Source organism: Peromyscus leucopus, chromosome 2 (assembly GCF_004664715.2).
Source record: "Peromyscus leucopus breed LL Stock chromosome 2, UCI_PerLeu_2.1, whole genome shotgun sequence".
In the NCBI taxonomy this organism is placed as follows: Eukaryota; Metazoa; Chordata; class Mammalia; order Rodentia; family Cricetidae; genus Peromyscus; species Peromyscus leucopus.
This window is the reverse complement of record NC_051064.1, coordinates 53,477,936-53,615,561: the sequence shown is the minus strand read 5'-3', so window position 1 is coordinate 53,615,561 and position 137,626 is coordinate 53,477,936. Positions and strand designations below refer to the sequence as shown.

The following is a 137,626-nucleotide window of genomic DNA, read 5'->3' as shown; positions in this document are numbered from 1 at the left end:
AGTTTTTGTTGTTACTAAATTCAGAAAAGAAACTCACAAAAGAGATGTAAAGTTTATAAAGGTTGAGAGACATAAAAATTTAAGTTGTTTATCTAATAAAATATTTTAAGGTCTAAAGGGATATTTAGGCTGGCAATACAGGTTATAATAGAAAATGGTTTATGTGTAAAACTTTGGATGCACCAAGATAATAGAATACTTTCTCCAAATTTGCCATATACAAAGGGACTGGACATTGTAAATCTTACTTAATAATTGTTCTTGTTGTATATATATTATACTGTGTTAGAGTGAAAACATTTCCTTTTCATTTAAACAAAAGGGGGAAATGTTGTGGGATAATATTTTTGTACACTGTGAAGGTGTGTCTCTATTTAACCTCCCCCACATAAAGCCCTTCTGATTGGTTTAATAAAAAGCTGAATGGCCAGTAGCTAGGCAGGAGAGGATAGGCAGGACTTCCGGAGAGATAGAAATTCTGGAATCTGAAGCATGGGGAATTCGCCAGCGAGATACGGAGGAAGAAGTCAGACATATGCTATATTGAGAAAAGATAACAAGTCATGTGGCAGAATGTAGATTAATATAAATGGGTTAATTTAAGTTATAAGAACTAGATGGGAACAAACCTAATCTAAGGCCAAGATTTTATACTTAAAAAACTTTACAGTTTTAGAGGGTTAGACTATGATCATTAAGAAAGGAAGCAAACAGGTATGGTGCTGTAACCATAGCTGAGGGCATTACATCCTGATTTGGAGATAGCAGGTGGGGGGGGGCTGCAGGGGCTGGTGTGAATTTCTGAAACCTCAAAGCCCACCCCCACTAACAAACTTCCTCTAGCAAGGGCACACCTACTTCAACTAAGCCACACATCCTAGTCCTTCTAGTCCTTCTCAAACAATAGATCTGAACCAAATACAAGAGCCTATGGGGGCCATTCTCATTCAAACTACCACAGCTGGGTTTACCTCCTCTTCTGACCAAACTGCAAACTGTCTCATTTTTCTGCTTTCTCTCATCATGGTTCTGGCTAAGAGTAAGCAATGTCATGACACAATCTGGGTGCTGTGCTGTCTTCATATTTCCTCTGTCAAACAAATTAGTCCATTATTTTTAAATTCAGCCTCACTTAAACTTTCAGGACATAGGTTTAATATAGCCTTATGCTTTGCCAGAATATAAATGAATGACATCTGGTCCGGTTCCCAATAAAGTCTTTGTTCTCTGAAGCATGGTCTTTGCTGTCCATGTTCCTATCAGCATTCTGGTCTTTTGTTCTCCCTCTGGAATGGCCCATTAAGCTGTATGTACAGCATTATTAAAGCTTCTCTAACCTGTGGCTCCAAGCTCTTCCACATTCTTCCCACAAACTAACTTCAAAGGCTTAAAAACCACATAACCAGGTGTATTATTTATGCTTCCTATGTGTCTTGCTCACTGTTCTATTGCTGTGATGAAACACCATGATCAAGGCAACTTGTAGAAGGAAGCATTTAACTGGGGCCTTGCTTACAGTTTCAGAGGGTTAGTCTATGATTACCAGGGCAGGAAGCATGGCAGCAGACAGTCAGACATGGTGCTGGAGAAGTAGTTGAGAGCTCACATCTAACATGCGAGTTGTAGGGAGAGGAGGGTGGGAGACTGAGCCTGGCATAGACTTTTAAAACCTAATAGCCCACCCCCAGTGACACACCTACTCCAACAAGGCCACACCTCCTAATCCTTCCCAAACAGTCCCAATAACTGAGGAGGATCAAACATTCAAACACATGAGGCTGTGGGGCCATTCTCATTCAAACCACCATACTAACATTATGCTAACATAATTTGAAAGATACATGAATAAGAAAATTAAGTGTAAGGAGATAAAGATGGGAAAGAAATGTGCCTTCTGCCTTTCCTATTTTGTACTATATATATATATATATATTATATATATATATATATATGTTGTGTATATATATATGTGGTGTGAATATATGTGTGTGTGTGTGTTCCTATTTTATACCATATGTGTGTGTGTTCCTATTTTGTACTGTATATGCCTACTTTAAGAAAAAAATCAGTGCTAGTGACTCAAATGAAAGAAATGTCCGTCTTCCCTCGGTAGGTCTCAACCCTGCTCAAATCTTTCCACTCTTGCCTTTCCACCTACTCACTCAGCTGCAGCTCTTCAAGAGCAGACCTGCGTTTCCCACTGCCAGATGAACTTGTGGCCCATTCCTTGGTTCGTATAGTTGTTAGAAAGTTCTCATTCTATTAGGAACAGTCCTGGAGCAGAGCCAGCGGTTTTAAGCAAATTCTAAGTACCCAGGAGTCCAGGAGCCCACTCTGACAACCAGGACCCTTATTATGGTTCCTCTTCTCAGAAATAGGATGGTTGCAAGTCTAAGATGAACATAAAATTCTATTTATCCTGTTGTTAACTCTTACTTTATTTGAATTAATCTTTGCAACTAGATTTGTTTGCTTGTTTCTTGAGATCGAGACTACACACAGACACCCTAAATGTGTCTATACTCTTGACGTTGCAGTTTAGGGGTGAGCACGCTGTGTGTCCACCACCAGCAGGGTGGAAGACTGGGTGCTGGCAGGACAAACAGTCTCTTCATAGAGTCCTTTGGTGACACAGACACTGTCACCGGAATAAGCTTCTCAAGGGTGTTCGGAACTGCTAGGGAATCAGAAACCTCTTACAGTGGCCACAAAGGCCAAGCAGGCAGCAGGAATATTCAGTTAGGACAGAGGAGTGATGACGGATCATGAACTGAAAAATGCTGCCTTGACTGACATTTTCCTAAATCCGGATTTGAGAGAGAGAAAAAATCTCCAGACAAAAGCCGTGTGTCCAACCATAAGCAACAAGGCATTGGTAGCCACAGACAGAAATGGCCACTAAGCCCACTCTTGGGAGCATTCATCACCCTAAGCACGCAGGAGGAGGCCTTCATGTGGACCGGAAGCTCAAGTCTTGGGTAGAGCTTCACGAGTGTGCTACATCCGTGTACCTTGGAGGAGGACAGTGTTTACAGTTGCTCTCCAGCCACACACTGTAAATGTCTCTCTTTCCTGGATGGTGTCATTTAAAGATACTGCCACCTTGGCTTTATAACCTTTATACTGCCACCTTGGCTTTATCCCATCAGCCATAACCAGCCCCTCTTGTAGTTCTGATCTCTGGTGACCCCTTGTTTGAAACATCAAAGCTCTCCACTTCTAAGCCTCTACATAACCATACTGTACCCTCTAAAGTCCTGCGTGTCTCCAGGTCAGGTATGGAGTTAGTGTTCTTTCTCCCAGCCATTCTTTCTCACAAGGTTCCCAGTGTGCCAAAGAATTCAAGATTCTGAGGATAAGCGACTGTATAGTTGTGGATGAGGAAGCTGAACAAAGAGACTGGTATGGGAGACTGAGGAAGCAGAGGAAAGGAGATAGATCTCTATCTATCTATCCCATCGATATATAGGTATAGTGAGCATGGCGCCTATAGACTCAGACTCCATAATCTTTACAGATGAACACACACACACACACACACACACACACACACACACACACACACACAGAATGAAATTCCACTGGAACACCCTCCTTGGAACAGAGGGCTTTGTGATGCGTTCTGGTGTCCTAACTCTCTCCTCTGTGAGGCAGCCATGGCAGTGCCCAGTGCTGAGAGCCACTGGGCGCTTAGGCCCCTGAATGCCTAGATGCAGAGATGACTGGTCCCCTCGTGCTAAGGAGATTTAGGTCATGTTGAGCTCTGCATGCTCTCTGTGGGACATCGGCTATCCTTTATGTACCTATAGCTCCATCTTTATCATTTTTCTGATTGCCTGGCAAATAAGACGGAGTTACCAGGGATTGAGTTTGGAACCTAAAAAGAGCTGCTGCCGGGTAGGAAAACACTGATTAAACTTGAACTACTTTAAGCCTAGATAAGTAACTTTTAAATTCTGAGTGCTTCTCCAGATTGCCCCCATTTTGTGCCAGGGACTAAGAAAAGAAAGGAAGTGATTATGAAGACCTATAAATAACTCCTTACATTCCAGGCCCTCCCTGCATTGTACTCCAATTGAAAAGCCAAGGGGCTCCCTATTTGTCTTGAGTTGAGAATTAGATAATAGAAAAACAACCACACTGGATCTCAGAAGATCTCCCGAGTCGGGAGTTTCTCCATTTGGAGGACTTAGTGAGCAGCCAACCCTCGGGCTTGTGGAAATGTCTTTGAGTCTGTTCAGATTTTCTCCGTGTCACCCTCTCTGCAGAAGTAGAGACGTGGGGAAGAAGGACGGAGAGCCTTAAGTGAATGAGAAATAAGCAGAGAAGGGAAAGGTTCAGGTGGACAGAAGGGCGGGGTCTAGGGAAGGCAATGTAAGGAGCATACACCGTAGAGGGACATGTATATGATCTCTGAGTTTGGACATGAAGAAGGGAATGGAGTCCCAGCTTCACACTGTAATGTTTTTCTCTTGAAGCGTCACCGGAAAGTCAGGCAGAGGGCTAGAGATGTGGCATCAAGAGGTAAAAGCCCAGTGTCCCCCGACGCCCCGCCCCCAGGAGAGCTCCCACCGCCTCTGCCCAACTTCGAGTTCCACTGCCAAGAGCCAGGTGTTGTAACTTCTGAAACTCTAGTTCCACAACTTGTGATTTATACAGGAGATGGCTGTGGGTGGGAGCTGAGAACATGGGAGTGTTCCGAAGAGGTTCTGCCTAATCTCCTTGAGCATAAACGGTTAAGGACGTGACACAGATGACTGTGCAGCAGAGATCACTTAGGGTTTACTGCTCCCCCTTCTCATCATGATGACGACCCACCTAGCAGAACTTAGAAGGAACGGTTTATTCTGCTCACAGCTTCGGAGATGGTCAGTCCATCACAGCAGGGAAGGCGTAGTGCCTGGGTGGCTTGTCTCATGGCAGCATGAGCTTGTAGCCTGACTTGTTCGCATCAGGGTACATCTGAAGCCGAGTTCAGGCAGAGCAGAAGGTGGGCCGTAATTCCCGAAGGTCCACTCCCATGGCCCTGCCGCTTGCTGTACATGTAGGCCCTCTCTCGGCCTGGCTACGCTCGGGCCGACAGCACTCCTTGTCCTACTTTGCATGTCTGCCATGGTTGTCCAACTTTGCATGTCTACCATGGACAGCACTCCTTGTCCTACTTTGCATGTCTACCAGCCTAGGGCCTCCATTATAACTTGGGCTCCCCTCTCACAATTTCGCCCACAGGCCCTCTAGTCACCAAACCTTTCCTGCCCCAGTGGAACCCAGTGCCACAGTAAACTCTTCCTCAAGTTACTAATATCAGGTGTTCCGTCACAGGGAAGAGAACATCTGATCGAGAACTAATTTTATGACCCTGCAAAATTCAACTTACTTAGTCATCCACAAAATAGGCATGATACTGATGATCGTCGCGTGGTTGTAAACATCAAATGAAATTAGGCAAGGACAGCCAATTTTAAGTAGTAATGAATGCTAGATAGAAACACATGCCTTAGAGCACCAAGTCTAGATCTTTAGATCCCTCTTGCTGAGCTAACAGCTTCCTATAGAATGCTCCTAAAATGTTCATTCACCACCTAACGCTGTGTCCTGATTCTGCAGCCAGGAGACTTCCCCAAGAAGAAGCTGAGAAGCCATGGGAGCTGCTGACTATCATGAAAAGGTGACCTCTTGACCTTTGTGGTCTAAACTGTGATGATTTCTTGGCCTGGTTCTGTGCCAGGGGTGAGGAAGGGCTAACGGACGGGAGGGGAAATGCTGTGGAGGCAAGTTCACCAGCTGAGAGGGTTGTCAGGGCAGAGACGGTTCACACCTCAGGAGGGAAGAGCCACCCGATACCCAGTTCTGTCTGTTAGGATCTCTGCAGTTCAGAACTGACGAGTGCATACTTTGTAGAGGACATTGCTGGAGTTGCACTCAGACACCACATTGACAAGAAAGTGGCTTTAGCATGAAGAAATCACCCTGCTCCAGCTCCTCCCTTTCAAGGGCAAAGCAAGCCCTGGGTCTGGCTGGATCCTGCTGACATCACCTCCTGTCTGTCTGGGGGGTGGGGCAGTTGCTGGGACACCTTCAGCCCATCATCTTATCCTTATCTAGAGAGTGTGAATGATCCCATTGATTCCCTGGGTACAGCAGCAGGAACATCCCATACTTTGAATGGTTCCCACAAGGACCTCATTTGTCACAGAGTAGGCTTGGAACTGTGGGACTGGAGGATAGAGCACAGCAATCACCAGACTCGTTCCTCCAAGGGGGCAGATGTCATTCCATCATTAATGGCGGCCATTTTTCTCTTCCTAGCCAAAGCTGGCTCCCCAAGGAGGAACATGTGCGGCAGCTCCTGTGTGTCGATCCCTGCTGCCAAATCTGTGATGCTGCATCTCTAGAGATCCAGCAGCTGCTGCAGAGTGAGAGAAGCCAGACCTCCCCTGGTTTGTCGGGACTGCCACCGGGCTCTTCTTGCCTGGAGATGTTGCCCATATCCAGAGTGTCTTTTGAGCAGAACATGGAGCTTCGTTCCAGGCATTCCAGACGTATTCCACTGGCATCTGGGACTCCAATACTAGCCCAGCTCACAGAACACTTATCACAGTCGACCAGTGCAGTCGGTGTCCGACAATGCTGGGCTGATCACCTCCAGCTAGATCAGAAATTTCCTCTGGCAGACATGCCCAGGATTTCAGAGACTATGGCTTCTTCAAGGCTCAAGGAGCCTGTGGTTTTAATGATTGAGGAAAAACTAATGCAAAACAAAGCAAAGTTTGACCAGGAGAGCCAAGACTGCCATCACGTGAAGTCCTCTGTGTCTTTACTACCCCTGAACCCGAAGACCACTAACTTGACACATACTATGTCCTTGCAGATGAACTCAGTACCGCCTTCCCGGATGCCATTACTCAGCCCTAAAGTCCGAAGGATTCTTGAACTACATGTAAAAAAATGGATACATTTCCAGAAGTGGGGCCTTCCAAGACGTGTGGAGGAGTCCCTGAGGCAGCTTGTGCCAGGCCGGACATTATTTTGTCAATCTAGAAAAAATGTGCTTTCTTCCATTCTGAGCAGTGGTTCTGAGATCACTATGGACAGAACTGGGACCATTTCCCGCCAGACCAATAGACTGTATTTGACAGACCAGCCCACCCAGACCTGCTGGGTTTCTGAATGGTCTTTTATAAACCTGAAACAAAGGAAGCCCTGGCACCAAATCCGCACTTACTTGTCCTCTCGTGAACTTGAACACCTAAGAGGCTTCTATCCGCCCCGCAAGGCACAAGCTAATGACTCGGGGAGCAATCTTCAGAGTGACTATCGTGGCCAGTTATTCTGTGGCCTCCCATCTCTTCACAGTGAGTCCCTGGATGTTACTTCCTTGAGCTCTCAAGGTGTCTCCAAGAACATATCCAGGTCCTCTTCCGCAGATCGTCAGCCCACACGGGAGCTTTCGCTCCCTTTCTTGCCCCAAACTCCGTGTAAGTCACCCCCTTTGTCTTCCCCGGCCTCTCCAAATGCCAAGACTCCCCGTGAGCATGAAAGAGCACAGATCAATGTCCCATTTCTGACCCTGGCTGAGTGTGAGGCACTGGAATGCCACCTCCTAGAGAGGCAGGTCAAGCTTCAGTGGGGCCTGCCAGCTGTCTTCCTGAGAAAACGGTACACCTGGAGCCACATGCTGTGTGAACCACATGGTAAAACTACGACTATAAAAACTTACTGGCCAAGGAAACCCTTCTCATATCCCACCAGGGAATTCTCCTTCCCAGAGCATGTGCGCAGGCCGCTGGAATTCCACCTCCAGAAGCAGCTGATTCACCTTCGCTGGGGCCTGCCCCAGAGGATCCAGCGCTCCATCCACTCCCTGCTCTCCTCTACCGACCAACAGTCCCGGTCCTGCAGCAGCAGGGCGCTACCCGATGTGAGCATCCCACAGCCAGGCCGCCCAGAGGCTGATGGGTCTGGTGACAGGTTTGCACTTGCAGTGGACAAAGGGTCCATTTCCACGCCACGCTTGTTTTCCCAGACAAAGGCAATGTTGGAGAACCATATTGATTCCAAATGTGGACAGATCCACCAGGGCAAGGTCCCGGCCCAAGTCTGGAGGTCTTGGGAACGCAAAATTCCTGGAACCCCGGCAGCAGTGGCTCCCTCCTCTTGGATTCCACAAGGCCAACACCCGGAGCTACAAGCAGAAAGTCAAAGCAACCCTGACCTACATCCCAAAGCTGTTCCTCTGGAACCGGAGGCCTTGGAGCAGGAGCAGCAGGCTTCGTCAGGTACTCTCATTGAACACTGTAAGCGGCCCCACGCTCTGTCTAAGGAAATGATTAAGAAGCTGGAGACAACTTTGCAGCATAAGTATCTGGCCTTCCTGTCAGGCCTGCCTGCCCTTTACTGTGTGGCTCTCTCTAGGCCCATATCCCCAACGGTCACGAGCCAACCTAGAACGACAGAGATGATGTCCAGGCCTGTCAAAAGCTCACCAGAAGCTCGGACTCAACTGACCTCACTTGCAGGTCCATTTGAGCCTTGTCCTCGAGATGACAAAGAGGCTTCTGCGGATGCTACAGGAGAGGTCCAGCCTGACGGGCCGGCGGAAGGGAGGACAGCGAAGGTGTCTCTAGACAGCCAGACTCGTGACAGTGCCCGCTCGATAAACTCACATATCTTGGCGAAACTGAATTTCCACCTGAAAAAAAAGGTTCTAGCGATGCAATTTGGAATTTCTGAAAAGGAAAGGGAGAACAAAGAGCTAGCTCTAGCCAGCCCAGAGAATGAATCCATACAGGAGTTTCTCAGGAGTCTAGGTATCCCAGAAAGCACCGAGCTCCAGAAACTGCCCGGCTCAGGTGACTCTCCTCCAGCCCCAGATGCAAACAGGGTCCCCCTTAAGAAACAGCCAGCCACGGCAGGGCAGCCTGTGTGCCACAAGCCAAGCCAACCTAGTTCCAGAACAGTGCCCCACGGTTCTGCCCAGTGGGGCTCCAAGGCCTCAAAGCTCAGGGATAAGATGGAGGCCCAAGTATACTGTATTCAAATGGAGACCAGTGGGGAAGAGCCCAGCCTAGAGAAACCCTTTAGCACTGAGCCTCAAAGCCCAGGCAAGAGCAAGTCCTCAGCCCATGTCTCCACGATGACAGAAAAGAGTGAAGAGCCAGGGGAACCCAAGGCAGTGGGGGACCTTGGAGAGAGGGATGCAGATCTTGGGCTTTCCCCGACCAGTGAAAAAACACACCAGGATGGAGATCAGGAGCCAGAAAAAGGGCCTCTGCACAGCACACCCCAAGGCTCCTCACAGCAGAGGCAGAGCGTTCATCTTGAGGATCCCTGTCTGCCCAGCCCCCAGGAGCCCTCTGACCTTGAGTTCCCAGAGCCACCTCCAAAAGTCTTCATGGAGAGAGAGCCTGAACATGACATGCAAGACAGTCAAGCCAAGGTGAATGTCATCCCGAAACCTGCAAAGATTGCCAAGGTCCCCCAGTCTGTGGCCTCCCAGGCTTCCCAGAGCCTTCCTTTCCCTCGCTCACCAACTCAGGGAAAGCCTTTTGGGGGCCAAACTTGGCAAGACCACCTTTCACGAGGGCGGGTGATGCCAACTTCTCCTCATGCTAGCCCCAGCCTTCCAGAGGCTGGCTTGAAAACTAAGATGAAATCCTTTTTTCACTCTATTAACCCCAAGATAAAAGGCAAAACACATGTGGAACCCATAGTCTCAACACCTGGAAAAGTGGCCAAAACCAGTAAAGAAAATGTTGACAAGGGTCTGCCTCAAGCCAAAAGCCCCACCAAGAAAACTAAGACAGAGAACTGCAGAGGGCCCAAGGCCCAGTCTGCGTCCTCTGAGAAGTCGGTGATCGCATCCTTCCTAACTGCTCCCCACATTTCAGACAGTAAGCTCCGGCCAGGCCCTCGACAGTTCGGCTCTGTCTCAGCACCAGGCCGGCCCCGACATTGTCCCCGGCACTGTCCTCTACTGGCTTATGCCATTCAATACAGAAACCCACCCTAGGTCCCCAGGTTCCCCTCGGAATGTTGTTCTGCTAATGGAGACCACTGAGGGTGATGGTGGCCTCTAGGCTCCCCAGCCTCTGTACCCTTTAAAGAGCACTAATATTGTCATTTTCTTTATTGAACAGGTGGGGAGGGCACCACCCAAAATATATTCTATATCTGTCTAGATGAGCTGTCTGTCTTCTTTGTCTCTGCTGTACATTATTAAGGGGAGGGATGAAGGAAAGTAGAGTGTCTGCCCTCATCTCAGGAAGGAAATTTTCATTCACATTTCAGACAAGTCAGTTGCCCCTACCCCACCCTAGAACAAATTCAAAAACTTGACCAGAAAGGAAGTGTCTGGTGTAATATACATTAAAGATAGGTCCTGCACCAAACTCTTTGCCTGCCTCATATTTCCAGCCAAAGATAAGGAGGTAAAGGAAAAATTCTGAGATGTTCTTGATTTAATTAAGAAGACCAAGGGCTGGAATGAAAAAGAAACAGGGAAACCAACTGGTCAGCAACTGCAGAGACGCAACACAGAAGACTTTTCATGTTTATGAACCTTTACTTAAATCCCATCACCACCAGCGTTACTGAGCCGTATTTATGCAAGGACAGTCCAAACGCTTGGCTCCAATCAACCCAGAGGAAACTACTTGCCCAGTATAGTGGCGCACGCCTTTAATCCCAGCACTTGGGAGGCAGAGGCAGGTGGATCTCTGTGAGTTCGAGACCTGTCTCAAACAACGCATTCACAGAAACGATCCTCCTTTCCCAAAACGTTGCCTTTGTCCATGGTCTTCCCCTCTCATCTACAGCCATCACAGGACACAATTCTTTCCTCAGAGTTTATAAAAATGTCCTTAGCTCTGACAATGACTATGTCCCAACTGTCACCTACCCTAGCTGCCACTGAAAGCTATGAAAACTTGTCCCAGTAATCAATTCCTTTTAGCTGGTATCTAACGGCTCCATGCAATCTTCTGTTTCAGATATTCAGGTTTCTAGTTTTGGATGAAATGATGCATTCATGAGAGTTGCATCCATAGTCTAAATACGGCACCACGTTAGTGTCATTGATGCTCTAGAGTTCGGGGTTCTGACACAGGAGGAAGTATTCAGATGAAGAGGAGGTCTCCCGAGGTGTGACTTTGAGAAAGAGCTTGTACTCAACAAATGTGTTACCTACGGGCCAGGTGCTTGCCTGTGTGTCAGGGGCCACACTAAACACAACAGTATCACACAGGCTGTGCCACAACAGAGTCCCATGCAGTGGTCCTTTTCACATATCTGGATTGCCTACTCAGCATCTCCACCTGGAATCCCATTATTCACACACACACACACACCCAACTCTACGGGAATGAACTCACAAATCCAGCCCCCGTCACTCCTTTAACAACTGCTCCTGTAGTATTTCTCATAGAAGTTTGAATGCAGCCCCATCTTTCCAGTAGTTCAGCCATAAACAACGGTGCCATCCTTGACTGTTTTCATCTAAGAGTCTGTGGGAGCCCGTTCTCGGGTTCCTCGTGGCTTTACCCAGCAGGTCCGAATAGAGGATGATTAGGACCACGGGCCTAAGTGCAGGTGTCTGAGATGGTCTGCACTTGGCTGTGCTGGGGGAGGAGGTCTTTTGCTCCACCCCTTGGCGTCTCTATAAAAACCCTGGGCCAGAGACAGTCGGGACCCATTGGAATAGGTTCCAGGCCCTCTCGAGGCTATCCTTTATTTTCTGTTTATCTCTGCGATATTCTCCGCAATAAATCCTTCTATCTAATATGTCCTGCTGATTGCACTCAAGAAAACTCTGGGGAACTGTGGGGGTGGTGGGTAAACGCCCTACAGAATGGCACCCGAACAGGGACTAAAGAAAAAAGAAAAAAGGGACTAAAGAAAAAAAAGGAACAAAAAAAGGGACTAAAGACAAATGAACAGGGACTAAAGACAAAGTAATAGGGACTAAAGATAAAGGAAAATAATAGTTTTATTACAGAGTTTTTGGTGAAAGTGCTGAGTCAGCCCTGCCAGTGGAAAGGCATGCCGGTGTTATGGAAAAAATATTTTTTATATATATTTTTGGGAGGCAAGGGTTTTATCCTCGAGAGAAAAGGAAAGCGGACTGGAAGGATGTCCGATGCTGCAGCGAAATTCTCTTCTGTCAAAATTTTCTATCTTCTATCCCTTTCTCAATTTCTATCTGTGAAAAATAAGTATAAGGTATAGGGTAGTAATATAGTGTAGGAAAAACTTATAAGTGTAAGATTGTGTAGGAAAAAAATAAGTAAGGCAACTAGACAGAAAAACTCTTCAATTTTCTAACTTTGGGGGCTATGAATGCAAACTGGGGGAAATAAATCTTTCTTTGGGCTTTACGGGAAGTAAAAAAGCTCTTCTTTGAGCTAATGAGGAAGAAAAAGTTTCCTATGGAAGCTTTTGTCCTGGGGACAGCTGAAATGCTAAGTCCAAGCGGCAGGAGAAAGTGATTTCTCCCTGAGGCAAAAATGGGGGTGTAAGAAGTCAAAGTTTAAAGTTGAAGTTTTGGGAAAAGTTGGTCTTTCTTTCTCCTGGGGAAAAAAATAATAAATCTTAAACTATAAAGCTTTTCTTGGAAAATTTGGGGGGAAAATCTCTCTAAAAAGCCTTAATCTTTCTCAAAAGCTCTCTTAAACTTAAAAACTAAAGCCTCTTTCTCTCTCAGAAGGACAAAAATTAGAATCACCTGAAGATATTAGTATGGGGACCACCTGTGATTAGCTCTAAGGGAAAACAACAAACTTAAGACAGCAAACCCTCTCTAAGTTCTTTCAAGCTTTAACAATCCTCCCTGCAATGCAGGAGGCAGGAACAAGTTCCTGAAAACCTTTTCTAAGCTCTGTCTCTTCAAGCTAGTAAAAGACAGTGGGTCAGAGTACCCTGAGGGAAATGCTTGGGAGAGTGTGGGTAAAGAGCTACAGAGAGCCCAAAAGGGCAGGAAACTTTACCTGAGAAAAGCAAAAAAGCCAAGCTTTTCAGTTACAGCCGAGCTGAGGCATCAAGGGTTTTGTTTGAGCCTTTCAGAATGAAAAGGTGCTCCTAATCATCCTAATGCAAATATCCCCTGAAGCAATGCAAACTCTGTTAGCATTGTATCCTCGCTTCTGACCAAAAACCCAGAGGCGACTGGCCAGTGTCTCTGAGTTGGAGTGCATTTCAGGGATACTAGGGTTCCTGCAGTTGTAAACTTCCTGGAACACAGAGCTGAGGCAGGAAGGTGCAGGACCCGGGGAAGATTGCTAATGAATAAACAAAGCTAAAGCCGGTGGGAACGGCACAGTTGTCTACTTTCCTACAAGTCCCGGGTTGATAGGTCCACAGCTGCAAAAAGAAATCTGAGAAAAGCTTTCCTATCAGAGAAAGGACCTTTCTGGGAAAACAGTAAAGCTGAACTGTGTCTGAAGCAGTCGTGCTGCCGAGTCAGAACGCTGTCTGGGGAAAGAGCCCAGCCAGGGCAGAACAGAACTATCCAAGAGTAAAGCTTGCTTTTCTGTCAGAGAAAGCACCTCTTTGAGAAAAGCTTTGTTTCAACTGACTCCCTGAGATGAGGGAGTGTAGCCCTAAGGGGTGACTGCCTCTGGCATAAGCTCTGTCCTTGAGCACCCAGACAAGCAAATGCAACCCACTGGGGGACTGGGCCAGGTGAAGGCCTGATGAGGCAAAGCACCCGTCCTAATGGGAGTTTAGAAATGGCAAAAAACCTCCCTTGTTAGGTTTTCAGTCTGTACGCAAACCACACAGACCCCGAAAACAGAAACGGACAAAAAACCCCTACCTTCAGTAGCAGGGAAAGCCGCCACTGTAGTGTCTGGGGTAGAAGGGATAAATTGAGACCAAACTGGGAACTGTCTGGGAGAAAGACTCTGAAGAAACAGAGAAGGGACATAATCCTCCCCAGAAAATATATGACCTGACAAAGCTGCTAGAGTTTGAGGCAGATTCGGGGGGAGAAAAAAAAGCCCCTACCTCCAAAGGCAGCTAGCAGAGGTACAGACGCAGACAGATACCTGAAGCTCTGCATCTGGGGGGTAGGGGGGGACACAAACAAGAAAAATGAGATAGATCAGTGGGAGAAAATCTCTCTGAAAGAGCTATGGAAAAGCTGTTGTAAATGATCTTGTTTTTCACTGACTGGCTAAAACAAACACAAGCCCCGAGGAAAGTTGCTATCAGAAATGCCAGCCTCAATGCGTGCTAACCAGGCAGGTGCAGTTCTGATTCAGGGCCAGTGTCAAATGGAGGAGAGACACCTGTTGAAGCCAGCTGAAAGACTAGAACTCTCCCAATGTGCCATAGCTGAAAAATGTAAAGTGCTTGTTCAAATCTCCCATTGCAAAAGCAAAAAACTTTGTTCAAACCTCCCGGGCAAGATTTTGTAAGCAAGTCTGGTAAAAAAAAAAAAAAAAAAAATAAATAAAAAATAAATAAATAAAATAAAAAAAAAAAAAAAAAAATAAATAAATAAAAGAACTTAGAGGTTGACTCTCAGACCCAAAAAGAACTATGGGAAATGATATAAGGGACTGATATTATTATGGACTGATATAAAGGAAATTCATTCTGGGAAAGGTAGTTTTTCTGCTAGAGATAGTGACATTGACCTGAAACACTTTTGTCAGCTCGAAAATACGTTCATGGTAAACTTAAAATACAGCTTTTAAAAGAATGAGTAGGAAAATCATCTAAGGGTTTAAGTGTCAGTTCCAATGAAAAATTGAAAGGATATGGAACTAGGTGCTTCGCGGTTTGGGAGTTGGTAAAATGCCTTATTTACCCTAATAGCTGTGCAAAGTTTTTACGGTAGTTGGATGACAAAAAGCTACCTATAAGAGCAAACAAGCCACTTTAAAATCCTTAAGAAAACAAGGGAAAGCAGTTTATACACTGAATGTTGTCTTAGATATGAAGAAACTTATGTTGAAATTAAAAAAGTTCTTTGCCTTGAATGAACAGCCTGCAATGAGTAATTCCTTTGCAAATCTAATAAGGAGACAAGGAAACAGGCATTCAAAAAAAGGAATGTGCTGTGGGACGGTCTGTATGTCAAATTGCTCTGATTGGCCAATAAATAAAACACTGATTGGCCAGTGGCCAGGCAGGAAGTAGGTGGGACAAGGAGAGAGGAGAATTCTGGGAAGCGGAAGGCTGAGGAGAGAGACACTGCAGCTGCCGCCATGAGCAGCAGCATGTGAAGATGCCGGTAAGCCACCAGCCACGTGGCAAGGTATAGATTTATGGAAATGGATTAATTTAAGCTATAAGAACAGTTAGCAAGAAGCCTGCCACGGCCATACAGTTTGTATGCAATATAAGTCTCTGTGTTTACTTGTTGGGTCTAACGCTGTGGACTGCAGGTGACAAAGATTTGTCCTGACTGTGGGCAAGGCAGAAAAACTCAAGCTACAGAAATGACTGCTTTATAGATGGGAAACAAACTTAAAATCTAGCTGTCTTATAAAAGAGTTGCTTTACTTGAAAGTTCCTTACAAGAAATCAATGCTAAATATCACCGATGCTAATAACATCCGGAGTTAAAGCTAATGAAGTGAAAATACTAAATCCTGAAACTCAAGTGAAATGGACAGATCCCTGCTCGGGATTATGGAAGGGTCCTGATCCTGTGTTAATATGGGGTCGAGGACATGTTTGTGGTTTTTCACAAGAGGAGAATGAAGCTCAGTGGTTACCGGAGCGTTTGGTGTAAGGAGCGTGGAACTAAGGAGGGTCAGTTCCAATGACATTTCCTATAAAGGAACCAGAATGAAAGTGGCTCAATTAGTATTTCTGAGGTTTTGTCACTGGTTAATGCAAACAGCGAGGAAACAGAGTTCCGAGCTGTGCTGCTTTTGGCTTTTACTAGCTTCTTTAGAAAAATACTTTATGTCACCTAATAGCTGTGCAGTATTTGGCGAAGAGCTTTACAGAAGCTAAATACGGTAATTTCACCCTCAGCGTGAAGTGAAATTTTTCGGTAGAACGAACCAAAAGTACTGCTGTAATAGAAACGTTTGTATGAATTGAAGTACTTAGGGGACTATTATGAATTTGAGTGAAGGGACAGCCTCTAGTTAAAAACCCTTTACCGCTGACAGTGCATCTCTGCTGGTTCGGAAAGGCCGAGAGAACTCGGCAACTTTTGGGTGTGGCTTTGTCCGGAGAATGTTACAATCCCCTAGCAACAAGCATCACAACTCTATAATGACAACACTCACTAAATCCCAGTGCTTCGTAACAAAGCTGACTATGAACTCTAAACTTTAGAAATGATGTACGTACTTCCTGTCTAGTTAAGAGAATCTTTCTAATAGAGATGGTGATAATAATTGAATAAGAAGTAGAAAGACAAAAATAAGATATGAGTTTGTAAAAATTCTGTCTTGTTAGATCTATGTTAAGAAATTTTTAGGTGTTTGCTAAGTTAGATATATGCTAATGGTAGCCTATATAAGTTTGTAAAATAGATCTATAGAGTTCCTTTCAGAATATAAGCTTGCAAGAAGTATCTAAGGTAGTCTTAAGACATGTAGTAATAAGCTTGTAAGATGCTAGTTGTAAATGTAAGTTTAAATAAGAAATAAGATGGAATGAATATAAGTATATAAGAATAAGAAATATATTTGCTAAAGTAGTTCTATAGTTTCCTTCAAGTATAAATAAGTAGATGTTAATATGTTATATGTGAGTTTGTAAAAATATGTAAATGTTGAGTGAGTTTATGCTTAAGCACATGTTATGTGGGTTTGTAAAGTGTAAATGTTAAGTGTGAGTCTATTCTTAATGTATATGGTGAAAGAACCCAAGACACAGAAGGTTAGTGTCCCAGTAGACTGCAAAGTAGGCAGTCTGAATGGTTTCAAAAGCTCTAGAAGCCGCTAAGAAGCTAAGAATGGCGGACGCCAGAACCAGCACAAGGCATCGGCAGCTGAGATCCGTGGAAAATCAACGCAGCACAGAAAAACCTGAACTAACAGCAAAAATGGTGCGGTTTAAAATATTACTATAACTAAAAAGGTCTGTCTGTGAGAACAAAAGTTGCAGAGACGCTTGTTTGAACAAAAATTATTATTGAGTGTCCTGCAGCCTTCCTACCTTTATCAGGTCAGAGCCAGGAGGAAATCCTACAGAATATGACAGCCTAGAAGGTCAGGTGTGGCAAATCCAAGAGACTTTCTCCAAAAAAGAATTTCTCCAGCCCAAGTATCAGCTGTGGGCCTGTTCCTCACAGAGGCCCACGTACCAACACTCTTCCGTCCCCTTATTTCAGAATGGGGTTGATGCACCCTGGAATCCAAGAACTGGCCATCCTCAGTGCAAGAGGAAAAACAGGAAAGAAAACTCTCAGATGAAAGAAAACACTAAGGTTAAGACAAGCTGTGTAGATAAACATGCTAACAGGATGTATAGGTTACCAAATCCTGATTCTGGTGCCAGAAACAATCCAGGAAGGTCCTCATCTGATGCCAGAAAGATTCCAGAAAGGTCCTAGAGGAACACCAGTTCTCTACCAGAAGCCTCAGGTTTACAACTTAGATTTCCTGCGACCTGCCTGGGGTGACCTCACAACAAAGGTATCTCTCAGCCTCCTGAAAGCAAGTCCCTACCATCGGCACACCCAAGAGTCCACATCTTCTCAGACGAGCAGCCCCACCTTACAGTGAATTCCAGAAACAACAAAAGGCAACCCGAACGTTCTTTCAGTTGGTAGCTTTCTAGTCACAAGAAGTCACCCTCCAACGGGAAAGGCAGTTATGTCCCACCGTGTTCCTCAAAGACAAGATTTGGTAAGGCAGCGTGCGGTACTCTCAGTAATTGAAACTGTGCTGCTAGGTAAGGCCACCCAGGGAGTGAGTGAAAATGGAGACATATTACAAGGACTGGGCCTCAGAACGCTCTTCCTTTAAGAAATTGAAGGGTTGGGGATGCAGTGCAGCAGCGGAGTACTTGCCTAAGCTGCGAGAGGCCTTGTGTGTGGTCCCCGGAAGTGGGGTGGAGCTACAAATCTGAACATAGCGGGGAAACTCATAAGCAGAAGAGACTGAATGAACCCTAGTACCCATGACATAACAAAGCCGGACCGCGGCACACTGGACGTGAAAAAACCAAAGGTTTTCAAGCACAGAGTGATGAAGTGGGTGAGAAGTGCCAATCTGCCACTTAAGGTGCAGACATCCTCTTCAGCTGCCAAGAGATTATTTATGACCTTGAGAACGGCCTTGGGTGAGTGCAGCATGCAGACCAGATGGAATGGTTTCAAGGGGTGGGAGAGTGGAAGCCAGGTATGAAGGTTTATGCCTAAAGAGTCCAGTAAAGGTCCTGGGAAAGAAAGAGGGTAAGTTCAGGAGAACATCTGCTACACAGTGCATTCCAGGACAGCCTGGTATAGTAGCAAGAGCCTTCCTGCAAAGAGGAGAGGGCAGAAAGTGAAGGGGTGGGAAGAGAGAGAGAAAAGAGAGAGAACAGACCTCCCTCCCATGAACTCCCTAGAACTCCCTTTGCCCCCATAAATAGAAAATGGAATTAATGGGAGTCCTTCGTGGATCCAAAGAAGAAAAGTTCCTCCATCAACCAATCAGTGAAGGGGAATCTAGGAAGGGGCCATAGCTTCGCAGGAAGGCCCATGGAAGTGTCTATCGGGTGCAAAATTCGGTCAGCATAAGAGCCCGGATGCACACAAGAAGGAGTCGAAGCTGCTGCTCATGCATCTGGTGGAATAGAGCTGCAGGAGAGTCACAGAGAGAGAGCGGAATGGCCAACGCCTGAGGAGAGCACCCAAGTGCTCAGCAGAGGGTCAGGGAGAAGAGACCCAGGAAGCAGGGAGAGGAGGCTGTCCCTCTCCAGATTCTCACTCTCCCCTCAGGGTCATCGACCGTACTCTAATTAATTAAGGGAGAGACTTTTTGTTTTTGGATCCACAAAATATTCTCATTAATGCTTACTGGCCAGCAAAGGGCCCTCAGAATGTACTTCTGCTGCATCCTTCCAATGTGACACAGCAAAGCCTAGAATTGTAATGAGGGTGGGAAATTCAGGAAATGATGTGTTATTAGGGGTAAGAGGAGGCCCTTGGTCTTAAGGAAAGCTAGCATCAGTAACCAACCCATCTAACCAGTAAGAAGTAGAGGCAAGGCTTGCTTAATCGAGCAGAACATGATTGTTTGGTATCATGTGTCCACAGCAGAAAGTCCAGATGGCAAAAACATGGACATGTCCCTACTCTGAATGATGGATGATCTGTACCTAAAGGAAGGAAGCCCAGACCCTCATTGGTCCAGAGGGCAGAGAGACACAAGACCAGGCCTGCTGAGCCAACATTCTCCCAGGTGTTTTCCTGAAGCATCCCAAAGATGGAAAGGAGGTCTTGTGACAGACGCATCCTCTCTGCCTGGTGAGAGCCAGGCAGAGAGCCACGGAGCTGGGAGACTGGGGAAGGGCGGTTATAGCAATGAAGGGAACTGACCGGAAGCGTCGTGGTGGCCTAAGGTAGGAAGGCAGGTTACTGTGCACACATCCTGGTTTAGGGTGGAGCAGGTCCTTCCGGTGGCACCCCACAGGTCCTGTCTGTCATAATCCACCGTGGGCTCATGCTGCTGACCAGCCTCCCACAACAAAGGGCTGGAGAGATGAACCACAACAGAGACTTTGGGGATCCTGAGTTCTCGGCAGAGCAGAGAACTAGGAGCCAGAGCGAGGGCCTGTGATTCAAGCAGAATGCTGATGGAGGATGAAGCTGCCCACCCCTTCCCACCAGCTGAGCACGTCCCTCCTGTCACCTTCCCTTAGACTTAAAAGAAGGAAAAGCTGAAGAAGCAGAAGCCTCATGAAGGCACACGTTCAAGAATTTACAGCCTTAGATTTAGGGGTCGATGCGAGGAGCGTATCGGTGCCTGGTTAGAAACGTGAAGGCCACTCTAGCACACCCTGTCATGACGAATGGCACTGACCTTCTAGAGCATTCCCTTTCGGCTCTCAAGAAGAGCATTTCAAAATAGCCTGGAAGACATGAGCCCCCTTCCTAGCTGAAGAGTTATGGACAGTTGATGGCTTCTAGGAGGGTGAGAATCGGTTTTATTTAAGGGTGTGGCCTAAACTCCAGCGGACAGCTCCGTAACCCTTAGTTTATGGGCAGCACAGATTGGACACAATGGGCTATAAAAAATAAATTTAAGAGAGGACATGAGGTTGGAAGCGGGGGATGGGTACAGACCTTGGCTGAGTTTTGGGGGAGTTAGGGAACGGCGAGAAATGACCACAATCAAAATACATTGTATGTGTGAATTTCTCCAAGAATTAATTCCAAAAAGAATTTTTTTCCAAGAGAGAGTTTCTCTGTGTAGTTCTGGCTATCCTGGAACTCACTCTGTAAGCCAGGCTGGCCTTCAGCTCAGAGATCCACCTGCTTCTGCCTTCCAAGCTTCTGCCTTAAAGGCGTGTGCCACCACTGCCCAGCTAAATTTAAAATATAAAAATGTAATACAAGGTGTGCTGGCTAGTTTTATGTCAACACTGAAGTCACCCAAGAGGAAGAAACCTCAGTTGAGAAAAATGCCTCCATAAGATAGGGCTGTAGGTGAGCCTCCATGGTATTTTCTTAATTAGTGATTGATGTGGGAGGGCCCAGACCATTGTGGGTGGTGCCATCCCTGGGCTAATGGCCCTGGGTTCTGTAAGAAAGCAGGCTGAGTAAGCCATGAGGAGCAAGCCAGTAAGCAGCATCCCTCCATGGCCTCTGCATCAGCTCCTGCCTCCAGGTTCCTGCCCTGCTTAAGTTCCTGTCCTGACTTCCTCCAGTGATGGGCTATGATGTGGAAGTGTAAATCAAATAAACCCTTTCCTCCTCAGCTTGCTGTTGGTCATGCTGTTTAATCACAACAGTAACCCTATCCAAGACATAAGATCTCACGATGGAGTTCTAGATGGCCTTGAACTCACAGAGGTTTGACTGTTTCTGCCTCCTGAGTGCTGGGACCAAGGGCATGTGCTACTGTAGTTAGCAAAAATGCATTCTAAAAAATTGTCTTGGGAGAGCTGTACCTTATTGGGAGAGAACATATCTCATGGTAAAGTGCTGGCCCAGCAAGCAAGGCCCTGGTTTCAATTCCCAATGTGGTTTTGAACAACAAGAAACAAAATTAAAGCAGAATTCTCTGGAAAAAAAATTTGGGCAACTAAAAATAAGTAGACATATGAGAAGCTCCCTCTGCAGCATCAGCCCTTCTGTTGAGCAGTGAGTCACAGTGTGTGTGTGTGTGTGTGTGTGTGTGTGTGAGAGAGAGAGAGAGAGAGAGAGAGAGAGAGAGAGAGAGAGAGAGAGAGCGTGTATGTGTGTGTCTGTGTGTGTGAGAGTGTGTCTGTGGGTGTTTGTGTGTCTGTGTGTAAAAGTGTGTGTGCTTGTGTATCTGTGTGTGAGGAGAGTGTGTGTCTGTGTGTGTGCTTGTGTGTCTATATGTGTCTGTGTGTGTGTGAGAGAGAAAGAGTGTGTGTGTTTGTGTGTCTGTGTGTGTAAGTGTATGCATCTGTGTGTGTGAGAGAGAGTGTGTTTGTGTGTACATGTCTGTGTGTGTGACAGTGTATGTGTGAGACTATGTATATGTCTGATACTATGTATGGAAGGTGTGTGTGTGTGTGTGTGTGTGTGTGTGCTTGTGTGTCTATATGCATCTGTGTGTGAGAGTGTATGTGTATGAGAGTGTGTGTGTGTGACAGTGTATGTGTGAGACTATGTATATGTCTGATACTGTGTATGGGAGGTGCGTGTGTCTGTGTCTGTGTGTGTGTATGTTCGTCTGGCCGTGTGAGACTGTGTGTCTATGTGTATGTGTGTGTGTTCACACGCTTCCTTCCTTGCCTCTTTCCTGCAAGCTACCCAGGATGACAAAGAGCACAGATGAACACAGATAAACAAGATGGAGACCCTGCTGCTGCACCGTGGGTGCTGTGGTCGGGTCCCTGATACTATGTCAACCCACCTGGGTCAGGTCTCCAGCTGGACTCTGGAGCCAGGCCTGCCATACAAAGAATAAACATTCTTCCTTTGTCCACTGCAAAGAGAGGAAAGAAGGGAAGACAACTTTGAGCTGGGTGTGGACATGAGGCAGACTCCGGCGACACAGAACAGATCTACACCTGATAGGACTGGGCTTGCAGAGGACTGTCTCTTCTCGTACCCGGAGACTGAGGTCAGGACACTGAACACATGGTTGCAAAGAGAGCATGCGGGGAAGAAAGAGGCCTGGGAAAGAATCAGGCAAAGATCTTGTTTCCAGGAGGGTGGGTGCTGCCAATTGCTGCCTTCCTTGTCTTTCCCCTCTCCCCCTATCTTCTCTCAGCCCCTACCCAGGCAAGGAGCGTAGGGGATTTCCAGCCTTTAGCACTCCCAAGGTCAGGCCTGCTTCAGAGGCCACAGGGCCAGGGACCTGGGCAGGCAGCCTGACCCCTGGGAATCCAGACAGCGGGAAGGGAAGCCATTATTTGCGGTAAATAGTGCTGGCAGCTGCGGTATGTCGGGGGTGGGGGGGTAGAAAGGGGGTGGGGGGGTGGGGAGCGGTCCAAAAGATTGGCTGAAGCAGATACCCAGTCACACAGGTTCATATGACAAAGTCAACCACTCAAAAACTCAATCAGATCGTGCAAAATCTTGTCTACGAAATGTACCTACACAGACTCCTAAACACCCCAAGTCAGACATGCTGGAGCAGACACAGGCAAGACAGTCATGCAGACACGAAGGCAGGCTTACATGCGTAACCATATACCCCGTCTCACACAGATCCACAGACGCAAAGGCTGTCCAAATCCGTCCTTTAAGCCCCTCCCCCCAGTAAGCTTCTAGGTCTCCTCTAACCTGCCTCCTTCCTCTCTCTCCTGGGACCAGGTCTCACTTCTGGCTGACCTGGAACTCACTCTGCAGACCAGATCAACTTCCAACTCACAGAGATCCACCTGCTTCTGCCTCCAGAGTGCTGGGATTTAAGGTGTACCACTATGCTGGCCCTTTTCCCCCCTTTAAATCTGGTTTGTAACTTCCACCCTACTGCCTGTCCTTAAAAGGATAGCCTTGGATTCATGTGTATATCCTGCTCTCAACAACTTGACTGTTAGATCTTCAAGAATCACCAAAGGGTGTTCTAGCCCAGTGGCAGAGTGCTCAGCCTCACATATGCAAGGTCCTGAGTTCAATCTCACTGGGGGGGGGGGGGGGGGATATTCGGAACGACAACATCCACACACACACACTTGAAAGTGGTAAACAGTTAATGACGACAAAGCCAGGTAAAGCACTAGAAACTGTTCACATTGAACAGATCCTCTTTTAAGAATTACCGAAGTCCGGACATGAGTTCACAACCCTCTTTAGAAGCCCGTCTACCGCTCATACACTTATCACAGCGGCAATGATTCCATTTGCTCTGGGCTTCATGCCTTCAGACTACTGACTGCCCAGACCCTGACATGGCAGCCACAGGACAGACATGCCCAATCCAGGCTGCCCTCTGGGAACCATCCAAGTCCCAGGTGCCCAGGAAGGAGCCCCCGACACAAAGCGTGATCCCTTTTCTATCTCTCTGTCAAACTTTGATGTTAGATACAATCCCAGCCTTACAAGCCTACTCCTAAACCCAGCTCCAACCTCATTCCCAGGAAGAGACAAGTGTTCCAGAGAAAGATGATGTTGGTGAATGTCAACAAGAAGTCTGTGTGGCTTGGTGAGCCTGACGTAGAAGGCTGGCTGTCCCTTCTCCCTGGGACTGGATGTCTACCTGCCCTACTTGGATGGCTATGAGAGACTTATAACCTCACACAGAGAGCCCAGAAAACAGCCAAGCCCCCCACCCCATATCAGAGCAGAACTTCACATGGCACATAACTGTATATTTCTCCCTAGACTGTCTCAGAGGTTGAGAACCAACCTCGAACATACATTGTAACTCCTTAGCCAACCTTAACATCAAACCTAAATTCAGCGACCTGCTCCATTCCCTCTCCAAAAGACAAATCCGAGATATACCAGCCTGTATCAGCAAGAATCACAACCCAATTCCAAACCCCACGTTAACATCACCAGGATCCTTCCCTGTGTCGACCCTTGCCCTAAACTGTAACCACAAGGTCAATACCTTTCTAAGCATCCATTTAATTCTAGCCCTGCCCCGAACAGTTACACACTGAATAATGTACAACTCTAGTCCGGGCATACAACTTTCACGTCTTTGGGGACTCAATGGCTCCTGCTGGCACAGCTACCATCTTTTTTTGTTCACAAGGCATCTTATTCCTGGATGGCTCAGCGCTCTGCTGGGAACCCAGGAGCACCAAAGTGCCCATGCCTTTTGACCCAGGTTGATTACACAGGCTCATGGGTCCTGGCCCACCCCGAAGCCTCTTCCAGGATTAGTCCAACCCTTGAGCTGAAATTCCCGCCATACCCTCCCCTTGGCTCTTGTCTGCCAAGCTTGGAGGGAGCATCTGCTGCCCTGGAGCCCCCAAGTAGGCAAGAACATGCAGGCCCAGAGCTGAAGGGAATGTGGCTATTCCAATATGGGGATTTCCAGACTCTTGCAACATGTAAGATGCCTACCCCAGAATAGCGCTAGGTACCTGTCCCAGACAGGTAGTGGACCTGCTGAAATGGAGGCTGAGGGAGGCAGAAGTACACACAGATCTCCTACTCCCCAGGGGCTCAGTCTGGTGATCGGGTTAGTTCTGCTCTCATCGTGAATTTTGGCATCAACCGCTGCACCTGCCCCACTCTTTACCCCTAGATGCCAGTGTAGGCATCCTCTGTTCCTGGGCCTCCATGGGCTGTCACAGTAGCCAGGCTTCCTGAGGGGTCAAAACCTTCACATGAAGGACTGGAACACTCAGGTGGACAGCATCAATCTTGGCGACCTTTCCCCAACTGTTTACGTGTGGTCTGGCTTAAGGACCCAAAGAGGTTCTAGGATGTAAACTCCAGACCTCTGTGCCTATGTTGGGGTTCAGGTGGGACTGTGGGCTGGGCTGGGCTAGGCCATCAGCTAAGGGCAGAGGACTGTCTGAGCATGGGTCCTTAGAGTCCTGGGGAAAGGTAACTCTGCCCTCCTCATCTTGGCCTCGCTGATGGCCTTACTCCTCTCCAGGCCGCCTCAGTGGCACCCTCTCAGGCTCCTGGGTCCTGTCACCAGTCCAGACCAGGTAGGGCAGGAACTTGTCATCCCCTTTGTTTTCCAGGCAGAAGTGTCCTCCTCTGGCTTTTGTCCAGCAAGGTTCCCATCCCCACAACCTCTATTTCCCCTCGAGGCCCCTCATTTAGACTCTAAGGCCAGGATCAAGCAGGACGACCTCCACCCCAGTGTGGAACAACTCTTTCAGGCTGTTCGGCCTCTGCAGACTCAAGTTCGATGGGAGATGTCCTTGGTCTACTATAGGAAAAGCTTAGGAACGTGGGCAGTGAGGGGACCTGAGTGGGAAACATGTACCACAAATAAGAGCATAAATAAAGGCAAGGGCGTAACAGGGTCTCCGGTGAGAGAGAAGGGCTGAGAGGTTTCAGGAGTGGGAGCCACACAGTGCCATTTCTAGTCTTCATCATCCCCTTTGTTCTGTGCTAGGCTGGAAGGTAACCTCCCTCGGGAGAGGTGGGGAGCATCGTTTCTCCCTGACCACCTTTGTTTCCTCCCCAAGCTCTTGGCCCATCTGCAGTGTGGGATGGGAGCAGAACTGTCCCAGCTGGTTCCTTCAGTCTCACCCATCATATGCTTGGAATTACCTGGACAACCTGGTAAAAATACAGCTTATTTGGCTCTGTTCTGAGATTCTATTTAAGGTGGTCTGGCATAGTGACTGATTCTTTATTTTTAACAAGCCCTCCAGGTGATTCTGAAGTGCATCCAGTTTGGGAAAGAGTCTAATACAAGGTGACTGTCACATCTTGCTCTAGGTCCATGGTATCTTCCCTTTTAGAAAGCTCAGGAACAGACAATATATCAGGGTTCTCTAGGGGAACCAAACGGATAGAATGAATCCACATTTAAAAGGCTATTTATTGGATTGTCTTATACAGTCCTGTCTGGGTGGTCCAACAATGGCTGTCTTCAGACTGAAGAGGCTAGAAGGCAGAAGAATCTGGATTCTGATATCAGCAAAGACATCCGTGGCAGCAGCAGCAGCAGCAGCAGAAGAGGAGATGAACTCACAAACGGGCTAGATGAACTTGCCGCAAGACTCACAGCAAGCAGGCAAAATGTCAAACTTTTCTGTCCCTCTGACCTTATTATAGCTGGATGGTCACTGGAAGGAGCCAATCACCTCTGTGGTGTGTGTGTCTACCCTGAGCTACCCGCCTCTGTGGTGTGTGTGTCTACCCACTCAGTTAATGCAGTTAGGGAAATCCTGGGGCCAGAGAAATGGCTGGAAGAGTAAAAACACTTGTCTCAAAGGCCTGGTGGCAGTGGCGGTGGTGGTGCACGCCTTTAATCCCAGCACTCAGGAGGCAGAGACAAATGGATCTCTGTGAGTTCAAGGACAGCCAGGGCTACACAGTGAAACCCTGTCTCAAAAAAACAAGCAGAAAAAGAAAGAAAGGAAGGAAGGAAGGAAGAAAGAAAGAAAGGAAGAAAGGAAGAAAAGCAAGCCTGATGGCCTGAATTCAGTTCTAGAACCCGTGAGGAAAAGGTAGGTGCAGCTGCATACATTTATAGATCTATAGTCACACACACATACTGAGTTAATAAAAAAAGAAAGAAAAATCTTCACAGATATGCTCACAGGCCAACCTTAATCTAGATATCCCCTGTGACCTGGAGACTTATCTCTTAATTCCAGATTCAGTCAAATTGAAAACTAAGATTAACCATCAGAGAGGTGCTCCCTGCTGCCCTAGAGGACCAGAATTCTGTTCCTGGCACCCACTCTAGGTGACTACAACTGCCTATGATTCCAGCTCTGGAACATAGGACACCCACTTCCGGCCACCTTAATGCCTACATGCACACACACATGCATATACATAAAAAAACAAATAAAATAAATCTAAAAACAAAATACCACCCTAGTGTGCTGATGCACACCTTTAATCCTAGAACTCAGGAGGCAGAGGCAGGTGGATCTCTATGGGTTTGAGGCCAGCCTGGTCTACAGAGTGAGTCCCAGACTAGGCTGAACTACACAGTGAGATACTATCTCAAAAAGAAGAGAGGGGGGGCAAGAAAGATAGTGGAGGGAGGAGGGAGGAAGAGAGAGAGAGAGAGAGAGAGAGAGAGAGAGAGAGAGAGAGAGAGAGAGAGAGAGAGAACACAGCTACTCACTATTTTGTCACCTCCAGAGAGGAGATAGGTGAAAATTAAAATTTTTCTGGTGCCAAGATCTAGGTAAAAGATCCAAGACAGCTTACCTCCTAGCCCCCACCCCCATCTTCCAGAAATGCCACCTTCTCACTAGCAAGGACACTCCATGTCCTGCATAAGGTCTCTGCCTACTGAAAAACCTGATTCCAGGGCTGTTCTTCTCCCAGCTCTCCTAGCCAGTCCCTCTACTCTGTTAACTATTCTACTCCAACAGTATCCCCGTCTCAAACCTGCTCATCTTCTCCTTTCCCAAAAGCAGCTCTCAAATATTACCCTATACAACAAAGGCAACATGCCTTGCAAAGTTACTTTAGAAAAGTCACAAATGGATGACACAGTCCTTAGCAAGGGTCGTCAGCCAGGCGTGGCGGCACACTCCTTTAGATCAGAGGCAGGTAGATTCCTGAGCTTGCGGGCAGCAGATGTCATCAACCTCTGAGAATCGTAAGAATTGATGTCCAAAGATCCCACAACAATGATCTGAGTCTCCAGTAGTCACCCAAAATTACAAAAGATTCAAAGAAATGGGAAAGTATAGCTCACTCACAGGGAAAAAACCAAAAAACACTGAAAAAGAAACCATCACTGAGAAAGCCCAGACATCGGGCACACTAAGAGAGAAGTTTACATTATTGTTACTTAACTGCCTTCAGATGGCTGAAGGAAACTGGGCAGAAAAGTAAAGGAAATCTGGAAACCCGTACAAACTTGGGAATAGGAAGTTCAGAAAAAACATTGAAAACAGCGGAAATAGCACTTCACATCCTTAATCCACCTTAATTTAGGAGGCAGAAGAGGAAGATCCGAGTTCAAGGCCAGTCTGGACTACAGAATAAGATCAAGGCCGACCTGAGCTCTGTAGTATGAGATACCAACTTAAAGACAGCACTGGAGGCATAAGGATGGAACTCAGCGGTCTGTCTTAGCTGCCAACTTTTTTAAAAGACAAAAGAAGTGAGGCAAACTCAGTCTAAATCTGTACAAAACAATGAAATGATACATATAAATGCAGAGATCAGTGAAATAAAGAATAGAAAGAAAAATAAAAGGCAGGTGTGGTGGCCTACACCTTTAATCCCAGCACTCAGGAGGCAGAGGTAGGCACATCTCTGTGAGTTCAAAACCAGCCTGGTCTACAAATTTAGTTCCAGGACAGCAAGGGGTATATAGAGTGCCCTGTCTCAAAGATAGATAGATAGATAGATAGATAGATAGATAGATAGATAGATAGATTAAAAAAGATAAGAGTACTGGCTGCTCTTCCAGAGGACCAGCCTCAATGATCAAAACACAATGGTGGCACACAACCATCTGTAACTGCAGTTCCAGGGGATCTGACATGCTCTTCTGGCTTCCATGAGCACTGTGCACAGATACTTATAGGCAAAAACACCCATACACATGAAATAAAATAATTTTAAAAAGTCTAAAAGATCAAGTCAGAAAAGAAAGTAGGGACATCACCATAATTTGACATAAATAAAAATCCCAGAAGGAAATTAAAAAGACAATTACATCTGTAACAGCACCAAATAGAATACTTATAAATAAGCTTAATCAAGTAGGTATAAGACTTGCACTTTGAAAATTATGAAATATTGTTAATTAAAGCAGGCCTGAATAAATAAAAAGATGTCCTTCGTTCATGGATTGAAAGATTTAATATTACTAAGACCACAGTACCAACAAAGACAGTCCACAGAGTCTGCAGTCTGTATCAGAATCCCAAGGGAGGAATGGGAAGGAGAAACAGCGTAATCATAATCACAAAAAGCGAAAGAAATAATCGAAACAAGAACAGAACAAAACAAAACATAAGGGAGGTGCTGGAGAGATGGCTCAGGACTTAAGAACGGGTCCTGATCTTGCCGAGGACTTGGGTTCAATTCCCTGCACCCTCACCCACCACTTCCACTCACAGACACACATACATACACAATTTAAACTTACAAATAAAACCAAAACAGACAGAAAACAGAGGAAACTTTCTCGGGATTAGATCTGGCAATCTTTTTTAAATGTGATATTATGACACCAGCATAGGGAAGAGGGGGGAGCTGGATTCCACAGAACCTTTCAATTTTGAGCACTACCAACAGGATACCGGTACAACGAGAAGACACATTCGCACGTCGTGTATCTACATCACGGCCTATTATCAGAAGTGTATAACGAGCTCTTAATTATTAACCGGACGGTTAGTTGCTGGAAGGAGAAGAAATGTGTGGAACCTGCAGGGCAGTGAGGAAGGACCAGGAAGAGATGAGGAGACAGGCAGTTAGGGGCCGCCCGACTGTATGCTAGAGCTCACACTGATGCCTGCAGCCAGATCCGACTCGCAGGAAAGGGAGGGGGAGCGAGGAAGCCCAAGTGTCTGTCAGACTGCATAAATAGGCAGCCAGCCAGTCGCAGCCCACACACAGACCCCAACTTGCGGCTGTCCATCTCACTCACAGCTCTGGTCTCATCCTCAACTCAACCACAACCATGGCTCAGACGCTGGCTCTGAGCCTCCTGAGCCTGGTCCTGGCTCTCTGCGTCCCCTGGACCCAAGGTACCAAGGAGGGAGAGGCTTTGTGTGGGAGAAGGGAGCTAAAGAGACACCTTCTGAGCCTCCCCCGGTTCTGTGCCCCTACCTTGCAGGCAGTGATGGTGGAGGTCAGGATTGCTGCCTCAAGTACAGCCAGAGGAAGATTCCCTACAGTATTGTCCGAGGCTACAGAAAGCAAGAAGCAAGCTTAGGCTGCCCCATCCCTGCAATCCTGTGAGTGGACCAAAGGGCTGGGGACAGGCTGGTGATTGAGTAGGGAGGTATGGTGGGCCAGACTAAGAAAGCGTACTTACCTACCCTCCAACTCTCAGGTTCTCCCCCCGGAAGCGCAATCAGCCGGAGCTATGTGCAAACCCCGAACAAAAATGGGTGCAGAAGCTGATGCAACGTCTGGACCAGCCTCCGGCCCCGGGGCAGCAAAGTTCGGGCTGCAGGAAGAACAGAGGAACCCATAAGTCTGGGAAGAAAGGAAAGAACTCCAAAGGCTGCAAGGGGTGAGGATGCTGAATGGATGGGGAGGGGAGCAGAGAGAAGCCTCCCCACCTGTCTCTCACACCCCTTTCTGCCCTCCCAGGACTCAACAGACACAGACCCCGAGAGGGCCATAGCCGGGTACCATCCTGAACTCCAGGAGATTCTCCATGGACTTCATCATGGCTTCATGCCCCAACCAATGGGCAAAGAGGGGACTAGAAAACAGAAAGGACTCAGGAGCCCTGGAGCAACCACCTCATGCTGACCTTCTCACACCCCCATCCTGCTTCAACCATCCCATCTGCATGGCCATCCCTTTCTTTTATGGCTGAGCTGCCTTCCCTGGGCCAGGCATGGAGAGTCAGAAGAAAGAGAGTCTCCCAGGGAATGAGGAAGGAGACAGCCGGCCTGTCCCCTCAAGGAGGTCACTCGGGTCCCAAGACCTGACCTTGCTCTCCCTGGCACCCTACCCTTTTCCTGGCAAATATGATTTATGCATATCTGAATAAAAAGCTGTTCCAGCCTCAACCCAAATACCTGTTCCTGGGTGCTTGTGTTCGCAGGGAGTCAGTGAAGTCATATGTTCTGGGTCCCAGCAGAGAGCTCAGAACCATGAACCCTGGATTCCTACCTACCCCAATAGTTTCTTTGTCTCCAAGGTGCCCAGACCCTTGATAGGTAAAGGGAGGCTAATAGCCAGAGTGGGCCAAGGTCTCTGAGGAAACTGCCAGTGGGAAGATCCAGAGCATGAGTGGGAACACACACACACACACACACACACACACACACACACACACACACACACATTCCATGGCTCTGCAGGCCTTTGAAGCCTCCCTTCCCTGATTCTGTTCAGCACACTTTTACTCCAGGAGTGAAAAGCCAGTTTCTTGGAATCCCACAACCCTGATCCCCTTCAAAGACCCAGAGGGCTCCCTTTAGACTGCTGAAGGCAGCTCCCATTTCTGCCTCTTCTTTTGTTTCCTGGAGCTGGTGAGATTGCTTCCCACCCCAACCTGGGTCCCTTGCATCCCTTAGCTTGCTTCCAATGACAAAAGCCTCCTCCCTTCTTTTCCTCTCTCCTGTGGCTAGGACCTAGGGTCCTCAGGCTCCTCCAGTCTCTGTTACTGTTGTTCTTTGTGTGTGTGTGTGTGTGTGTTGTGTGTGTGTGTGTGTGTACATGTGTTATGCATTTGCATTTTCGAAAGAACATGAAGAAGCCAGAGCAGAACATCAAGCATCTTCCTCTCTAGTGCTCAATCTAATTTTTTAAAGACATTCTCTCATTTGAACCTGGAGTTCACATTTTGACAAGCTTCTAGGACCCACCTGTCTTCACCTTGTAATCCCAGGCTTTTAAGTGAGTGCTTGGAGTTTTGAACTCAGGTCCTTTAGATTTCACAGCAAGCGCTCTGATCCAGTGAGTCATTTCCTCAACTGTCTCCTCTAGTTTCTTGAAGTCAAGGAACAAGCCTCCTGGGACAGGTCTGAGGAAGCCCGGGATTCAAACATAAATCCATCTTCCCTTCAAGCAGACTACAGCTAGGTTTCCCTCTACCTCAGAGCACAGACCCTCCAACCCCCGGGCAAGGGCAAAGAAAACCACTGATGAGATGTGAGAAAGCAGGGGGCAGCTCCTGGAGGAAGGAGGAGAAAGGCAGAGACCTAGGCAGCGCATGACGGCTGCAGCAACACCCTTTCCACGGAGCCTGAGTTGGCCACAACACGTACAAAATCGTCAAGGTGTCTGCATCTGCCCCTCGCTCCTCTTGGGGTTGGTGTAGACAAGGCGTTCTACTAATCTTTGTGCAGTCGGGATGATCTTAGCCTACAAACTCAGATGTGCACAGCATGGACATCTCATTAGAGAATGTCTATTTAATTAATGTCATTCCTACTCTAAGCCCCTACACCAATGCTAACAAAAAACTTGACATCGGATTCTCGCTCACAGGGAATCCCATCTCTCAAAGGCTGTGTAGAGTTCCTAGAACACTGAGCCCCGGTGAGGCCTCTTGCCTGCACCCACCTAATCCCCACAACCACGCCATCTTGGGACAATGCCAAGGAAAACTCACTCTTGTGGTCCCCTCAGGTTTTAACTCTTCAGATCTATGCCAAAATTGAGACATGGAAATTCTGACACTAGAGTCTCTGAACTTTGACCTGAATGCCTCACCACACCCCTGAAGCCATCTGCCTGTCACTTCCCTAGCTTCCAGGAATTGAAGCCCAGTGTCCACAGTGGCTGGACCTACAGAACAGTCTCCTCCACCATCTAAAGAAGCCTGTCCAAACCCTCCCAAGCTCTCCAGAGTTTACATTAGAGTCAGATTTTACAAAAGACAAAAGGGACTTTAACATCTAGAAGCTTCTAATCTCAGGCTGCCCAAACTCATATCTGCTATAAAGTGAGAGGAAAATCAGGCAGAAGCCAAGCCTAGGCAGGCCTGTTGGTACAGGACTGTAATCCCAGCTACTTGAGAGGCTGAGACAGGGGCATCACACACACTAACAGCCTACCTGGCTATAAAACAATTTCAAGGTTAGCCTAGGAAACACTGTCTCAACTTTTTTAAAGAAATTCTTCTAAGTAATAAACTGTGGCTGGGAATATAGCTGAGTGGTAGGATGCTTGTTTAGAATGTGAGAGACCCTGTGTTCGATATCCACTACCAAAGAAAGAAGGAAAGAGAAATGCAAAGATAAGATTTCACAGTTCACTAAATGACTTGGCATACCTATGTGAGAGGTGTTTGCCTCGAGCCCTGCTCTCAATAAACATGCAATCAATCTTTTTTCAACAGAGAATGAGGGGCCACTTTCCTTGTCTCTTCTGTTCTTTAAAGTGTTGTCCTGTTCTTCCTTATTCCCATACAATATTTTTTAAATCATGTAAACATTTTTATTCCTACAAGAAAGTACCAGAATCTTGCTCCGAACAATACCATTCCCCACAACTTTTAACTCTTAAGATATTTCTTCTGGGAGTCTGCTCCACATGTCCAAATCCTTGAAACTATTTCTTGATTCACACTGAGTGTTGTCAATCGACTTCTTACTATAAAAAGTGGAGATTTAGCTCTCTTACCAATCCTGCTGTCCCTCCACCTTCTGCATGTAATTACCATGATCCCTGTATTTACTTCACGGTCTATTTATACTGTTGTGGTTATGCAAATATTCATCCACTGAAGAACAAGGAGTGGCGTGTACACACTTCTTACTTCTCCTTTATTGCTCAATTTTCCCTTTGCCTTTATTTCTTTTTAAGCCATACTGGAGATTAAACCCAGGACCTCGTACATGCTCTGTAAGTGCTCCATTGCAAATCCTATACCAACCCCAGCTCCAGCCTTTGGTTTTTCTGTTATTTAAATTTATTTTTTCAATTATGTATATGCGTTTGTGCACATGCATACAGAACTCAAGAAGTCCAAAAGAGGGCATCTGATCCCCTGAAGTTACAGGCCATTGTAAGCTTCTTCTAGCCCTCTTTGGCCTCTATGGGCCACATACACATGCAGGACATAATTCACACAGATGCACACAGGGACACACAGACACAGGGACACACAGACACAGGGACACACAGACACAGATGCATACTTTAAAAAGTCAATCTTCTTTTAAAAGTACCATTTAAAAAAACAAAACAAAACAACCTCCTGGTTGGAAAAGTAAACACTTCAGCAAAGACAAGCACAAACCATAAAAGGAAACTATAAGTCTGAAGGTTTCTCATGTCGTCTCCCTGCACACACCAGCAGTATTTATTTCACTGAATACTGTGCCAATGGGCAACAGAAAACAATCCATAGATTCTACAGTAAACATAAAAGGAAAAACAACTATTAAATTTTCTCTAACATTTACAGAATTGTGCTCTAAACATGAGAACACTGTAATCTCTGGGATCTTGTGCTTTCTTTTAGTTCTGAAGTACTAAAATACCTTACTTGATGGCTTGTTTATTTGGTGTGTGTGTGTGTGTGTGTGTGTGTGTGTGTGTGTGTGTGTGTGCAGGTGCATGAGCCTTGGCATACACACTGAGACCAGAACAGGATGTCAAGTGTCCTTTTTTTTTTTTTTTTTTTAAATCAGTCTCCACCTATTCCTTTGAGGTAAGGTTTCCCCTGAACCTGGGGCTCCTGTTTTCTTGGCCATTCTAGAAGCCAGCCCCAGCAATTTCCTGTCTCCCTCTCTATTAGAGCTGGAGTTACAGACATGCATGAGCTACCCAGCTTATCACATGGACACTAAGATCAGAACTCCAGTCCTGAAGACTGAGTAGAAAGCACTCTCAACTGCTGAGTCATGGCTTTTTTAGCTGAGTCATCACTACCTTCTAACAATACATTATGCTCAGAGCCATTCAAGAAGTTACTAATATCAGATATTTAAATTATTTGATCACTCTCTCTTTCATGAAAAGAACGTGCGTGCGCGTGCGTGCGCGCGCGCGCACGCACACAAATATCACACACTTATGGAATTGCCACAGAATCCGACGCTTCTTGCGTTCCTTGGTCCGCTCCTTCCTTGTGAGCCCTTTAACCTCTTTAGAGCGAGCTCTGAGTCCTGAGGTCTTCACAAGGTAGATTATATACCTGAAAGTAAATTTCAAGGTGAGAGGCCAGGCTTCTTGTCTATATATCTGTGTGAGGGTCAGATCTCCTGGAACTGGAGTTACAGACAGTTGTGAGCTGCCATGTGGGTTCTGGAATTGAACTTGAACCCTGGTCCTCTGGTAAAGCAGCCAGTGCTCTTAACTGCTGAGCCATCTCTCCAGCCCCAGAAGCCAGGTTTCTTAACCACCCTCAGTCGTGATACCTAGCTAGCCACAATTCCATACTTCTATAGTATATATGTTTTATTTGTGTATTTTGTGAGCGTGGCATGTGCCTTCAGAAACCAGAAGAAGGGGCAGGATCTCATGAAGCTGGAGTTACAGGTGGTTGTGATCCCGCCCTTCATCATGGGGACTCGGGAAACCCAGCTCCGGTCTTTTGCTGGAGCAGCAAGAGCTTTTGATCGCTAAGCCGTCCCTCCAGGGTACAGAGATTGTTTGTTAAACATTTCACTGTCTTCAAGATTACTGTTTCTCCCTTGGTGGCAAACTAGAACACCCTAGAACAACTCTGTTGATACTGTCAATTTTTGCTTTAGATACATTGATTGTGATAATAGCGTAATAACAGAATTCAACCCAGTATTAAAAGACTAAGTGGACACATCTTTGTGTACAGCAGTCTGTTTCTGTTCTGGACATTGCCTGCTGCGGGCTAGGGGAGGGACACATCGCTGGCTCAGCCACCAGGGGGCAGCATCATCGCCGCGGTCTGCTAACGTCAAAACAGCCCTGGATTGCACGCTTCACCCCTGCTTCGTCCAAATTTAAAACTATTTTTTAAATTTGTTTTTATTATTTGATGCTTATCGTGTTAAGCCAGAGGTTTACCATTTGTCTGTGTCCATTTAAGAATAGGACAAATTTCTTTCCCGTTCGTCGGGCTCAAGCCTTTCATTAGGCACAGAAGCGACATTGGGTCTCTCAGGAAACCTCTGGGGAATAATGAAACCTTTTGCTTAGAGCGGGCTCTGCTGCTAAGTAATTTAGGAACTTAAGACGAGAAGGAAAGCGCTGGGGGTGATGTGAACTTCCTTCAGCCTTTAAGTCAAACTTCATTTATTTCGTGTCTTCAGCATTTGGTGCCACAGATTCGGGTACACTGGGGTGTCCGGGTGGGGATCCTGGAGGTGAACGCCCTCTATTCAGAACTTGGGGGACAGGAGTCCACGCTGCCCTGGATCACAGGAATGCGGTTCCCCTGTCCCACCCTCACGCTGTCCCCGGAGTTCAGTGCCCCCTGGTGAGGAGCTGGGAGGGGACGAGAGATAGTCTGCTAACGCCTTCATATCCTCAGAGCTAAATGCCAGGACCGAGTCTTGCTTTCCAGGCTCGGGGCGCCCCCTGCAGGCCTGGGAGTAGAGACACTCCGGGCACATCAGCAGACACATCTGGCCTGCACCACACGCTCACGCTAATTGTACACGGACAGCGACACAACTCCAGGACACACACTCATTCAAACATCCAGCCTGGGTCCTCTCCCATTCACCCCCTTGCCTCCTTACTTCCACAACAAACTTGGTTGACTTCCCAGGCTCGAGGTTGAGGTGGAGAGTCCCTTATCCCACCGTCAAAGTCCCCATATCCAGTCCTCCTCGCTCTGGTACAAGGATTTGGTCGGAATAAGGAGCGTGAAGACGACGCAGGTTCCTTGGTGGAGCATGAAGCCCAGACGAGCTAAGCCCAGCTGAGGTGTCCTAATCTGGAACAACTTTCCCAGGCCTCACACTGAACTAGGAGCCTCACAACGGCAACTTGGCTCAATAGAGACTGAAGTGAGCAAGGCAGAAGCCGTGCGGGCTCCGTGCAGACAGTCAGAAACAATTTCACACCTTCCTCCGTGATCTGCAGGCCTCCATACCCACCCCCACCCCCACTCTCAACGAAATCTAAACCAATGGCTGGGTGTGGATGACTGAACGCCACTATTATTTATTAGAAGGGGATCAGCAGACCGGCTTGCGTAGGATCACCTGGTTAGTTCAACGATGCTGTCTTCACACTGGAAAGACTGAGAACCAGGCAACTGCTCAGGACCTCGACAAGGTCGGATGCATCTGCAGGGGCCATCCAGGACTGAAGAAGCTGAGTTCTCTGGGGGCAAAGAAATACGCAGGAGCAGCGACGAGATGGACGAGCTTAGCAGCAAAACGCATGCTTAGGCAAGGCGGAAACAGCAAAGCTTTTTCCAGGGACTTCCTCTGATCAGCCCACCAACAGAAGCAGCTGTCCAGCGGACATTTGACCTTCTCAGTTCAAGAAATCTAACCAAGACAATCCCTCACGGGTATGTAGAGAGGCTTGTCTCAAAGTTGATTCCACATCCGGTCAAGACTAACCATCACAATGCCTATGTCCTTTCCCTCTCTGCCATAATAGTAGGCACTTTCCTCACACCCCCATTCCCGCCTCCTTCCCTGATTCCTCTTCACCACTCCAATTGTGTGCATGCATTTGCACATGTCATTTGAGTGTGTGTGCACTTGTACATGTGTGCGTGGAAGCCAGGAGCCAATATTGACTATTTTCTTCAGTCACTCTCTACCATATATTATTTTATAACTGTGTGCATGCATGAGTGTAAGTACCCAAGGAAGCTAGACGATGTCAGCTACCCTAGAACTGGAGTTGCAGGAGGCTGTGAGCCACCCAATATGAGTGCAGGGAACTGAATCCCAGGTCTCTAAAACAGCAGCAAACGTTCATACACACTAAGCCACCTCTCCAGCCCTTCGCCTTATTTTTTGAAACATGGTCTCCCACTAACCCTGAAATTCACTGACTGGGCTAGACTGGCTGGCCAGAAAGTTCAAAGGCAGACCTGCCTCTGCCTTTCCAATGTGGGAATACAGACATGCACCACTGCACCTGGCTTTCGTGTGGGTGCTGGGATCCAAACACAGGTCTTCAGGCTCACACAGCAAGCGCTTTACCAACTGAACCATCTCTCAGCTTTTCCCACCCCTGTTTTTTAATGTTGGCAAGCCTCAGGACTTGGAACTTGGGACCTCTTCTACCTACACTCCCTCTCTTGGTGATCACATTGTCTTGAGGCCTTAAATACCGCCCATGTGCTTCCAAATGTGTGTCTTCCGCTAGCATCTTCCCCCTGAACTCCAGGCTCATGCCAACTACCTACTTAACATTTCCATTTATGTATCCAATGTGCATCTTCAACTTAACGAGTCAGAACCAAGCTCCTGGTCTCCCACGAACCCTCTTCTCTGCAGTCATCCGCAGCTTCATAACTATGCCACCCATCTTCTCCAAGTCTGTGGTATCCTTGCCTCCGCTTTCTCCCATATCCTCTGCTGAGCGCCAGCCACCTGGTTCTACATTCCTTCCAGAATCGGAGCACTTTGCACCAACTCCAAACACCATCTTCCGTCCCTTGGATTATTGCAATAGCCTCTGGCCCCAAGTCCCTGCTTCCATCCCCACTCCTGTGGTTTCGTCTGCATTTAACAGCTATAGGGAATCTTTGAAACAATAAGTCAGGTCATGTTGGGCTCTGCTCACCCCTCTGATGTCCCCTTGAGTCGCCCAGCGAAGTAGAAACCTACCATGCTGACAGGCGTGCACTGTCATCCTTTATTGCCTGCCTCCTACTGCGCCGCACTTTGGGCCTCTAGGTTGTTCCTCACACTCTTGCTTCATGGCTGTTGAATCTGTTGCCTTCTCTACCAAGAATGTTTTCCCCAGATCTCTGTGTGGCTCTTTCTTTCTCTCTTCATGTCAGCTCTCTACTTTTATATCATTAAAGGTTCCTATGATTGTCTGATTTAAAATGACACATGCCTGTGAACTCTTGCCTTTCTTTCTTTCATTTTTTCTTTCTTTCTTTCTTTAAACAGGGTCTCATCATGTGGTCCTGGCTGCCCTGGAACTAGATCCACCTGCCTCTTACTGGGATTAAAATACTGGGTTTAAAGGCATGTGCCACCATGCCTAGTCTCTTGCTTCTTTTTTTATGATTTTTATTTTTATTTGTATGTCTGCATATGTGTATTGCACACATGTGAAGCTGCCTAGGGGAGCCAGAAGAGGGTGTCAGATCCCCTGGAGCTGGAGTTATAGGCCGTTGGGAGCCACCTGATGTGGGCGTTGGAGCCTGAACTCAGGTCCTCTGGAAGAGCAGCCAGTGCTCTTACGCTGAGCCATCTCTCCAGACCCCCCTCTTGCCTTCTCTACTTTTCCTCTCGGCCGTGGCCGTCACCTGACTATAGATTTTTGTTCTTTCCTTGTTGTCTGTCTCCTTCATTGGAATAAAAACCCTGCGACAGCCGGAACATTTCTGCTTTGTTTAGGGCTGTTTCCCAGGGCTGGAGACAGCCTGGCACAGAGGAGGACTCAACATAGACCCACTGAGTGAATGTGGTACAGATGCTCTGTAGACTGTTATTCCATTATCACACGTTTTCCCGTTGACTCTTGGGACCATTCCTGACAGGCACTCAAGGCAAACGGTAATGAAACAACTGAAACTCCATGCCACCTTCGCACCACACTGTTGTGTGACTTAGGCCCTCAGCAGGAGGCAAATGCATACTCAAAAAGGCTTAGTAAGAAGGGATTTCTGACTGGACCGTTTACAGGGGTGAGGGCAGGCAGCCACTGCACATCCATTGGCATAGCTTCAAACGTTGGGCCTTCTCTGCTAGACAAAGTGAACACTAGATGGACTGCCTGAAATTCTGCCCACGGAAAGGATTTCACTTCTTGGTCATCTTGCAGGCCACCCCTAGAGCTGTGAGCAGCTATTTGCCTCATGCCAGCAAATCTTAGAGATCCCTCTGAAAATCAAGAGCATTCATTTCTCTCCATGCATCAACTCTAGAGAATGTCTCCATGAAGCTGTGTAATCAGAGAAAGAAGCAAAAACTAACGAGCTCAGCCCCTTTCCCATGCTTTCCCTTGACTTCTGAAACATCTAAGGTGTGTTCCCTTCCATGCAGTGCCCATTCAATAGTGCATATGGTGTGCACATCCAGCTAGGCGCTGTGCTGTCCTATAGACAACACCCTTAAGCCACATTGTCACTGGGAAACTACAGTCTGAGTTTCATGCCAGGGCCCTGGGGCAAAGAACTTTTCTGTTCAGCTTGATTTTATTTGTTTGATTGGTTTTTGGGTTTTGTTAAGTGTGTGTGTGTGTGTGTGTGTGTGTGTGTGTGTGTGTGTGTTGTGTGCAGGTGCCTTCAGAGGCCACAAGAGGGCATCAGTTCCCCTGGAGCTTAGGTTACAGGTGGTTGTGTACAGGGAACAAAATGCAGGTCCTCTGGGACATCAGCATGCACTCTTAACCAATGAGCCATCTCTCCAGCCCCAGTCTGGGTGCTTTTGAGATGAGTCTCATCCTGCAGCCTGGCTGGTCTGGAATTCACTATGTAGTCCAGGCTGGCTCATATTCATGAGTGATTCTTTTGATGGTTAATCTTCTTGTCGACTTGACTACATCTACAATCAACAAAAATCCAAGTTTCTGGGCATTCGTGTGAAGGACTTTCTTGATTAGATTATTTGAAGCAGGAAGACCCACCTCAAGTCTATACAGCACCTTCTGGCAGCAGCCCAGACAGAACATGGAAGAAGGAAGCTTTGCTGTTTTGCCTGCTTGCCCTCACTCTTGATGGCAAGGCCATCTGTCCTGTTGCTGTGGCATTCCTTCCCCAGCATTAGCACCTACTTCTTCAGGATTTCGATATAAATTAAATATGGCAGCTCTCCAGGAAGTAGGGGGGCAGGGCAAGGAAGGGGGAGGGGGAAGGAGGGGAGATTAAGGAACACATAAAGATTTGGGGCTGGAGAGATGGCTCAGTGATTAAGAGCACTGTCTGCTTTTCTAGAGGTCCAGGGTTCAATTTCCAGCACCCACACAATGTCTCACAACCGTCTGTAACTTTAGTTCCTGGGTATCTGACACTGTGTTCTGACCCCCTTGGGCACCAGGCATGCACATAGTGCACAGATGTACATGCATGAAGAAAAAAAAAAATACACATAAAATAAACAGCTTAAAAAATAAAAAATAAATAAAATAAAAATTCCTGCTGGGCTTGGTGACTCAATACTATGCCTACTGTAATCCCAGCACTAGGAGACTGAGACAAGAGTATTGTCATGAGTTCAAAGCCAGCCTGAGCTACAGAGAGAGACTGCATCAAAGAAAGAAAGAAAGAAAGAAAGAAAGAAAGAAAGAAAGAAAGAAAGAAAGAAAGAAGAAAGAAAGAAAGAAAGAAAGAAAGAAGAAAGAAAGAAAGAAAGAAAGAAAGAAAAAAAAAAAAAAAAAAAAAGAAAAAAGAAGAAAAAGGAAGGAAGGAGAAAAGGAAAGGGAAAAAACACTTTATGCTCTTAACTTGGTCCTTTTTTTTAATCATCATTTTGCCAGCACAGTCAGAAAGAAGCTGCCCACCTAAAGATATATGCCACCACCAATTGCTATCATCATTTGTAGTCACAACAATTGAGTACCTCCAGGACTGTATCTCCTGATGTCTTATCTTCTAACTGTGTTGGGTACCTACTTAGACATTAGCAGGCTTGGCGGACATTAGGACTGGACCCTTCCTTCATAGGCGACAGTCTGCAAAACCAAGTATCAGTCAAAAGAATTAGACCTAAATCACGTCTCTGGTCCTGTGAGGAGATATGACATCCTGAACTGATTAAAAGATCATCAAAGGAAAATTATCTAAGCCAGGCTCTAGAAAGGGGCTATGTGGCAAGAGGCTTTCTGATAAAGAACAAGCAGGTCTTTCAGTCACACAGATAGGACAAAGTCCCTCAGGAAAACTAGCTCGCTATAGAGATGTAAGAAAACAGTGTAAGCCGGGCGGTGGTGGCTCACACCTTTAATCCCAGCATTCGGGAGGCAGAGGCAGGAGGATCTCTGTGAGTTCGAGGCCAGTCTGGTCTCCAAAGCGAGATCCAGGACAGGCACCAAAACTACACAGAGAAACCCTGTCTTGAAAAACCAAAAAAGAAAGAAAGGAAGGAAGGAAGGAAGGAAGGAAGGAAGGAAGGAAGGAAGAAAGAAAGAAAGAAAGAAAGAAAGAAAGAAAGAAAGAAAGAAAGAAAGAAAGAAAGAAAGAAAGAAAACAGTGTAAGACCTGCCCAGAATGTAGATAGGGGCAACGGTTTCTTTGGCCACTGTCGGCTTTCCCCATTGAGTGTGTACTCAGCTTTACCCGGAAATAACCTCTGCCTATCCACCATGCTCTGTGTCTCCTGGGACTTCCTTCAAGAGGGAGTGCAAAGACTTGGAGAAGAGGAGGCTCAAACTGAGATCCTGACAAGTCCCATCCTGTGTCTCCTCGTGGTGACATTCTAAGTGCTTGTGACACTCTTGCATCCTCCTGATTTCATGGGTCCTCTTCCTCTATGCAAAGAGATTATTCATGTACTTCATATATACAAGCAACCCAATCCCAGGATTCCATTCTGGGGATCTACTTCCTGGGGTCTCTTCTGGTAAAGTTTACAGTATCCTTGGAGATTCTGACAGAAAATAAGTGGCTCACTGTAAGGACATAGGAAGATCAAATACTTTCTACTCTCTACTTACTACTCAGTACTTGAGTGACCTCTGATTACTACAGATGGAGACTCTTCCTACCCCGGGCAGTTGGTGGCAGTACTGGGTCAGTCTTGCAGCTGTGAACTGATAAAGGATCATGGGAATGCACATGTAGATCACTGGTCAGAAGCACAAGCCACAACCCGTGCTTGTCACCGGCACCTGAATCTAGACATAATCTCCTGGGACTAAGCCCTACGGCTGTGGGAACGATGCCATCTTCAGTTGAGCAGAGTCAGAACTGAAGAGAATTAGAGGGCAGATGTTGTTATCGGTGGCAGCAGGAGGCCACAGCTCAACGCGACCACTTGTGGCCTGAAGAGTTCCCTTACCCACAGGGACCTCCGCTCAGGCAAAGCCAATGTTTGAATGTACTTCGAGGAATTTCAGGATGTCTGAGTGGTGCAAAGTCAGAGCTTATTAAGAATTTTGGACAAAGGACTGAAATGGAAAAAGCAGGGATTCTTTGCATGTGGTGAAGGCTTTCTCACCTAGGGTTAACATAATAAGGGGACTACAGACCCTGTCCATCAATCAATAGCCACCAAAGCATCTGGATCCTTTGTCTCAAGAACTAGAAGATGGATTTCACAAAAAACAAATGGTGAATTGTTTCTAGAAAGGACAGAGCCTAAAAGGAAGGAAACTGGCAGAGCTCCCATGCAACAGGAAGATCCTGAGGAAGGGCCACCCCAAGGGTCTTTGTCTAAGGGTTAACAAGACTTTACTGACTAGAGGCATAGGTAGGGAGTCGGTTGGTCCAGCTGGTCTACCTGGACTGGTGGTTGATGATGCACCTCTGCATCCTTGTGGCTGGACTGGAGTTTTGGAGACAGCTTCAAAGCCAGTGGAGTCTCTGGTTGTGAACAGAATCCAGGCAGTTATATCTATTAGGTTGCCATGTAAAAGGAAAAGAAGGTTAACAAGAAACCAGTAGCCCTAAACATTTCTGTCATTTATGGCCCTTGGCCAAGACAGAACTTCCGACAGAACTAAGGACATTTCTGGCTTCTGGCCAAGACAGAACTGGTTATGGAGAAATGAAGGATAAGTACTCATTTCTCAGGTCCCCCGCCCAGCTGCCTCACAAGCTCCTTGCTCCTATTATCATCAGAGTTATGTAGAGAAGACCAGAACACACCCAAAGGGATATTGGCTTTTGAACATTGCTCTTAGGTGTCTCTCCAGTGTGTTCCTGCCTCTGCCGCCCAAGTGCTGGGATTAAAGGGGAGCACCACCACCGCCCAGCTCTTTAGTTACATTCTTTAAAAGATGTAATTTACAACATTGTTCAAATATTAAGCAAAGCTTAAAATTTAAGCAAAATAAAATAAGCAAAAGTGTGTGTGCAGATTTATTTTCTTAAAGAACTGTCTCGTGTAAATGCAAATATGAGGTAGTTCCTTAAGGTGTACCATTTAGATGTTTAGATGGGGGTTGGAGAAGGGTACTAATATTAGAAGTCAGGGTTACAAACATTCCAACCGTGTGTAAGCAGAGTTCATTTGTTGTTTTTGACCCCCTCTTTTAAGACATCATTAGGAAAATACACTATGTCTGAGGCGATCTTTGCTTTATGAGTTGTGCCTTTTCTAAACTTTATCTAAAGTTTCTTGACTCAGACAGCAGAACAGGCAAACTAGATCCTGGGGTAAAGGGCTCCTTTTTCTGCTTTCATCCTTTAGTTTTCTCTAGCTTTCCATCCTGCCTCACCTTTGGCTTGATTAATTTGCTAGAATAGCTCATAGAACTTGGAGAAACACATATACTGTTTGTGATCAAGGATATTATAAAGAGGTCCAGGTCATTGTTCTATTGTTGTGAAAGGACATCATGACCAAGGCAACTCTTATAAAAGAAGGCATTTAATCGGAGGCTTGCTTACAGTTCCAGAGGTTTAATCCATAATCATCATGGTGGGGAGTGTGGAGGCTTTGAGGCAGGTGCTGGAGCAGTTGCTGAGAGCCTACTGCTCTCATAGGCAGAGAGAGAAACTGTGACACCAGGCCTGGCTTGGGCTTTTGAAACCTCAAAGCCCAACCCCAGTGACACACTTTCTCCAACAAGGCCATGCCTCCTAATCCTTCTCAAGTAGCACCACTCCCTGATGATTAAGTGTCTTAGATAGGGTTTTCATTGCTGTGAAGAGACACCATGACAACGGTAGCTCTTATAAATCAAAATATTTAATTGGGGTGGCTTGCTTGCAGTTTCAGAGGCTCAGTCTATTATAATCATGGCAGGGAGCATGGCAGCATGCAGGCAGACGTGGTGCTGGAGATGTATCTAAGAGTCCTACATCTTGCAGGCAACAGGAAGTAGACTGAGACACTAGGTGGTATCTTGAGTGTAGGAAACCTCAAAGCCCGCCCCCATGGTAACACACATCCTCCAACAAGACCATACCTACTCTAACAAAGCCACACCTCCAAATAATGCCATTCACTATGAGATTATGGAGGCCAATTACGTTCAAACTACCACACTAAGCATTCAAATATATGAGCCTATGGGTGCTGGGGGATATCTTTCTGTATGATGTGAACATGTGTTGTTTCCATTGGCTAATAAATGGACTGCTTTGGCCTATGGCAAGGCAGCTTAGAGGCAGGTGGGAAATCCAGGACAGAGATAGTAAGAGGAGAGGCACAGGCAGAGAAAAGATGCCAGCTGCTGCCAGGAGAAGCAAGATGTGAAAGTACTGGTAAGCCATGACCACATGGCAACTTACAGATGAATAGAAATGGGTAAAGTTACAGGAGCTAGCTAGCGAGAAGGCTGAGCCATTAGGCCATACGGTTTGTAACTAACGTAAGCTCTGTGTGTTTACTTGTCTGAGTGGCTGTGGGACAGGTGGGACACAGGAAAACTTCTGACTACATATGGGGGTCGTTCTAACTCAAACAACCACAAAAGGCTATAGGGAAAGCCATGAAAGAGATGTTCACAGGGGTGTGAGAGGAGCGCAGAGCTTCTGCGCCCCTTCCGGGAGCCCCCACTTCCTCAGCTACTCAGAAACCTCTCTAACTTAGTCCTTTTGAAGTTTCATTATGTAGCCCTAGTTGATGACATTATTGGCTATAGATGTATCAACCTAACCTGCCTCTGGTCTCTCAGGTGAATGAGGCTGAAATTTCCAATCCTTTTATCTCATCGCATCAACGTATATAAGACTCTCATTACCACACAGAGTTCAAGCATTTTAGTAGCTATTTGCCAGAGCAGGGGTGGGGAGACCAGAAAGAATAATTTTTAAAACTATTTTGTTGTTATTGTGTGTATGTCTGATGAGGTCAGAGGGGTCAGATCTGGAGCTGGAGTTACAGGTCGCTGTGATGTGGGTGCTGGGAATCAAATCCAGATCCTCTTCAAGAACAATACATGCCCTTAACCACTGAGCCATCTCTCCAGTCCTAAGTTTCTATTTCATAAGATAGTTTACAGAGATGAATGTGGTTGTGTGCACCAAGTTCAAGGCCAGCCAGGTCTACATAGAGTTCCAGGACCACATAACCACATAGAGACTCTCTCTCTCTCTCTCTCTCTCTCTCTCTCTCTCTCTCTCTCTCTCTCTCTCTCTCTCTCACAGACACACACACACACAATAATAATAATAATAATAACAATAATAACAAAAAGGATTTTAATAAAACATCCATTTGAGAGGTGGAGTGGGCGATTAAAGAGCTTTGGGAGAATAATATGGCACCATTGAGTCTGACTGTGGTGGGGTTCATTACCATCCAGAAGTCTGAAGGGGAGGAAAAAAAGGAGGGTCTGTGACTAGAGATGGGCAGAGTGACCTTGCCTATAATCCTAACACTCCAGAGGCTACAACTGGAGAATTGCTGTAAGTCTGAGAACACTCTGAACTACCTAAGAACACTAGTCTAGAGACCGGGCGGTGGTGGGCGGTGGTGGCACACATGCCTTTAATCCCAGCATGCGGGAGGCCAGCCCCACTTCAGTACAAAGGCATCAGGAAACAAACACCTTTCCTGTCCACCTCGCTCCTGCTGCTGCCTCTCTGGCCAAACAGAAGAGGGGGGGGGGAGCGGATCCTGGATAATGCAGGCTGCAGAGGTCAGCCTTCCAGGGAACACAGCAGGACAGGAAGAGCAGAGAACAGACACAGATGGGAAGGTAGAGCAGCCACCGCTGTGGAACGGACAGACAGACGCCTGTGTGGAAAGAGGGCATGAGAATGAAGGCTAGTGAGTGCTCACAGTGTGCCAGCCTCTGGGCTAAAATGCCTTTACTGAGTAAAATAAGGAAAGCCCATTTAACCCTAAGAAGCAAATGTACTGCTGTCCCCCTTCTGTAGGTAAGGACCCTGGACACAGAGAGGACTAACTGCCTGGCCACACAGCCGGTGGGGGGTGCTGGTGGACTCCCACCTCTGCACACTGTGTGCTCCGGACCGCGTGCTGTGCCCAGCAGACAGTTGGCACAGACAAGGTTGGGGGGGGTGGTACTATTGGTGTGATTGTTTTCTGTATGTGTAAAACAAGGATTATAATCCAGGGTAATAAGCACGTGCCTTAGTACGCCTGGGAGAGTTACACATGGTACTGCTGGCGGAGTGATTGAACCAGAGCCCAGAGGACAGTCAGAAATGCTATTGTTATTATTACTAATGAATGAAAACAAAGATAAATGTGAGAAATCTAGAGCCAGCTTTGGTGGTAAGGGCACTTGTTATCAAGCCGAATGACCTGAATTTGATCCCTGGCATCTCCACAGTGGCAGGAGAGAATCACCTTCCTCAGAGTTGTCCTCTGACCTCCACTCATGTGCTGGGACATACAGCCCTCCCTAGTACACAAAAAAGAAGTGTAATTTTAAAATAGTTTTAAGTCAGAGATGTAAGAAAACATTCCTCCCCGTCCCCGGTTAAAAAAAGAGGATCCAAGGGCTGGAGAGGCTGGGACAGTAAGGTGTTTGCTATGTAAGCCTGAGGCCCTGGGCTTGGATCCCCAGAACCCACCTGAAAAGGGGTGGCACACATCTGTACTCTCTGTGCTTGGGGAAGCAGAGACAAGAGGGATGCCTTGAGCTCACTGACCAGCTGGAATTGCCAAGCCAGTGAGTTCCGGGTTCAGTGAGAGACCCTGTCTCCAAATCTAAGGTGTAGAGTCATGGAAGAAGACGCCAGATATCAACCTCTGGCCTCCACATGGGCATGCACACAAACACATACATTTCTACACAACACGCACACACAGAGGACCCAGAACTTGGGTGCAGAGGGTTGGAGGGTAACCCATGCTAGCTGTTCTTTTGAGGTCCTCTCTTCTAATCTTTCTCACAAGGATGGGGAAATCATTAATTCCTCCCCCATCTGTCAATTCCTTGAAATTTAGGGATTTGTCTCAGAAGGGGCTGGCCAGCCCCTCTCATTAGAAATCCCCTCTCGGTTCCCAGGATTGAGGGAAGGGAAGATGGAGGGGCTGTTCTATCCCAGGCTCCCTCCGCTGTTCCTCTGACCTAGGCACTGGATTTGAGAAATGGGCAATGCCTATAGATCCAGGTGGTTGAGTCACAGGGGCCTGAGAGGTAGGACAAGGGTCCTGGGCCCTGTCCTTGGGAACCTTCCCTTCCAGCCCTGCTTGTCAACTCCGCTCCTAACTCTCCCTCTCCCTCACCAGCGCTTCTGAGGCCCAGGCCTACGGCTGACAGTGCCAATGGTTCTAACAAGAGACAGCACACACCCTCTCCCTGGAAATGACAGGACACAGCGTTTTCTATTTTTTTTATTTTTTTGGCCAGACTGTGGAAGTTCTCAGAGCTAAAGCCAAAGAAAGCAGAGGGGAAGCCACTGAGTGAGGGGAAGAAGGAAGCCAAGGTCATGTTTTGCCAAAAGAAAAAAAAGGGGTAGAGGGGGGTAAACGGGAAGACCCAAATGGGCCATGGCGGGGAATTTTTTTGGACAGAAAGTGAAAGCTTGGGGCATAAATTGGAGCCGGTGGCGGGCTCACACAGGCTCACACGGGCTCACACGGGCTCACATCCTCTTGCCTCTGGACCCCATCACATCCCTCTAGGACGCCCATCACTCCCCACACCCCCCGCAGAGCCTGAGCCTCTCACAGATTCCTGCACACACCCAAGAACTCTCAGGCTTACACATTCTCTGTGGCCTGCCTCAGCTCGCCCGCCATGGCACTCGGTGCAGGCCCACTACTGGCCTTCAGCCTGCTGCTTCTCGGGACCTTCCCAGGTAAGGCTGAGGGGATAACTAAGGTGGGGGAGACAATGGCTTGTGGGTAATGTCTGGATCTCAGACTGTCACAACGGTCATGACAGACCCTGCAAACTCAGAGCCATAGGCTCCCTGTGCCTTCTGTGTGTGCCTGTCAGTACGGATGTGCCCCTAACCCTGAATTCCAATGTGGCTCCACTCTTGGCATCTCCTGGGGCCCTATAGCTGCCCCCCCTCCCTGCAGGTGTCATGTCCTGATACCTCAGTTTCCAAGCAGCACAAGGAAGGAACAGTATTTCTTGCTTCAGGGACCTAAGGACGTAACTGAGTTGGAGTGTTTGTCTCGTGTCTGAAGCCCTGGGTTCAATGCCACCACTGGGGTTGTGCATCAGGGCTTTGTTGTGTATCTGCTTCAGTGTGAGGGGATGAGAAACACTGGAGCAGGCCTGCTCAACAGCTTCACCCCTTTCTGTTGTTCCTGCTGGGGGGCCTTGTGTGTTGGCTTGGTTGGGTTTTTGAGATGGGGTCTCTCGATGTTACCCAGGCTGGCTTCACAGGCCTGGGCTTGGGTGATCCTTTTGTCTCTGTTTCCCCGGGAGCTGGGATTCTGGGTGCAGCAGCCATCTGCTGGCCATGTAGTAATTCATAAGACTGAAGAAGTCCTTGGCCAAGGCACACCTCCTGTCCCTGCACTGTGACACCATCCACTCTCTATTTGCTGAAACATGGTGAAAATTGAGAAAATCTGGGAGAGGGTGTGTGACCAGGACAGCAAGAAGGCATTTGTGGGACGTACAGAAATGGCTATTTATTAAATGGCTTAGAAGAAGACGATGTGTTCAGCAGCCGAAAGGGCCATGGTGGCACACAGTGGCTGCATCTCAGGTCCAGCTCTCTCTCACACAGAGATGCTGTTGAAGTGACTTAGGGTTGTGGCTCTCCTTCCTCACGGCCTCCATGTCTTCTCCCCTTCTCTCTCCTGTCTCAGCCCCAGCTCTTGGGGGCGCTAACGATGCGGAAGATTGCTGCCTGTCTGTGACCCAGCGCCCCATCCCTGGGAACATCGTGAAAGCCTTCCGCTACCTTCTTCTCAAGGATGGCTGCAGGGTGCCTGCTGTTGTGTGAGTTGTGGGAAGACTCTCTAACCCCATGTCCCTGTCAGCTCTTGGTGACACCACCGTTGCCTTATCCCCGAACTCATGGCCGAGTCCACCTTCCAAAAAAGCCCCGGAAACAGGTCCCCATACATAATATCCAAGCCTCTGCTCCTCATTCTAGGGCCTTCTAGGAAACCAGGTTCCAGATCATTCTCTCTGACCTTTGACTGCAGGTTCACCACACTAAGGGACTACCAGCTCTGTGCACCCCCAGACCAGCCTTGGGTACAACGCCTCATCCGAAGACTGAAGAAGTCGTCCGCTGCCAAGGCAAGCCTGACCCTCCTCAGCCCCTCCTCCATCCTCCAAACCCATGTCCAAGATTCCAGCCCATGACCCTGCTTCTCCTTCCTCCCCTTAGAGCAGGAACAACAGCGGTTAACCATGACAGCACCAGAGGAGCCCTGTGTCTTGAGAAAAGGGATGTGAATCACCCTGGCCCTAGGAACCAAGGACCAGGAGAGAGGACCAGGCCTCCTGATGCTCTGCTCCAGACCGAAGCCAGCCAGGGCTGTGCCTAGAGAACCAATGTGAATGTGGGTGTGAACGAGAGCACAGTCTCTCCAAGGCTAGACTGCAATGCTTCCAATAAAACTGTTTGGTACCCATGGATCTGTCTGTCGGTTCACTCTCTCCCCAGGAGACCAGGAATAGGATGGGAGGAGGTGGAATGGCAGGCTATATTTTGCACCCTGAGTTCTAAGCAATCTGTTCACGGGCCTCCACCTAACACCCTGATGCTCCCAGAACCAGCCCCACAATTAAGGACCTAGCTCACGTTTCCCCGGCCCATCACACTGCATTCCGCTCCACAGAACTTGCATCAGTGAAACAAAGTCCCGGAGAAGCCTCAGGTCTTTCCGGCTTTGGCATCCAGGTGTTTGATCACCCAGGTGTCTCGGGGATGAGGAGAGGGTGTGCCTCTGCTGTCTAGGACTGCTCAGCCACCGAGGGCTCCCTCGAGCACTCTTCTTCCTCCTCTGCCCTGCTGGCTTCTTTCTGGGTCTGGATGTTTCCTCCTCCGGGAAATCATCACTGACTCAGACTGGGTTAGCTTTGCTTCCTCCTAAATCTCCAAGCTCTGCACCTTGTTCTCCCCTACACAACACCCACCTACACACACACACACACACACACACACACACAGAGAGAGAGAGAGAGAGAGAGAGAGAGAGAGAGAGAGAGAACTCATTACAGTAACCTATTTTGCTGGTTCGTCCTTCTCCCTGGACAAAGGTCACATCTGTATTGGTTTCCAACAGATAGGGAGTCAATAACATTTGCTTAGAGAATGAACAAATATGAGAGAACAGGATCAGCGGCCGTGGAGGATAACCCCATCTTCTATTCCATCCATTCTAAATCTGACCTCCAGACCAGCTGTCCTGAGCAGGGTCCTGTCCCATCAGAGCAATCCTGGGGCCAGACACCAAGGACACTGACTGGGAGCCAGGGGTTGGGGAAGGAAGACAGGCCCTCGGGGTGGAAGAAAGAGCAGCCAGGGATGCTTGCAAGATCCAGCATGGAAGAGCCTGGTGGCCATCACCTCTGTGCACACAGGCAACACTGAGTGCTAGGGAAAGAGTCTTGTCTGCAGGACCAAGGCCCTGTGGCTCTTGGAACAGTCCACAGCAATGCTCTGTGCCCCTTGGAAGCTTCCAGAGTGTGACCTCCAAGGGCCTGTCCAGTGGGAGTGGCAAGTATAAGTTGCTAAGGTCAGACAGATTCTCTTTGCCTTGACTGGGAAGAGAAGCCATCATTATATCAGATATACATCAGCCAGTAACCAAGTCGGGCCTGGCTGGACAAGCTTTTAAAGCGAAGTTGTAGTGAGGGATCGTGCTCCCCCGCCCCTCTCCAGCTCTCAGGCACCCCTGTCTTTGCTGTCCAGACAGGTGTTGAAGCATCCAGGTGTCTGAGAGATCAAGTGTCAGTGAGAGAGGTGGCAGGAGAGTTACAAGGAGGTGAAGAGGGGGGGCAGACAGCCTAGAGCGACTGGAAGTGTGGCAGCCTCGTCATCTTCCACAGACAGGTGTTCAAAACCTCAGGTGTCTCAGGTCTCAGAGTCACAAAGGGGAGTTTCCAGAACAGTTGCTATGGCTAGAAAATTGTTTCTACTGCCTGAGGTAGATTTCCCACTCATTCATGCATCCAGCCTGCCATCCATCCATCCACCACCCCCATACCCATTTCCCGTGCACCAATCCATTAATCTGTAGAGTCACCCAGCCATGGAGCACTCTGCCTCCCACAGACAAAAGATAAACACAGATGAGAGGGGAGATGTTGCCTCAGAGCTTGCTCAGGTCCCGAGAAGTCAGCTTGCCTTGAAAGCAGACATAAATCCTCACTCTGGTGCTTCAGGCCTCAGAGGAATATGAAGAACAGAAGAAGCCAGTATGGGAGCCCTGCCAAGGTAGCCAAGGTGCTACCAGGACAGAAGCCCTTGGACATTATCTCCGTGACAGTGACATTGGGGGGCTGAAGAGCAAATCCTGATCCCAATGTCTGGGCCTGCCTCACAACCCTGTCTCCACCTTATCACTGAGTGACCCTGGGCAAGGTCCCTCCAGGCCAGGGCTCCAGTGCCCTGTGTCCAGTAGCAGGGAAGGACCTGACCAGGGCTCCAGTGCCCTGTGTCCAGTAGCAGGGAAGGACCTGACCAGGGCTCCAGTGCCCTGTGTCCAGTAGCAGGGAAGGGCCTGACCAGGGCTCCAGTGCCCTGTGTCCAGTAGCAGGGAAGGACCTGACCAGGGCTCCAGTGCCCTGTGTCCAGTAGCAGGGAAGGCCTGACCAGGACTCCAGTGCCCTGTGTCCAGTAGCAGGGAAGGGCCTGACCAGGACTCCAGTGCCCTGTGTCCAGTAGCAGGGAAGGACCTGACCAGGACTCCAGTGCCCTGTGTCCAGTAGCAGGGAAGGGCCTGACCAGGACTCCAGTGCCCTGTGTCCAGTAGCAGGGAAGGGCCTGATTGTAGCTAGAGTTTTCCTGCCTGGCTCACGGTCAGGACAAATCTCTCTCACCCGCCAGTCCCGCAGCTGCTCAGACCCAACCAAGTAAACACACAGAGACTTATGTTGCTTACAAACTGTATGGCCAAAACAGGCTTCTTGTTATCTAGTTCTTATATCTTAAATTAACCCATGTCTATTAGTCTATAAGTTGCCACGTAGCTCGTGGCTTACCGGTACCTTACATCCCACTTGTCATGGTGGCGGCTGTATCTCTCTGCCTCAGCCTTCTACCTCCCTGAATTCTTTTCCTCCTTGTTCCGCCTACCCTATCCTTCTTGCCTGGCCACTGGCCAATCAGAGTTTTATTTATTCACAACGTACAGGACATCCCATAGCACTTGATTGTTGAGTCCTTCAAAAGACTTGACTCCTGGATCTTCAGCTCTCACACTAAACCTTCAACTTGGTACAGGCTTCCCCAACAGCCGCATACCTAGAAATCTTCCCACTTCTTAGGACCCCAGGGGCTATTTTCTGGAGGCTAAGGAAGAAAAAAACCTAGGAGCTGGTGGCATGCCTTGTATCAAGCAGTCTCCTGCTTGACGAGGAAAGCCTGGGAAATTCAGAATTTAGGGCATGAACACCCCATAAGAAACAGGTATATAACCTTCCCCGTCCTCCAGCCACTACCTGCCATCTTCGCTTCCTCTGCCTCACCCCACCCCCACCCCCGCCTTAGCACCGGGTCTTATTCTCTTCTCTCTCTAGAAATCGGGGGCTTGCCTCCTCCTGCCCAGACATTCTCAGCACAGTGGCTCCATTTGTCTCCGGTTTGTCTAGAATTCACTGGTGAGGACGACCTGCCCGCCTGTCTCTGACAGTGGCAAAGATGGCAGCTCTCTGACAGGAATCGTGGACTCCTAGCTCCCTAAGCAGGACATCGAGGCTTCATACAACTCTGCATAGACACTTTCCTCCCTGGGGCGCACAGAACCTGCCGCAGGCTCAAGGCCTGAAGCGGATCGATATCTTCTGCCATAAAGGCTCATGGTCCCCGAAGGCCCAGGGTCCCTGAAGCTACTCTCTCCCAAAGGTACCTAACATCCTTGCTCAGGGAGCCCCCAGCCTTTTCAGAGAAAGTTTCCTGCCATTAATGTCTGCTGAGAATTCCCCGGGGAAGAGACTGAGCCTTGTCCATCTCCGCTGCCAACACTGCTTTGCATGGCTAACACAGAATAAGCCCCAACACATACTTGATTAACAAGAAAATTAAATCAAGCATAGTCTTTCCTAACACACACACACACACACACACACACACACACACACACACACACACACGGAACACGCAGCACACAGCACACATCCGGTTCCCAAGGCAGTCGGAGCTGCATCTGTTGTGGGATTGAGTGTTTGGCCGGAGCCACCTCCATACGGTTTTGATAATCTCGGGTTCAACTTCTCGGCAAGCCCCCACCCCATGCCACCCCCTTCCTCTACCCTCCGGGAAATTCAGAATCAGCAGAAAGTCTTGGAAATAGTCTTACAAAGCAGCAAGATTTCCAACTGGGGAGTTTCCTCCAAGAACGGGCATTTCTCCATACACCAGACTTCCTAGATGCCCTCTCCCCCAGACTTTGTTCACATGGATGAACGTTCACCCCTGGAGCTTTCTGGGTGTAGGCACTGGTGTAGGGAATAAGACCAATCTCATGCTGCAGGTGGAAGAAAAAAAAAAAGAGGACCAGAAAGGAGGTAACTTGCTCAAGCTAGACAGCTAGAAAACGGCAGAGCTGGGGTTCCAGCAGGGCAGTTTGGTTCCAGAATGCTGCACATCCCATCTTTCTGAATTGGCCACCCCCTGGACGAAAATGGAGAACAGTACGATGGGACCAGATCCAAAGGTTTAACCACTTACTTCCACCTGGTGGCCAGGTACCAGTCTCCAAGCCCAGGCCTTTGTCTGCATTATCTATCATTGTCTCCTCAAATAGCCTATGAGGTAGGTATCATTACTGCTGTTGTGTATATGGGGGAACTGTGGTGCAGAGAAGCAAAGTGAGCACTCAAGTCCACAAAAGCAGTAAGTAGCAATGCTGGGACTGAAGCCCAAGTCTGCCTGAGGGCCAAAGGGCTGTGCGGTCTAGATGGGGTAGAAAGGCTTGCCTTGCTAAGAAGGACCAAGTGGGAAAAACAACCAGAAGTGAAGCTGGAAGACCCAGGCAGTGCTTGAACTCAGAAATAGAAATGGCCCCTGGGGAGCAGCCATCCTCTTGACACTCTCCAGCAGAAGGGCAGTGAGATTCTCCAGGGCTTCAAAGAGGAAATCTGCTCAGGCATCAGCTTCCCTCATGTCTGACGTCAGCACAATGGAATGCGGGACTAGGCTGCAGTACCCCGCCCCCCGCCCCACCCCCCCCCCCCCCCGCCCGCTCCATATTCCCAAGGAATAAGAGAGAGGAGTGAGAGACCAGGGCCTGGGGATGCTAAAGGAGAGGAAAATGGAAGGGCAGAGTTGGGGGTTCAGAGGACTAGGGGTTCTGTGTGTAGGGTTTCTGGAAAGGGGCAGGGCCAGCTCTCTGATGGGCCAGGGGACTGAGGGTCTCTGCGCTAACCTGCCAAGGCCCAGTCTGAACAGCAAAGTATTCGGTGAAGGCAGTGAAGTGAGTCTCCGGAAAGACACATTTGAAAGGACAACTTCTGTTTCCTGAAGGGTTTTAAGCAGGCAGGCAGAGGACAGGATGCAGGAAGAGCCTCTGAGGACCAGAGAGACCTTTGTGTTTCTGTGCCTAGAACTTTGGGGTCTTTCCTTTGGCTCCATGAGAAGAAAACATGAGCCATCCTGGTCTCCAACCTCGTAGAGTTGGGAAGCCTTTGTCTGTCTGTCTGTTTGTTTGTTTTTGTTTTTGTTTTTGTTTTTTTTTTGTTTTTAGGCAAGGTTTATCTGTGTGGCTTTGGAGCCTTTCCTGGAACTCACTCTGTAGCCCAGGCTGGCCTCAAATTCACAGAGATCTGCCTGCCTCTACCTTCCGAGTGCTGGGATTAAAGACGTGCACCACCACCCCACCACCGCCTGGTGAGGTGGGAAACCTTTAATACCAGCTGCAGGGACATTAGAGTTCTAGGTCAGTTGGATCCCCCGGAGCTTTGGATCTCAGACTCTCCATCCCTGAAGTCTGAGCCTATTTCCATCAACACCTCAGTCCCCGCAATTGCATGCCCATCAGACAGTTATTTCAAGGATCCTCCCCAAAAGAAAGCCAGCCTTTCTTGTCAGAATTTGAGAACACCCAACCTTAACAAGAAGTCCCAGTACCTATTGTATCCTCATCAATGACAGGGCCACCATTAATGTCAAGTTCTCCCCATCATCACCAGGCCACCACTTCCCTCAGAAATCTTATCACCATCAGAAACACACAAGCCTGACATGGAAGGACAGAAATGCTGTTCAGTTCCAGGACCACCACTTTCTCTATAGCCTACGTACACGACACCTCCCAGTGTGGCAGCGCTGAGGGTCAGAGTATGACTCTTCATGTTAAGTAGGGCCTCCAGTAGTCTCAGCTGTCGTCATACAGGGTCCTACCAAACCTCTTTTCATTAAAGTACTGCTTTGCTACTGGCTGCAGCCCAGAATATTTACTCATACCAAACACTGTCCTGCTTGCTAATAACCCAATAATGGGCTAAATGAATATGGTCTCAGGCTTCATGGAGTGCCTCCTGCTTCTAAAATGCAAATTAATGCATCACTAGGAGTACTTGCAAGCCACTGACGCCCACTGGCAGATTTAAACAGAAGTGGGGGTGGGGAGGCCCTGGGAAGATGCAGAAGATCACAAGATGGGGGATCCAGGAAGACCACTCTCCAGTCATGCGCTACAGTTAGGACAAATCAAGGCAGCTCTCTGGGACAGTGTGGTGCCTTGACCTTCCTCTAGTCATATTTCTAAACAAAGATAAAGAGTCCCCAGGGTCAACAGCATGCCCACTCACATCCCATGTTTCTCTTTCTTGATCAACATTTCAAAGACTAAAAAACAGGGAATTCTCTGCCCCTGGAAGCAGCTTCTTCTGTCCTTCCTAGGATGGACCATGTCACTGGTGTCCAACACTAGTCCAGAGGGTGGCCAAGAAGCAGCTATGCGTGAGGAATATGGAGCTTGCACTGAAGTATGGGGCTGGAATGTTTGCCCTCGGGATTATGAGACCCTTAAACAGAATAAGATAGGAAATCAAGTAGGAAGAGAACAAGTCGAGGGTGAGAACTGGCCTTCCCTTCTCACTCTCAATGGCTTGGGTATGGTTTCCTATGAAACTCATGTAGAAATTTAATTCTCATTGACTGATGAGAAGACAGAGACAATCAAAACAGTGAGGCCTAAAGCGGGAAATCCACAGGAGTCTGCTTAAGGAGTATTGGGGAATTTATTAGGGAATAAATTAAGGAAATACACTCACGAACACAGAACCGAGTAAACAGCTGAAGTCATCCTCTGTTCCGAGGGAGCGAAGCCACCTGGCAGTCTGCTCACACCAGGAGGCAGGGACCAGGGAGACGGGACCTGGTGACCCCTCTCTCTTTCCTTTTAAGAGGTCACATTCAACGGCATGAAGCACCACCACAGAGGCCCTTGTGAGGTGATTCAGGGTTGGATAAGGTCAGCAAGGTTAAGCCCAATGATTGGATTGTAGTGGCTTTGTCAGAAAGAGAGAGACCAGGGAAATCTGTCTATTGCTGTGTGGCACCTTGGTGCTTGGTGTCACCACAGTAAGAAAGCCATCACCAGATATGGACCTTCAACCTCAGACTAGAACGATACACCCAAACAAACCTCCCTTCTTCCTAACTTAACCAGTGTGTGGTTGTGTGTTATTAGCAACAGAAGGTGAGCTGAAACTCATTTCATCACGGAACTTCCAGGATCCAAGGATTCCAAACTCAAATTTGGCCTTCAAGTTGTTGTGAAAGCAAATTTTTTCAAGATAGGAAGACAAACACTTTTCGTTCATCACTCTGTTAGTTTGGTGTGATGTTTTTAAATAGATGGACCAGGGGAATAGTTCAGTGGTAGCACATGTACTTAACTTATCCCAGAGATAGATAGATAACAGAGATAAATAGATAGACAGATGATAGGTAGGTAGGTAGGTAGATGGATAGATGGATGGGTGGGTGGGTGGGTGGGTGGGTGGGTGAGTGGGTGGACAGACAGATGGTGGACAGATCCTCCACTTGTGAGATGAAGAGCCTTCTGGCTGTCCCATCTCTGTATTGTAGCTTCAGTTGCCCCTGTAAGATGGACATTATTTCTATCACCACTCCTACCACCTCCCAAATAGATTCTCTGATGACCCTGCTCCTTTTCATCAGGTCTAGCTGTCTATCCACGGCCCTTGAGAGGTTTTCCTGATTAGCAAAGCCTATGCTATGTGTCTGCATCTCAACTGCAAAGGAGCTGGAGTGTGTTGCTCTTGGATTCTACGGTGCAAAGCAAGCTCCAGCAGTAACCAAGGCTAACAGAGTGGGCGAGTCCGCAGACATCAAAAAGGTGAGGTCTGCGGGCAGTGAGAAAGGAAAATGGCTACCCTACATTGGTGTACATCTTACTTCCCCATCCTTAGAGTTAAAAGCTTAACATAGTACCACCTCCACTGGCACAACCAAAAACTGCATTCCCAAAGACACACAACTCAGAACCTTAGTAACTAACATGTCTGTCCTGGTCAGCTCAGGTTATCATTAAAACACACACACACACACCATAGACATGGCAGCTTAAACAATAGAAATTTATTTTCTCACAATGTTAGAGACTGAAAATCCAATATCATGGTACCAATATGGTTTCTGATGAAGGCTCTTTTCCTAGCCACTTTGGAACCTTCTCATTCCTCTCCTCTCTCTCTCTCTCTCTCTCTTCTCTCTCTCTCTCTCTCTGTCTGTCTCTCTCTCTGTGTGTGTGTGTGTGTGTGACGGGGGGGGGGTATTTTCTGATAGGCTCACACTCCCATTGGATTGGTGTTCCCATCTTTATGACTTCATTTAACTCTGTTTTTTGTCTGTCTGTCTGTCTGTCTGTCTGTCTCTCTGTCTTGGAGACAGGGTCTCATTTGCCTAGGCTCACCCCAAACTCACTATATAGTTGAGGGTGGCCTTGAACTCCTAATCCTCCCGTCTCCACCTCTTGAATGGAGATGATTAAGGTCCTGTCTCTAGATATGGTTGCCCTGAGAATAAGTTTCCATCATATGAATCCAGGGTGGGTATGATTCGGTCTACAGCACTATCCAACTCTAAGATCTTAGGCGACATTCATTCCTCGCCAGCTTTCTTGTGATCACCTGTCTATTCTGTAAGCACCAAACTGCCCCTGATTGGCAGCATAGATTGAGTTACGCTGCGCTACCAGGCGACACCCAAATCTAAGCACTTTAACACAACAAAACTCTATTCCTACACAAACACTGAGCCACTCTGGGCCCAGGCAAGCACTTAGCACAGCTGTGCTCCATGTGGTCGCGCCACATTCCGAGCTGCTTTGATCTTTCTGCACGCCCCCTTCATCTCAACACAAGTTCCCATGATCAGTTGAGAAGGGTGGCAAGGGAGAACATTTTCCTAAACGTTTTTGATCACAAGTGACACATGCCACTTTTGCTCACATTTTTTTTATTTTAGCAGAAGTGAGTCACATGACCATGCTTAACATCAAGAGAACAACTCCCAGGGAAAGCACTGAATCAGAGTCTTGGTGGGAGTAATAATGCCACCATAAAAAGCCACATTCAAGAATGGAGCAAAGGATGATGGGAGAAAAGGAGAATCAAGCAAGTACAAGCTCAGGGGGAGAAGAAAAAACTGAGTTAAAAAGCTACAGCAGGTGGGATGTGTGGCGCACGCCTCTAATCCCAGCACTCGGGCAAGAGCGCTGCTATCAGGCAGATATCTGTGAGTTCAAGGACAGCCAGATCTACACAGTGAGTTCCAGATCAGCCAGAACTACATAGTGAGACCCTGTCATTTAAAAAAAGAAAAGCTATCTATAGTTATGAGTTCTGAAACCATCCTAGAGCTTAGTGGGTGTTTGTTACTTTCTTCTAACAATCTTTTATTGCATGGCAATTGGCCGCAGATACTTCACACACTGCTGAGTTCAAGGGCAAAGACACTGCCACCAATTCCACTGTTACCATTAGAACCGAATGCCCAGGGGACACTCTTGAGGAGTTTTTAAAGCTAATGACAAAAACAAAAGCCAGTCACAAAAGAGAAGTGACCGCTATGGCCGGGGCCTACTAGACAAGGAAGAGAGGATATGAAGTGAGTTGAGACTAGGAGGTCAGAGTCACGTGACCTGTGACTTTGCAGGTTACAGGAAGGAATGAAGATCTGATATTAAGTGCTGTGAAAGATTGCAGCCAAGGAGTAACATGGCCGTGTTTAAAGTTTTAAAAGATCCCCTTGGTGGCCTGGAAAATGGATAATAGGAAAGAGAGAGGAAGGCAGAGTCGCAGCTCGGAAGGAGTTGACACTGGTCTAACCCACGAGGGAGTGATTGGAAAAGACGTACATATGAGACGGAGCAACAGACTGAGTGCAGAGCTTCTATTTATGAAGCATGAAGGAAACAGAAAACCCAGGATAGCAGAAGTCTTCAGGCCTGAGCGACCGGCAGGATGGCGGTGACATTCTCAGAGACTGGGGTAGGAGACAAGCTGGGAGAGAAGTGTTGAGAATCTAGATGTTGGTTTTGGAATTAGACATCTGTCAGAATGCCAAGAAGAAAACCCAAATAGGCAGTTGGCTCCACAGCCTGGAAGCCAGACGTCGATCTCTGTTTCCCCGGCTCAGCCGTCTGTTTCTCCCTCTGCAGTGGGCTAAAGTCATGGGTCTCTTACTCTAATTTGTCTCTGGAGTCTGTGCAGCTTCTTCGGTTCCCTGAACTAAGCCTCTCTCCCTTTCAGGGCCGTTGCAGTACTGAACCCACTGCTCTCTTAAAAGCCAAATAGTCCGGGCACTTGCTTTCCAGCCTTGGGTTAGCCATCCTCTGGCTCCACCCCCAGGAATCTGACCAGAAATAGCTCTCTCAGCCCTCAGCTCCGGCATTCTTTCTCACCACCCCGGCTCCAGCTCCTTACCTACCTTGGGAGAAGCACAAGCCCTTTGTCTCTCCTCTGAGTCTGTATGCGCTCACCTCTCTAGTCCATCTTCCCAGGGCACCACTCACTGTCCAAGCTCCCGCCCTCACTCACCTCCCCTGCCTCTCTCTAGTCCAGAACTCCGCATCTCTAGCTGAACGATTCACTTCTGCTTTGTTCCAGGGGCCCAGTTTCCTGAATGTCTCCCAAGCAAACTCAGTCCAAACCCAAGCACCCCGGGGCTCAGAGTGGCTTAGATAACAAGCCCTGACGGAGGAAGGTATTAAAAAACAAACTCCGGCCATGACATTACTCAAGTTCCAGAGGGTGGGAGACAGGGAAGGGGGGCTGAGCTGTTGTTGCTCAAGACTTCCCCTCTCCTTGTGTCCCAGCTCTCCTGGAACTCGAGCCATGTTCCACCCACTCGGGGCCTACAGGGCCAAGCTCTGCCCCTGGGCCTGAGCCACGACCCTCTGGACGTGATCCGATTTGGGGAAGCATGGGAAGAAAAATGGACCCCTCCCCAGGGTCAGGGAGTTTCAGAAGCTGAGTCATTTGGTCTCCTGCTCATTTCCAATCCTTTCTGGAATATTACATCCTCATATTTTCGGCCAGAGCCATGGTTCCCCAGGCTAGAAAGTTAGCCTATTCACCAGACTCCCTCTGCAGGCCTCAAAGTTGAGATCTCAAGCCAGTCCTATGTCCTCCTTTTCCTGGGCATGTAACGTCCCCTGCAGGTCCTGAGGAGCTGAGCCTCACAGAGAGATGAATTGAAAAAGCATCCTCAGATTCTTATGTCAAGAGACACAAGCCGGGCACAGAAAAACCAACACCACTTGTGCTCATCCAGTTAGGAAAACTGTAGGTCAATCTTGAAGAAGTACAGAATGGGCACAGATCATCTATAAGACCAGCACTTAGACGGTGAGGCAAGGAACTAGGAAGATGGCTCGGCCTGAGGACCCGGGTTCAATTCCCAGCACCCATACGGCAGCTCACAACTGTTCAGTTCCAGGGGATCTGATACCTTCACACCAAGGCACATAAAGTTAAATACATTATTATTAGAGAGAGAGAGAGAGAGAGAGAGAGAGAAGAGAGAGAGAGAGAGAAGAGAGAGAAATGAGCCACCACTCCTGGCTTTCTTTCAAAAAAAAAGTTGTGGCAAGAGGATTGTAACCCTGAAGCTACCCTGGACTACATAGTGAGTACAGACCAGCCTGGGCTACAAAGTGAGACATCATCTAAAACACAAACAAAATCTTGCAATGGTGGACAATAGGGACGGGGAAGGAGAATAGGAAGAAATTAAGAAGGTTATTTAGGGACTGGGAAGGGATCTAGGAAGAGGAGGAGAGTGGAAGTCCACCTCACAGAGAAGAAGGGGGTGCACATCAGTGCACAGTGTGCACATGTGTGAAAAGTTATTGTGACTCTATTATGTTAATTTGAGTCGTAGTAAATTAAAAATAGAAAAGAAGAGCCCAGTGAGGTGGTGCACATCTGTAATCTCCATACTCAGGAGAGTGAGGCAGGAAACTTCTAACTCAAGAGTGTTGACACCTCCAAAGGACCCTACAAGGTTCCATACACATATGTAGGTACATACTCACAATGTGACTACATATTGTAGATATATTCACAATATATACATACTAATATGTACATGCTATATAATATACATACTATACACACATATATACTATACAAATAATTGCACAATATATACATACTATGTATATACATATAGATACATGCATACACACAGTATATATTCACAATACATGCATGCTATGTATGTATATGTTTATATATATAATGTATACATATTTACACACAATAAATACATGCTCTATATGTACGTGTGTATGTATATATACATATATACACACAGTATATATTCACCACATATATGCTATATACACACAATATATATTAACAATATATACATACTATATATGTATATGTATGCATATATACATATATAGAAATATTCACATCAAGGGAATGCCAGAAAAGTATTAAGTGTATAGTCACAATACAGACATAAACAGACATGTACACAATTGCACACACAATCATACAAAGACAATTCTTTTTTCCTAATAGGAATATTTGGAGAAATACCTTGAGAAAGCACTTGGAGAGCACATACTGACTTAAAAGAATGTGATCTAATGGAGCCTATCAGCTGGGAAGTTTTGCTCAGTTCTACATTTATTGTCTTGCTCCTTACTAGAGTAGCTTTAGGTTTGGAACAGTACGGATAAGAATTGAAATAGGGGCTGGAGAGATGGCTCAGCAGTTAAGAGTACTGCCTGTTCTTCCAGAGGACCCAGGTTCAATCCCCAGCACCCACATGGCAGCTCACAACCATCTATAACTGTAGTCCCATGGGATTCAATGCCCTCTTCTGATGTGCCTATGTATATGCAGACAAAACACCCCTATGCATAAATTACATAAATAAATTAATCTATTTAAAAAAAATAGAGAGGCTGAAGAGATGGCTTGGGAGATAAAAGCACTTCTCATACAAAGGACCCTGGTTTGTGTCCCAGCATCTACATGGTGGCTCACAGTCATCTGTAACTCCAGTTCTGGGGGTTCTGATGCCCTTTGCTGGCCTCCATGGCTCTGTATGCATGTGGTGTGCATCTATACATGAAGCAAAACACTCATACACATAAAATAAAAAGAAGTCCTTCCTAAAGAAGAATTGGGGTAGAGGATTTTTTTGTCTGGTTATTGTAGTTTGTCTTCATTGCTTGTTTGGCCTTTGAGACAGGATCTCACATGGATCTGAAACTCACTATGTAGTGGAGGACGGGCTTGAACTCCTGGTTCTCCTGCTTCTCCAGATCCCAACCATGGGACTAAAAGCTACCATGCCCAGTTTTTGTGGTGGAAGAGATCAAAACCAGGGCTTCATGCATGCTAGGCAAGCACTGGGATAGTAACATTTCAAAACACGGACCTGAGTCAAGAGCACGGTGATGTGCAGTCCCAAGCCCTCAGGAAACAGAGACAGGAGGACTGAAAAAAAGTTAAGTTTGTCACGTCACGGAACTAGATCTGTTAGAGGAGTGTCTTCAGGACTGGAGAGATGGCGCTGGTTAAGAGCACGTACTGCTCTTGCAGAAGATCTGAGTGCAGTCTCAGCACCAAGGTCAGGTGACTCACAATCTCCTGTAACTACAGCTCCAGGGGCTCTGATATACTCTCTGGGTTCCACAGGCACACACACACACACACACACACACACACACACACACACACACACACAATTTTAAAAAAAAAATAAATCTTAGGCCTGGGGTTGGGGGAGGCGGGGGGGGGGGGGGGGGGGGGGGGGGGGGGGGGGAGATGGCCTTTAGCCCTGATGGGATCCAGGTGAAACAGGCATGCACAGGAAATAATTTAGTAACCTAGGACTTCATTTGGGTTATGGAATAGCCCTCCCCCTTGTAATAATGTGCTTGGTAGCTTAGCTCCTTTACATGCATGTACTATACACATACATCCCTCTCCAATATACCTAGCTACTCCAGAATACCCTCAGAGCTTCACCTGTCCACCTCCCTCTCTGAACAATAGAGTAGATTTCTCAGGTCCTGGTAACAATCAAATTTAGACGTTTCTATTCATTCAACTATATCACCAGTGTACCTGGTTTGAAGATAGAAAGGTTGATCCAGTCTGAATTAGTTTGAGTAGAATGTGAAATAAGTCAAAATGTTGTCTTCAAGTAAACTTAGGGAGAATAACCTATTTACTCTCTTCCTCCTATGTGTAATTGGCTGTGCATATGAGTAAAGTCAGGGCATTATGGGAACGGTCATGTGCAGCAGGAAAATGATTACATGACATAATCTACCAGTAACAAAAGAAAAGCACCTTCACTGTGCCCCTTGTGACCAAACTCCTCTTTGTTTTTGTTTTTGTTTTTTCGAGACAGGGTTTCTCTGTGTAGTTTTGGTGCCTGTCCTGGATCTCGCTCTGTAGATAAGGCTGGCCTCGAACTCAGAGATCCACCTAGCTCTGCCTCCCGAGTGCTGGGATTAAAGGTGTGCTCCACTGCCGCCTGGCCCAAACTCCTCTTTAACCCCAGAAAAAGAAGCCCCAAATAAGAACTGGGGCCCTTAGGCTGGGGAGATGGCTCAGTGGTTAAGAGCACTGGGTTCAATTCCCAGTACCCACATGGCAGTTTATAACTCTCTTGTAACTCCACTTCCAGGGGGTCCAACACCCTCACACAGACATACATGCAGGCAAGAACACCAATGCACATGAAATAAAAATAAAATTTTTTTAAAAAAGAATCGGGGCCCTTGAGGATCTTCACTCAAGTGGCTGACTGCCCGCTTACGATGTACTCTGATCTTTTCTACTGCTTTGTCTAAATAATTTCCTTCCTGCTTGTCAAACATGGGCGAGCTCCTATTTTCAACTCTTTGGATAGGAAGCCAAGGGTGTGGAAAGACCCTGACCACCAGTCACACAAGGGTTCGAGTCTTCTCGCCTCCACATCTTACCTCCATCCCTCTCCTCACGCTTTCTGTGGGGGGGTCTTATTCTTACCGTCGGAGAATGTCATTTTCTGCTCTTCTAGTAGCAGCAAACATGGCCACTAGACACCTCAGGTCTAAGGGGTTATTTTAGATCTAGTTTTATTATCCTTTTAGTTGTGTATACAGGGGGTTATGACACATGTGTTTGAATGTTCTCAGAGGTCAGAGGTGATGGATCCCCTGGAGCTGGAGCTGCAAGTAGTTGTGAACCATCAGACATGGATACTGGGAACCAAACTCAGGTCTTTGGCAGTCTCTCTAGAGCCCCAATTTTTTAAAAAATTCTCTTTATTCTTGAGAATTCCGTACAGGTGTACAACAAAATATGATCATATCTACCCTCACTTCCTTCCTCCAGCTCCTTTATAGCCCTCCAACACATCTGCCTCCCAACTTTTTTTTTTTTTATAACCCCCCAGGTCCAATTAGTGCTGCTAATGTGGGTGTAGGTGTGGGGCCATCCAGGAGAGCATGGGAAACCTGCCAGTGGTCACATCCTTCAAAAACAGTGACTCCCCCTCCCCTGGCAGCTACCACCGTCAACAGCTCCTCAGTGGGTGGGGGGTGGGGAGTGGCTGGGCATCATCTACCCCATCTGGGACAGAATTTTGGCTAGTGAATCTTTTGAAGGTCTTATGCAGGTAACCACTGTTTCTGTGCGTTCATGAGTGGGCTAGCCACGTCATTCACGGTCAGAAAACTGTGCTGCACAGTGTTCCTCCCCATCCTCCAGCTCTGCCGCTCTTTCTACTTCTCTCCTACTATGGTCCCCAAGCCACAGCTGGGAAGAGAGGGTTGATCCAGATGGCTGTTCAGATCTGAACACTCAGCCTCTTCAGCCTCAGTGCTTTGTCAGGTCTAAGTTTTCATAGAGTCCGATCTGAAACACTGGCCCTCCAGCATCCAAACTTCAAATATCATGCAAAGCTCTGGTTAGTCATGCTTGTGTTAAATGCTCAGGTCTTTATCACAATGTTCAGGGATTGGCATACTGGGATCACAGCACTGTGGTTGATAGCTCCCACCACCACCACCACCACATAAAACGGCAAACTCCTATAATCCTAGCGCTGGAGAGACTGAGGCATAAAGATTGCCATGAGTTCAAAGCCAGTCTAGAACACATAGCAAAACCTTGTCTCAAAAATAATAAGTCAGAACCAGATGTAGTGTTGCAGACCTTTAATTCCAGCACTTGGGAGGCAAAGGCAGGCAAATCTCTGTGAGTTCAAAGCCAGCCTGGTCTACACAAGGAGTTCCAGGACAGCCAGAGCTACACAGTGAGAACCCTGTCAATAATAATAATAAATATGATAATGAAAAGAAGAGAAAGAGAAGTGGCCTGTATGAACAAAACAGCCCTCAAGCCATCTATTTCATGAGCTGTCATGAGACAATTTGAAGTGTTTAGCATGGCACCTGTCATTTAAGGATCAACAAATGTTAATGTCATAACTGATCAGTGGACATGGAGATGAAGATATTTTAAAAGGTGAAAAAATCATGGAAGAGGAAAGAATGGGTCAAGATTGGTGAATATATAGACATGAGTAGACGGACAGGGGGAAGAAAGACCAGAAAAATGCAGACCACAGTTAAATCCATCACACTATATACCCCAAGGCTGAGAAAACAGAAAAGAGCCTAGCATTCCCGCAACCGTCTTCCTCAGAGCCTTTCCCCTCTAATCTTTCCTACGTCTTGTAGGAGAGTTCCCCCAGTTCTCTCTGCTCTTGGAGACTCACCCGTTTCTAACTTGTTCTCAAGAATAGCCACAGGATATGCTAGGAATGAAATATCTTGAGATAAGCAGACCAGAACAGTCACCTTCAGAAACGGGAACTATTTCAACACTATAGCACGGCAAATCACATCACCTCAGTGTTAAACCCAGAGTGACTTCCTTTCTAGAGTCCCCCAGCTGCTGCATAAAGTGCAGTACAGGACAAGACACCATGTGTCCTGAGCAAACACAGCCTCGGGGCCTGACTCACAATGAACCCAGGCTCCATTGTCCCTCTCTACCTATTTGTGAGTCCTCTTACATAATTTTTATACGTTTTCTCAGTGAACTCAGACAGGTTGGTAACCAAGGCCTTCTGGGCCTGTTTTCCAGGTCTCGTTCACCCCTACTTCCCTTGCTTCTCTGTGAGCGCACCAACCTCTCTCCTCAAAACTCCCCCAGTCGCCAAGATAGGGAGGGCATGGTAGAAAGGGGCTGTCTTCATCTCTTGATTCCCGGCAGCTATGGGACATAGAAAATGGGTCAACAGAAGAGAGGGGCAGGAACGGCCAGGTCAGGGGGGTAAAATCTTGGCAACCAGAAGTGCAAAATCAGATTGGATCTGATTTTAAAGAATTTTCTTTTGGCTTTGCTCACCCCCAGGAGGAGTGGAGTTAGATGATGGCTATGTGGGTCTGGGCAGCCCTTGGGGACTCTGAGAGGTGTATTTCTCTAGATTTGCCCTGCTCCTGTGAGTGTGCTCCCAGAAAGTGAGAGACCGTCTCATTGTCCCTACTCCTCCAACCCCACATAGCTCAGAACTACAGGGAAGAGGTGGGGCGTCTTGGGTTCTTTTCTGTTGCTGTCATAAAATACGCCTTTAATCCCAGCACTCGGGAGGCAGAGCCAGGTGGATCTGAGTTTGAGGCCAGCTGGTCTACAGAACGAGATCCAGGACAGGCACCAAAACTACACAGAGAAACCCTGTCTCAAAATAAATAAAATAAAATAAAATAAAATTAAATTAAATTAAATTAAATTAAATTAAATTAAATACTCTGACAAAAGTGACTTAAGGGAGAAAGTGTTTATTTTCGCTCACAGTTCAAGGTTACAGTCTGTCCATCATGGCAGGAGTGAAGGCAAGGAGTGCTCTTTACTCCAACCCTGTGCCAAATCTTGACTCCCACCCTTAAGATGACAGTTCAAATGCCTCATGAGATCAGTACTGCAAACTTTCCCTAAGGACAACAATGCACACGTGTGTGCACGCGCACACACACACCTTTTTAAATTGTTTTAAAGAGTTATTTTATTTTTTAATTTGATTTTATGTGCATTGGTTAGGATTTATTTTATTTTTAATTATGAGGGAGCATATGCAGAGAAGGGCTGGTGTCCTTGGAGGTCAGAGGTATCAGCTCCCCCTGGAGCTGGAGTTACAGGTGGTTGTGAGCCATCCAATGTGGGTGCTGGGATCCAAACTCCAGCCCTCTGCAAGATGTTATACCGTATTTCCCACCAAACGTCTTGTTCAAACTCCTGACTGCTGGCGTCGTCAGAACAGAAACCAAGGAGTAAGAAACGAACGCACCTACTAAGAAGTTTAAAAGGGACCCCTCCCCCAAAAGCTTCCACAAACAGGAAGACAGCTCGGAATCCACCCATGAGAAAGTATTGTTACCAACTCTGAATGTTACTGCATTCAGTTCCAACAGTTAACACCACAAAGCATCAGGCTCCACAGACCTAAGGGGAAGGTCTTCAACAACGGTTCCACTCTAGATGCCCGTTACAAGAAGAGTTCCCAAGACGCTCATCAACAAGCTAAAAATCTGATATAAATAAGATGGGCACACCATTTCCTAGACATACAATAGCATTTGCCTAAATGACTGAAAAAAAAAAAATAAAAATCACTGTCCCAGCTCGAGAGGAGGAGCGATGACCCTGACCATTAGACAGTTTAACTAAGAAATACTTCCCTACCCTAGCTAGTCTAGACTGTGTTCTCTCTGGGGGTCTATTCCTTGTGTCCTGAGGTCATTCAAGAACTGGGCAAGCAAGAAAAACAATTGACAGGGTCAAAGTCAGCAAAGTGGGGGTGCGGGGCGGGGAGGTGGGGAGAGACACTGTGAGGAGAGCCCCAAAGCACTTTTTACTGCGGCCTCGTGCCAAGGCCACAGTCTACCAACGTGTGGAACTCTAAAATCCGACTCCGTCCCTAGGAAAGAGGGTCCTGCGTATCCAGCATCTTAATAAACTCCTGACTACGCCCCTTCAGTGACAAAACACAGGGCCACTACTCAGCGCCACATTTTGAACCCGCCTCCTCCGACGAAGAACTGGCTCCTCCCCTTCCGGGTGATACGCAAGCCACACCCCTAGAGTGCGAAGGTATCCCTGTGATGTAATTGTTAACGGTCCGTTTCCGGGGCGGAGCCAGGGAGGGCGGGGAGTTTAGGCTGTGCCGACCCCTGAGCCCCCCTTCAGGTGACTCCAGCCCCTGAAAAATCTTCATCCAGGGCCCTAAATGACCCAGCCCCACTGCTGCCAGACCGCTCTCCTGGACGACTCCACGCCCGGGTCCCTAGATAACCGTCCTTCTAACGCCTTAACTTCCAGTGACTACCATAGCATCATCCCATCCTGTCCCGATGTGGCCATTGGCTTGCGGGGGGCCACCTGCCTCAGAGTCCCTGAGGACGATTCAGACCCGTCCTAGGAAGGATGGAGAAGGGGACTTGCGGCTGGGAATAAGTGTTCGTATCATGCTGCTCCCCAGGAACCGTTCGGAGCCCGGGACATGTCGCGATTGAGGAGATACGAGGTGGCGCTGGAAGCGGAGGAGGAGTGAGTGGAGGCGGGAGGTGCGGGGGAGGGATATGAGGCCGGGGGTGGGGGAAGGAGCGCGTCCTGGGGCGGGCGGAACGGGCCCTGGTGGGGCGTGGGCTGCTGATGTCCAGCCCCCGGGGGCGGGGCTTGCTGGCGGGCGCGGTTCCAGGGGTGGGGTCTGTGGGTCAGCCCCGCCCCTCCCGGTCCGGCTCCGCCTTCTCTTTGCAGGATCTACTGGGGCTGCTTCTACTTTTTTCCTTGGCTGCGAATGTGGCGCAGGGAGCGGAGGTGAGGGGGCTGCGGTCTCGCGGGGGCGTGGACGAGGTTCAGTGTCGGAGGACGCATGTGGGGGAGTTCAGGAGCCCCTGCCCGCCCCGCCTCATGTCATTGTCGGGTCGCCCTACAGCTCGGCGCACCCCCGGGAGCAGAAGCTGGAGCCTCTGCGGGGCCTAATGAGCTGTTTGTCGAGCGGCCTGAGGCCTGCTCCCCAGCGCTCAGGTCGTGGTCTCCTCTGTCGCACTCCCACCGCCGCTGCACAGACAGCCGGTGCATTAAAGATTTAAAGTCACGCCCACTGCCTTCCTGACTTTACCGCCGCAGCCGCCACTGGCGCTGGGAATCCCACGCCACACCTGCTGTTTTCTTACTCGCAGGGCGTCCCTCCCTGGTAGGATGCCCTGGCATGCCAAGGCCTCCGTTGCTCCTAAGGGCCCCCAATTATCGTCAGGTTTCCAATTACTACCAGTGACTGGCTCCCTGCCACCCCGCCACACCCTCCCCCAAAAGCACCTACACAGTAGGCCACATATTTCCGCCACTTATCAATGTTCCCACAACTCCAGCTGTTACTACCGTCCTCTAACCGGAACTTTGCCAAGTGCCTGAAGAATCTTCTCTTCCTGGGAGTGGATCTAAAGCACTTTAGCCAAAGTTACAGAGTCAGCTGTCAGCGAGAGGAAGGACCAGTTCCTAGAAGCTGCCTCTAGCAGTCTACCTCAGGAGAGTGACAAGGGTTAAGGGTCCAAGGCCTTTCCTAGAGCTAAAACCCCAAACCGACTCCTCCAGGCCGAGCCTAGTTTTTTGTTTTTTATTACGAGTGTGTGTGTGTCCACCACAGTGCACGTGCACGCAGAGGTCAGAGGACAGCTTGTGAGGGTCCGTTCTCTTTTTCTCCCGTATGGGTTCCAGGGGTCTAACGCGGGTCCTCAGGCTTGGCACCATGGCCGCCTTGCCAGCAGCCCCTGATCCCAGATTTAAAGATCCTTGGCATCCCTAGAAGAGCCCTGCTGCCCCTTTTTATCCAACCCAAATCTCTCTGGAACCAACTCTTACAGTGGCCACAGTCAGGCTGCTCCCCTCTCCTCCTCAGAGACGCCAACTCCAGCACCAGAAAAGACACCGATGATTAAGTTATGGAGACAGCCTGGATTCTGGCTGAGCCCAAAGCTCTTTTTAGCCTGGCACTGCCCCGGCATAGCAGATTGTTCTGGGAAAGAAGACTTGGCCTTCCTATCTTTGGAGAAGCCAAAAAGGAGAGATGGGTACACAGCCAGGAAAATGTCTCTGCCTTCCAAAGATCTCTGGACTGACAAGTCAGGAGAGCTCACAAATGGCAGGCAACTAGTTAACAAAACATATAGGGCAAGATGATACAACTTCGGGATTTCTTCAGAATCTCTCTATCTCTATCTCTCTCTCCTCTCTGTCAGTCTGTCTCTGTCTCTCTCTTTGATGCTACACCCAAGCCTTGGGACAAATGTCTAGACAGGGAGTAAGAGTTCTAGAAACACTGAAGCCTCGGGTACCAAAAGTTCCGGATGAGCGGCCCCTGGGTTGTGGTTACTTTCAAATACCTAAGTGTGCAAACTTTTAGCCATTTCCTCAGTGTCTACATCAAATGCTTTGTCTAGCCCTGGGCCACATCCTCCCAGACAGTCAGAAGACTTCTGAGACAATGTCCAGAAGGGTCCTTGGGTCGCACCCTTGTCAGGAGGGAGCAAGGTTTGGAGTGTCACCTAGCTGTAGCCGAGCGAGCTGCCCAGAGCCAGTGGCAGCCCCACCCCAAGAGCTTGTCCACAGAGAATGACTGGCCTCTTAGCCGAAAGTGCAACATATGGATAAGAGATGGGTTCTTAGGGTTGTGGCTCAGTTTATATTTCAAATCCAGAACAGGACTTGAAAACTGACATTCCCGAATTAGGAGTCCGAGCCATTAACCCAGCAAGCTTGCCCCACCCCCAGCATTTCACAGCTTTCCAGAAAGAGCTGGCTCAAGATGAGTAGGAATTGTGCATGGAAGAGAAAGGAGGGAAAAGTAGATGGGGTGCTCAGAGTTTGGGAAAATGGGGATTTCTGAACCTGGGTTGGGAGAGGTATGTTCCTTCGAGCCCAGAGTGTAAAGAGGATGGAATTTGAATCAAAAGAGACCTAACTTAGCTCTTGAGTCTGATGTCTCCAACAAGCCAGAGACTATGTCTGGAAACCCCCAGGCTCCCACTGACAAGCTGGCATCCGTGGAACAAGACTAAGGAGAAGCAAGAAGGTGAGATTTGGGAGAGGGCCTTTATTGTCTTCTGGGACGTTGGTTTGTTTGTTGAGACAGGGTCTCACTATGTAGCCCAGCTGGCCTAGAACTCACTGTGTAGACCAGGCTAGCCTCAAACTCAGAGAGATTGATCTGCTTCTGCCTCCCAAGTGCTGGGAATAAAGACATGTGCCACGGTACCCCACCCCCTTTCACCTGTTTTAACGTCAGCGATCAGGCATCAGAGAGCTTGTGTTTCTCCTCCTTATCCACCGCACTTCCCCCCTTAGCCAAGAAGAGTCTGTTTTAGGGACCCAGTCCCATCAATTTCTCCTGATAACATAGGCAGGCCAGGGCAGGGAGTGGGGAGAAGATGAAGACAGGTTGGTGCTAGCTTCTGTTCCTCCCCCATAAACTCTTCCGTCAGAATATGTCTGTAGGATATGATAGTACAGAGGGATGATTGTGGAAGTGCAAATGCATGGCAGTGGGACTTTGGGGTATAACTGGAGCTGTATGATTTTGTCTATGATTATACAGTCATGGGTGTGACTTTATGGGGTTACGTGACCAACGTATGACTTATGAATGTGTGGCTATGGGTATGAGTATAAATGCCTATTAGCAGATGCCCAGTGAATCGTGGCTGTCCTAAGCCACTGTAACGTCTGCCCCTACACCATTCACTACCTCTCTCCAGTGTTCTCTGTTCAGGGCTTGGGAGCCCATGGGAAATGGCAGTCTTGGAAGGGATGGGGTCAGTGACAGCAGGCCAAGAGTTAGAGCTCAGTATCACAAGATAAGCAAGGTATTGCCGCCTGTCTCTGACTCACCTAGTGCCCCAGGCAAAACGCAACTAGATAAAAGGTAGGGTGAGGAGGAGAAAGAGGAGTATCTAGGCTGAGCGTCATGGAGGGGCTCTCACCCACCAGCAGCCTCCTGTTGATACTGTTGCTTCTGAGCCGGACCCTGGAGCAGGTAAGTTCTTGGAGGGTACAGGATGATAGTGGATGGACTAGAAGGGACGGGGCCCAGAAAGTTCCACTTCCAGGTATCTAATAGAGCAGCCTCGGGTCTAGACCTTTCTGAAGACACGGCCTTATTGTTCTACAGCCTTGCCACTGCCCTCCAGCACTACCTGCTGTACTCAGCTCTATAGACAACCGCTCCCGAACAAGCTCCTGAGGAAGATCATCCACGTTGAACTGCAGGAGGCAGATGGGGACTGTCACCTTCAGGCTATTGTGTGAGCTCTGCCCCCAACCTTGAGACCTCTCACTGCCTCCGTCAGAACACCTCATACTCGTCCCAATCCCAGCCCCAATGCTAATTCTGGTGCCTACTCAAGTTTTCGTCTGGCTCTTGCCCCCAACCCCTGAACCCTACCTAAGCTCATCCCCTAAATCTGGGCATATCTTTGGATTTTTCCCTTTCCAGGCTTCACCTGGCTCGGCGCAGTGTTTGTGTTCATCCTCAGAACCGTAGCCTGGCCCGGTGGTTTGAGCGCCATGGGAAAAGGGTCCAGAGGACTACCCAACTTAAAGCTGGAACTACCAATGAAAATGTATTCGAGCCCCCAACAGCAAAGCTAATAAAACAGCATTAGACAGTAATCTCCAAAAACTTCTTCAGTCTCTTTATTTCAACTCTTCACAGTCCCCACAAGGGCCAAGGCCAAGGTCTGCACACACTCTCCAAGCATCTATATACACACATACAGAGAATGTATGTCCCTTATCTCACATACACACAGTCACAGATGGACACAGACACACACATCTATACACATTCCTCAAGTGGACTTCCACCTCAAGGATGACATCAGAAGTTCAGACAGTATTGAGCTGGCAGTACGTTTGGAATATAGGGTCTCAATGAAAAGGGCTTCAAACTTCCGAGACCTCCATCCATGGGGATCCATCGCCCTGCCTCTCTCTCTGCCTGCCCATTTAAGCACCCCAGCCTGACAGGGTTACAGGTGGGATCAGCTGAAGTTCTCCTGGGTCCTCTGCAGGTTTGGGATGCCTAGAAGAGCAGGGAGCAAGTCATGTGACAGCAGGACTAGGTCCAGACATCCTTTGAGAATGAAAGGGGAGCATTCCTAATCCAAACACTCTGAGGAGGAACGGAAGGGCCCACTTGTGAGGGAGCCCTAGCACCCTAAAGATAAGGAAGTAGACATAGCTCTGGGCCTAGGGGGTGGGGAGCAAGATGCTCAGTGGGTAAAGCATGTGCCAAGCAAGCCTGATGACGAGTTCAATCTCTGGGACCCACATGAAGGTGGAAAGAACTCCACACGGTCCTCTGACCTCCAGACATGTGCCATGGCACATATGTGCCTGCACACACATATCATACACACACATAACACAGTAATAATACAATTTAATTTTTTCAAATCAGTGAGAGGAGCAAGCATTTATCCAAGACATTTAAGGGGAGGGGACGAGATCCAGTTCTAACACCTTGAAAATGAAGGGAGCTACCTGGGATTCCCAATACTCCCAAGAGGGAAGAGACCCATTTCTGAGACCAGGTACTCAAGAGTGGAAGGTCTACCCTTTCTCCCCCTCATCTAGATATAAAAAACGAGGAGCCCCAACTCCCGTGATCCCGGTACATAAAATCACCGGGGCATCAGGTTCTTAAGCCAGACACTCAAGTGGGGGCCTACATTACTAAGTGCTACTCACCTGGAAGCTTGTCCACTGGAATCATTGGTTCCAAGAACCCAGGTTTTTGAGGTCCATCTTTGCCACCCCGTCTCAGCCTCAGCCTGAAGATAAAAGGGCAGCTGTTTCCCCAGCCACACATCTCCTCCAAGAGGATATATATTAGCAAAGAGTGAGGCGCGCTAGTGAAAGTCAGGAGGGAGAGCAGTCAGGTGGGAAGAGGGGTTCTGACCAGGCAGGTCCAGCAGGCCGTCAACAGGAGGCCCTGCGGGTGGGAATGGATGTGGTCTCTGGGCATCAAAGCAGCTGTTGAGGGTTGCAGCTAAGGAACCAGTGGCACTCACTTACCAGAGCCCCAGAGCCAGGGCTCCAACAGCAAGGCCAAGGAAAGAGAAGATTCCCAAAGATGCCAACACAGCCACTTGCTCCAAGGGGTCCTTGTGATCTGAGGGAGAAGGCCGTGCGTCACTGGGAGAGCATGTTAGCCGCCATGCTTGGTGATATGGTCTCTCTAGGACTTCCATCTTCCCCCATCGGCCCAAACTTACCAAGTGGCCTTGGGTCTGACTGCAGGGAAGGCCTTGGAGGGGTGGGGCCGTCCTCTTGAACGGCTGCTGCCTCTTGCTGCTGTTTGTGTACCTGGCTCCCATCAGGCATCTCATTCTGTAGGGGACCTGAAGGAAGATGAAACCTGAGGAGTGTACAGAGAAGCTTCTGCCTTCCTAAGGCAGGGGCAGGACTAGATAGAACCCTCGAGGTGGGGGCCTAAGAGGCAGTTTCAAAGGGTGTGGCCAGTTTCTGGGATCTGCCTTGTAGACTTGCAGACATAGTCTCCAAGTGCAGAAGTGGACTCGGGGCTAAGGTTAGGGTAGGGCTGCAGGCCATCAGGGCTATAGTGTAGGACAGTAATAGCAGGGACTGGAAGACCGAAACAAGATGTGTGTAAAACCGTCTGGTTGACAGTTGCTTTAGGGTAAGGGCTCTGCCTTTTCTTTGTCCTTGTCTCTCACCAGTGCTAGGAGTACCCCAGGCCTCTGGGCTCCAGGCACTCCAGGTCCCAGCATCCAGGAAGTCCCTGGCACTGACTCGTACCGCATGGGGCAGCCCAGCCACAGCATCTGTTATCACCTCCTCCAAGCCGATGGGCTCGACCTGGAGGTAAAAACGGTTTCTCAGGGTGTGGTCTAAGTTGTAAGTAGAGAACCTGCCCAGCCCCAGCCAGAAAGGACACCTGGGAACACTATATAGGAGGAAATTGGGTCTTCAGAGACCAGTCAACGCCTGGAAGCTATGCAGAACATTCAAGATCTCAGAACCAGAGACAGAACGGGAAGATCAAGATTGAGACACACTGCAGACCTCACCGTGGACCAGGCTGGATGCTGCGCTGGACGGTATTGTAACCGGAACTTGAGCAGGAAGTGGGGTTGGCGGCGCCAGGAGGCAGGGTATGTCCAGCTGGCGTGCAGGCGTCTCGGGTAACCAGGTACTGATTCCACCCGCAGTCCCTGGGGTGGGTCAGGGCGCACTAAGCACAGCCAGACACAAAGTCCAGGGTAAGTGACAGGAACTCCTCCCTTCCTCACCACTCCCCACAGTGTGCTCGGTGTGTGTGTGCAGTGTGTGCGCGGTGTGTGTGCCGTGTGCGCGATGTGCGTGGTGTGTGCGGTGTGCACGGTGTGTGTGTGTGGTGTGTGCGCGGTATGCGCGCGGTGTGTGCGCGATGTGCGCGGTGTGCGCGGTGTGTGCAGTGTGCACGGGGTGTGTGTGTGTGTGTGTGTGTGTGTGCGCGCGCGCGGTGTGCACAGTGTGTGTGTAAAGGTGCTTTAGTCAGACACCTCCCAGCGGGAGGGGAAATGTCCAATTCCATCACTCAGCCTCAGGACCTGTCTCTCATCCTTGTTATAAAATAAGCAGCAATCCAATAGCAGGATTTTGATAAGTTTGAGTGATAAAAAACTTACCATCCACAGAAGATTCACTGACCCAAATTCCAACCTAAGTGTGACTGCCTTCTCCCCTCCCACACTCAGATCAAGAAGGAAAAGGGGCCAGCAAGCCTTTCCCCTGGACAGGGAGAGCTTGAGACTGGGCTGCCTTCAGCATGGGGCCTAGAAGCAGGAGTCAGCTAGGCAGCCAAGGACTTGTGGGTAGTGGCAGAAGCCTCTAGACAGTGGTTCTCAACCTTCCCAGTGCTGTGATCCTTTAACACAGTTCCTCAGGTTGTGGAGAGCCCCCAACCATACAATTATTTTCTTTGCTACTTCATAACTGTAATTTTGCTACTGCTAAGAATCATAATGTAAATATCTGATATTCAGGACATCTGATATGTGGCCCCCACAGGCTGAGAACCACTGCTCTAGAGTGCGTACAGAACCCATCTCTGTGACTACTTGGTCTTTACGTATGAAAAGGAGAGGGCTAGTTGGAAGTTGGGGCAAGGGGGGGGTGTGAGTCTGTCTGGAGTCTCTGTGACGGGACTCTGGAAGGAGGCCAGGGGTTGGGGTACTCACAGATGCTCTGTAATCTCACATCCAGAAGGCACGTGCTGGCACCCAGTGGGTTCACCTCAGTCACGTTGATCCGGTACTCACTCCAGAACTCTGCCCCGTGGACCACACATCGGAAAGCCTCTAGAGGGTCCTGTGGGCATGGCCAAGGCCCTGTGGATGAACTTTCCCTAGGAGGGAGGATATGGTCTTGGGTTTTGCAAATAAGTCACAAGTTAGAGTCCCCAGTGTCTCTCTGTGTCTTACCTCTGACTCTCAGCTCCTGGCAGGGTCTTCTTCCTGACAGAAAGGGTGTCATCTGAGGTCAGGAGGAAAAGAGGGCCCCCTGCCTTCTCTGATAATTTGTCAGAACTTCCCTCCCTGCCCGCCACACCCACATCACGCCGGCATCCCCCGTTGCACAGGCGCACATACCTGTAGGAGGTAAGATAGCGGGTGGGTAGACCGCTGACCTGGCCGGGACTCCACGTACAGGAGAAGTTTTCATAGTCTACCGCCTGGCAGGAAACCTCGGGACGAGCTGGGGGAACTGGAGACAGAGGGTACAGCTGAAGACTGAGGCATCCCTAGCTCCTCCCTACCCCAGAGGGCCTGCTCAGGTCCCAGGCTCCCTTGGGAATTCGATGGCTCCTCACTGCCACCTTCCCTAACTCACAGCCCAGCTTCAGGGTCACCATGCCCCCAGATACACCATCCAGGGTCTGGCAGATGTAAGTGCCCTCGTCAGTGCTGTCCACGTGGGCCAAGACCAGTCTGTGTCCTAGTCCAGAGTCGGGTCCCTGAAGCAGCCTCGACTCCCCATCCCGAAACCAGGACACTGGGGTCCTGAAGGCGAGATGAAGTGACGAAAGGGAGAGACTGAGTCAGGCCATGCAACTGTTCTCCGAGAGCTTCTGAGCACACTTGCGATAAACCACTATCCCATGCCTGGTGTGGGTGCGTGCCTATCATCCCAGGAGGCTGGAGGAGGAGGCTTTTGAGTTTAAGGCCAGTCTAGGCTACATAGCAAGCTCCAGACCACTCCCAGGTATCAAAAGAAATAGATTAAGTAATAAAATAAAAACAAAAAGGAAGAGACTGAACCCCAATCCCCTGCCCTTTAGAAAGACCCTTGTGGTCAAGCTTTTGCCTCCTTTTCCTTCATCATCTTGCCCTTCCTTCCCACAGGCCACATTCTTTCTCTCTGCTCCTCCTTACTGAGGCCATTCCCACCTCAGGGCATTTTCGCAAGCTGTTGCCTCGGTCAGGAGTGCGTCTACTCTAACCTGTGCGTGCCTGCGTGTGTGTGTGCGTGGCTGCTGCTTTTTGACCCAGCAAGATTCTTGAGTGCTTACTGTCTTCCCTACCAGGATGAAAGCTCTTGAGGACGTGCATCTTGCTGTTACCTCAGAGCCAACAACAGACCAGGCACTTAGCAGGCACTCAAACATACTGGCTAGTTAACTAACTGATGATTTTTTTGATACTAGGTATCAAGCCCAAGGCCTTATACATGCCAGTCAAGCACTCTAAGCGACACCCCAACACTGGCTGAATTTTCTACTGAATAAGAACAGGCGGAGGGTTAGGACGGAGAGGCAAGGATCGTGGCCAGAAGCAGCAAGTTAGGAGGGAACGTGAGGTCTGGACAGGGCCAAGAAAGAATCCTGAGTATGAGATTAGCAGGTAGGTGAACACTTACCCAGCATTCACTCCAGGACAACAGAGCATCACGGACCTGCCAGGCTGCCCATACTGGACCCCTGTGAAGGGCATTCCTGAGGTGAAGTCCTTCTTTTGTACCCCCCCTCCCATTTATGAGACTGGTAGGGTGAGGGGCAAGCTGCTAAGCCCTGGGTGTGGGGGAGGGGGTCGCTGTGTCAAAGCATGATGGGGATCAGGGGACCAGATAGAGAAGGGACCCAGGCTGTCAGAAATGGTGGGGGATTAGGCCACAGGAATGGGCCAGAGTGAGAATAGCAAGTCTCCTAAGGGGGTCCCAGAGTGGCATGTTCTTACCTGGAGGACCCCAGGCCTGGGGGCAGGGGGAGGAGGAAGACACCAGGGCTGCTGCCACAGCCACCAGGACCCTGCTCAGCCCTGAGCAGCTGCTGCTCATCTGTGGGGGAAAAGGAGGCTTAAGAGTTGCCCACCGATGAGCTAGGAGCCTGGCTCATCCTCTCCAAAGCCGGGGCTTCCTTAAGGAAAACTGAAGCATCAGGAGAAATGAAGCTATTGGAAATGACTGAAGTCCCCTTTCCACCATAGACCCAGTGCAATATATATTTGTGTGTGTGTGTGTGTGTGTGTGTGACACACACACACACACACACACACACACACACACACACACACACACACACACACTTCATCTCAGTCCTGGGCTTAGGGCCCAGAACAAAAGCCAGAGGCAACAGACTATGCCAGCATCCCCCACACACACACATACACACACATACACATCACCTTTGGCACCCACCCCTGGCACCAAGGCCTGGCACTGGCTCAGCCACTCCCGTTAACCCATACAATCCAGCTGCTGGGAATTCTGGCATTCGCCACCAACCTGACCAAGGCTAATTACTGCCTCTGGCCAACATACAGCAAATAATGAGATGAGACCTCATCACCCTAAGATAGGGAGCTGACATGAAGGGTCCAAATGCGCCCTATAATCACAACATGAGGCCTAGCCTGCCCTAGCGGCCAAGCCTCTGGCCTGGGCCTGGCTTCTTACTCTAGTACTTGGGCCACTGAGATGGGCCTGGCTTGGAATCGTGTTGGTCTCAAGCCTGCGAGGCTGAATAGAGCTAGGGTGCAGGCTGGGGCTGCAGAATTAAGCGGATCCAGATGCCCTGGCTGCTGCCAGAGGCTGAGAGCAGGCGAGAAGCCAGCAGATGGAGATGGAGACAGGGTGGCGGAGAAGGGAGGGGAAGCTGGGAGCCTGCAGGAGCTGGGCGCCTGGTGTGGGGGCCACAGCAGCAGGAGGGGGGGAGTGGTCAGGACCAAAGGCGACTGCAGTGGGGGCCAGAGTGCAAGAGGTCCGGATTGGGAGCAGCAGGAACTCAAAGTCTGAGAAATGTGCATGCAGGGAAGGAGCGGGGTGCTGAGAGAAAGGTCTCTGGGTTGGAGACCCAGCAGCAGATTGGAGGTAGCAAGGAAGGGGCAGAGGGCAAGGCCTTAGTCAGAGCCAGAAGACCCCTCCAGAGTAAAACAGAATGAGGCCCTCGCATATCTGTGTCACCCTGAATGTCTTGTTGGCCCACCCCCGGGGTCCCCAGCCCCATTCACCCTCTCAGCCTCGCCCTACCTCGATAATCACAGTGGCTGGGTGTCCATGGCCTCCACGACTTCCTCCTACAGGCTACAGCACTGTCTCCACTCAGTCCTGGGACCCCAGAACCACCCCCTCCTTCCCATTCTCTGCCCCGCCCCCTCGGGGCCTTGAGCTTAGCCACCCCTAGCCAGGCCCCCTCCTCCCACCCTTCCTTCCCTTCTCTCTCCTCCCCTCCCACCCCAGGGCCTGGGAAGGGAAGAGGCCGCCCCCCTCAAGCTGGAAAAGGAAGCCAGAGACACAGCCAGGACCAGCAAGAGGGAGAGGAGGGTTGCTTCTGCCTCTATCCCTGTCGCCAGAAGAGACACCAAAACCATAGCTACTCAGGGACTCGCTGGATACAGTTAACTAACACAAGGATATTCACTTGAACACATGTGGGCACAATAAAAAAATTAACACACACACACACACACACACACACACACACACACACACACACTCATTCCTATTCTTTCCATTCTCCAACAAATGTTCCCTGCGCGCACAGCTGGCTGTTTCCAGGGGGAAAACAGGCCTCACACTGGAGAATATAAGGAAAGGCCAGAGTCCAGTTCCCCCCTTCCCTGGAAGTTCCAGCCATTTCTATTCTCCCCTCCACCCGTTGGGCCTCAGCACCAGGAAATGCCTTTGATCCCTTGGTGCCAGATACACTGGAGTCACAGCTACCCTCAGACTCATATTCTTAGATACAGTCACTCACAGTCGTCACCCTGAGACACTCAGACCCAGACACATTTACACATCTCAGTCTACTAGTGGTCCCTCTGACACAAAGGCATACACGTTATGTGTGAGGGGTGCAGAGAGGACTCCTCGCCATAAGGAGCTCTTGGTGACAGATCAGCATTGGGTCAAGGTTACAAGCCCTTGTGTGGCCAGAAACAAGAGTACACGGGGAGATCAAGCATAGGGAAACTGAGAGACAGCTTGCCGTCAGAACTAGAAAAGCAGAGACTCAGAGACACCTGGGAGAAAAAGCTGAGCGAGATAAAAATCTCTCCTGGAGATAATCATGGGGACAGAGGAAGAAATGTAAAGAAACGGAGTCAGGCATGAAAACAGAAACACCACCAGACCAGGGGCCTAGGAATGGAGCTCAATTGGCAGAGCTTGCCTAACATGCACAAAACCCTAGGTTTGATGCCCAGCACTTATAAAAACAGATGTGCCGCACCTGTAATGCCAGCAATCCAGAGGCTTAGGATGCATGTGGCCCTGTCTCAAATAAGAGCAGTAGACCAGCGATAGGACTTACTCTTTCAGCACTGGAGATGGAACCCAGGCCCTGGCTCACACTAGACAGGCCCTCTCTGACTGAGCTGCATTCTCAGCCCCCGCAAATCTGGAGCAGAGGAAGAAGGAGAGCCATGTGCAATGGGGGTGGATCTGTCTATGCTGCAGCCTGGGTGGAAGTCAGCCTCCCCGAACAACTGAAGTTTCCCCGAATATAAGAACCCAGCTTCACTCGCACACCGCCTAGGCTAGGGGATAGTACACACCACGGTCACAAGGCTCGCTCTTGCTCTTCTACCTCTGAAGTCACACATTATCACACAAAAACCCGGCCACCCACTCTCACACTGGCAGACAAAGTCGAAGACCCCCACGGAGTTTCCCAAGACACACTCCCTGGCGTGGTCCCTGCCGCTCTCACGAACAAACACACCAACAGCAACTGCCCACCGACAGACGCGTTCCCGCAGTTGCTGTGCCACAAGCAGACCCAGCTACAATGACACTCTCAAACGCAGTCACGCTCACTGACAGATAGCGCCCGGTGACACCAGTTTCAGAGCCTCACACACTGGCATCGTCACACACGGACACTGCCTCGAACTCACACAGACACACTCATAGTCCATCAGTCACTCCCTGCCTTTCAGATCACACACCGCCCGGCCCCGCCCCCTCTTGGCAGGACTTGGGAGTCTACACCCGGGTCCCAGCAGGCCTCACCTTCCGCGGCTGCCGCCGCCAGCGCCCTCCACCCTCGCCCTCTGCCCCGGCCTCTACTCCCTCCTCCTTCGCTGGACTCCCGCAGTCGGGGCGGCTCCTCCAGGCGCCAATGGAACGAGAGAGGTGAACAGGGGGGGCTCTCGGCCCATTGGAGCCTCCAACTGCCAATCACTTCCACCTCCTCCGGACACTTCCTGTCCCGTCTGGAACTTAAGAGGAGGGTGCCTGAGTAGGATTCCTAGGACCAAACCGGAGGCTGCATTCCTCATACCTCTCCTGAAGGCCTGCCCTCCCGAGGACAGCAGGCCTCCAAGTGCTCAGGCTCGTCCCTTCCCAGCTGTCCACACTGCCTCAGGTTCCCTGCTGAACCACTGGGCAGCTGACTGCATTCGGTGAAGGTGCCCTGACTCCAGATAAGATAGGAAAACGGAGGGTTGGTCTAGTTCTCAAACTTTGGAGGACTGAACTTTTAAAACCAGAAAGGCTCCATCCCATGCCGGGTTAAATCACAATCCTTGTCCATTGCATCTAGATCCCAATACTGTTTCTAAAACCCCTCAGGCGATTCCAAATACAGGCAAGGTTAGGGTGTGCATGTTTATGTATGCCCTAAAACTAGCCACCTACTCAGGGAGCCTCAAGGGAGATGCCTATTTCGTCTGAATTTCTAGACCCTGGCAATATTCCCAATCCCAGGCACCCCCGTCAATCCCCCCAAGGTCTCAGGAGGAAGGGCCCTAGGTAGGAAGGCAGGAAGAGGAAGCTTGGGTTCTTCTAGGTCAGGCCCAGTCACTCGCCCAGGTTTAGTGTGACTTCTCAACCCTAAGACTCAGTTCCCGTGGAAAAGAATGGAAGAAAGGCATTCTGGCCATCCCCATGTCACCTACAACTCTCAACTTTGCTTTAGAATCTGGAGAACACCACGTGACATCTGGTCTCATCAATCGAATGGCCTGTTGTTCACTACCACAAGGAAAAACAGATCCAGGAGGGAGAGGGCAGACTCAAGATCACTTCGTCCCTGGGGCTGCCCCAGCTGTCTTCTCCATGCCGAGCCCTGTACAGCGACCGGGGCATAGGCACGGGACTGAGGCTACATATACCGCACAGAGAAGCTGGAGGAAGCCAAGAACACCAAGCCACATGCACACTCCCAACCCACCCCTTTAGCCCCTGTGGTCTGGAGCAGAGTCTAGCTGTGGCCACTCACAAAACCAGGCTTCTGGCCAGCAGCCCGGCTCTGGACTGACTGACCTTTGGGACTAGGGTTCTCCTCACCCTCTCCCCACCACGCTTTGAGGCCCAGGCTTGATGAACTGACAAAAATAAACCCAGTGATACAAAAGGCACTGGCCTTCCCAAAGACTCTGCCAAGCTAAGAACATAAGATTTGTAAAATAGTCTCCAAAATTAGAATGATGTTTATATCACAAGAAGATCAGATACAATACTGAATATTGTTCAGAGATCGGAGGTAGAATTTTTTTTTCTCCCAAACTAAGGGTTGGACACAGGGTCTCACACATGTCAGAGAAATACTCTGTCACTGAGCTATTTCTCAAGACGGTTTCTCTAAGCTATTCAGGCTTGCCTTGAATTTACAATCCTCCTGCCTCAGCTTCCTAGGTCGCTGAGATTACAGCCCTGCACCTCTAGGCCCAGCTTGGCATTGGTTTCAGAGGCTAGCTCTTGCTAGGTAACCCAAGCTGGCTCAAATTCACAATCCTCCTTCAGCCTCCAATGTGGTGGAATTACAGGTATGCACCATCGTGTCTCACTTGGGAAGGAATTCTTGCATCAAATCTTTCTTGCCTACATCTTGAACATTTGTAGGCAAGAAAGAGTGTTTGGAGTCACACTTAGCCTTTCCCCAAGACTCCAGAATGTTAAGAGTTCACATTTCTCTGGGTCACAAAAACATGGTTAACATTTGAGATGCAGTTTTATTGATGTCACATCTGCCCAAACTCCAGGTCCCGGGTCTCTCAGACGAAAAGACTCAAGGCTCTGCTGTCATTCATGGTCAAGCGATGGCTGAGGTTTCCTTGTCTTCCTTCGTCAGGCAATAATGTACTCAGGAAGTGCCCTTAATCTCTCTGCAGCCTAGAAGGGGACAGGGACCCAGGATGGTATGGAGTTCTGGGCCCAGGAAATACTGAGGAGGGCTTATGGGATGGAAGACCGGTGACAAGGACAGCTGAAGTCACCGGAGGACGGAGCTGTGCAGCAACCGAGTTCCTAGGAATACTTATATTTTTTAACGAGGATCCTCAGGGTCGTGACTGTTGGGATCCCTTGAGAAAACGAGGTGAAGGGGGCTGTGAAGACCCAGGATGCTCTGAGCCCTGACCTGTTCAGGAGTGAGGTCCCGTTGCGCCTGGGCTAGCATTTCATAGCCAACCATGAACTTCCGGACAGTAGCGGAGCGCAGGAGTGGGGGGTAGTAATGAGCGTGTAGCTGCCAGTGGTCACAGGTGGCTCCAGTCTTTAATCCCGAGGGAGCCCCTGACAAGAGAAAGACAGAAATGATCAGGAAGGCCCCTTTGCAAGTCTTCAGCCTGGCCCCTCCCCTAAACTAGACCAGGTACCTACATACTACAGTTCCCAGTATTTTCCACCAGGGAGCTGGTCCTCGGTGACAGTTTCCCCAAATTACTCCACCCTCAGTCCCAGCACCCCTGCTCTGGACACTTGTTTTAAGGCCACCAGATGGTGTAAGGCCTGGTAGGGACTGCGGTTTCCTAAGCCAGGACCTAGAAGCCCAGAAATAGTGTTGGGGCTACTCCACCACCAAAAGCCTTACCGTGCCAGCCCATGGAGTAGGGGAAAGAGGTCTCAAATAGGTTGTCATACTTGGTCAAGAGCTTCTTCATGATGGAGGCCAGATCTGGAATCAGGGCCTGATTGTCAGCCTGGGAATGGTGCTGGTCATTCTATCCAGCACCCAATCCCAGGGTCCTACCTGCGATCCTTACCATCACGTTCAGCAGGGGTCAGCTCAGGTAGCCGCCGCACGTGCCGCCGGGGCAGCAGTAGTGTCTGGAAAGGCCACACTGCCCAGAAGGGGACCAGGACCAGCCAGTGCTCGCTGGATAGGACCAGACGTTCCTGGGCACACAGCATAGGAACAAGGTGTGAATGTGAGAGGGGAAGGGGGCAAGCATCAGGAAAGCGAAAGAGAGGAATCCGATTGAGTCTCTCTGCTTCTGCACCAGCCTAGTCTAAGCTACCTTCCTTTAGATGACTGCTACCAGCCCATGCCTCTTTCATGCACTTTGAGGGTAAAAGGGCTAGAGACTCCTTGGGGACACAGGGCCCAGTGCTCTCCCACCTTCCTGAGGAGCTCTTGGCGGCCATATTCCAACAATAGAGGCTCTCCATGCTGGCTGTGATAGCTCTGCTGAGACCGTTCTTCACGCTGGACAACATCGGGCAGGAAACTGCTGGCCCAAACCTGTCAAGGGGCGAGAACAAAGAAGAGCAAGCGAGTCCGTTATCTCTTTTTTTTTTTTTTTTTTCGAGACAGGGTTTCTCTGCATAGTTTTGCGCCTTTCCTGGAGCTCACTTGGTAGCCCAGGCTGGCCTTGAACTCACAGCGATCCGCCTGGCTCTGCCTCCCGAGTGCTGGGATTAAAGGCGTGCGCCACCACCGCCCGGCTGAGTCCGTTATCTCTAAGCCTCCACATTACTAATGCATCTCTTTTGTCCCATCCCTTAATCCAGTTCTGTCCTCAGTGTTGGCATGGACCCAGCCAAGAAAGCCATCGCCGTCCCTGACATACTTACCTGGCAGTGGGGGTGGGGGTTAGAACAGCCCATCATGGCTCCTTTGTTTTCAAAGATCTAGTGGGTGTGAGTAGAGAGATTTAATAGTCCGAGAGACATCAAGCCAACCCTCTCCTGACCACACCCTGTGGAAGCAATAATGCTACTCCTCCAACCAACGTTATTACACCTCCCCCCCCTCCACAGACCTGCACCCAAGGGTACTGGGCACCCAGCTCCTCTGTGACTGCGGCCCAGGCATCGATGACAGCTCGGATCTCAGGGACTGACATGAGTGGCAGGGTCACATCCGACCAGGGGTGGAAGCACATGACCTTACTAGGTGGTGAGAGAAGAAGATAAGACAGAGAGATAGTCCAGGTCTTAGTTCTCCAACCCTGGGCTGGAGGCTGTAAGCGGGGGAAACCCATAGTTACCAAACTCCTCTGGCGGCCTCGGCTCGGAAAAGAGGATGGTCACTGGGTCCTGAGATAAAGGAGCGTTACTCTCAGCAGCACAAGGTCCCCCGACAGATCCAGTCTCCCTTCTCCCCAACACGGCTTAGATTGGAGGGTACCTGGATCCGGAGCATCGGGCTGCAGGGCTGGGAAGTCGTTGTCAAACAGGAAGGTGCCTTCATAGTGCGGATTCACCTACTGACAAGAACGGGCTAGAAACACGACCACCTGATGGGCGTCCAGGCCTACACAAGGGGCAAGTGGGCCAGGAAGGCACACTCCAGGGATCCAAGTTGCTTGACGGGATATGACCCCAAAAAGAGGCGCACCGCTCCCTCTTGTGGGTGAAGGGCAGCAATACGGGAGAACTATTTCCTCCTGTCTACTGGGTGGCTGTGTGTGCGGGTATTCGGCCTTACCTCCCCATTGGCTCGTGTGGCCCCGGGACACAGAGGGTTGCGTGGGTCATGGCGGGGCACTGTCTTCAGAAGCTGGGGCTCCACTTGTCCATGCCAGGGTCGCTTCATGCGATGGGCCGACACTAACACCCACTCATCCTGGAGCGGATTGTAGCGAATATGCTGGTGTTCTGGGGACAGTCAGTCAAGATCGGTCATGAACCTCCCTGTCTCCCCTCTTCTTCCCTGAATGGCTCTAATGCCCTAGCAGGCCCAAGCTCGGGGGCGCTCAGTCGGAGAACTCTTTCTAGAAGCTAAAGGCTGACCGAGGGGCGTTAAAGGGTTAAGCTCTTGCAGTGCCACATGGCCGCGAGCCCTTCCTTCCCTCGGCCCGCCACCCTGACTGACTTGGGGTGGGAGTGCCGACCTTGACGCTGGGACCAGAACTTCCTACGGAAAAAGGAAGGCTCGGCTCCGCGCCGCAGCGGGTCCGGGCCGCCCTGCAATTACCGCTCGCCCGGAAGGTCACTGCCATGGCGTCCGCCTCTGACGCCTGCGGGCGCTGCTCAGGATCAGCTCCGTTTTGCGACATGAGGCCCCCCGAAAAGATCTGAGTTCAATCAGGAAAGTCCTCTGGGCCAGGATCACCCTTTTTTTTTTTTTTTTTTTTTTGTCTGCCCCGCCCCCCCGATGATTGGCTAGCCGCCAACACGTGACGGGGGTCCGCCTGCCACTCAGGGGAGGGGCTCAGGACCGCCACACATGTCCCCAGGTGGTTTGGACGCGACCCATTCTCATCGGGTTGGGGCCACGTCTCTGGAGAGCTTCTGTGAAAACTGGTTGCTGTCCCCATTCGTCTGGCCACGAATTCAGCAAATATTTACTGAGGAGGAAGGGAAATTTTCTGCACACGTATATAATGACTTTTGGTCACCCGCTGAAACCTTTCTTCCCAGTCAGCCTCCCCTACTTCCACGTCTTTTTTTTTTTTTTTGTACCCACTGAGATTAGTTAGGGTTGCTTGCCTGAGCATAGGGGAGGGTATTTATTGGAACATGGGCAACGTTTCAACTACACCACTAAAGGTCGTTCCTCCCTCCAGCAACCTTTCACTGCCAATAGTCCCTCTGGGAGGGTGGAGCCTCCTGAGCCCTTCCCCCATCCCCGTATGAAATATTGAAGGGTCAGATCTCGGGTTTTGTGCAGGTCACCACAGCAGCAGTGAGTCCGTGAGTGCCATGGCCCTGTCGTGTCCAGAAGACACTTTTCACCAAACATCTTAGCTATGTGCCCGACACCTCGATTCTATGTGGAGCACAGAGACGCCCCTGTGCAAAGAACGGTAACATCCTGGCCTCACAATGACCTGAGTCACCTGCTGGGTGGCTGTGGTGAAGAAGTAAGCTTGTTTGGTGGGGAGGTGAGGGGGGCGCTTCTTACTATAGATGAAGCCTGGACCTTCAGTACTGCCTGGAGATCTTCACTGTAACGATACCTCCGTCCTCATCAGCAGAAACAGGCTTGAAAAAAAAGAGCTAAGTAATGGAGTGTGGGGTAGTGGTGGTGTACACTTCTAATTCCAGCACTCTGGAGACAGAAACAATAAACTTACAAGTTGGAGTACAGCCTGCACAGTTCTACATAGCAAGACCCAATCTATAAATAAATAAAGTAAACGAAAAGAAAGTGAAACACACACACACACACACACACACACACACACACACACGTCAGGCGGCACAGTGGTGCATTTGCCTACTCTAGAATCTAGTCAGAAGATCATCTGAGCCACGAGTTCTAGACTATCCTGACCAATATAGTGAAGCCAGTCTCAAAAACAAACAACAAGCCAGACAAGGTGGTACACACCAGGGTTTAGAAGACAGAGACAGGTGGATCTCTGTGAGTAACCTGGTCTACAAAGAGAGTTCTAGGTAGCCAAAACTACTTAAAAGAGACCCTGTCGCAAATAAACAATCAGACAAAGGGGGAAATAAATAAATATAAAAAATCTGGGGATCTCTAGACTGTCAGGTAGTTTCAGCTTCTACCTGGAAGGCATCGTTTGTATTTTCTCTTCTTAGGATTTTTTTTATTTTATGTGTGTGAGTGTTTTGCTAACATTCATGTCCGTGCATCCCAGAACTGAAGTTACAGGTGGTTGTGAGACACCATGTCGGTGCTGGGAATTGAACCTGGATCCTCTGCAGGAACAACAAATGCTCTTAACCACTGAGCCATCTCTCCGGGGGCCCCCAGAGGTATTTTCTTAAGAGAGTTGGGTTTTGTTTGAAGGAAGCTTTTTTGGAGTTGTTGTTTTCCCTTTTTTGTGAGAAAGGGTCCTATGTCTCCCAGACTGACCTTGAACTATGTGAAAGCATGAGTTTGGACCCCTAATCTCCCTGCTTCTACCTCCTGACTGCTGGTATTATAGGTATGCATCACCATTCCATTTCTGCAGGCTACGCAGAGCCAGGCACACTGGCAGTGAGCTGCAAGAATCAGGTCATTGGTCATTGATCTCTGCCCTAGAACCCTCAGTCTGGAATCTGAAGAGGCCCTTGGGTAGAGGGCAGAGAGCAGGGACGGAAATACGAGTTCTGCCAATCAGTCCAGTGGCTGCTCCGAGCCCAGCAGAGAATGAGGGCAGGGAAAGGGGACGCACTTTCTACCCCACCAGCTGTCTTCCCGTGACAGACTGTGGCTCTGCGTTTACTGAGGAACACCAGTGTTTCACGGCCACTCCCTAGAGCATGCCAACTAACTCTAGACACCCTTCAGGAACATCCTCATGCCTCTCCTTTCTCTTTACAGATCCTTTTCGTGGGGGAAGAGGAGAATGGTCCAGACAGGGCCTATCTGGTCCTCTCCCTCCCAGATCCAGGATTTCGGCTGTGACATTAGAAGATGATTGTCAGCCGGGTGGTGGTGGCGGCGGCGGCGGCGGCGGCGGCGCACGCCTTTAATCCCAGCACTCGGGAGGCAGAGGCAGGCGGATCTCTGTGAGTTCGAGGCCAGCCTGGGCTACAGAGTGAGTTCCTGGACAGGCTCCAAAGCTACACAGAGAAACCCTGTCTCGGAAAACCAAGAAGAAGGAGGAGGAGGAGGTGGAGGAGGAGGAGGAGGAGGAGGAGGAGAAGAAGAAGATAGTTGTCATTCTTGTCATTCTCATTCCCTTAGCCCCTCCTGGTGTCACTCAAAGGCACAGGGTTTTCTTTCTTTTTCTTTTTCTTTTTCTTTTTTTTTTTCAGAACAAGGCCTTTCACATTTTTTGTGCCTCAGGACATAGAATAAACTGTAGGCTCAGAGAAAACAAGCGTGGTGGCGCACGCCTTTAATCCCAGCACTAGAAAGGCAGGGGCAGGCGGATCTCAGTGAGTTCAAGGTCAGCCTAGTTTACATAGCAAGTTCCAGGCCAGCTAAGGCTACATAGTGAGTCTCTCTCTATAGGCAGACAGACAGACAGACAGATATCGCCCCTTCCCTCTTCGACTCTTGCAATGATTCCCATCAGCTGCAATGCCCTTCTCTCATAGGACACTGACGGTGTCCCCACCTCCGGAAGGCTTTTCCCAGGGGCACTATCTCCTCCTCCTATCTCCTCCTCGCTTCTGCACTAGCAGTCACGAGTTCTAGAAAGCTCTACTTCTGGGATCGCCAGCCCAGGTGGGTCAGTCCATTCTGGGTCTTCCTCCAGCTCTTCTCCGCAGAGCGTGGGGCTAGGGAACACCAGGGCTGACTGCTCTAGGGCGGCAGCCCGGAGGGTCGGCCCCGCCCCCTCACCTCTGGGATGGACCGTGCCACCCAACCTAAGCGCCCCCGTTATAAAATGGTTCAACCCAGAGGGCGGTGCTAGGTACCCGGGACGTTCCGATTGGCCCGGGCGAGCCGTACCATGGTGGCGGGGGCGACGGGAGGCAGCGGTTTTTGAGTCTGTATGTGCATAACCTGAGATCCTAGCTGTGTCCTGCGCTGGTGGTGCCAGGCTGCCCGCCGGGATGCAGTGGGCCGTGGGCCGGCGGTGGGCATGGATCGCCCTATTTCTGGCTGTTGCCGCGGTGCTGACCCAGGCGGTCTGGCTGTGGCTGGGGACGCAGAGCTTCGTCTTCCAGCGAGAAGAGATAGCGCAGCTTGCTCGGCAGTACTCTGGTGAGCGGGTGAGAGCGGGGAGCGGGGTGGGCCGGGTGAGCCGAGCTGCGTTTCCCGGGGGCGCCTTCCCCCGCCGAGCCCCGATCGGGGCTGGTCTCACCCACGCCACTCCTCTTTGCATCAGGACTCGACCATGAGCTGGCCTTCTCTCGGCTGATCGTGGAGCTGCGGAGGCTGCACCCAGGCCACGTGCTGCCGGATGAGGAGCTGCAGTGGGTGTTTGTGAACGCGGGCGGCTGGATGGGCGCCATGTGTCTTCTGCACGCCTCGCTGTCTGAGTATGTGCTGCTCTTCGGCACCGCCCTGGGCTCCCGTGGCCATTCGGGTCAGTGCTGGCGGTGGGCCGGATTGGGAGGCTGGGGCTGTTCGAGGGTCAGTGCCCTCCATTCTGAGGGTTGGCTGGGCCGTGTGTTGACAAGGATACCCTGACGGGCGGTGTCTATTTTATTGTCACTCAGGACGATATTGGGCTGAGATTTCTGACACCATCATCTCTGGCACCTTCCACCAGTGGAGAGAGGGCACCACGAAAAGTGAGGTCTTCTACCCAGGTAAGTTAGGAAGTTCTGTCCAAGGGGGCGCCCTCTAGGTAGGAAAAGTCCTAAGGCATGGAAAGGGCGTGTTGAGAAGGCCTAGCCAGTGATTTTCTTTCCTTCACTCTGGTGAGCCACAGGTGTCTGGTTAGGGAAGGGCTGTCGCTTTCATTTGTTAAAAGAAAACAAAACAAGGCAGTTTCCGGTCATAGGAGGCTGATTTTTTTTTCCCCCTCGAAACAGGGTTTCTCTGTGTAGCTTTCTGCCTTTCCTGGAACTCACGCTGTAGCCCAGGCTGGCCTCGAACTCACAGAGATCCACCTGCCTCTGCCTCCCGAATGCTGGGATTAAAGGTGTGTGCCACTGCCCGGAGGGAGCTGATTTTTATCAGTCCGTTTTACAGGGTTATTATTCCAGCCATTGTTTGGGAGATACTACTCATGCCCATGCCCGAAAGTTAAGGCAGACATTCCGTTTCCCATCCTTCTTTTTAATCCGGTGAGACGGTTTGGGGTTTTGTTGTTGTTTTTCGAATTTTTATTTACTTGTATGCATATGGGTGTTTTGCCAACTTGTATGTCTGTGCACCACTTCAGTGCCTGGTGCCTTCAAAGGCCAGAAGAGGGCATCTGATCCCTGAGGCTGGAGTTCCAAACTGAGAACCATCATGTGGCTGCTGGGTCCTCTGGAAGAGCAGCCAAGTGCTCTTAACCACTGAGCCTCTCTCCAGGTCCTGTTGTTTTTTTAAACGGACCTCTGCAGCCATTTCAAAGGAAAGAAAAGGTTTGAACTTGCCGGTGTAAGGCTAATGATTAAGCTTGGTGATTGAACAGCTATGTTTCTCAGAAAAGCCTGGCAAACCTTGTAGCCACGCCCCCCTGTCAAATTAGCCCGCTCAGGGGTTAGCAACGTTCCACTTGATAGGCATGAGGCTTGGGAATACAGATGCCTATGGCGTCTATATATTAGCCTGTAGCTGGGTGGGGTAGCCCTCCAGAGTCTCCCCGAAGAGAGGACATGGGCCAGGTAATGCCATAGATATTTAGGAATGGGCGTGTTTTGGTCTCTCTTTCCCCTCTGATTGGACAGCCAGGCCTGTGGAGTAGAGGTTTTTCCTTTCTTAAAACTGTCTTTTTATTCCCGCCTCCACACAGATGGTGCATAGGCCAGGGAAATGCATTGGTAGAAGGCCAGGGCAGAGCTGGGCTCCTCATGAGATTGTTTCCTGTCTGTCCCCCAGGAGAAACAGTTGTGCATGGGCCTGGGGAGGCAACGGCTGTGGAGTGGGGGCCGAACACATGGATGGTGGAGTATGGCCGAGGTGTCATTCCGTCTACCTTGGCGTTTGCACTGGCTGACACTGTCTTCAGCACCCAGGACTTCCTCACCCTCTTCTATACGCTTCGCTCCTATGCCCGGTGCCTCCGGCTTGAACTCACCACCTACCTCTTTGGCCAAGACCCCTGACCAGCCAGGACTGAGGAAGACCTGTGGATGGACAGGAGCGAGCGAGCGAGCGGCGAGCGAGCGGGACCACATTCATCTACTTGCTGGAACTCATGTGCACAGACAGCAGCATACATCATGCAGATATTAAGTTCCTGCTGTATGAGGAAGGACATACATAGTTATACATCCAGACACAGCTCTTTGGGAGCAAATGAGACACATAGAAATGCTAAGATTTGTATGTACTGTAAGACTATGCACTCACATCCATCCAGAGAGGGTCCTTACATCTATACCAAGGGGCCAGTCACATTTGAACACCTATCACAAGCTTGACTCACTGACTCAGGCTTTTTCAGAGCTTCCTGCTGGCATTCAGGGCTCTGGGATTGAGGATTGGGGTGGATGTTACATTCTGTCTCACTCTGATGCCTCAATCCAATAGTAATCTCAGGTGAAGGAAAAATGGAGCTGCCCTTGGGAGGGCCCCTTCACCTGCATCCATGATGTCCTTCCGCTCATCTCTCTTTTCCTCACCATATGCCTTATCTCCATTCCGCTCCCCTGCTGTGCAAGTGCCCCTGGGGCTTGTCCTCCGTGCCAACTCAGCTGGGCAAGCAGAGGCATGGACAGAATGCTGAAGGGAGGTCCTCCATCTCAGAGACCGCTCTGGGGGTTAGAATGAGAACGTTGACTTAAACCCCAGGCCTGCCCCCCAAGGAGAGGGCCTGGAGATATAATCCTGGATCCAAGGAGCCACCCTAGTCCAAAAGAAGCCTTTAGTGTATGTGCATACCCCTCAGTTTCCAGACATTTCTGTTGCATTCTCTGTCTACCTGTCTATCTCTGTTAATAAAAACTTGTTAAACAGTGCCATTTCCTTGTGTATGTGAACAGCAGGAAAGGCCATTGCCTCCTGGGGCACTTCAAGAAGGCCTCCTGTACAAGCCAGTCTGAAGGCTAGTTTTGGACAGAAGGGACTATATGTTTGAGTGTGTTTAAGAATTACTTAGGAGTCAGCCTTTTTAGGGGTGGGTGGTATTGGAGCAAGGTCTCATTATACAGCCTTGGCTGTCCTGGAACTCAAGAGATCTGCCTGCCATTGCCTTCTGAGTGCTGGTACTAAAGGTGAGCACCACCACATCCAGCTCTTTTTTTTTTTTTTTAAATCTAAGTCTAGTATTGTATTTACTATATGAAGCTAAAATCAAACTTCTTTTCCTCCTGCCTCCACTTCCTAAGGCTGAGGATTAGGGCCAGCGCTTTGTGCATGCTAGGCAAGTGCTGTTCTATCCATGACCCTAGAAGGCTCCTGAGTCTCCAGTTGACTGGATTGCATCTATAGAGATCAGTTCTTGAAAATGAGGAATTGAGGCCGGGCGGTGGTGGCGCACACCTGTAATCCCAGCACTGGGGAGGCAGAGGCAAGCGGAGTTCGAGGCCAGCCTGGTCTACAAAGCTAGTCGAGGACAGACTCCAAAGCTACAGAGAAACCCTATCTCAAAAAAAACAAAAAAAAAGAAAGAAAGAAAAGAAAAGAAAATGAGGAATTGAGACCTGTGTGAGGTACTGTGTGTCTTGCCAGTTCAGTCCTGAGATAACCACACATGGCCACGGGGTGGCACTGTACTCCCACGTTTGAGCTGCAACATTCTCAGCTGGCTTTTGGGGGCTCACAGTATGCAGTGCAAATCGATGTGGAGCAAGAGTTCCTCTGCTCTGGTTTGCCTTTTACCCAGCACATAGGGGCGCTTTTGCGTTGGGTGGGAACCAGACACGATGCACAGGCAGCCAGGGCCAAAAGACACTCGTTCCTAAGGACCTTGCTCACGGCTTCTTTTGTCCCCTCGTCACCAAGCTTTCATCGCCTTCATCCGCTCCAACCCGGGTTGAATAAGGTCCAGACCTCTGCCATTTCTTGGACTTGATAAATTAATATTGGAAGGAACAAGTTTATATAGTTAAGCATTCTGGACAACACAAATCCAAAAGGCTACATTCGAATAACCTTATTTGACAATAACATCAAAGGTCTAGCCAGGCACAATGGCTCATGCCCATAATCTCAGCATTTGTGAGACAGACACAAGAGGATCTCTGCAAGTTCCATGCCAGCCAGGTGTACGTAGTAAGTTCAGACCAGCCTGAACTGTAGAATGAGACCCCGTCCCAACAATAAGAGCATCAACAATTTAGATGTGTGGCTCTGAGTAAACATGAAATCAGGTGAATTGGCCATCTTGATACCTCCCCCAGCCCTCACTAACACCATGTTGGCTGTGACAAGCCCTGGCTGAAGCCTCTCTCTTGAGTTTTAGGGGACTTCCCCCCACATGATATCCAGCCCTGCCTCTAGTCTAGGAGCACATGTATCTCAGCAGTGTCCAAATATCCCAACACCCATCTTATAAAGGACTATCCTCCCAGCCACCCCCATCCCTGTTGTTAAAGCCAGTGGTCATTTCATAGTTCCTAACTTAAGCTGTTGCTGCTAGACTCAAATCCAAGGTCTTGTACACATGTGTTCTACCACTGAGCTAGTTTTCTAGCCCTCAGCTCCTGTTTTGAAATTCCTAAAACAAATTTGGCTTCAAGGACACTTTTTTCTTTATTGATAGATTTTTTTACTTTATTTACAGGTCTTTATCTCTTCATAACTTCAAATGCCATCTACAGGGCTGAAGAGATGTCTCGGTGATTCAGATCCTAGCACCCATGTGCCTGTCACCCCAGTGATGTGAGCCGTGTAGACAGGGGCATTGCTGGAGTCTGCCAGTCCATAACCTACTTCCAGGTCCAGTGAGGCACCCTGTCTCAAGAGGAAAAGGCAGAAAGTGGGCAGGACCCCTGTGACATCCTCTGGCTTCAGCACAGATGTGCACAACATACACTCAAAATAAGTAACATCTACATATTTTTTTTAATTTCTGTTTTCTTTTCATTCTTCTCTCACACAATACATCAGACCCCAGTTTCCCCTCCCTCCACTCCTCCCAGTTCCCACCCCACCCCCAACCTTTCCTCTCCCCAACATCCACTCCTTCCCTACTTCCCTTCAGAACAGAGCAGGCCTCCCAGGGATATCAACAAAACCAGCATAACAAATTACAGTAAGGCTGGGCACAAACCCTCACATCAAGGCTGGACAAGGCAACCCAGTAGGAGAAAAAGGGTCCCAAGAGCAAGCAAAAGAGTCAGAGACACCTACCATTCCCACTGTTAGGAGACACAAGAACACCAAGCTAGACAACCACAATGTATTTGCAGAGGACCTAGCTCTGACAGGGTCCATGATTGTCACTTCAGTCTGTGAGCCCCTAGGAGCCCTGCTTAGTTGATTCTGTGGGCCATGTTCTGGTGATGTCCTCGACCCCTCTGGTTCCTACAGTCCTTTCTCCCCTTCTGAGGGGTTCCCTGAGCTACAGCTATGTATCTTGACTCCTGTATCTGTGTTAGCCTAAACCTCTTCCCCGAGCTTCAGCCTTGGATGTCTTACTCTCTTTACTCAGTGTCTCCACTCGGTTGTTTAGTAGGTGTCTCAGACTCACAATGTCCGAAGCAAACTGATTTATCTCCTGATCCCATGTGACCCCACCATCATGCAGTCTTTACTGTCTTGGACAAAACACTTTGAAATCCTAATGGTCTCACAATCCATATCCAATCCATCCACAAATCCTCAGTTTTATCTTGAAAACATATCTGGATTTCACTGGGCATGGTGGACATGCAGAAGCCTGTGATCCCAGCACACAAAAGCAGGAGAATTCTCAGTCCAGGCCCTGCCTGGCCTACATAGTGAATTCCGGGCCAGGCTGGGATACATAGGAAGAACTGTCTTGAAACAACAATATAACCACAGCCAGATTCTAACCGTTTCTGTCACCTCCATTGTTCCCAGGCTGGTCCAGAACTCCATCATCCATTGATCATGCTTGCCTCTTTAATGGAGGTGACTCACAAAACCCAGAAGCCAGTATTCATTTCTAAATGTTTTCACTGACTTTCCATATCATTTGGTGCCCCCCCTTTTTTCTTTTTCTAATGAATCTACCCCAAGGCCCAAGTGACCTGTGACCAAATAGCCAACTACTCATCCCCGTGGCCTCTGATTTTCTTTCAATACATCAAACACCCTTCCACCTCAGGATATCTGCACTGGATATTCTTTTGTTGTTGTTGTTATTGTTGTTTTGGTTTGGTTTTTCAAGACAGGGTTTCTCTGTAGCTTTGCGCCTTTCCTGGAACTCGCTTTGGAGACCAGGCTGGCCTTGAACTCACAGAGATCTGCCTGCTTCTGCCTCCCGAGTGCTGGGATTAAAGGTGTGCGCCACCACTGCCCGGCTGCATTGGCTATTCTAATGTCAGAGCTCTTGGATGCCCATATAACTTTCCTCCCCTCAATTTCTCTTAGTGAGTCTTTCTTTTAACACATAGCAACATGTAATATCCTTTCTGTGGTGGGTTCCAAATACTTCCACCCATGCGTGCATTCGTGCGTGCGTGCATGTGTATGTGGGTGTAGGCCAGAGATCTACTTTGGGTGTCTTCTTCAGTAACTCTCTACGTTATTTTTTGAGAAAGGCCTCTCACTGAACCTGAAGCTCACCAATTCAGCCAGACTCACAGGCCAGGAAGTCCCAGGGAACCTCCGGTCAGCCTCCCCAGGGCCGGGATCACAGGCATGTGCCATCAATCCTGGTTTTTTATTTGGGTTCTGGGGACTGAACTGAGGTCCTCATGCTTCTGCAGCAAACACTCTTCTAACTTCATCTCCCAGCTTCTCACCGTCTGAGAACATTTTTTGACACCATGTCCTTGAAGAGATAAAGCCTATGGGCTGGAGAGCTGGCTTCGCGGTTGGGTGCCTCCTGCTCTTGAAGAGGATATGAGGTGTTCTCCGCACCCACACCGCGTGGTTTACTCCGGCTCCAAAGGGGTCTGACGAGGGCACCTGGCAAGACGCAGCACGCACACATGCATGCAGACCAAATACTCTCACATATGAAATAAAAATAAATTAAAAATTAAAAGAGAAGCAGCTGCAGATATGAATACTGATATTCAGCTTTTTCATTCAGTCTGGAGCTCCAGGTCGTGGAACGGCGCCCACATTCAGAGTGGGTCTTCTGCGTTCCGTTAAACACTTTCTGGAAGCGCCCTCATTAACACACTCGAGAGAGGTATGTTTCCATGGTGATTCTTAATTTCCCCTAGCTGCTGTGTGGGCGCTGGGAATCCACCCTGGGTCCTCCGCAAGAATGGGAGCGCTCTTTACAGCTGGACCCTCTCTCTAGATGAGCCTCTCTCTCCCCGTCTCTTGGCGGAGGAGGATACAGTGTGACCAGCTGCCTCCCGCTCCTGCCCCATGACGTCCCTCTGTAATGGACTGCACCTTGTCAGGGGAGCCAAACAAATCTCCCTTGAGTTGCTTTCGTCGGGTACTTTGCTGCGGTAACCAGGAAGATAACTAATGAAGACCTTACATGGCAGCTGGAGAGCGGCCCGGAGGGGTAAGAGCACTGGCTGCTCTTCCAGAGGACCCAAGTTCCATGCCCAGCACCCACATGGTGGCTCACAACCATCTGCAACTCCGGTTCCAGGGGCTCCGATGCCCTCTCTGGCCTCCTAGGTACCAGGCATGGATGTGGTACGTAGATGGGCATAAAGGCAAAACACCTGTAGCTAGAGTTTTTCCTTCCGGGTCCTGCCCGCCAGTCCCGTAGCCCACTTATAAAATAAACATACAGATGCTTATATTATTTAAACTGCTCGGCCATTAGCTCAGACCTACCATTGTCTAGCTCTTACTCTTATACTCAGCCCATTTCTGTTAAATCTATATGTTGCCACGTGTTCCGTGTCTTTACCTGCTGCCTTTACATGATGCTCCCTAGACGCTGGCGTCTCCTCCTCTCCGCCTTCCTGTTCTCTCAATTCTCCTCTCTGCTAGTCCTGCCTGTACTTCCTGCCTGGCTACTGGCCAATCAGTGTTTTTTTTTTTAATCAATCAATCATCCACAGCACTTCCTCTTTTTTCTTTTTTTTCAAAAAGGAAGGTTTTAACTTTAACATAGTAAAATTAGATATAACAAAACAATTATCAAGCAAGAATTACAGTTACAATATTAAAGAAGATATCCTATCTATCTTATATTTGTAAGTCTAAGGTTTTATATCTAACTTATCTTTTATCATAACTGAGGAGATTATAACTATCTAGTCTTCAACTACATCAAGATAGTATCCAGAAGGATATACTATTACCTGAGAAATGGGAGAAGGATGCAAGCAACTTTCGGGAGTCTTGCAGGATAGACAGAGACAGGTGGCAGCCTGGACAGTCACCTAATGTTCCTTTGTAAAGTTGGGACATCTGTCTTTAGCCCACAGGCCTAGAGTCTCTCAGTCATTTCTCTCTGTGTCCTGTAGAATGTCTGGCAGTTTGCTCTGTGAAGCAGGAACCTGAAGGACCATTTCACCACGCAAAGATTCAGTGGTCACTTTCCTATGGGTCCTGTATGTCCAGTTGATCAAGCAGTCCAGGCAAGAACAGTTTCTTGCCCAAATGGTTATTTTTACCAAGGTGAAGATAAACTCGATATGGAGTGTCTTCGATGCCCATCCTCCTCTCTGAAGTAAATCAGTGCTGCCAGGAGCAGACATGTCTCATTGTCCAGAAAGTCTAAATTTTTAAAACATTTTAAATGCCATATCTGTAGGTCTTTGAAGTGTTTGAAGATTATCTACCTAATTGAATTATATATATGTATACCTAGAAAACAGCATGACTATAAGTTTGACCATCATAGAAGACTAATTATTAATCTATATTTCTTAATTATCCATTACAATTTAAATGAGTTACATAAACATAATACCTCAAACGAGAATAGATATATATATATAGATATATATATACAGTATAACAAAATTAAGTTTAAATTTGTATCAATAAACTAAAATCCATAGCAATGTAAAACATTTTAAACAAGTTGCTCTTTAAAAGTGGATTCAATAATCTATCCTTTTCTTCTATCATATCTATATCATTGCTTGATATTGTTCACATTGGTTGTAGTTCCATCTTATCTAGGTCATTATCCCTCATTACTCCTGGACAATATTTGATAACCATTCCTTTGTATATAGTCTTATATTAGGTTAGAACCTTCTTACTTAGACAAAAGGGGGAGATGTAGTGGGTAGCCATTCCAGCTTTGACATGGAAGTTCCAACCCCCACTGAAGCTTTGGTAACTGTCACGCCTACAAGGCAGGGCCGAGAGAGGACCCTGAGGACCCAAGATCCGGATGCGCTGGCTCTCTTGGTTCCTGGACCCTGGACACTGGAGGTAGACTGAGCAGAGTTCTCCAGAGAACACCGCCAGACTGTGCTACACCTTTCCCAGACCCTGTAACCTATCCCTTCACTTGTGAGTTACCCCACAAAATAAACCTCCCTTTTAACTATGTGGAGTGGCTTTAATAATTTCACCAGGAAGCACCCATACATATAAAATAAAATAATTTAAAAACCTCATAAACAAGGAGTCTCTCTCTCTCTCTCTCTCTCTCTCTCTCTCTCTCTCTCTCTCACACACACACACACACACACACACACACAGAGAGAGAGAGAGAGAGAGAGAGAGAGAGAGAGAGAGAGAGAGAGAAGGATTCTTGAATCTCTGTCCATAAAAACAAGAAAATAAGCGGTGTTTTTTTGTTGTTGTTGTTGTTTTTGTTTTGTTTGTTTGTTTCAAGTTTCTAAACTAGGGAGAGTGGTAATTTGCTACACTAATTTTTCCCCTCCTGATACTGGGGATTTATCTTAGAACCTTAAGCACTGTAGCCAAGTACCCTACCATTGAACTACATCTACAGTCTTCTTCTTACCTTTTATCTTGAAACAGACCCCACCAGATTGCTCAGGCTGACTTTGAACTCACTCTGTTGTCCAGGCAGGCCTTTAGCTTGGTGATCCTCCTGCCTCAGCCTCTCAAGTAGCTGGGATTACATGTCTGTGGCCACCAGACCCAGCTCCAATTGCATACCTCCATCTAACCCATTATGTATTTCCTCCACTAGAATAATACCATGTCACAGTGATGCTGTTTTATTCAGACCTGTGTCCAACAGTGCCTGCCATTAAGCACTCAATAAATGAGTGTTGGTTTTTTGAAGATCTGGGTCATTTTGTCTTGTCTCTGAGGTATAGGAAGCCTGTATGTGGTGGGGGTAAGAGGCAGCCTTTCCTTTAAAGCCAGATCCCAATTGGCCTTATTCCTCCCCTTCATTCCTTCCTAGCTGTAGTTTTTGTAGTTTGATTGCTGGTATTTGGAGGTGAGGGGGAATGCCTATTTCCATGCCCCCTCCCATTAAGGCCCACAAAAAGTCATCTCCAGTGTCTTAGAACTGGAATTTCCCCAACCTAGTACCTACATTCCCAGGAAGAATCTTACATCCCTCTCTCCGGATACCTCTAAGCAGCCAGTGGAAGCTAGGAGAGAAAGGAGCAAGCTGGACTCCGGAGTTCCATACGTACATCTCTACCCTTTACCCTCCAGTCATCTACAATACTGAATTTGTGATAAAATGTGTTAATGTGTGAACAGAGGGCCCAGAGTGTGGTTTTGGGGGACACTTGTGAGGCTGGGCGGGGCCATGGTCTGGAGTTTACTAGCTGGATTTCCCCATAGCTAATGCGCCCCTCTATGAGTCCAGCATGGTGGAGTGTGGGTGCTCTGCAGCAGAGAGTCATCTTCAGACATCCATGAAGACGGGGTGAGGACATCTCAATACTGAAGATGAGTGGATCGCCAAGGATTGGAGGGATTGGAAGGGGATTGTAACTGACTATGAGATCTGATACGTGAGGGGCAAGACACCGAGCCTTGCCAAAGGAGTGAACGGGCTGAGCCCGGCATGGCCATGGATGGCCATAGAGAGCAAGTACTCGGTACTACAACAGGAGCTGGATTTCAGAAGAGGGTGGAGAGTAGAGGCAGGCAATCAGGCGTGGCACCACAGTGAGTGGTGGTCTGGGGTCAGGGCAAGCTGAGACTAAGAGGAGCTAGCCAACTGGAGGAGAATGAGGGAAGAAAGAAAGGTCACGCCCAGATTCCTGCCATGTAGGGGCTGTTTGTCCCGAGGCATATGTGCCCCACTGGGTGTAAAGTCTGAGGATAGGGTTTGGTCCAGTTGCATAGCCATTCAGGTGTCATCCCTACAGACATCTGCTGCTCACAGCTTATGGAGATCCTCATGCTTTTGGCAGGTAGGTCTCCTTGACCACAAAAAGAATGTGTGTATGAGGGTACCTGAGAGGAACAGGGAGGGACAGGCAGCTCAGAGGAGAAATTGGGCTGGCCAGTCAGAACTCCCCATGCAGAAACAGCATCAAAGAATTGGTGAGGTGGGACAGGTCCAGGGCAGTTGGCTCAAGGAATCTGGACATACAGATTTGGAAGTCAGGGATACATGTGTGGAGAATGTGTGTGAATGGGCAAATTGCTGATCACTGCAACAAAACAGTGAGAAGCCAAGAGTCATAGTACTCTATATGTGCTTGGAAATCCTTAAGAGAATGTCAAATGAGGTTTTTAAGAAGAGAAATGTGTATGCCCGTATATCTCGTACAGTGTATCCTGGTGTAGGTGTGCAGGCAATACAGACACCTCTGAGTGTGTAAGTGCACAGATATGGAGCTACTGGTATATGCATCCCTGTGTACAAACTGGCACACACTTGCACTTGGAGATAGGACGTGAGCAGAGCTCGAGGCAAAGCTCCATTCTGTCCAGGTGTTCCACATTCACCCCATTATCCAGCAGAGCCATTCTGTGTGATCACAGCTTGCCCAGGCCCTTGACCTCTCTAGTGACCTTTAAACGGAGTGTGTAAGATTGGGCCTGAATTTGTGACAAAATGTGTTAATGTGTGAACAGAGGGCCCAGAGTGTGGGTTTGGGGGACCACTTGCGAGGCTGGGCGGGGCCATGGTCTGGAGTTTACTAGCTGGATTTCCCCATAGCTCTCCGGCGCCCCCTCCCTTGAATCTAGCTATAAGGAAGGTGGGAGACACCTGTTGGGGGGCTAAGAGGGGCCGAGCCCACCCTGGCCTCTCCCGCTGCGCCCTCCCGCCAGCGCCCGCCCTGCTGGGCTCGGGTCCCGCCCCCGGGACCGCAGGCAGCCGAGCGACCGCCAGTGAGCGCACCGCGGTCAGAAGAGCGCAAGGCGGCAGGAGCGCACAGCGGGGACCCTGCGCAGGGAACCCAGCTGAGACCGGAGCCGCCCGGAAGGCGGCGGAGCAGAGGGACCGCCGTGGAGACACCGGGGGCTTCGGGCGGTGCCAGGCAGGTGAGTGTAGCTGCAGAGCGCCCGGAGCCCGGGATCCAGGCGCAGTGACCCGCCGCCCCGTGCCCGTCTGGTCCTGTCCCTGTCCCAGACCCAGGCACTGCTGCCCTCTTCCCGTACCTCTTCGGTTCTTGATTCTTGTCTTTTACCTTTCTATCCCATTTCCCATCAGTGTCCTCTGTTTTCTGACTCTTTCTGGTCTTTTCTCTCTCCTGCTGCGTCGGTCTTCCCGCGTCTCTCTCAGCCCATCTTGCTGTTTCTTTTCAGCTGTCTGTCTGTCCCTCTTTCTTAGGTATTTTATCTCCTGATGTCCTCTCTCTCTCTCTCTCTCTCTCTCTCTCTCTCTCTCTCTCTCTCTCTCTCTCTCTCTCTCTCTCTCACTTTCTCCCTCCTTCCCTCTCACCCTCCTCCCTCCCTCCCTCCCCTTCTTGGTCCTCCTCAGCCTCTATGTCTCCCCACGGTCTCTCCCCAGTCTCTGTCTCAGTATCTCCTCGTCATTGTCTCTGTGAGTACGTGTGTGCATGTCACATCTCTCTGCAGCACTCTTCCTTGGTCCTTGCTACTCTTCCCAATCTGCTTGGCCTCTTCCTATCCCCAGGCTCTGGCCATTTCTGGCTCCCTAGGTCTGGTCTCGTGTCTCCTTGGCTCCCCTCTGCCCCTCTGTCTCTGTTCACTTGATCTATTTGCCCTTTCCCTTATAACTCCATGAATGTCCCTGAAGCCATGCGTATCCCCCCTTGTGCTGTCGGGTGTGGGTGCAGCAAGGCCCAGCACCCATAATTCCCTCCCCCACAGACGGCCCTTTCCTCGGGGCCCCGCCTGGTACCAGGAGCCCCCCCAGCAGGGGGACTGCGCCTGGAAGCTGTAATGGAGGCCCTGCAGAGGCAGCAGGCGGCGCGGCTGGCCCAAGGGGTGGGGCCTTTGGCCCCTCCGCGCCTACCGCTTCCACAGCCTCCCCTGCTTGGCGCCCGGACCCTACCGGCTGAGGGGGCCTTGGGGGTGGTTAGGGCTGAAGAAGAGGAGGACGCTGAAGAAGAGGAGGAGGGAGAGGCACCCTTAGCAGAAGAAGAGGCAGCTGAGGAGAGCCATCCAGGAGCCCGGTGTCCCAACTCACCTTCCAACCAGCCCCCTGGTCTCCAACCACATGAGTGGACCTATGAGGAACAGTTCAAGCAGGTAGGAAGCCTCTCTCCATCACTGCGAGGCTGGCCCTCCTTCCTCCCCTCTGGCAAAAGTGGTCCACGCGTCCCTACCAGCCTCTGCAGGATGTAAAAACGGACCGAGAGAGATAAGAGGACTGGAGGATGGATAGTGATGAGTCAGGAGAGACACCCATGGAGACATGCAGAAAGTGCACAGGACTCACGAAGAGATAGAGGAGATCCCAGAAACATGGGTACTGGCAGTTGGAGGCCATTGATGAGTTGAAACGGAGGTAGAATGGGTGTAAAGGCCTTTGAGGGAGGGAGATCTGGAGTCTGAGGATTCCATGGCAACATTACCCCATCTACCCTCTCACATACCAAGTCACCAGGACCAAAGGGAGTGAGTGTCTCGGGCTGTCTACTGTCTTTGGAAGGAGAAGAGAGGCTGCTGCTCCTTTTGCAGGCTGGTGTACCCATCCTCTTTCCTGCCACACTGCTTTACCATCCAGTTTTTCCCCCTGGCCTAAGTTCCATGGATGTGAGTTCCCAGCTTGTGCTGCTCACTTCAGCAGGGTGTACCTGAGGGCCCCTGTGCACACTGGGCACTTCCAGTCTTCAGGTACATGACCTTAGGCTGGACCTTCCAGTGTTATTCTAGGGACAGCAGGTCAAGCTGTCACCATGGTGTTACTCAGGGTTGTGATTCCCAGGTGTGCCATTCTGGTGGTGTTGCTCATAGGGTGTTGGTTTGGGGTATTTTCTAGAAGTACTAATTTGTAGCTAGTGTTCTGTGGCATTAGTGTAAGACCAGGAGTGTCACTCAGGGCCTTGTTACCCTGGAGATTCGTCTCTAGGGGCTGTTTCTCTAGGGCATTGTTCTGAACTTACGACTGAGAAAGTGTGGGTGTCATTGTAGGTACCCAGGTGAGACTTAGAGCTCTGGGTCATGTGTGTGTGGCTCCAAAGCTGGGTCTCTGGGGTTTGATACTCATGGGAGGATTTTACTTGGAGAGTCATTATTGAGGGATGGAATGTTACTGTATGTGTGACTCATAGCAAGCTGAGGCTGAGAAACTGTTACTCTGGATCAATGACTCCATGATTCTGGAACTGTTCCTTTTAGACTTAGGAGGTGATGTTGGAGGCGGTGATGACCAATAGGTTCTTTATGTTCTGATATCTTAGGTTCTGTGTGTCATGTGGCCAGTGCCTGTGTGATAGCTTCTACAGTAGTCACAGTAACCCCCTCCGGAAGGAGATCAGACAAGATGGCGCCTATAAGGAGTTCCCCAGCATCCTTCCTGCCTGAACTCACCCTAGTTCCTATCCTGGCCCACAAGCATCTGAACTGCATGAAGCCCTTATACAGATTAAGGGGAATGAACAAATGCCTCAGATACCCATCAGTCTCCGGGGTCGGAGCACAGCCCCAGCCTGGCTTCCCTCCTGGGACTCTGAATGTCCATCCTCAGGATGGTCAAGACTCTGTCCCGAGGAACAGGCTGAGCCACTGAAGTACCTTCCTGCTTTCTCCCCCACCCCCACCCCCATATTTGCCAGATGCAAGGTTTGAGACATTAGGGTACCACTAGCTAGGATAGGTCTCTTGGATGGATTAGATAAAGGCACCCTGCCTGCCCTTGGGGGTCAGTCTGGGGCCAGAGAAGTCACATTCAGAGTCCAATCACCCTTTCAGCTAGTACTCTTGTCCAGCGTACCACCTGAGTTGGGGTTCCAGGAGGGAGGGGGCCAGTGGAGCTGGAGAGTGACCTTGGCCCTTCCCCAGCTGTATGAACTGGATGCGGACCCCAAGAGGAAGGAGTTTCTGGATGACCTGTTTAGCTTCATGCAGAAGAGGGGTGAGTAGAGCAATGTGGGGAGCACCCTGCAATTAATTTCTCCTGTTGACTACATTTGAGGAAGGAAGACCTCCAGGTGTCGTCCCCAGCTGAGGTCCTCCCTGCAGAGGCCTGGGGTTGGTGGCTCCTGTCCTTGGGGCTCTCGATAGCCTCTGTGACCTCTGACCCTGCCCCCTTTCTCCACCAGGAATAAATTAGTGCCCAACCCACAGGCAGGTTAATGAGTGTGAGATCAGTTAGGAAGGTGGGAGGGGGAACTGGTGAGGACTGGCTTGAGATAGGAGGGTCCCAAGACTTAGGAGCAACTAGAACGGTCGGGTGTGTACAGTACACCCTTCCTCCAGCCTTCTCTCCACTCCATTTCCTTTTTGCTTTAGCTCAGGGCACTGCCCACCTGCTCTGCAGAAGGACAGAATAGAATTAGACTGAAGGAAGGCTTCCCCGAAGGATGGTCTGGAGCCCTGTGAATTGGGCAGTGGAGAAGGAATTCCTCTCCAGAAAATCTCAGTGTTGAAAGAATACAGAAGGAGTCCAGGAGGGATGAGGGTGGGCAGCAGTCCATCACTTCCGCTTCTCCCCAGATTCATGGGACTGAACACTGACTCATTATCTCTCTCTACAAAGCTAATTAACTCACTCAGAGCGCAGCCTGATAAGCTGCTAATTAACTGGCTGCACTGCCCCCTCCCAGTACATCTTCTGGCCTAAGTCTCCCCAGTCCCCAACCCAATGCTCAGCAACCTTTTCTGGTCCCTTTCTTCCTAAGAGCCCTGTGCGAGGACCCCAGGCTTTCTCGCTCCCCAAGGAGACGTGGTCATGGTAGTCCTAGTGTTCCTTCCCTCTCTGCACCTTCCGGGGGACCTTCTCTCTCCTGGTAATGGGGTGGCGTGGTCTGACAGTCCTGCCCACACCCCGAGCTCTGCCTCCCTCTGCTCAGCTGCAGGGGGAGGAGGTCTCGCGGGGCCGATAATTTCCCCCCATTAATCAGGCCGCAGCTAATTGTTCGGGTCCAAAGGCGCCGGTGGAAGGGGCCGGGGATCGGTAAGGAATTAACTGGGGCCCATCGCTCAGCTCAGACAGGCCCCTTTGTCAGGGCTGGCTGGCGGGGGCGGCTAGGCTAAGGAGTGGACTGGCCCAGGCAGGAGCTGATTCTTCTGCACCTGCTGTCTGTCCCCTGGCTTCCTGCAGCCTCTGGGGAGCATAGCTCCTCAGTACATACGGAAGTCCTTCCTACAGTCAGCCCAGCAAACTAAAGTTTTCAGACCGAATCCATCTGTCTGGTAGATTAGTATGGCTTTTCATTTTTTTACATATTTGGAAAATAGAGTTAAAACAGGCAAAACATTTACAGGCTATGAGATTCTAATTTCAGAGCCCGTGAATAAAAGTTTCATTGGTGCACAGCCTTGCCTATCCTCTAGATCTTCTAAGGCTGTTCTCGGGGTACAATTGCGGAATTGGGTATTTATGACAGGTACCCTTTGGCCCACAAAGTCTGAATATTTACCTTCTGTCACTTACAGGACAACTAGCTGATTTCTTGTCTCAGTCTCCTGTCCTTCCTGCTACATGGGGGCTCTGCCTGTAATCCTACCCCTCCCCCGCAATCCTTTTGTGGGTCCTGTCCTTACCCAAGCCTCATGGAGATACCCTTCAGTCCCTTGAGATGATCTCAGACGAGGCCTAATCTTGGTGTCCTGATTTTCTACCCACTTCACACCAGGGACGCCAGTGAACCGGGTGCCCATCATGGCCAAACAGGTGCTGGACCTGTATGCGCTGTTTCGCTTGGTGACAGCCAAGGGTGGCCTGGTGGAGGTCATCAACAGAAAAGTGTGGCGGGAGGTCACACGCGGCCTCAGTTTGCCAACCACCATCACCTCTGCCGCCTTCACGCTACGCACCCAGTGAGGACAGCAGAGGGGCTGGGTGGGGCGGGGGAGTGAAGAGCGGGGCGGGGGCGGGACCATCCGCTGGGTCCAGCCTCCCACCGCCCATCCGTCCGTCCGCCCCTAGGTACATGAAGTATTTGTACCCATACGAGTGCGAGACGCGGGCACTCAGTTCCCCAGGGGAGCTCCAGGCTGCCATAGACAGCAATCGGCGTGAAGGCCGTCGCCAGGCTTACACCGCGGTCCCGCTCTTCAGCTTAGCAGGGCCGACACCTCGGGGAGCTCCTGGCCCCGCCTCGGGTCATGGCCCCACCCCGGCCGCGACCCCGAGCTGCCCGGGTCCTGCCCAGGGTCCTGCTTCTGGCTTGCCTGCGCAGGCGTGCGCTCAACTGAGCCCTAGCCCTGTAAAGAAAGGTGCGAGGGGAGAGGGCGGAGTTTGGGGGATCGGCGTCTCTGAGATCTATGCAATCACTACTAACACACAGGGAATATCACAATATAGGGACTGGGGTGTGGAAGCATTGCCATACGAGAGCAGCAAGGCTAGGAGGTTTGGGAACCTCTAAGTTAGTGATCCTGAGCCTTGAGGTGAGGAAAGCCGTGAGACCCGTGGGGTCTGAAGTTCAGGAGAAGGTCCTTCATCCATGGCAGCTTTATTCCATAGCTGTTTACATAGGGGTCCATTTGGATGTAGTTTGCTGCTCCCGTGACTTGGATTATTTAACAACAAAGAGCAAGGAGAACTTGCACATTCTCTGACATAAACCAGCCTAGACCAATATGCTGGATCTTTATATTCCACATCTTCAGAGCCTCTGAATGGGAGGAGAGACCGAACCTTTTATTCAGCCTGCATGACCTCTTTTGGCCCCAGGCTTAGGGGAGAATCAAATGCAAACACAGATTGGGTGGGCTAGAGGAGCCTAGTGACCTGAGGTTTTCTTCCCCCCAGAGGAGACTGGGATTCCACCCCCTCGTCTGGCACTACCTGTGGGCTTGACCTTGGAGGCTGCACGGGAGAAGCTGGGACCAGAAGAGCCTCCAGAGAAGAGGGCTGTGCTGATGGGCCCCATGGACCCACCTCGACTGGGGGCACCTCCCAGTTTCCTGCCCCGTGGCAAGGTTCCTCTAAGGGGTGAGGAAGGGCCTTGGGCTTGTGTACCGAGGGAAGACAGGCTTCATGTTGAAGGCGGTGCAGACAGATTCTGTTGTAGACGGGGGTTGTGGGGGGGTGGGGGTGGGGGCTACTGTATGAATAAGGGAGGAGTCTAAGTGTGAAATCTGGTTCCCTAAAATGTGACTCCCCTGCCTTCTTCTGGACAGAAGAGCGATTGGATGGGCCCCTCAATCTGGCAGGCAGTGGCATCAGCAGTATCAACATGGCGCTAGAGATCAATGGGGTGGTCTACACTGGTATGGGTACTACAGGCGGTCTAACTGGCATGAAGTTGGGATTTAAACTGGCATGGGTATTTTAGACCTTCTCTACTAGCATGAGGTTCAGGAGTATCTGAACTTGCATGGGGGTCCAGAGGATTGTTACACTAAAAATGGATTAAAGAGAAGGACTAGATGGCATGGGGTCCCAGCATGGTCTCTACGGCATGGTCGCCATGGATGTCTGTGTGTTAGTATTTATTCTTTACCCACGTAAGGGTATCAATATTGGCATAGGAGCTTCTTACTGACCGGAAGGACTTGTTATCAGTAGTGTGTGGCAAGGGCTGTGTGTGGTTCTCTAAGAATCCAGACACTTTCGCTCACCTTTTTTTGTTTCGGCTTCCACCCTCTCCTATTTATGTTTGCATTTTACCATCTCTTCACCCCTTTATCAGGTATCCTCTTTGCTCGACGCCAGCCTGTGCCAGCTTCCTTGGGTCCAACCAATCCTCCGCCTCCACCCTCTACAGGGGCCCCTTCCAGCACCTTGCCCTGAAAGCAGCTACTGAGAGCTAAGAGTCCCAATATCATTGCAGGGGAGAGAAGGTACCCTCCCACCTTGGTTCTTTCAGGATGTGATGCCCCCTCTGGGATCCGGTCCTGGGAGATGATAGCATGCCACCTCCACACCAAAGGGATTTCTTATTATGTTCCGTCTACCTCATTGCAAAAGGAGGACACCACCTCCCTGGCTGATTCCAGCAGCATCCGCCAAAGAGTTCTTCCCCCATAAGCCCTGTCGTCTCCTCATGTGACCCCTACGTTAATGTCATCTTTGGCACCCCACCTCTTTGAGTCCACTCTGCTCCTTTTCAGGGGGCAGGTGAAGGGTCGGAGTTGAATGTGAAGATGTCCCTTGGGTTGCATCTGGAAAATAAAGTTGTACTTGCTCCGTCTCCCGTGCCTCCTCTTCTTGTTTGGGTCTGGGAGGCGGAGGGTACACAGGCTACATTGAGCTGTCCAAGTGGAAGGCAGAATAGCAAAGCTCTGTGAGAACAGAAGAGCACTTTTTAACAACAACAACAAAAAGCAGGCTTTCACTGCGTCGTCCCCTGATGGGTCTTGAATTCACTGTGTAGAGCTGGCTGGCCTCAAACTTGCAGCCATCCTCCTGCTTCCTCTCCTAGTACCACCACTCAGAGCAGGGACTCAAATCAGACTGGTGTTACGTCCTGACAATGAGAGGCTTAGGTGCAATTCACCTGAACCTTAAAAGACTCCAAAAATGTATGGTGTCTCCCCCAGGAAGCTGCCTGCTGATCAGTAGTGTGTGGCAAGGTATGTGTGTGGTTCTCTACGAATCCACACACTTTTGCTCATCTTTCTTGTTTTGGATGGGTATGAACCTATCTTGGAATAGGGGGTGTATTTATACACGCACCTCCGGGGGATGGGGTGGAAGAGACTCTGTATCCTGGAATTAGAACACTAAAAATCTTGACAACTAGGCCCTGGAAGCCAGGATAGGGCCAGGACCCAGAACGTTACCTAGGTAACCAGATTGCTTTGACATCGCTCCGGTCACTTCCGACATCCAAAGACTGAATAGTGACGTCAGTTCCTGCAAGGAGCAACGGTGCCCTAGGATTGGCCAGACTCCTTATTTGGGCGGACGTCCCACCCTCTGGCTGTTTCGGGCGACTGAGGCCGGCCGCAGAAGTGATGGCGGCTTTGACCGATGTGCAGCGGCTACAGTCCCGAGTGGAGGAGCTGGAGCGCTGGGTGTACGGGCCGGGCGGGACCCGGGGCTCCAGGAAGGTGAGCGGTCCGGCCCAGCGATCCGTTTCTGGGGCAGGGCAGGAGCGGTCCACTGGCCCTGCCCTCAGGACGGATGCAACCACTTCTGTTCCGTAGTTGACAGCCCAGTCTTTGAAATAACAAAGATCCGGGACCTCCTGGAACGAATCGGACGCTTGGGTTCCGTTCCCGAGGGGTTTGGGGTGAGCGGGGGCGGGGGGCAGATGCTTAAGCCTCTTTGAGATGGGTTCAGTGACAACTTTTACTAAAACTCCACCCTTGCGCTCACAGGCGCGCTAAGGAGACCAGACAAATTAAAAAAAAACGATTAATGGGAGTTTCAGTAAGAGCTGAAGGCCGCAGTGGAGTGTGGTTCTGGAGCCCTGAGAAAGTAATTGCTAAATGAATTGCAGGGGACAGGACCCCTCTAGGCTGAGCACAGGTGGATAAAGAAGCCTCCAAGGGATGAAAGTTGCGATCTGAGCAGGCCCAGATCAGGAAGGTTAGGAATTGAGTCCTAGGTATTCAGATGTGGGCGAACGTAGTGTCTGAATTCTCTGACGGAAAGCTTGGGTGTCCTTAAATCCCGTTTTACGATGTGTGAACCATTTACTGGAGAACTTCTGATAGTATCGGGAATGCTCTGGAGCTAAATACATCAAAGGCGTGTGCACTTTTTGTAAACTTGTCACCAGCAGACTGTGTTCCAACTTGAGAACCAACTTTTCAAAACACTTTTCCCTGGGCCGGGCAGTGGTGGTGCACGCCTTAATCCCAGCACTCGGGAGGCAGAGGCAGGCGGATCTCTGTGAGTTCGAGGCCAGCCTGGTCTACAGAGCGAGTTCCAGGACAGGCTCCAAAGCTACACAAAGAAACCCTGTCTCAAAACAAAACAAAACAAAACCACTTCCCCCCTTTGGTATCTTTGACCCTCTTGATTTTCCTTTTATCTCTGGCTGCTACTTTCTGTCTTATTTGTGTGCCTCCCCCGCCCCCGCCCCCAGCCCCCAAGTATTTGTCCCTTGAATATCAGCACTCTCCACCTTCTGTAAAAACAAAAACCTTGACAGCTCACTCATTTCCTCAGCCTCACGCTCTAGCTGACCTGACTATTGGAATATTGTACTCTTCAGCCTAGGCAGGCTCATTCACATCCATAGTTTCAGTTACTCGTTGGGTGTCATTATGTTTCCAGTGTGTATCTCTGTTCTGGATTTTCTGTTCTGAGAACCTGACTGCTGTTTCTCTGCTGGTCTTGTCCACTGGGATATCCCATGGACATCTCAGGCTCAAACCCTTAAGTCTTAACTGTTCGCTGCCCTGAGCTGATCCTCTGTATTCTCTAAGATGGGGACTACACTGTCTTTGGGATCCCAGTGAGCCTTTCATCTCCTCTACTAGACTTCATAGAGGGAATGGGGCTAGAGGTAGGCCAGCCAGTCTGTTCTCCAGCCTTGAGCTAAAGAAGAACTGGGTGAGGATATTTGCATATTTCATGCCCAAACCCAGGACTTAGGAACCAGGAAATATATAGTATGTAAGGGTGCCCCGTTAACCCTAAATTCGTTCCTTACCTCCCCAATCAGACACTGCCACCCCCATCCCACCAAGGATAACATGACTCATTCCCTCTCCTTTCACATGAAAGAGTTCCTAGAGGTGAGACTGTGCCGTCTATAATGTAAGAGAAGGGAGACTAAGCTAAATTACTGGAAGTCAGAGGCTCAAAAGTCCAGAGAAACGACGGTTCTTCCACATCTTTTTTTTAATTTTTAATTAATTAATTTTTTTAGATAGGGTCTTTATTAAGTAGCTTTGGTTGTCCCAGAACTTGCCATGTAAACCAGGCTGGCCTCGAACTCAGAGAGATCCGCCTGCCTCTGCCTCCCGAGTGCTGGGATTAAAGGCGTGCGCCCTCACATCCGGGTCCTTCCAAGCCTTAAGCCAAGTGGTACACCTTGGAATTAACCTCTGCGTCCTTTCAGGTGGCTGACGGTCTGGTCAAGGTGCAGGTGGCTCTAGGGAACATCGCCAGTAAGCGGGAGAGGGTGAAGATCCTCTACAAAAAGAGTGAGTGCTTGCAGTAGGTGTCCAGTTCGCTCGGCCTCCCTGTCCGCTTCCCAAAGCCTGCCCCTGCCCTTCAGCCAGTGTGTGGCCAGAATAGCCCCTGAAGGATGGAAGGCATGCTGCTGCGGATGTGGTAAACCGGGGTGTGCTTCCTTAGGGATAAATCCCAAGCCTGTGCCCAGTGCCCAGAGTTGTAGGCTGAAAGTTCTTCCACAAAGCTTCCCTTGGTGGAGGCAGTGGGATAGGGAGCGACATTCCTCTAGGCAAGGTTGGTTTAGCCAAGCATTTTCAGTTATTGTAGCTAGTCATTTTTCAGCAACTAGAAATTAGACAAAACCCTAGCTTGTCTTGTAGCATTGAGAAAGGTACCTTGGTAAGAATAGGTCAGTGGGAATACTGGGGGGCATGGGGGGTGCGGGAGGGGGCAGTGCGGCTGAGTGGTGGCGGGTGTGTGTGTGTGTGTGTGTGTGTGTAGGCTGGGGTGGGGGTAGAGGTGGGGGGGGGGAGGGGTCTTGCGGCAGAGTGGTCACAGTACTTGTGTTTCAGGCTCCAAAGCATGAGGTCAACCAGCAGATGCTGATGATACTAGGTGATCTGAGGAGTAAAGTAAGGGAAGCCGGTGGGTGCTGCTGATCCGGCACTAGGTGGTCAGCTCATAGCACAAGGATCTCCCCAAGGATTAGCACTCCCCAAACTTCATCCTCTCTCTCTCTCTCTCTCTCTCTCTCTCTCTCTCTCTCTCTCTCTCTCTCTCTCTCTCTGTGTGTGTGTGTGTGTGTGTGTGTGTGTGTGTGTGTGTGGTCAGAGGACAACCCGTGGGAGTCAGTTCTCCTTTCGCCATGTAGGTTCCAGGGATCAAACTCGGGTCATTAGACTTGGCAGCAATCCCCTTTACCTGTTCATCCACTTTGCCAGCCTCTGAGTTTCCTTTATAAAACAAGGTTCCATTTCTGTCTCTTTTTTTCTGTCCTGCTGCTTTGCTAGTTGAAGACCTGATCAAGTACCTGGATCCTGAATACATCGATCGCATTGCCATCCCTGATGCCTCAAAGGTGCAGTTCATCTTAGCAGGTAATGCTGGACTGTGTGCACAGGCACCTGAGGGTGTCAGCTGTGGAGGGGTCGGGCAGAGAGGGCCCCCCTCCTCTATCTTGTTCTACATGTAGCCTGTTATCTGCCTTCTTGAATGCTGGCCTGGCTCTGGACAGAGGCCCGAGGCGATCCCGGGAGTTTTGTAGTCAGCACTGAGCGTAGTACACCTCTGGGTCTGCTGTAGACCACAGTGCCAGGCCTGTGGACGCTACTTCAATACCCTGTCAAAGGCTCATCCCTAGGACTTTCTTTTGTACTCTTCCTCACTGCTCACTGGCAGAGGATCTTCCTGGAAAGAGTGGGCGCAGAGAGCATTGCCATTCAGAAGGGAGAATAGCGGCCTGAGTTTCATCTTTCGTTTTGTACAGTCTGTATCCTTTCTTCTTGTACATGGAGTCATAACAAGTTCCAAGGGGATGGGCTGGAGCGCTCAGGCTGCTCTCTCACAGTCTCACGCGGTGTGCTTCCCGGGCGGCCATGCAGTGTGCTTCCCGGGTGGCCATGCAGTGTGCTTCCCGGGCGGCCATGCAGTGTGCTTCCCGGGCGGCAGGGTGGCCATGCAGTGTGCTTCCCGGGCGGCCATGCAGTGTGCTTCCCCGGGCGGCCATGCAGTGTGCTTCCCGGGCAGCAGGGCGGCCATGCAGTGTGCTTCCCGGGCAGCAGGGTGGCCTGCTGCTCTGGTTGGGCCCAGGTGCCTTTCGCTGACTTCCTTTTTTGACCGTTTTTCTTCACTCATTTCAGGAAGCTGTCTCAGCTCTTCTAGCATTTAGTATGCAGGTCACACACGAATTCTTTTGGCAAGAACTTTGCCCTTGACTGTCTACACCAATGCCAACAGCATGCCCAGTGACACTGTGGCCCTCCCTGTTCTGCCATGATAACACAGGGCAATCCTTTCTGAACAGTACCTATTCCCTTGATGTCTACACTATCGCCCTGGTCAAAGGGACAACTTGGCGGTGGGTTGGTTGGCTTTCATTTTTTTTGTTTTGTTTTGTTTTCATTCTCTTTTTATTTAATTAATTAATTTTGGTTTTTCAAGACAGGGTTTCTCTGTGTAGTTTTTTGCCTTTCCTGGATCTCGCTCTGTAGACCAGGCTGGCCTTGAACTCACAGAGATCCACCTGCCTCTGCCTCCCGAGTGCTGGGATTAAAGGCATGCGCCACCACCGCCCGGCCCATTCTCTTTTAAGATTTATTATTTTAACCATGTGTTAGTGTGTGTCTGAGTATAGGTATGTGCACATGAATGCAGGTGCCCACAGAGGCCAGAGACATCATATCTCCCTGGAGCTGGAGTTAGAGGTAGTTGTGAGGCACACAACGTGGGTGCTGGGAACCGAACTCGGGTCTCTGGAACAGCAGGCACTCTTACCTGCTGAGCCGTTTCTCCAGCCCCACTGCTCAGTCTCTAAACGGTCTAGAGAACATACATCCTCCCCTTCCCCTTTGTGTTTGCCACTTTGGCGAATTATGGAAGAGGGTGGCTCTCCCTGAAAGATCGGCATCTTTCCTGGGACAAATCTCTGGGAGTTCGGTATTCTAGGCAGAGATTCTAGTCGGTCTTTCTAAGGTAGAGTCTTCTGAGCACCTGTATCCATTCCTTCTCCAAAAGCCATCACGCTGGCACAGTGGGCGTGTGTCTGGAGTCCTGAGTACTTGGGAGACTGAGGCAAGAGGATTACACGTTCAAGGCTAGCCTGAGCCAACATAACATGAGCTGTCCCAAAAAAGGATAAGGAAGAAAAAAAAATTGAAAGGGAAACAGAAAACATTCATTGACCATATGGTGTGAACCAGGCTTGATTCTGGGCACGAGATAAACAGTGGCAAATCAGAACATCTTAGTCCTCATGCACACAAGCAGGGTAGTTGTCCCTGTTTCAGGAACCTGGGTTTAAAACCTACGTGGGAGAATGATGGTTGTAGTATTGCACTGAGGACTGGGGAGAGGAGGGCAACTCCTGCCGAGGGGCTATCAGAGTTCTCAAAGGGCTCCTAGATCCATTGCCATGGCTCAGACACCAGGCTCAAGGACTCTTCCAGCCTCGCCATCCCTCCCTGTGCTCTGCCCCGGGAAGTAGGCATCCACCTACACATGGACAACTGCATGGTCTCCTGCATCCTCTTCTCTTCCTTTTTGTATGTTGTCCCATCTTTCCAAACATTTCCATCATATCATCTGGCCTGCTTATGAGCCCCAATGTCTTCTTACTAGGATAAAATCCTAACACTAGCCAGGCGGTGGTGGCACACACCTTTAATCTGGGCACTGGGGAGGCAGAGCCAGGCGGATCTCTGTGAGTTCAAGGCCAGCCTGGTTTACAGAGCGAGATCCAGGACAGGCACCATAACTACACAGGGAAACCCTGTCTACAAAAACAAAAACAAACAAATCCTAACACTAGCCTTTCAGTCTACCGAACCTACCTTCCCAGCCAGCTCAGTGAGTTCTTTCTTCTGATTGCCAAGAATCCCTTCCTCCAGTCGTTTGCGCATGACAACCTCGCTCTCGAACACCTCCTGCCCTGTGGATTTCAGTGCACGAAGAACCCAGATCCTACCACTCCACACTGCCTCCCCCATCTCTCTCAGCTCTCCCGCCATGTGTAATGACCTGTGCCCATGAGGGCCCATGAGCAGGACCTGCCCAGCACAGTCTGCTGCGTCTCCTTTCCGATCTTCCCTGGGGCCCTGGCTTAGGGAAGCCAAGTCTGAAGTTGTCTCCTGTGGCCTGGGAGCACTTGCTGAGTGACTGGTGGGAGGCTGGAAGAGAAGGATCTGGAGTTAGGGGGCGGGGATTTGTAGAGACGGAGATGCTCTTAGGCTCAAGATGGGTCAGGCAGAGGCACCCAGGAAAGGCCAGGCGGGATGGGACTGAACCCCGGGAGGGGACCAGCGGGCACAGTTGCTGCCCAGAGCTCTGGGGCCCGGCCTTCCCCTGCTGGCACCTAGCTGTCGCGGTGGCCGCGGCTGCTTCACCGCTGTCACCTTGTCTTTGTGCTGCAGAGGAACAGTTCATCCTCGCCCAGGTGGCGCTCCTGGAACAAGTGGACGCCTTGGTGCCCATGCTGGACAGTGCTTCTATCAAAGGTACCCTCTGCAGTCCCAGCTCCACTCTGGGGCGGGAAGGCGGAGGTGGGGCCGAGGCTTCCCTGTTCCAATGCTGGATCTGCTCCCTATCGTTTTCTACCCTGTGGGTACCTGCCACCTGACTGTGGTTAAAATTCCAGAGTAAGAGCCTAAGTCCAGGGCCTTGGGCAGTTTGGGCCTGAGGACACCAGCAAAGCTCCAGCAGTTCCAACTCTGGAGATTCCGTCGGCTTCCTGCCCCCTCAGTAGCTCTCCTTCCGGGTGCTGCAGAGCCCGGATGGTACTGTCAGAGCTCCTGCTGGGGGTGTGAGTTTTCCCTGCTCACTGCCACAAGAGCCCCTGGCCCGGGCTCTGACAAGCAGGCAGCGGCTTTAATTGAATCCAGATATCCATCTTGTCTGTCTCTAGAGGTATTTCTCTCAGCTCCCTCTCCCTGCCCTGATCAGCTACCCGCTTGAGTATCTGACAGCCTAAAGCCGCAGGCATAACACGGTGGCCACGGCTCTCAGTGTGGGAGCCCAAGGGGCCAGCATAGGGACCTGGTATTCATTCCCAGGCCTCCTGGGCTCCTCATCCCCTAGGCCAGGAAGACCTAGCCCTGCTGGGCTGAGAGCAAAAGGGGAGGGCCTATAACAGGTAAAACTCTCTCTACTTAGCCCTGCTCATAGCAAGCAATACTGAGGACTTGAAGGTTCTGTCTTCTGGGCATCTGTTTTCCCCCACCTCCACCCCACAGGTCCTGGAGTAAGGCTGGGGTGGGCAGGGAGCCCCACCCCACCCCACAGGTCCTGGATAAGGCTGGGGTGGGCAGGGAGCCCCACCACCACCTCCAGCTTTCAGGGGTCGATGAAGCCTGGCGTTTGTTTAGCTCCTCTACTCAATACTCTAATCCTGCCGACGACCTAATAGACTATTGAGCAGTCCCGGGGGAGGGCACAAGCATCACTGGGCAGTGTGTGTTGTTTTACAGCTGTTCCTGAGCACGCTGCCCGCCTGCAGCGCTTGGCCCAGATCCACATCCAGCAGCAGGTACGGAAGGAGGGAGGACTGGAAGGGAAGGTAGAGGTGGGACACCATGTCTGCTGACGGGGTGGGGTGGGGGGGGACGACGACACGGACCACACACCCTAGACCCGTGTGTTGTCGCAGAGGAAATGCAGAGCTTTATGTTCTATCTCTGAATGCCCTAGAGGAGGGAAAGGACTTGCCTAGGGCCACATCCAGGCCTCTTGCCTTCTATAATAGAGGTTGAAGTTAAGAGGTACCAAGTAATCCCTAAGAATTTGTTTTGACTGTGGGTGAAATATCTTTTCTCAGGTTCAGAGACTTTAGAAATGGGGGCAAAGGCTGGAGAGATGGCTTGGCTCTTAGGGTTACTTGCTCCTCTTGCTGAGGGTCTGGGTTCAGTTCCTAACACGCACATGGTCACTAAAAATCAACCTGTCTAACTCCAATCCCAGGGGATCTGACGCCCCCTTCTGGTCTTTTTGGGTACTGCGTGTACATGGTGCACACACATACAGGCAGAACACCCAACACATAAAATAAAAAAATCCTTAAAAAACACAGGGACAGAAGAGGAGGGATGTTAATGTATGGAGCCGCCCCTCCAGTTAGTCTTTGGGCTGCTGTTGGGTCACCTGGCCTAGGACTGAGAGCGCCTGTTTTTCAGTTTGCTCCTTTTACTCTAGGTTATTCTAGCATGATCTTTTCTAGGTTTGGAGGGAATAATGAGGCAGGAAGTTGAGTGGGAGATGGGGTCTGATTCAACTCCTTTCTGAGCTGTTCTTTGGCCTACAGGACCAGTGTGTGGAGATCACTGAGGAGTCCAAGGCTCTCCTGGAGGAATACAACAAGACTGTATCTTTTGTGCTAATGGTCCTTAATGGTCTTCTCCCCAGCCTGTCTCTCCTGCCCTAGGGTGCTCATCCCATTCTCCTCCCTCCTGCCGCCACCCCTCTGGGCACATGCCAAACCTCTCTGCTTCCTCATTCAGACTCCCGCTGTTACCTTGACTTGTGACCAGACGATGCTGCTCTCCAAGCAGTTTGTCCAGTGGGATGAACTACTCTGCCAGCTGGAGGCTGCCAAGCAAGTGAAGCCAGCAGAAGAGTGACAGCTGCTTACTATGCCCGGCCAGGGAAAGGCGGGCAGGCTCCAGGACCCCGGGGGCTGCTTACCATGCCCGGCCAGGGAAAGGCCGGCAGGCTCCAGCACCCGGGGCCAACCTGCCTGTATGAGGCAGGGACGGCTTTGTCTGCACTGAATTCAGAGACTGTCTGCCTGTGCTCAGCGACGGCTCTGAGGTCAGAGGTCAGGTCCCCTTAGAGTCATGATTTGCACTCCCATCAATGTATTTATTCCAATGACAATAAACTGTAGAGGCCACCGAAGGCGTGTGTCGGCTTGCTGATCTAGGGTGGGCTTGGCTGTGAGAATCGGGGTGCTGAAGGAGAGAGCTGTCAGTCTCCATCAGGGTGGGACCAGGAACTGTACTTCTGGTCTTTCTTGTGAGAGAACTCTCTCATCTGATTGATACAGTGGGGCCTTGCAATATTTATTTATTCCACATTTGCCAACTGCTCTCTAAGTATCCGATCCTGTGGCAGGTAAGGAGGGCACAGGTAGGGTCAACTAACCCTTGTGTAGGGTTTGGGGGAGTGGCAGTCCTACCAGGTGGGCCCAGCATGCCAGGACGGTCGTGGAGGAACAAGCAGGGACGCCCAGAGCCAAGGCAGCATAGCCTTGTGTCTACCTAATACCAGTAGCCAGAGGAGGAGCCCAGTAGGTTTGTTTGGATGTGGTAAGTTTTAGGATCTTGGGGAGGGAAGGAGGGGCAGGGAACCTTGATGAGAAAGCCTGGAGAAACAGTTTAAGCACCGTGCTCCACCAAGCGTGTGCTGCCCTCTGGTGGTCTGAGGGAGTGCCTCGGCTCCTTCACCTGCCTGTAGACCACCCAATCCGTAGTGTTGCTGGCACGCAAAACGCAGCGTGTCTACAACGGTCTGAAACTAGCAGTCCATCCTAGACTATTCCATCCAAATGGTTGCCGACTCTAACCCCCAAAACTTCCTACGAGTTTTTACCAAGTTAATCTCTTCTCAATTTTTGCCATTTCGGTGGTTAATCAGCAAATCATTGGACAAATATTTTATAGTCTAGAGACTGTGCTAGGCTCTGTGGGCACGCCCCTGCGGCGCAAGCGCGGATGGTGCAGGGTACAGGCCCTTCCCAGGGGCACCAGTGTCTGTTGCCCCCACTACCGGATCCTCCAGCCTGTACGCCAGTCTGCGGCCAATGAGTTTTGCACAAGCCATGGTTTAGTCCCTACTGAAGATCGCCAGGGTTGTCCAGTGCCCCAGGATGAGAACAAAGCTCAGAACTCTGTGACTAAGGGTCTCGCCTGCTTGTATCCACCAATGTTTCCCCTTCACTGATGCAGTGTGTCAACAGGTGGCGCGCGCCGTCCATCTTTTAAGGGCACAAATCCGCACCCTTCGGGCGCAGGACTCCTTCGATAGCCGTTCCTCTCCCGGGCAGGGCCCTCTGCAGGGACTGGCGTGCTCGGGCATCACCGCGCGGACCGCAGGAGGCCGCCGAGGTGCGGGTACCGGCCCCGGGGAGCCGCACGGCCTCCGGGGTTTCCCTCGGGCCCCGCCCCCTGCGTGCGCGGCCCCGCGGCCCCGCGCGCTCCCGGCCCGCGCGCCATCTTGGCCACTCCGGGAGTGTCTAACGCGGACTGTCGACGGCGGTAAGAGCCAAATCCCAGGGGCTGGGGACTCAGGCGTGGGGAAAGCGGGTGTCTGCTGCCGGGGACAGCGGCCCACGACCGGGGAGCCTGCCAGGCCGCCCGCGATTGATCCGAGCAGTCCTCTGTGCGAGTCCCCACTCTCGAGCTCCGGAATGGCCTGGCTCAAGCCAGCCTACCCTGGTAACCCAGGGCTGCGGTCTGCTCGGTCCGGCCCAGAGCCCGGAGGGGTTCTTTCTTTCGGGAGTGCTTTGTGAGAGCTCGTGGCTGTGCCCCGGGGAGCCTGGGTCTTAGTCCTATTCCTTGGAAGCACAAAGTGAGGGGCCCTTGTCCCAGCCCTTAGAAACCTAGTGAGGAGAGGCTCTTGTTCTTAGAAAGTTGTGGGTGAGGGATCCGGGACCTAGCCCCGAAGAGCTTGAGATGATGAAGGATGGCCCTATCCCAGATAGCCTGGTTAGGGGTGTGTGGGAGGGGCATCTGGTGCTGTCCGTGTTTGAGACTCAGGGAAGTATTTAGAGAAGGGTCTAGGGATAGTTCTTGACCCCAGCCTTGAGAAGCTAGGGTGAGGGGCGACAGGACCATAACCTGGAGGGAGTGATGGAGGATGGACCTGGTCATATTCCTGCCACTCATCTGACCCCTTCCCCCAGTGCGCAGCCAGAGAGCTCACCCAGGCCACGGGAGCAGAATGGAACACTACCGGAGGGCTGGCTCTGTAGAGCTCCCAGCATCCTCACCAATGCCCCAGCTTCCTCCCGACACCCTGGAAATGCGAGTCCGAGACGGGAGCAAAATCCGGAACCTGCTGGGACTGGCGCTGGGTCGGCTGGAGGCGGGGAGCACGAGGCATGTGGTGTTCTCGGGGTCTGGCCGGGCCGCTGGAAAGGCTGTCAGCTGTGCAGAGATCGTCAAACGGCGGGTTCCAGGCCTGCACCAACTCACCAAGCTTCGTTTCCTGCAAACTGAAGACAGCTGGGTCCCGGCCTCACCGGACACGGGCCTGGACCCCCTCACGGTTCGACGCCATGTGCCTGCAGTGTGGGTACTGCTCAGTCGGGACCCCTTGGACCCCAGCGAATGTGGCTACCAACCCCCAGGAGCACCCCCCGGCCTGGGCCCCATACCAAGTTCCGGCTGTGGTTCCAGACCCCGAAGAAAGACTCGGGACACCCGGTCCTGAGGATCTGCTGAGCCTGACTGTGTGCTGGACCTGAATATCTGTGCCTTCTCTAAGAAGCGCTCGAGTGGCATTCAACATGCCAGCAGGGCTTGAGTCCACTGAAACCCTGCCTTCCCCTCCCCCTGGAGTGTGGGATGTCACTGCCATAAAGAATGACGGGTGTGGGGTCAGGGCTAAGCTAAAGACTGCTTGAGAAGGGCTTGCTCTGGCTCTGTCTGCAGCATATCTCACTTGCCTTTTTTGACATCCGTCTAGGGAAGGGAAATAAAGGTTGTGCCCATGTGTTTGGCCTGCTGTGTGTAAGTGGGATTGAAGGAGTGTGAGGCCTGCCTTGCCCGGAGCTCATGGGCTGGAGGCAGGAAGGGTAGGTAGAGGCTGGTGCTGGGTGGATCTGGTATCAATAAATTTCCAGCAGTAACCTGGATGGCTTTTTGCCACCTGCTCTAAGCTGGTTTGGGACTCGGCCACGTCAGGCATTTCTCCCATCTGTGGCATATGTTTTAGTATAATGGGATCGTGAACTCAGGCTTTGCCTGTCACGGTTTTAATCCTGGCTCCCACTCACAAGTTCCTGCTTTGTGGTTTTGGATAAAGTTACTTCCTGGGCCTTAGTGCTCTCATCTGTAAAATGGGGGGGTGCTTACCTCATCAGCGTTTTTTAAAATAATTTATTTAAATTTATTTTATGTGCATTGGTGTGAAGGGGTCAGATCCCCTGCAACTGGAGTTACAGGCGGTTGTGAGCTGCCATGTGGGTGCTGGGAATTAAACCCAGGTCCTCTGGAAGAGCGGCCAGTGCTCTTAACCACTGAGCCATCTATCCAGCCCCTTATTAGTGTTCTTATAAAGAGGGTACATAGTTGACACTCAGAGACCACCTGAGTACTTGATGCTATATAAATGATGTAAGTCACGTAAGTCTACAAGCATGCTCTTCTTATCTTGAAAGTGACCTCAATTCGTCATCTTTCTTTGGGTGGCATGCTTGCCTTTTCCCATTGCTCTGTTTTTCAGCCTCCCTTTGGCTGTAGATTCAGATTTAGTGCAGGCATCTGAAGAGAGAGCATGGTTATATTGGTCGTCAGCTGGCTTCGGGTGATAGAGTGGGATTGTAAGCAGCAGTGGTCTCAAGAATTGATCAGTTTCTCCAACGTGTCTAGTCACCTGGATGTCCAATTACGAGCAAATAAAGTTGAGGCTCTTCTGGGTTCATGCTGTAGCAGGACCCAGCAAGTTGAAGGTGTTGGGAAGTTTTTCTGAGTCTGGGCAGGAGAGATTGGCATGATGGGAGAAAGAGTTGGGGAAATTCAGGACTTGATATGGGCTTTAAGGAGGGATGAGTGACCATAAGACCATAAGGAACCGTGGCCTGGACTTGAAGACGACATCCTTTGCTCTCCAAGGTAGGCTCTCCCGCAGTGAGGAGGGTGTGTAGGGAAAGGCAGTGAGGATGATTCGGGATATTGGGAGAAGTGAAATCTCAGTAGCTACTCTACGAGGCCCTTTAAATACAGAGGGTCCCGAAACATCTAACGTAACTGGGGAAGACAGTTAAAACTGCTGTGACATGTTATACTGTCAACAACTGCCTGACCTCCATTCTTGTAGCTAAATCCAAGGCTTCAGCTCCTCAGCTTCTTCCTACTGCTCTTGGTGACAGGCATCACCATGCCTGCTCTGAGTAGCTTCACATGTGTATATCTTGCTATCAGCAGTTCTAAGGGTTCCAGGGTCTCCAGAACTTTGGGCCACATTCCCTTCTAGGTTATTGAAAATTTTTGACCTAGCATCCCATCCTGATCACTTTGCTTTGGCAGGTTGAAGAGATCACATGGAATAAACACAGTAACTTATGCTGGAGGGGTGATTCAGTAGGCTAGCTTTGTGAGCTCTGGAGATCAGAAAGGGACTCCCAATTGGGCTGCTTAATTAGAATCTGATGGTTCCAGAATGATGACTGGAGAGGGAATGTGAAGGGAAACACCTGTGGTCAGAATCCCTTAAGAGGACAGGTTCCAGGGAGCTTTCCCTAACCTTTGGCCCCTAGAGAGTCTGTGTGGCTATGAGATCTTCAGGAGGAATGGTAAGGGAACCAGAGATGAAGCCTGAGCTCAGACTTAGGGGAGAACCTGGGAGTTGTACATGATTAAGGAGAAATGGGGATCCCCATTTCTCCTTAATCCACTGTAATGTGGCTTCTGCTTCTATAATGCCTTACAAAAGCTTTCCCTTGGGACAGAAGGTAAGGAGACGTGGGGACAGCCTTTTCAAACAGTAGAAACAGCAGGGGAGTTGACTCAGCAGTTAGGAGCTCTGGCTGCTCTTCCAGAGAGAGGACCCAGGTTCAATTCCCAGCAGCTACATGGCAGTTTACCGCTGTAGTCCTCTGAGATCTGGTGCCCTCTTCCGGTGTGCAGATGTACAAGCAGACAAGACACCCATATAATAAGTATGAAAAAATAAAACACGTGTTCAATTACTAGGACCCACATAGCAGCTCACAGCTGTAACGCCAATTCCAGGGCATCTGATACCCGCTTCTGCCCTCAGCCGGCCCCAGGCACATGTGGTCACAGACATACGTGGAGGAGGCAGGGGTCAGTGAGATGGCGCAGAAGATGAAGTTGTCACCAAGCGTAACCTGATTTCAATCCCAGAGCCCGTGTGGAAGAGGAAAACTGACTTCCACACGTGGTTCTCTGGCCTCCATGCACGTGCACACATAGACAAGCAAATTTTAAAAAAAAGAAAAAATTAAAGTAGGAACCAAGTTGACTTCCTGTAACAAGCCTGAGGGCGGGCAGGCGTGTAGCTGGTGTGGAGGTGACAGTGGGTCTGAGAGTTCAGAAGTCCTTCATGAAGCAAGACGTGTTAAAAAGGAACGGGAAGAGGTCAGGACGTCGGATAGAGTCGTTACAACAGAGGATGACACGATCCGGCAAGGCTAGAAGCCCTGTGTGGGCTGACGACTAGGAACTTGGGTGTCAGTAGCCGAGTGTGGGCTCCAGTAGTATCCAAAAGTCTGGTGAGGATGTCCCGTGTGCCACATGGAGAGGGAGACAGGAACACATGAAGAATGAACAGCAGCGAGGTAGAGCCACGGTGCCCACGCTGAGGTGGGAGGGAGCGGCAGAGCGCAGGTTTCTGTGGCCTGGAGTCCTCACGAGCTCTCTGGAGTGGGTGAGACGGAAGGCCGCAGAACAGTAGGGAAGTGCAGCTGTATTAGTTCCATGGGGTTGTTATAACAAAGTGCCACAGGCTGAGCTTACAACAGCAGACTTGTGTCTCCGTCCTAGAGGCCAGCAGTCAAAAGGTGCGTTCCCATTTTATTTATTTATTTATTTATTCATTTATTTATTGGGTGTGCAGGCATGGGTGTGCCATAGTTCACAGAGGGCAGAGGACAACTGGCAAGAGTCATTTCTCTCCTTTCATCAAGTGGGACCCGGGGATCAAACTTAGGTCTCAGGCTTGGCAGCAAGTGCTTTACCCAGGGAGCAATCTTCCCGGCTCGGCCCCCTTTTCTGGAGTGCATGTTCTTCACCTTCTAAATATAATTTGATTCTTTAAGATAGTATTTTGGGGGACCTGGAGGGGTGGCTCAGTGGCTGAGAGCACTGGCTGTTCTTTCAGAGGACGCCAGTTTGATTCCTAGAAACCACATGGTGGTCCACAACCATCTGTAACTCCAGTCCTGGAGGACAACCAACGCCCCCTTCTGGCCTCCTCAAGCACCAGGCATGTATGTGGCACACAGATATAAACACAAGCAAAAACAAACAAACAAACAAAATAAATACACATAAAATTTTAAAAGTAAAGTATAATGAAATAAAATATAACTTTTATTTATTGTCTCCTGGTTAGAGTGTGAGTTCCAAATGGGCAGATGTCTGCTTTATTCACTGAAGTAGCCTAGGAATCTCGAACACAATTTGCACACAGTAGATGTGCAGTAATCATTCAACGAAGGGAGGAATGTTGGGCCTCCAAGTGTGTGGACACACCCAGATCTGACTGTCATTCCCTGTTCCCTGGGCCCTCCATTCCCAGATGAGAGGGTTAGACTCAGATTCATTCACAGAATAGCCTTAAAGGACCCTGCTGCCTGCCGTCTTTGTCCATCTTTGGATTGGTTCTTGCATTCTGGATTCTGACCACACTGACGCCCCACCTCTTCCAAGCATCATTAGATTTTCTTCCTCTGATCTTTGTCCTAGCTGTTTCCCCTTCAAAATGGAGACTGTTCATAATCAAGACTTGGAAGTTCATATCTGTAACCCTAACATTTGGAAAGCTGAAGCAGGAGGATTGCCATCTGAGGCCATTTTGGGCTACGTAATGATTGCCAAACAGATGTCTCGAAATACCCAGAGAACTTCTACCTGTGGCCTCAAGGTGGCAGCATTCACAAAGGCATAGCTCCTCTACCCTCTCAATCTACTTTGCTAGAAGCCCCAAGATAGAAGCACAACAATCTAGTCCTGAAAATTGGTCCTTAGTAGACTGACATCTCCGCTGTTCAAAAGACAGCTAACGATAATCCACGGGGTGATAAATCAGTCACTGCACTCAGAACCTCCAGTTTCCGTAACCTAGAGACCTGTTTCACAATTTCAGTATTTCACCTTTAGGGTGAAATGTGACAGGCGTAATAGGTGCAGACTCAGGAAGTTCTTCACTGCAGAAATAAGCACTTAGAGACAGGAAAAGTCTCGAAGAGGAAGGAGGTAATGCCTGTGGAGAAGCTTGAAGACTAATTGGCTGGGAGAGACACAAGAAGGACAGGCTTGGAGGGAGGGAGATCGTGAGCTTCGGTGCAGAAGACAAGAAGAAAACACAATTTGGTGAATGAAACTCAAGGAAGAGCCTATGCGGAATGAGTCTTGGGGGTGGTTTGGGACCACACTGTATACAGAAAGACCTATATGCCTGGCCAGGGAGTTTGCGCTTTATCTTGAGAGCAATGAGAGGTTCCGCAGGTCTCCAAGGAGGGCACGAGGTAAAACGTCAGACTGCTTTAGAGTGAGCACTCTGGATGTTTCAATTTGCTGAGTGGAGGGAGCACAGGGCCGAAACAGCAGTGAGGAAGCCGAGAAGAGACCAGCAGGCCAACATTGTGACTGGGCTAGGCCCTGGGGAGTCCTTTCCAGCCTACGGGGCCTCTCAATGCCCGCTAGTTACTCCGAAAGTGCTATTAGCCCCATGCGCCCTCTGCCCCAGTGAACGAGCCACTAAACTGCTGTTCTACCTCCTCTGGTTATTTCGGCTAGAACCAGGGTCTTGGTCGGCTTCCATATCGAGAGGCCACAGCATCTACGGTCCTCTCCGTTAGTAGATCTGTCAGCTTTCAGCTCACCCTGCATCATAGCATCTCTCAGTGACCCTTCCATGTGTCCTCAGTATGGCTAAGGGGCCTCCTCTCCCAGGGAGCTAGTCACTCCCTGCCGCCCTCAACCAGAGTACACTCACAGGCCTGCGTGTGCGTGCATACTGATGTCCAGGGGGTTGTCCTCCCAGGAAGAGGGGTACAAGCCTAAGAGAAACGCCCGGAAGCATAAAAGGCACATTTGGAGGTGGCGGGAGGAAATGTGGTCTACCAGGTCTCACAGGTTGAGGTCGGAGCCATAACCAGGCACTGCCAGCAGGGGGCACCAGAGTCAGCCCGTGAGCAGGAATCGAGTCACCTTCATTCCGTCTCATGAATATGCACAAACCTGTTGAATTATGCAGATAGAAGTATGTAAATATATATGCAAATTTGGTGCTGCCCTCGTTGTTGCTATGGAAACGAGTGAATAGCAAGGAGGGGCGTACCCTGGGGAAACCTGGGCGGAGAGCCTGAGACCAGGAGACTTTGCCGGGCCACCTGCTCTTCCCAATCATAATGTTTTTGATTTATTTCTTTGCTTCGCTCTGTCTTTGTCTCTCTGCCTGGCTCTCCTTCCACTTCTCTCCCTCTTTTGATCTCTCTCTCCTCAACTGTTTTTTTTTCTTCTTCTGAGTTTCCCTGCCTGAGTTTCTCCATGCTGTGGTTTCTCTCTGAGGGAAACACCGCTTGCCTCGGACTTCCGGTCTCTGTGTCTGTAATTGCATGCCTTTCTCTCCTGTCAGTCTGCATCTGTCTCGCGTCTCTGTCAGGTCTCTGGTGTTTGTGCCTGTGTCTCTGAGAGTGTTATTTCTTGGTCTGTGTCTTCTCAATCGCTCTGGTCTGTCTTTCTGAACCTTTGGTCCCACAACTTGTCTCCGATGGGAAAGACAGGAAGCTGCACATCTGTCCTTGACTGAGGGATGCACCAGCCCTGGACCAGCTGCCCACATGTTCAAGGATTCCTAAGCACTTTCCCCACATACAGTCCTGTTTTGAATCTGGCCCCTGTCACAGCATTGACACACGATCCCCATGACAGGCCTTGGCTGGCTGCCAGGACAGCAGGACTCCTTTGCCTGCTGTGCATCTGCGCCCAGTGTCCCTGCCTCTCTGGGCTCATCTTCCCCGCGCTCCTTGAAGCCGGTGGGCACCTTGAGGCAATGATGTGTTGAGCATGGAAATGAGAGAAGAGCCTTAATTGCTTGCCCATCTGGCCCTCTGCCCAAAAGCTGACGTGAGGGGTCTGGCTCAGGCCCAGGTGTGGAGGTGTCTGGGGCCGGTTGAGACCTATCCTGGTCCCCAGTGAAGACTCCTTGTTGAGCCACAAAGCTGAGCAGCCGCCTCTCTGTGGTCTGCCCAATGCTCCTGCCTGCTGTGGCCTCAGTCATCCACTTCCTTACTTGGGGCGCTCTAACTGCCTCTCCCTCAGCTGGTTTCCATTTGATGAACACCCATTCTAAACCGTGCCCCTGCCTTTACGGGTCCTCTGTGACACAGAACGCACATGGAGATTTTGTGCCTCACACTAAGAAGGAGGTCTTCGGCCAGATGAAGAGCCCTCTCCAGGTTTCCTCTGTCTGGCAGCCTCAGTTTGGGAATACAAATTTAATGCAGGTGCAAAAGTCATGGCTCAGGGGCTGGAGAGATGGCTCAGTGGTTAAGAGCAATGGCTGCTCTTCCAGAGGACCCAGGTTCAATTCCCAGCACCCACAAGGCAGCTCACAACCGTCTGTAACTCCCGTTCCAGGGGATCTGACACCTTCACACCAATGCACATAAAATAAAGTTAAATAAGTTATTTTAAAAAAAGAAAGTCGTGGCTTAAATGTGAGTGAGAAAGAGACAAAAGAGATCTAGGGAGGACACTTCCATACAGGGTTTGGAACGGAGTGTGGGAGCTTCCAGGATGTTTTGAGTGCGGGAAGCCACTCTATATGAAGGTAGAGGGCTTCCCCTTTTGGTCTTCAGCTCTGGGCAGGTTGCCTTACCTCCAGGAAGGCACTAGTCGTGGGGGATCTGGCCTGCACCCAGGTGTGGGGGCGGCTGAAGCCGTCGGGACAAGTCCCTCTCCTCCCAGAGGCAGTGGGGCCAAAGCCCCCAGCTCCCCTTCCCGTCCAGGAAGGACCATCTACCTGAGCACTCCCACCCTGTGATTCACCCATGTTCAGGCCCAGGCGTGATCCTGCCACCAGGAATCCCGTGTTTGAAGTTTTGAAAGTCCCCCCTTGCCCCAGCCCACCCCAGTTGTGCCAAGGGATAGGAGAGAGGCAGACAGGGCTGTGGGGTGGGTGGAGCAGCTGGGTCTGTAGAGCCAGACACAGAAAAAGCCAAAGATCAGGAGAGAGATAGAGGCGGAGAGAGATGACGTAGACAGTGAGAGAAGACCTGACCGAGGAGACCCAGAGATACGGATGACGCCAGCGCCTGGAAGGCGTTACTACTGGCCAAACCTAGTGCTAAGCACTCTACTGGGCTGTCTCATTTAATTTCATCTTTATAGCAGTCTTAGGAAATAGGTGGCTGTTATGATCCCATTTTATTCCTGGGGTAATTGAGGCTCATTTTACTTCTAGAGTAATTGAGACATTAAGTCACTTGCCTGAGGCTTCAAAGCCAGAAAGCTGTGAAGCAGGTATTCGAATCCTTCGGTTCGACTGAGAGCCAGGGGAGAGAGACAGACAGAGAGACAGAGGTCGGGACAGATAGACTCCCATACCAACCCTCTTGGGTAATCTGGAAATCCGGGAATCTTCAGGCAGCTGTTAGGGGAGGGCGTTCCCACCCAGCTGAGAAAAGCAACTTCTGGGTCTTCTTGTCAGTGATGAAGGGGGGTGGGGAGAGGGAGGGAAGGAGAGAGGGAGGGAGGGAGGGAAGGCCCCCACATCATGGAATTCCTTAGCTGACCCCTGTCCTCCCAGAGCCGCTTCAGAACAGCCAGCAGATGCCTCCTTGTGAGGGGCCCTGGCTTTGAGAACTCTTCCTTTCTCCGTGTATTTATTGAGCACCTGCTGGCTGGAGGGCACCCCTGCCCCCACACCTACATCTCCTCCCCCCTTTCCTCCCTCACTCTGGAGAATCCCTTACTGTCTAACTTCAACCCCCACCCCCCTCCCCCCAGTATAACCTCTGCAAAAAGCAATTAAGACTAGAATCTGGGACACTTCAAAATAAGGAGGTTAACGTAGTATACACCGAGGCTCTTGAAGCACAGAGAAGAGGTCCCCAAGGTCTGGCTCGGGTGTCTCTGGTTGGAGGTCCCTTCTGGTTGGTTTGGAGAGGAGGGTCAACAGCCCAGCTGGTGGGGGCCTGAGAGAGCCAGCCTGTCAACAACAGTGGGGACCGGGGTGAGAAGAAAACCAGGAGCCATCCTGGGGGAGCCCGGGAGTTGGCGTTATGGTTTCTAATGTCTTAGCCCTGGTTTCAATTACTCTCAAGGTCCCCAGGGTTCTCCCACCACTGCATGCAGGCTCCTGAGCTTGAAGAAGGTTCAGGAGTCTCTTGGGGAGACCAAGAAACTAGGGGTTCCGGGGTAGAAGCCTAGGGCCTGGAGGGAGCCTTTTCATACTCTCCCACCCCTGTACGTGGCTGTGTGAGGCCCCCAGACCACACAGGGCTCCCAGAAATAATGGGAAGCTGGGAGGAGCGTGTTCATTGCTTCTTGTGAGCAGGGGCCAACAGGTTCCCCAGCTCCATCTTGGTCCTGCTCCCTCCACCCTCTTCTCCGCTGACAGCTAGGGCTTAGTCTCACCACGCTCTTGTTTCAGACCTCATAAGGAACCCTGATCCTAGATTGTTTTGCTCTCGAGGCCATCACGACTCTCTTGTTTTCTTCCCACACCTTCCTCTTCTTTCCTTTTTTCTTTTTTTTTTTATTGTTGTTGTTTTGTTCTTCTGTGTTTTAGATAAGACCTCACCATGTATCCCAGACTGGCTTCAAACTCACAGCAATCCTCTTGCCTCAGCCTCTGGGGCACTGGTGGTTATCTATTTTGTCACATTTGTTTCGAGACAGGTCTCGTGTGGTCCAGGCTGGCCTTGGGACTCACTGCGTAGCTGAGGTTTGCCTAGAATTTCTGATACCTTTCAAATGCTGAGATTACAGGCGTGTGTCTCCACCCTTCCCAGCACATACACTCTCTCTTTCTCTCTCTGCGTGTCTGTCTGTGTGTGTGTCTCTCTGTATGTCTGTCTCTGTCTGTCTCTCTGTCTCTCTCACTCTCTGTGTCTGTCTGTCTGTCTCTCTTTGTCTCTCCTCTCTCTGTGTCTATCTCTGTCTCTCTGTGTCTCTGTCTCTGTCTGTCTCTCTCACTCTCTGTGTCTGTCTGTCTGTCTCTCCCTCTGTGTCTATCTGTCTGTCTCTCTGTGTCTCTGTGTCTCTTTGTCTCACTCTCTCTGTCTTTGTCTCTCCCTCTGTGTCTATCTCTGTCTCTCTGTGTTTGTCTCTGTCTCTCTTTGTCTCACTCTCTCTCTGTCTCTCTGTCTCTCCCTGTGTCTATCTCTGTCTCTGTGTTGTCTCTCTCTCTGTGTTCTGTCTCTGTCTCTCTGTCTCTCTGTCTTTGTCTCTCCCTGTGTCTTCTCTCTGTCTCTGTCTCTGTCTCTGTCTGTCTGTCTCCCTCTCTCTTAACCTAAGTTCCCAGTTTCTGTCTTAGCCCACCGCTCCTCCTTCTCACATTCCATGGTTGCTCCCTTCTCCCAGTCTTGCTGTTCTCCAGCACTGTCGTAATGCCCAGGTCAGCCTGGGACTTCGATGAATACCCAGGCCTTCCCGTGTGCTGGCGCAGAGGGCCCTGGGAACTGTGGAGCAGGCTTGCACACCTCCAGCCAGCTTGCCCTCGCTCGGTTTGAGGACATTCTCTCCCACCCTAGCTGCGTCCTTGCCTACCCATCATTCCACAGACCCTTCGGCTGAACACACCAAGGCCTTGTGAGTGGCACCATCATCTCCCAGTCACCAATGCCAAAAGCCTGGGAGTCGTCTGTGCCTTTGTACACAATGTTCCCTCTGGGCCTGGCACACAGTAGGCGCTAATAAATGTCTGTTGAACTGACTTTAACTCAATTTTCTCTCTTGGACTTCCTCTTCTGCCTCTGCCTATTCCCTGGTGCTTGGTATCGCTAGCATAAGTCTCCAGATTTTTTAATTGCCTTGGTCTTCCTAATCACCATAGTTGAGTTTGTGGGGGAGTCAGGGCCTCTCCCCCCGCTTATTTCCCATCCTAGTAGTCACAGCTCGTCAGGAAGGAAGCTTGGGGGTGGTGAAGGGAGAGAAACGGTCTGGAGGACCCTATTATCAGCAGCAGGGAACCACTGCAAGGGACAGTCCTTTGAGGACAGATGTCTCCACTGTGAAAAATTGGAGGGGTAATCAGAGCCCGCTGGGGCGGGGAGACAACTTCTGAGTAGTGAATTAGTTTCATGCAAATTTTTGCAAAATGAAAAAATGCATCTGTGATTTTGCAAGTCTGTTTTGTGTCCCTGTTTTTGCCTTAAAAAAAAAAAAATCAAAAAACATCAAGTCCCCTGATCTCACATGCCCTCCTTGTCCTTCCTGGCCCTCTCCATCCTCTCCCATCTGGTGCCTCTGTTCCCACCAGCTTCTCTTTCCAGACTTAACCCACACCCCAGGATCACCACGGGGAAGATCCTCGGGAGAGCAGACGCTGGGTGATGTATCCAGGGGGATACAATCATGTCCTCTGTGTATACCTGACATGATTCACACACACACACACACACACACACACACACACACACACACACACACACACACAGTCATGGTAGAGGTGGAAAAGATGAATCTGAGTGACCTCTCTCCATCAAGGCACTCCCCTTTCTTTCCAGCCCAGGATCTTGTCCAAGTCAGCAAGAAAATTTAACCTTCTGTGCAGTCGGCCGCTCAAGACCTCACTAGCAGGAGCTGGAGAGATGGCTCAGTGGTTAAGAGCACTTATACCATTCTTGCGGTGGATAGGTTCAGTTCTCAGGACCCACATGGTGGCTCACAATCATGTAACTCCAGTTCTGGGGAATCTGATGCCCTCTTCTGACCTCCACAGGCTTCTGCATATATGTGGTACACGTACATACACTCAAACACATGCATACACATAAATAAATTTCAAAAGAAGATCTCACTAACAGTCAAGTGAGTCCTATACTCTTACCTACTGTATGCCTTCCAGACCACCATGGCCTTGGCACCGAAGGCATTTTGGGATGTGGTCTCTGAACCACTGCAGCCTTAGCCTGCCTCCCAGGCCTCTTCTTAGTCCTCATTGAGCTTACTAAGCCTGCTTCTCATCACTGGTGGTAGAAGCCCTTCACCGAGGCTCGCTCACTCGTGCCACTTCTGAGGTCAGAGCCGTCCCGCTCACCTCACACCACATGCTCATTCGATCTATTTTAAAGGATTTATGCATGTAAACATTGAATTAGATTTATTTAAATCTATCTCAGTCTGGGTCTGGTGATGCAAGTTGATGATCCTGGCTACTTACAGACAGAAAGGTCCCAAGTTCAAGGCTGGACTAAAGAGTGAGTTGAAAGCCAGCCTGAGCAATTTGGTGAGATCCTGTCTCAAAATGAAAGGTTAAAAAGAAGACAGCCGAGGTGGCACACACTTTTAATTCCAGCATTCAGGAAGCAGAGGCAGGAGGATCTCTGAGTTCAAGGCCAGCCTGATCTACATAGTGATTTCCAGGATAGCCAAGTCTACACAGAGAGATCCTGTCCCAAAATAAATAGACAGACAGATAGACAGATAAAAATAAAAAAAACTGGGGTTATAACTCAGTGATAGACAGCTCCTCTAGTATAACACACATACACAAAATCTATTTCAGCTGTTAGAATCACCCGCTTTATGCCAGACCCAGCACTAGAGATGGAGCCACAGGACAGCCCTCCTGGAGCTCAGAGGCATCACACAGCTGGGCAATTAGACAGACATCACATCAGCCATGAACTTAGACTGCACACTAACCGTATTAGACAAAGAAGTGCAACACTAGGAGAAAAAAGGAAGGGGCTTAGGCCATGCCTCTCCTAGGAGACACTGAGGCATCTCTTCTTGGCTGAGGAGGCTGGGAGTTAGAACTGGGGATTTTGCATGGGCTAACTGTACAATTATCTATCTTTCTTGATTAGAATGTGAGCCCCATGAGGGTGGGAACTTAAAACAAATTTGAGGCAAAATGTAAACAGTAAAGTGCACAAATTTTAAGGATATATAGTTCAAATTACAAGTTCAATTTCAGTTTTGCTTGTTCCAAAGTTTCCTAGAAGTGAAATGAATCGGTATGTTCTCTGAGTCTTCTCGGCCTCCTCTTTGCTCAGCGTTTTGTCTGAGGTCTACCCACGTCGTTACACATAGCCAGAGCTGGCTCTTCTCTGATGCTGTGACCATGTCACTGTTATCTATTGGGGTTGTTTCCAGTTTGGAATATACGAATGAATAAAGAACATTTGATTCTTTCTTTGAGGCATATATCTGGAAATACATAGAACTACCAGGTCCTGGGATCTCTGTTCTTTCATTTTAGTAGTTCCTGCCATTTTCTAAGATGTACCAAATTACACGTGCATGAGCCATGTATGGAATCTAGTTCTACATCCTTCAGAAGACAGTGTTTGGTTCACTATTGTACCTACACCAATGCCCGGCACACAGTAGGACGCACATACATACTCTTAAGAACAGGAGGTGCCATCAGCATTGATATATGTCGCTCTGGTTGAACATCAACTTGCTGAGTGACTCTGGCCGATGTCTCCCTGTCTTCAACATCTTTCCCGATCTGTAACATAACAACCAACGCCAAGTGCCCTGCTGCCCAGTGCCAGCTGGGTGCTGTGAAAACCAGCCACCTGTTCATTCACTTATCTCACTTGTATTGCTTAAGGATGGCACCTACTATGTGCCAGCACGCAGAGGGTGTGATCTGTGACATTCCACTGAGAGCCTCTTTCGGGTCAGCCAAGGCCAGGGTCACTGCCTATCATGTCCCCAACTCATCTTCCCAGAGAAGTCTTCTCTTTCCTGTCCAGCCCTGACCCCAGGCGGGGGAAGGGGTCTGGACTGAGTCTGTGGATGGAAAATGTGATTAATAATCAAAAAAACATCCGAGAGGAAGAGACCAGGAAAACAACTTCGGGAAGGCTCCTTGCCCAGGGGAGGGGGGCCATGTCCTGGGCCTCGGGACAGCTCCGGCCACCCTTTCTGGGAAGCAGCCACAGGAGTGGGTAATTTTAGCCAAAAGCAGAAAGAAAGGGGAAAAAAGCCATTTTAATGACTTATTTTGAAAGATGCCCCCAATGTAAGCAAGCCCTGCTTCCTCTAGGAGCTTGTCCTCATTCTGAGTCCCTCCTAGGGGTCCCTCAGCTCGGGCATATTGTATGGGGGAGGGTAGAGACTCTGGACTGGGGGTTGAGGAGGAATTTCAACATGAAATGTTTTGTTCATTAGCAGAGAACATGGGGGGAAATTCCCTTTCTTCTTGGGTCTGGGCAGCCCAATCGGACACTCAGAAGCTATTGTGAAAAACAGAGCCGTAGGCTGCAGGGTAGGGTGAGGGGTATAGTGAAAATCGGGCAGAGGGGCTGTCTCCGGCCTCCATTCAGATTTCTGACTTCCTGGGGGTTCCTAGGCCTTAATCCTCCCTCCTTCCCAATGCTTCCATCTGTCCTCAGATTTCCTTCTTAGTGAAGCAGGAGCAACTGTGGTTAGACTGGAGTTAGGACTTC

At 49.7% G+C, this 137,626-nt stretch overlaps 10 protein-coding genes across 21 annotated transcripts; 8 read left to right on the top strand and 2 right to left on the bottom strand.

Moving 5' to 3' along the window:
* Positions 1-3,631: 3,631 nt before the first annotated feature.
* On the top strand, positions 3,632-10,182 carry Fam205a (family with sequence similarity 205 member A). Its single transcript, XM_037202533.1, has 4 exons — positions 3,632-3,897; positions 4,479-4,611; positions 5,608-5,668; positions 6,310-10,182. The coding sequence occupies exons 1-4, from the start codon at positions 3,754-3,756 to the stop codon at positions 10,010-10,012; spliced, it is 4,041 nt and encodes a 1,346-aa protein (XP_037058428.1). The 5' UTR covers positions 3,632-3,753; the 3' UTR covers positions 10,013-10,182.
* A 19,575-nt stretch (positions 10,183-29,757) lies between these two features.
* Positions 29,758-30,915, top strand: Ccl21 (C-C motif chemokine ligand 21). The gene is made up of 4 exons (XM_028884082.2): positions 29,758-29,910; positions 30,000-30,120; positions 30,219-30,401; positions 30,482-30,915. The coding sequence occupies exons 1-4, from the start codon at positions 29,844-29,846 to the stop codon at positions 30,513-30,515; spliced, it is 405 nt and encodes a 134-aa protein (XP_028739915.1). The 5' UTR covers positions 29,758-29,843; the 3' UTR covers positions 30,516-30,915.
* A 17,468-nt stretch (positions 30,916-48,383) lies between these two features.
* On the top strand, positions 48,384-50,560 carry Ccl19 (C-C motif chemokine ligand 19). Of its 2 annotated transcripts, none has more exons than XM_037202298.1 (4): positions 48,384-48,809; positions 49,780-49,912; positions 50,122-50,218; positions 50,315-50,560. In XM_037202298.1, exons 1-4 carry the CDS (start codon positions 48,749-48,751, stop codon positions 50,375-50,377), a joined length of 354 nt encoding a protein of 117 aa, XP_037058193.1. In that variant the 5' UTR covers positions 48,384-48,748; the 3' UTR covers positions 50,378-50,560. The 2 variants fall into 2 exon arrangements, with proteins under 2 accessions (XP_037058193.1, XP_028739916.1); XM_028884083.2 differs by having other exon boundaries at positions 48,390-48,809; positions 50,310-50,560.
* Positions 50,561-69,723: 19,163 nt separating this feature from the next.
* LOC114703230 (C-C motif chemokine 27) lies at positions 69,724-74,321 on the top strand. Its single transcript, XM_028884009.2, is given in 7 exon segments — positions 69,724-69,832; positions 70,125-70,192; positions 70,403-70,462; positions 72,637-72,716; positions 73,812-73,944; positions 74,136-74,228; positions 74,230-74,321. Coding segments are annotated over 6 exon segments (474 nt in total). The 5' UTR covers positions 69,724-69,832; positions 70,125-70,145; the 3' UTR covers positions 74,291-74,321.
* Positions 74,312-83,261, bottom strand: Il11ra (interleukin 11 receptor subunit alpha). Of its 2 annotated transcripts, none has more exons than XM_028883998.2 (13): positions 83,156-83,261; positions 79,882-79,981; positions 79,565-79,625; positions 78,539-78,708; positions 78,298-78,412; positions 78,130-78,162; positions 77,887-78,053; positions 76,735-76,898; positions 76,381-76,522; positions 75,919-76,044; positions 75,719-75,815; positions 75,392-75,474; positions 74,312-74,723 (listed from the first exon to the last, which is right to left on the bottom strand). In XM_028883998.2, the coding sequence occupies exons 2-13, from the start codon at positions 79,979-79,981 to the stop codon at positions 74,683-74,685; spliced, it is 1,299 nt and encodes a 432-aa protein (XP_028739831.1). In that variant the 5' UTR covers positions 83,156-83,261; the 3' UTR covers positions 74,312-74,682. The 2 variants fall into 2 exon arrangements, with proteins under 2 accessions (XP_028739831.1, XP_028739832.1); XM_028883999.2 differs by lacking the exon at positions 83,156-83,261 and adding an exon at positions 81,173-81,277.
* A 1,817-nt stretch (positions 83,262-85,078) lies between these two features.
* Galt (galactose-1-phosphate uridylyltransferase) lies at positions 85,079-88,443 on the bottom strand. Of its 8 annotated transcripts, none has more exons than XM_028884002.2 (11): positions 88,287-88,443; positions 87,798-87,967; positions 87,498-87,573; positions 87,358-87,406; positions 87,130-87,259; positions 86,942-86,998; positions 86,487-86,609; positions 86,131-86,263; positions 85,959-86,042; positions 85,506-85,660; positions 85,079-85,258 (listed from the first exon to the last, which is right to left on the bottom strand). In XM_028884002.2, the coding sequence occupies exons 1-11, from the start codon at positions 88,366-88,368 to the stop codon at positions 85,214-85,216; spliced, it is 1,104 nt and encodes a 367-aa protein (XP_028739835.1). In that variant the 5' UTR covers positions 88,369-88,443; the 3' UTR covers positions 85,079-85,213. The 8 variants fall into 8 exon arrangements, with proteins under 8 accessions (XP_028739835.1, XP_028739839.1, XP_028739837.1 ...); XM_028884006.1 differs by having other exon boundaries at positions 87,498-87,576; positions 88,204-88,391; XM_028884004.1 differs by having other exon boundaries at positions 87,498-87,576; positions 88,287-88,391.
* A 2,797-nt stretch (positions 88,444-91,240) lies between these two features.
* Positions 91,241-94,160, top strand: Sigmar1 (sigma non-opioid intracellular receptor 1). Its single transcript, XM_028884011.2, has 4 exons — positions 91,241-91,925; positions 92,050-92,250; positions 92,384-92,476; positions 93,699-94,160. Exons 1-4 carry the CDS (start codon positions 91,775-91,777, stop codon positions 93,923-93,925), a joined length of 672 nt encoding a protein of 223 aa, XP_028739844.1. The 5' UTR covers positions 91,241-91,774; the 3' UTR covers positions 93,926-94,160.
* Positions 94,161-104,218: 10,058 nt separating this feature from the next.
* Positions 104,219-111,641, top strand: Arid3c (AT-rich interaction domain 3C). Of its 3 annotated transcripts, XM_028884084.1 has the most exons (8): positions 104,219-104,264; positions 105,057-105,437; positions 107,193-107,265; positions 108,989-109,172; positions 109,282-109,571; positions 110,110-110,292; positions 110,481-110,570; positions 110,993-111,641. In XM_028884084.1, exons 2-8 carry the CDS (start codon positions 105,129-105,131, stop codon positions 111,091-111,093), a joined length of 1,230 nt encoding a protein of 409 aa, XP_028739917.1. In that variant the 5' UTR covers positions 104,219-104,264; positions 105,057-105,128; the 3' UTR covers positions 111,094-111,641. The 3 variants fall into 3 exon arrangements, with proteins under 3 accessions (XP_028739917.1, XP_028739918.1, XP_037058192.1); XM_028884085.1 differs by lacking the exon at positions 110,481-110,570; XM_037202297.1 differs by lacking the exons at positions 104,219-104,264; positions 110,110-110,292 and having other exon boundaries at positions 104,936-105,437.
* Positions 111,642-112,192: 551 nt separating this feature from the next.
* On the top strand, positions 112,193-120,978 carry Dctn3 (dynactin subunit 3). The gene is made up of 7 exons (XM_028884012.2): positions 112,193-112,355; positions 114,320-114,404; positions 115,386-115,472; positions 118,503-118,586; positions 119,556-119,614; positions 120,386-120,445; positions 120,612-120,978. Exons 1-7 carry the CDS (start codon positions 112,260-112,262, stop codon positions 120,699-120,701), a joined length of 561 nt encoding a protein of 186 aa, XP_028739845.1. The 5' UTR covers positions 112,193-112,259; the 3' UTR covers positions 120,702-120,978.
* A 1,260-nt stretch (positions 120,979-122,238) lies between these two features.
* Rpp25l (ribonuclease P/MRP subunit p25 like) lies at positions 122,239-123,797 on the top strand. The gene is made up of 2 exons (XM_037202527.1): positions 122,239-122,336; positions 122,984-123,797. The coding sequence occupies exon 2, from the start codon at positions 123,022-123,024 to the stop codon at positions 123,511-123,513; it is 492 nt and encodes a 163-aa protein (XP_037058422.1). The 5' UTR covers positions 122,239-122,336; positions 122,984-123,021; the 3' UTR covers positions 123,514-123,797.
* Positions 123,798-137,626: the final 13,829 nt, after the last annotated feature.

What these genes read in the sequence shown, in the direction of transcription:
- Sigmar1 (XM_028884011.2), top strand. Translation starts at nt 91,775, where the DNA reads ATGCAGTGGGCCGTGGGCCGGCGGTGGGCATGGATCGCCCTATTTCTG. An exon ending in GCTTGCTCGGCAGTACTCTG is followed by an intron (nt 91,926 to 92,049) that starts GTGAGCGGGTGA and finishes TCTTTGCATCAG; the next exon opens with GACTCGACCATGAGCTGGCC. An exon ending in AAGTGAGGTCTTCTACCCAG is followed by an intron (nt 92,477 to 93,698) that starts GTAAGTTAGGAA and finishes TCTGTCCCCCAG; the next exon opens with GAGAAACAGTTGTGCATGGG.
- Dctn3 (XM_028884012.2), top strand. Translation starts at nt 112,260, where the DNA reads ATGGCGGCTTTGACCGATGTGCAGCGGCTACAGTCCCGAGTGGAGGAG. An exon ending in GGACCCGGGGCTCCAGGAAG is followed by an intron (nt 112,356 to 114,319) that starts GTGAGCGGTCCG and finishes GCGTCCTTTCAG; the next exon opens with GTGGCTGACGGTCTGGTCAA. An exon ending in AGATCCACATCCAGCAGCAG is followed by an intron (nt 119,615 to 120,385) that starts GTACGGAAGGAG and finishes TTTGGCCTACAG; the next exon opens with GACCAGTGTGTGGAGATCAC.
- Fam205a (XM_037202533.1), top strand. Translation starts at nt 3,754, where the DNA reads ATGTTGAGCTCTGCATGCTCTCTGTGGGACATCGGCTATCCTTTATGT. An exon ending in CTAAAAAGAGCTGCTGCCGG is followed by an intron (nt 3,898 to 4,478) that starts GTAGGAAAACAC and finishes TTTCTCTTGAAG; the next exon opens with CGTCACCGGAAAGTCAGGCA. An exon ending in CTGCTGACTATCATGAAAAG is followed by an intron (nt 5,669 to 6,309) that starts GTGACCTCTTGA and finishes TTCTCTTCCTAG; the next exon opens with CCAAAGCTGGCTCCCCAAGG.
- Galt (XM_028884002.2), bottom strand. Translation starts at nt 88,368, where the DNA reads ATGTCGCAAAACGGAGCTGATCCTGAGCAGCGCCCGCAGGCGTCAGAG. An exon ending in GACCCCTGCTGAACGTGATG is followed by an intron (nt 86,043 to 86,130) that starts GTAAGGATCGCA and finishes CCCTGATTCCAG; the next exon opens with ATCTGGCCTCCATCATGAAG. An exon ending in GGGACCTCACTCCTGAACAG is followed by an intron (nt 85,259 to 85,505) that starts GTCAGGGCTCAG and finishes GTCCCCTTCTAG; the next exon opens with GCTGCAGAGAGATTAAGGGC.
- Ccl19 (XM_037202298.1), top strand. Translation starts at nt 48,749, where the DNA reads ATGGCACTCGGTGCAGGCCCACTACTGGCCTTCAGCCTGCTGCTTCTC. An exon ending in GCTTCTCGGGACCTTCCCAG is followed by an intron (nt 48,810 to 49,779) that starts GTAAGGCTGAGG and finishes CTCCTGTCTCAG; the next exon opens with CCCCAGCTCTTGGGGGCGCT. An exon ending in TGCAGGGTGCCTGCTGTTGT is followed by an intron (nt 49,913 to 50,121) that starts GTGAGTTGTGGG and finishes CTTTGACTGCAG; the next exon opens with GTTCACCACACTAAGGGACT.
- Rpp25l (XM_037202527.1), top strand. Translation starts at nt 123,022, where the DNA reads ATGGAACACTACCGGAGGGCTGGCTCTGTAGAGCTCCCAGCATCCTCA.
- Ccl21 (XM_028884082.2), top strand. Translation starts at nt 29,844, where the DNA reads ATGGCTCAGACGCTGGCTCTGAGCCTCCTGAGCCTGGTCCTGGCTCTC. An exon ending in TGCCCCATCCCTGCAATCCT is followed by an intron (nt 30,121 to 30,218) that starts GTGAGTGGACCA and finishes TCCAACTCTCAG; the next exon opens with GTTCTCCCCCCGGAAGCGCA. An exon ending in AACTCCAAAGGCTGCAAGGG is followed by an intron (nt 30,402 to 30,481) that starts GTGAGGATGCTG and finishes CTGCCCTCCCAG; the next exon opens with GACTCAACAGACACAGACCC.
- Arid3c (XM_028884084.1), top strand. Translation starts at nt 105,129, where the DNA reads ATGGAGGCCCTGCAGAGGCAGCAGGCGGCGCGGCTGGCCCAAGGGGTG. An exon ending in GCCTTCACGCTACGCACCCA is followed by an intron (nt 109,173 to 109,281) that starts GTGAGGACAGCA and finishes GTCCGCCCCTAG; the next exon opens with GTACATGAAGTATTTGTACC. An exon ending in CCCTAGCCCTGTAAAGAAAG is followed by an intron (nt 109,572 to 110,109) that starts GTGCGAGGGGAG and finishes TCTTCCCCCCAG; the next exon opens with AGGAGACTGGGATTCCACCC.
- Il11ra (XM_028883998.2), bottom strand. Translation starts at nt 79,981, where the DNA reads ATGAGCAGCAGCTGCTCAGGGCTGAGCAGGGTCCTGGTGGCTGTGGCA. An exon ending in GTCAGACCCAAGGCCACTTG is followed by an intron (nt 75,816 to 75,918) that starts GTAAGTTTGGGC and finishes CTTCTCCCTCAG; the next exon opens with ATCACAAGGACCCCTTGGAG. An exon ending in TCCAGTGGACAAGCTTCCAG is followed by an intron (nt 74,724 to 75,391) that starts GTGAGTAGCACT and finishes CTGCTCTTCTAG; the next exon opens with GCATCCCAAACCTGCAGAGG.